Raw genomic sequence first — 144,179 nt, 5'->3', positions numbered from 1 at the left:
TTGATTTTAACCTTGAAATTGGATAACTATAATCATTACCACTTTAAAAACAGGTTTTATAAGCCCAAAACAGCTTAAAGTAATGATTTTAAACCAATTCTAGCTTTAAAACTCGAAGATATGATGTCAGGGGGTCCAACTCGTCGAGTGCACGAACCAACTCAGTGAGTAGGATGATTTTGTCTTGGACTCGTCGAGTCCCTTAATGGACTTGGCGAGTCTGTTGAGCAGACAGCACAAAAATTCAATTTTTTTCAGCCAATTTTGCAAGTATAACAAGAAAACAAGCCTAGGATTTGATACCACGGTTGGGTTATGAGCATGGTAACACTCCTAAGTGTACATGCAACTCTAAATACCTTAGATCTATGTTTTCTCTATTATACATGAAAATATGAATATTCCAAGGTATTACCCTAACTAGCATACAATCTTTTTGAGCTTAAATAATAAAGTAGATAGAAATACATACCTTTTTGATGTAACTTGTCTTCATGAAGCTTGAGTGCCTAGTTCCCCAAGTGTGACACCTCAAATGGTTCACACAACACCATGAACACTTGGAATGACCTTGAGAATAAGGATACTTTGGTTCTCACTAGTGAAATCGGCCTTGCCCTTTTTGTGTACACACACTAGTCCAATTTCACCAACCATGGACATCTTCATATAGTGTGGAGATTAGGGTCAAACCCATGACCCTTCATCTCATATGATCCATGGGTTAAACACTCCATGGATTATCCATGAAAGCTTAGCCCAACCTAAATGAACTTGGCACATCACACATATATATCTAAGAGTCCATATTTAATTAGTTCCTTTTGATCACTTAATTAATTATAAATTAATTCTTGATCAATACTAATTAAATAATATGATTATATATTAATATATTAGAATTTATAATATATTAATACAAATCACTAGTATCCTTTTTCCTCATCTTGTCTATCCAATTGTCCTGATGCCATGCAACCCAAATGGACCATGTCGGGTCGTGTCAAGTCTTACCATTTATAGTTTTGGACATAGACATTAATCTAACACCATATACATGGATCACATGAGCCTGGGACACATCATGGATCAATTGAATCTGAACATGAGACAGTGCAGGTGGATAGATGTAGTCAAGGACTATGACTGTAAGATCCTTTACCACCCAGATAAAGCGAATGTGGTGGCGGACGCTCTGAGCCACAAGTCAACTAGATCCTACACTCTGACAATATATATGAGGATATCAGTGGATTCTCCACTGTTTAGTGGATCAGAGAAGCTCAAGTTGAGGGTATGCGTCAAGAGAATTGGAAGCTTGAGAATATTTGGGGTGAGGACACCCAGTTCGTGCAGGGTAGTCGGGGACTATTGACCCGTTACGGTTGGGTCTGGGTTCCGATGTCTGGTGGGGTCAGATAGATTGTATTGGAGGATGATCATAAGTCTCACTTCTCTATTCATCTCGGGGGCTATTAAGATGTATCACGCTTTGCGTTAGAATTATTAGTGGCCATGCATGAAGAGGGAGATCGCATGGTAAGTTGAGAGGTGTTTGACGTGGCGGATGGTCAAGGCCAAGCATTAGAGGCCACATGGTAAGCTATAGCCCCTGGAGATTCCCATTTGGAAGTGGGAACAGATCACAATGGATTTTATCACCAAGTTGCCGAGGACGACGAAGGGCTTCAACGCTATTTGGGTCATTGTGGATCGATTGACCAAGAGCGCCCACTTTATTAGCGATATGGGAGAGTTCATTGGTCGAGAAGCTAGTCGACTTGTATATTCGCGAGATTGTTACCCCCCATGGGCTACCGATATCTATTAGTTCAGACTGCGAAGTTCGGTTCACCTCCCATTTCTGGTAGAAGTTCCATGAGGAACTGGGCACTTGTCTACACTTTAGTATAGCTTACTGTCCGCGGACTGATGGCCAGAGTGAGCAGACCATACAGACTCTCGAGGATATGTTGAGATCCTGCATCATTGATTTTAGTGGGAGTTGGGACTCCTACCTAACTCTGGTAGAGTTCTCCTACAATAATAGCATTCATACCAGTATTGGGTCCCCACCATATGAGTTGTTGTATGGACAGAGATGTCGCACCCTAGTCTGTTGGGGGGAGGTCGGCCACAGGATGATGGGTCAGACCGAGGCAGTCTTGCAAACTACCAAGAGGATTAATCAGATTAGACAGGGGTTACAAACCGCACATAGTTGGCAGAAGAGTTACGACGATAGACGCCGCTCTGAGTTGGAGTTTCAGGTCGGCGACATGGTGCCCCTGAAGGTCTCACCCTGGAAGGGTGTGATCTGCTTCAGGAAGAGGGGGAAATTGGGTCCCCGATACATTAGACCGTTTAGGATCGTTTCCAAGGTTGGCAAGGTTTCATACAGACTAGAGCTACCATAGGAGCTTAGTCACATCCACATCACTTTCCATGTGTCACAATTGCGAGCGTGCGTATTAAATGAGGCAGCAACAGTATCCTTGGAGGACATACAGGTCGACGAGCGCCTGAATTACATAGAGAGGCTAGTGGTCGTACTGGAGAGGAAAGTGAAGGTTCTACGGAACAAGGAGGTGCCTTTGGTGAAGGTACAAGGGGAGCACTAAAGAAGGTCTGAATGGACTTCGGAGCCGGAGGCTGATATGCGGGAGCATTATCCGAAGTTATTCATCACAGCGGACTTCAAAGATGAAATCTAGTTCAAGTGGGGGAGAATTGTGACACCCCGGCTCTCAGGTATAAACTATAAAGTTATATTTTTTTTCATTTGAAAGGTTGACTCGACGAGTTGGATGCCTTGACTCGTCGAGTAGGAACTGATTTGGCCGCATAACTTAAGTGACAAACTCGATGACTCGGAGGACATGACTCGACGAGTTGGAGCTGGCAGATGATACCCTAATTTCTAGGGTCTAACACCCTATTTAAAAGATCATTATCCTCCTTTGTCCTCCCCTCACCGTCCCCTTGAGCTTTGAAACCCTAATTCACACGTGCTCTCCATTTTGTATGATTTTCAAGATTAGAAGGTGATTCGTGAGAAGAAGAATTGAAGTATAAGAGGATTGGACCATAAAGGAGCTGGTGGATCTGATTCTTCTGCTTATTGTTATCATATTAAAGGTAACAAGTCGTTACCTTGACTTTCCTCCATCTAGATCTCTCCATGTTTAAGATTAGGGCTTTCTAGCATGTATGTTAACGATTTTCGGGTATAGGATAGGATTTGAAGTTGCAACTTCATATCTGAACTCATCTTGGTCTCTACAGCTATAAAATCTCCAGCTTTAGCAAGTATATGCCTTCCCTTTTAAGTTAAACCTCATTATAAGCTTGGATTTGGTATCCTAAGCATTTAGAGCCTTGCATGCACTCATTATGTGATAAACATGCCTTGATATCCAATATAGAGCTTTGGAGTGGCATAAAAGCATCTAAATAGAGAAAGGACTGAAGGGACTCAACGAGTTGCATGGCCAACTCGACGAGGCCGATGAAGATTTGCCTTGAGGGTTTCTGCATGAACTCGGCGAGTCAGCATTATGACTCGACGAGTCATTTAGTGCTTTCTCAACTTTTGGACATGCATGGACTCGACGATTTTCCTGGAAATTCGACGAGTCAATTGGGGTTTTCACGGCTTCTCGATTTCTGGAAGGAGTCGACGAATCAGTAATCTGCACTTGACGAGTGGGGTTAACATGGACTGTTAACCTTGACTGTTGACTTTAACTTTGACCAAGGGTTGACCAGTCTGACTTCTGGGGGTATTTTGGTAAATTGGAAACTTATGGAAATTGTCTTATGATAAATATAGGTGGTGGAGGTCATGGCTGTGATTCGACAAGTTTGAGATTATCACTTCATTTCAAGAATTGTGAAGTGAGTTATCCTCACTATACTAAAGGGGGATTCGACAAGCTAGAATGCTAGTTCTGACAACCAACGGTAGACTTATATCACAAACAACCTTTAGTCATTCCTTGCTTCTTGATCTCAGAACTGTAGTGGCGTTCCTACAGTCCTATCACTGGCTCAACCAGATCTAATCCATTTGGGTAATTCTGAAACCGAATCTGTGGATTTCCATATCCTCACTGCTACACCCGAGCTGGTGGGTACTACTATTCCTTCCGCGTCTTAACAATGCACTCATGCTATCTACCAATCTAGTGAATGCTACGGCTATACCCGCAGACTTACAACACTCTATCAATATCGGGTTGCTAGTGAATGCTACGACTACACCCGCAAACTTACAACACTCTAACACTATCTGACTGCTAGTGAATGTTACGGCTACACCCGTAGACTTACAACACTCTAACACTATCGGGCTGGTAGTGAATGTTACGGCTACACCCGTAGACTTACAAAACCCTAACACTATCTGGATGCTAGTGAATGTACGGCTACACCCGCAGACTTAAAACACTCTAACACTATATGGCAGCTAGTGAATGCTACGGCTACACCCGCAGACTTACAACACTCTAACACTATCTGGCTGCTAGTGAATGTTACGGCTACACCCGCACACTTACAACACTCTAACACTATCTGGAAGCTAGTGTATGCTACGACTACACCCGTAGACTTACAACACTCTAACACTATTTGGCTGCTATTGAATGCTACAGCTACACCCACAGACTTACAACACATTCCATATTGGGTCAAACATGCACTCGACCTAACACACAACTGAATTTGAATCCTAACTAAAGCTCTACACTGGTTCCCGAAACCTGCTGTCTGAGAGTCTTGAAGGTTGTCTGCTGCTTAGTCCCCCACAGAAAGGCCACTGACTTCTTGGTCAATCGGGTCATAGGGACGACAATCTCGAAGAAGTCCCGTTTAAATCTCCGGTAATAACCCGCTAGACCCAGGAAATTCTTAATCTCAATTGGAGACCTCGATATTTCCTATTGCATCATGGCCTCTATCTTGGCTGGATCGACCAGAATACCCTTCCGGTTAACAAGGTGCCCAAGAGATTGCACCTTGTGCAACCAGAACTCATATTTGGAGAACTTTATAAAAAAAGTATCTCCCCCACTTAGATTCAACTAAGTCTTCACGGCACGCACGAATTGAAGGATTCCCAATCCTTATTTGTTTCTAATATCCTACTGGTGATAACCTGCGCTTACTAATGCTAGCGATCAATCACCTGTTACACCCTAAGATCGCCCATCCTATGAAATCTTGAAGAGTACTCTTGAAATCTGGTCAAGTCTGACACCTCAGTCCACCTCTCATGTGAACCATTGGAGGCCTTAATTCTCACCCTGGCTGACGAATCCTCGTTCTCACTTCCAATCTTGCAGCACCACTAAACTCTAATTGAACACAACCCATGCGAGAAATGCAATTCTATTGAACATCCAATGACCAAACACCCATGTGTCTAACACTCGCAACTGACTCTACAATCTTCATGCTACCAATCCTTCCTTAGCAACGGTGGTGCCTTGAACTCCAAAGTTCTTCCATAGATAGTTAACGACCATACCCAAACAATGATAGAACCACTGAACCCTGACTTCACTATAGAACTATCGCTCTAATCTAGACCCAATATTCTCTGAATAATACTCCAGCACAGATCCCAACAAAGGTCCGAGATGAGAACGGTACACGCGGAATCCCCTCTGCAAGATACATCCCTCTGTAGGTTCATCAAGGACTTCTAACATGCAGATTGGCATATAACAATCCTTGATAACCCAGATAGTAGCAGAAACCGACCTAATATCTAACTTGTCCAAACTCAATCAAAATTCTGAAGCGGTACAGATTCCTAATATCTACTTGAAATGGCAAAAGATGACATACCCGCGAACATATAACGAAATCTTGATCATGATGACAGGGACCAACTATAGGATCTTCCTTCCCGAAAGATTTTGAAGGTCTACAGATCTTGGGTTCCAAATGAACCCGTAACTCCCCCCCCCCCCCCCCCGGCGACAAATTAGGCCCAAAACACCCCGAGACGACTACCGAGGGAGAGGGATCCCAAAGTCCTTTCCCTGACTGAACGAAAGACCACTAATGTCCATTCCCATAACTCTTTAACGAATGCCCGATGAGATGAACTTCTGCGATCACGCATTGACTGCTTCAGACTCTGCTCCTGAGCCGGAACCCGAATCTGAGTTTTGTTCTTGGGTGCTTAACACCATACCAAACTAACATTCTAAAGATCCGAATATACCCAAAAATTCTTATCACCTTTTGTTGAAATGACCAACCCTGCCACATTTGTAGCAGCCTAAACCCTTGGAGCGATAAACTCCCTTGTGCACTTTCTCGTACGTGTTACATTGACTCCGGACTTACTGGCCTTTCACCTGATGATCAGAACTCATGGGTATCTTCCCGGGACCCTTTACTATATGCTCCTAGCACGAACCCCTCTTCTCGAAGTGCTACAAATTGATCTCGCATCTGCAACCTCGTGGAACTCATACCTTTCAGGGTCAGACACCCCCCACGCTCACTAACTCACTTGCAACAACGGGAACATCCTCTGTCCCCAAACCGGGTCACAGACTCCTCCCTAAAGCTTCTCAGATTCTCCAAGACTCACTGATTCGAGTATGGATCATGTGCTTTCAGTAATATGGGCCTAATACAACCTTCCACACCTATCCATACTTTCCTCAACAATCTTCCTAAATCCTCCAAGTCACTTCCTCAAACAGGTAGACCCGAGTCTCACTGAACCTCACTACTAACCCACTGAAACGTATCCTAGGCATTCCTAGGTTCTCAAACTCACCCAGTCCTCATCTGCTGAAAGATTCCCAACAATGTCAACTAGCTACCTCATGAATATAGCTAGCTCACATTACTAAGAGTCCCACAAAACACAAAGCAAGAAACATTCAGGCAATGGAAAATCTAACCATCATATTCCAATCAAACCTTTCTATCCTCTACTTAGGGATCTGCACATGCAATTCAAAGGCTCATACAATCAGGCATAACCTAAACAAGCTATCATGTTACTGACTGGTAAGTACTAGCATGCAAGTCTACAAGCACATACAATAGGCATATAAGGCATCCTTCCTAGATCATCATCCCTAATCTAGCATGTCGTTCTCATAGTCATATCATATCATAGAATAACATAAGATAACATGTATGGGTATCTTGGGGAAAACTTACTTGAGCTCGGCTGATTGCAAGCATCACACACCTTCTTCTTTTTAAAGTTCTTTTCTCCTTCCAAATTCATATCAAATTCTTTTTATAAAATGATTTTCTTTTGAAAATTTGCATACCAAATCCTTATTTTGAGTTCAGACACACCTGAGAGTGTGCGCTCGAATCCCTCAAACTAAGGCTCTGATACCAACTTGTAACATCCCAAAAATACAGGCCAAAAATTTCGTTTTAATTATGTTATTACATAAAACCATCGGTATAAAAACATTCATAATAATGAATCATGTCAAAACCCAAGTGTCAATAATCCAAAACATAGTATCATAAAACCATATCAGAGTGTAATCCCAAGGATCTCATGTGCCGAAAACATAGTGTGATGCGCTGCAATCGAATCGGCTCCTTTCCTTTGAAAACGAAGTACCAGAAACCAAAATTGAAAATCGTAAGCACAAAGCTTAGTGAGTTCCCCCATCATACCACATACCACACAACATACATGCTGTCGGGCAATTCTGGGGTGCCCAACCTACCCATGTCAAGTCGTTCTGGGGTGCTCACATACGCATGGCAAGCCATTCTTGGGTGTTGACCTACTCATGTTAGGCCATTATGGGGTGTCAACCTACCCTCCGGTCTATCTCAACCGGCAACGGGGACTATTTCACCCCTACCACTACCACCAAATAACATATCATAATCATACTGTCAGGCATATCTGGGGTGCCTGACCTACCCTTCGGTCCTAATGACCGAACTTGGGGACTATTCCCCTCTTACTACCACTATCACATATAACATATCATAAACATACTGCTAGGCATGCATGGGTTCTGACGACCCCTTCAGCATCTCTTAACTGGTATATGGGGACTATTTCACCCCTACTACTACTAACATGTATCACAAAGCATCCTAGCACACAAACATAACAGATAATGACATGCCAGATAATTATCACAAAGACAATCATCTAACAAACAACTCCTTCTAGCGGGTCGGTATTATGGTCGTAGACCCACTTCTACTAGAAGGTAACTCACCTCACACTGCTAAAGTCTCGTAGACACAATCCCAGCTGCTGGATGACAGCTTCTCGAACTGTCATTAGCAAAACATCACCCAATTAATAATTGGGTTCCACTACATAACCATAAGTACATACTTGGGGTCATTACTACATTACCCCATGCTTGGCTTTATTCAAGCCTAAGGCCCAATCCATAGGCCCAAAAGTCAATCTCGGAATCAAAGCCCAACATATGACCCAATTTTCCAAATTAGGCCCAAACCTTTACATGGTCTTATTCAAAGGCCCAACCATTTAGTCCAGTCCATACACTTGGCATTTCAATGGCCTAATGTCTTATAATCATCTAGGCCCAAACTATGGCCCAATTTTCTAAATTAGGCCCAACCCCTCATATAGGCCTTACCCTAAAGCCCATCTAGTTATTCTAATCCATTGATTGTCCATGGATGGCCCATCATTGGCCCAAACACCAAAACCCAATAGAAAGGCGCAACACAAAGCCCAAGTGAAACTAAGGTTTCACATAAAATGACAATTAGGGTTAGGTGTTTCTCACTTAACCCATTAAGGCCTTAATCCATTAAGTCCATTACTCAACTAGGTATATTATATGGTCAAGTCGGTCTTAATACATAATTCCATTCAAATGGCGCAAATGTGGGTCTCGATAGGTCCAAGCCCATAAATCCAATATTAGGGTTTTCTAAACCCAAATTATGGTTTCCAACCCAATAGGCCCAATACCAAGTCCTTAGATGAATTAAGGCCCATTAGGGTGTCACTAGGCCCATTAGTCACATATTTGGGCTTTTAAGTCCATTAAGCTTCATTGGGCCCACTAGGGTTTCACAAGGACCATTCAGTCCAAACATCCCAAACGAGTTATACTACAAACGAGGCACACCGCCACCCAACACGGCGGCCGGTGGTGGCAGGAGGCGGCAGCCACCACCTCACGGTGGTGGTTAGGGTTTCTTTCTCATTATTCCATTTTTCTTTTACAAATTACAATGAAATACCAAAAGTAACTGTGACAGTCGTCAAATTCCAGCCAGGTCAAAGTCAAATAAAGTCAACAAGTCAAACCGGTCAACTCAATTAACCCGGGTACATTAGGGTTTACGTTATGTAATCACTGTACAATTCACTATTCTAATGAGAAAACATCATTTGGAAAATCTGTGTGATTGAATTTCCTAAGCCTTAAATGCGGTAAACAATGAACCAAAGCTATAAAATACTATTGCACACTCATCGGGAGTGTGTAATACACTAAAACATGGCTTAACGGGGTTTACGAACCTTGCGTTTCAAAGCTAGACACTCAAAAAGGTCACAAACGAAACCTCTCTCAATCATTTTCACTTTATCTCTTTCTACTTAAAATCTCTCCCAAATCTCTCTCAAAAGTTTCCGTAACTTCTTGTAATCATTCGAGTCATCCCGACCCTTAACCGGGTCAAAAATCGCTTAAAACGGGTTTAGAACGGGTAAAATACCCTAAAAGACCCGAAACCCCCTTTATAGGGCCGAAGCCTCTTAGGGCCGAAAGTCCTCTTAGGGACCGAACCCGAAGGCTACTGAACCGAAACCAGGAGGACCGAACACGAAGGCTGCTGAACCGAAACCAGGAGGACTGAACCTGAAGGATGCTCTCGGGCCCGAACCTCGCAAAAGACCCGAACCCGAAGCCTTCGGTCCATTTCACCTTCGTTCCATTTCGGTCCGGATCAGCTTCGCCCCATTTCGCTTGCACACACTCTCGGACCCAAACCAAGAGGGACCGAAACCTCGCACCTTCAGTCCCTCATGCGAGAAGCCTCGCAGGAAGCTCAAAATAGCCCGGTTTTCGACTACGACTTCATTTTAAGCTCGTTTTTCATCATTTTAACGTGGGATTTTCACCCAAAACATTGTTTTTACATAGTAAGACCCATATCCCTTAATTAATCATGTTTTTGGGATAAAATCTTATCAAATAAGAGTGGGTGAAGTACAAGAGGTGGAGTGTTGACTTTTCTTTAGTTTATGACACAAGCAACCATCCATACCCACTCTATGACCAACCCACACCCTCCCCACCATCCCTAGTCATGTCAATGTCCTTTCTCATCATTTCCAACAATTTCCCACGTTCTTAGAGTTGGAACATCCATCCTCTCTCCTCACACTTCATTCATTCTCTCATTTTTTTCTCCAAGAATCACACTCCAAATTCTCTCATCTTTCTCTCTAAATTTCGAGAACTTCAAGGCATACTCCAAGGCTTTCCTCCTTCATTTGGTAAGTATCATCATCTTTCTTATGATTATTACACTTCATTCTACTCCAATCATAGATTGCTTACACAAATTCCATCACATTGGTGTTAGAATCTCGAATCTTCAAGGCAATCTTCTTAGTGTTCTTGAGTTGAATACTTTCTTTCTTCAACATCCATCCACTGAAATCACACAAGGTGAGTTCATACCCCTATCTTTTCATTTTTTATTAAGTTTTAAGGGGGGAATACAAGTTATAACACCAAGAACACAACTAAACTTTTTCAACAGCTTTCATCAAGAAAGTTTAACTCCATTTACGGAATATTTTTGGTCAACTAAAACATTTTAGTTTTCATAACTGTACAAGGTGCAAGTAGGGAAAGTTCTTAGCTTTAAAATGGATACTTGCACATCTCCATACGATTTTTCTACAATTTATGGTGATTTTTACAAAACTGTCTACCATTTCAAAAACCAATCCGGACCAGTCTGTGATTATGGAGGTTTTCAACCAAGTTAGAGGTTACTAAAAATCATGATAAAATTTATGAATAAACTATACTCATTTTCCAAACTCTCAGCATTTACTAATTTTGATTTGGACCTTTGATGATTTTTCTACAAATTTTCTAATAACAGTAACAGAAAACGTTAACAACAGAAAAATGCTATCAATTTCATTTCACCTTGTAACATGTCGAGCAAGGTGTATATCTTCATTTGATGATATGTTATTACCATATATGTAACTTCGTCTTGTTATACAGACATACATCAGAAAACAAATGGATTTATACTATATATGAAGTATGGTGAAATAATAAATTGTCATAAACAAAGTTTACGTCCATCACATCCAAACATTCGGAAATCTATGACAAATAAAGTACTAATTGAAATACATGTGGTTGATATTACATATTATTTACTTTAGCTCGAAAGTAGGAATCTTAGACAACGGGTTACTACCAATACAAATAATTATACTTAGTTATGATAAGTATAAGTAAGTCTATTATCCACCACAAATAAGTATGCTAGACTATAATAGATCTAGTTAGGTTGCATATACATTCCAAACATTATGATAAACTGTAATAGGTATAGTTTGTGTTACATTACATTTTGAGCTCATTACAAGACGTTTTCATTACATATAAATGGGGTACAAATACATAGTACCAAGTTTTCACGTTAAGCGAGGTACGGCCATGCGGTACCAGGTTATACATTAAGCGAGGTACGGCCATACGGTACCGGGTTTTCACAAAAGGGGTACGAATACAAAGTATCGAGTTTTCATAAAATGGTTTTTATGATATTAAAACTACGTAATTAGGTTGCATATACATTACTAACAATATGATAAACTATAATAGGTATAGTTTCTGTTTCATCTACACTACGAACTTATTACAAAAAGGGATTCCACTATCACCACCACTTTTGATAAGCTATAATATGCATAATTCAGGATCATTACCACTATCGCTATTTGATGAACTGTGATATGTATAGTTTATGTTCACCATCACCATCACATTTGATAAGCTATAACATGCATAGTTCATGTTCACTACCACTATCACTATTCGATGAATTATGATATGTATAGTTTATGTTCACAGCCACTACCACTATTTCATACACTACACTAGGATTTGGTTTCGGTCTTTGGTTTTAAGACTACAATCTATCTAGAATTGTTAGTTTTCAGATATAATTTCTAAGTGTACATGCTAGAGTTATATAGAATTTAGTCGTGATCGACTTAGAATTGGTGGGTCCGCTTTATTTCATGTTCCTTGTTTGGTTGTGAACATAGGGCAGACCCATTACATTCGACGGTTTATTTAACTTTGATTTTATATAACTTATATACACTTGGAGATTATGGAAGGAAATTATTGGGAATTCTAGGAGGCACAGTTTCATAACACGGAAACTTACAACTCACTTTTCAAGGAAAATATTGGATTTTCTGGAATACCTTTTACCGCTTTTACAAGGAAAACAGTTTATTTCTTAATTAAACTCTTATGAACTCACCAAACTTTGTGTTGACACTTTTTCAAACAACTTGTATTCTCAGGATATCACTAAACAAGTATTCAACTGCTTTTGTCATCATGATGTAATTGATTTTGAAACATGCAAACTTACTCTTTTATGTAACTCTTTCATTTATATTGATGATGGTTGTGTTTGCTTTCTTCAATATTATACTCGTTGTTATGATCCTATACATGAAGTCATCCACCCCCGAACGTTTCCTCCGTTCTGGTTTGGGGGTCTGACAGTAACACACACCCTAACTAACATAAACACACATACATGGTGGCACATGGTGGCAGCTACCACCTCACGATGTTGGCAGTGGCTTTTCCGTGAATCTGGCTAACCAAAACACCCAAACACACATACTACGAATGGAAACACAACCACACACACCTAAACATGCACTTGAAGCACAATCACACACCCACACAACCCATAGCCACCATATGGCACATGGCAGCAACGACAAAAGTAGAAGAACTAGCGGCAGGTGGTGGTGACTTGCGATGTAACAATGGTGCAAGGCGGCAGGAGCGATATTCGCGTTCACAGCGGTGGCACCAATGGTTGGGAAAGAGCGCCAGCCGCCACAAAATAATGTCCGTTTATGAGATGGTATTCAACGAGAACAGCAGCAGCAGCACGAGGTCGGAAGGTGGAACAACATCGTGGTATCTCCATGGCGAAGGAGCGGTGGCAGCGGGCTCTAATAGTCGGAGATGGCGGCTGCAACTCGCTTCCCTTCACTACTGATTGAACAGCATCATTACACGATGGTCTCCATCTTCAGCAGCGACAGAAAGACACAATGGAGGCTCGGTGGTCGGAGGAGCAAGGGGGATAGGGTGGTGGCCGGTGGTGGGAGCCATAAGGAGGGAAGAAGTGGCGGTTGTACATCATTGAGTAAGGTTAGGGTTTAGATGGAGTTATATATCCCATGAACTTTGAAACTTCACCCCATAATGGCAAGTCTAGTCCCTCTCTATGAAATTATTTTCAACTATGATCCAAAATTTACCATTTGAACCCTGCCTCCTAAATCCTTTACAATTGAAGGCAATCTTCTTAGTGTTCTTAAGTTGAATACTTCCTTTCTTCAACATCCATCCACTGAAATCACACAAGGTGAGTTCATACCCATATCTTTTCATGTTTTATTAAGTTTTAGGGGGGGGGGGGGGGGATTACAAGTTATAACACCAAGAACATAACTAAACTTTTTCAACAACTTTCATCAAGAAAGTTTAACTCCATTTACGGACTGTTTTGGTCAACTAAAACATTTAAGTATCATCATCTTTCTTATGATTATTACACTTCATTCTACTCCAATCATAGATTTCTTACACAAATTCCATCACATTGGTGTTAGAATCTCGAATCTTCAAGGCAATCTTCTTAGTGTTCTTGAGTTGAATACTTCCTTTCTTCAACATCCATCCACTGAAATCACACAAGGTGAGTTCATACCCCTATCTTTTCATGTTTGATTAAGTTTTAAGGGGGGGATACAAGTTATAACACCAAGAACACAACTAAAAATTTCAACAGCTTTCATCAAGAAAGTTTAACTCCATTGACGGACTGTTTTGGTCAACTAAAACATTTTAGTTTTCAAAACTGTACAAGTTGAAAGTAGTTCGAGTTCTTAGCTTTAAAATGGATACTTGGACATCTCCATACGATTTTTCTAAAATTTATGATGATTTTTACAAAACTGCCTACCATTTCAAAAACCAATCCGGACTAGTCTGTGATTATGGATGTTTTCACCCAAGTTGGAGGTCACGAAAAATCATGATAAAATTTATGAATAAACTATACTCATTTTCCAAACTCTCAGAGTTTACTGACTTTGATTTGGACCTTTCATGATTTTCTACAAATTTTCTACGAACAGTAACAGAAAACGTTAACAACAGAAAAATTCTATCAATTTCATTTCACCTTGTAACATGACGAGCAAAGTGTATATCTTCATGTGATGATATGTTATTACCATATATGTAATTTCGTCTTGTTATACAGACATACATTAGAAAAAAAATTGGATTTTAACTATATTAAGTATGGTGAAATACTAAATTGTCATAAACAAGTTTACATCCATCACATACAAACATTCGAAAATCTATGACAAATAAAGTACTAATTGAAATACATGTGGTTGATATTACATATTATTTACCTTAGCTCGAAAGTAGGAATCTTATTGTAACAACGCAAATTTTTAAAATAAATTTTTCATTTAAAATAAAATGATTTCATTCAACCAATAATATTTATTCCATGTTTCATATCAAATACATATATAAAATCCCCAAGATCTCAAATAGCAGCAGTGTGTATGCATCATGCCGGCGCCTTCCCACGGTCCTCGCTAGTACCTGAAACACATACATAACAACTTGTAAGCATAAATTCTTAGTGAGTTCCCCAGTATACGACTTACACATATACGCCTTTCCAGGCCCTGACCTTCCGGTCCACAACACATCGCCTTCCGGCCCGTAACATAATCGCCTTCCGGCCCATAACATATTGCCTTCCGGCCCGTAACATATTGCCTTCCGGCCCATAACATTTACAACACATAATACATTTAATCTAACACACATAGCACATATATCATATATCATACCTGACCTTTTTATCACATAACATATCGCCTTCCGGCCCGTATAAACATACATATTATGCATAGCAACTACCTTTCTATTTATAGCATATATAACATACATCGTATTTGACCTTCTGGTCACACAGTCAAACCCTTCCGGGTATAGTATAGTGAGAAGACTCACCTCGTGGTAATGAAAACTATCAACTCTTGAAATCACTCGCACTCGATCCGCCGATCTGCAGACTCCCTATAATACCATATACCCTTATTAATAATCGTATCATTCAAGACAACTGACCCTAAGAAATTATATGTAGGTCAACTCTGGTCAACGGTCAACTGGACCGGACTCGTCGAGTGCAAAGGTGACTCGACGAGTCGAGACGTCCTCTCCAACTTTCCCTGATGTTCCCTTTCTACTCGTCGAGTATCCCCCTTGACTCGACGAGATCCACGTGGAAGAATCGCGGGGCCACCCCCACTCCACTCGCCGAGTCTGAAGAACAACTCGGCGAGTCCCAGGGAATCTTCAAGCTACTCGCCGAGTCTGTTCATTGGACTCGGCGAGTCCATGCCATGCAGTCGATCAACTGCTTCCTGAAATACGTATGGTCCCGAAATACACAATCATGGGACTTTCTGGACCTCTAAACATCCTATTACTGGGGTATGAACGTTTGGGTAACAACATAATAATCCATCTAATCACCAAATGGGTTTCATAAACCCTAAATCCGTGTACACATCAAAATAACAGGAATGATCCGAAGTATTACCTGAAAAACGTACTCTCTGTGTCCCCAAACCTCAGAACTCGATCCCCTTGATCTTCCTTTGGCCAAAACCCTTCCTCTTCTTTCCTAACAAATTCTTCAAGGTTCCAATAGCCTTCACTCCTGCTCTAGATGTCCACAGACGCTTAGGTTCTTCTCAATCGGCCAAAAGACGGACAATGACGGCCTAAAAGGCGTTATATACGATCCAAAACCAAACGGCTAGGGTTTCTGCTGAACAGCGTCGACTCGCCGAGTCCATTCTGGACTCGTCGAGTCCAGTCGTGAACCCGCGACCTAGTCTGTGGTCCTACTCGGCGAGTCTGGCTCCAACTCGCCGAGTCCCTTCCTAAAACACCCCAAAAACAATATTATAAAAATACCTGAAATTCCGGGCTGTTACAACTCTCCCCCACTAGGACTAGACTTCGCCCTCGAAGTCTCATTCTGCAAATAACTCCGGATGTTGCTCCCGCATCTCACGCTCCGGCTCCCAAGTCATCTCCGATCCTTTCCGATGTTGCCACTGAACCAACACCAGAGGTACTTCCTTGTTCCGTAGAACCTTGATCTTCCGATCCCTGATAGCTACCGGTCTCTCGGCGTAATTCAGGCTCGCATCCACCTGAATATCCTCTAACGGAACCACTGCCGATTCATCGGCTATACACTTCCTCAACTGTGATACGTGAAAGGTATTGTGAATCTGTCCCAACTCTGCTGGCAACTCCAACCGATAAGCTACCCGACCTACCCTTGCAATTACACGAAATGGGCCTATGAACCGGGGCCCCAACTTGCCCCTCTTTCTGAACCGGATCACTCCCTTCCAAGGAGAAACCTTCAGGAGAACGAAGTCGCCAACCTGGAATTCCAGCTCGGACCGGCGTCTGTCCGCATAACTCTTCTGTCGGCTCTGGGCGGTCAATAACCTCTACCTAACCTGCTGATTCTGCTCTGTCGTCTGGAGTACGATCTCTGTACTGCCCATCACTCTCTGTCCCACCTCTCCCCAGCAAATGGGAGTCCGACACCTCCTACCATACAACAACTCAAAAGGTGGCATACCAATGCTCGAATGATGGCTGTTGTTGTAGGAAAACTCAGCCAAAGGCAAATGCGCATCCCAGCTACCCTCGAAGTCTAACACACACGCTCTAAGCATGTCTTCCAATGTCTGAATCGTCCGCTCGCTCTGACCATCTGTCTGGGGATGGTATGCGGTACTAAAATGCAGTTTAGTACCCAGCTCCTCATGGAATTTCTTCCAGAACCTGGAAGTGAAGCGTACATCACGGTCTGAAACAATCGAGATCGGCACTCCATGCCGAGATACCACCTCTCTCACGTATAACTCCGCCAACTTCTCCGCTGATGAACTCTCGCTAATGGCAAGGAAGTGTGCACTCTTCGTCAATCTATCCACAATCACCCAAATTGCATCGACTCCCCTGGCAGTTCTCGGCAATTTGGTGATGAAATCCATAGTAATCTGTTCCCACTTCCACTCAGGAATCTCCAAGGGCTGCAACTTACCATGCGGTCTCTGGTGCTCGGCCTTAACCCTACGGCAGGTCAAACACCTCTCAACGAACCAAGCGACGTCTCTCTTCATACAAGGCCACCAATATTCCTTCCTCAAGTCCAAATACATCTTCGTAGCACCGGGATGGATCGAGAATTTTGATCTATGAGCCTCCTCCATCAAAGTAGCACGCGTACCGCCCACGAATGGTACCCAAATCCGACCCTGAAACGTCAGAAGTCCTCGTCCATCCTTAACAAACTCTGAAATTAACCCAACGACCCGCTCTTTCTTCTGCATCTCGGATCTCACAACCTCGGCCTGTGCCCCACCAATAGCATCTAATACCGGAGTCATCACCATCAGTCTCAGACATACGTCTCGCAATGGAGTGCTCTCCGCCCTACGACTCAATGCATCGGCTACCACATTGGCCTTGCCTGGGTGGTATAGGATCTCACAGTCATAATCCTTAACCACGTCCAACCATCTCCTCTGACGCATATTTAGGTTGGGTTGATCCATCAAATACTTCAAACTCTTATGGTCCGTGTATATAGTACAACGAACCCCGTACAGGTAGTGACGCCAAATCTTGAGAGCGAACACTACTGCCCCCAACTCTAAGTCATGTGTGGGATATCTCGCCTCGTGAGGCTTTAATTGCCCCGATGCATAAGCTATCACATGGCCTCTCTGCATCAACACTGCACCCAGTCCCGAAATCGATGCGTCGCAATATACGACAAAATCCTCCATCCCCTCTGGGAGGGCTAATACAGGGGCTTCGCACAGTCTCTGACGTAGTGTCTCGAAGGAAGTCTGTTGCTCGGGTCCCCATGAGAATGTAACACCCTTCCGGGTCAATCTGGTGAGCGGTACCGCGATCTTGGAGAAGTCCCTAATAAACCTCCGATAGTACCCCGCCAACCCAAGGAAACTCCTGATCTCGGAAGGTGACTTCGGTACCTCCCAACTCATCACTGCTTCCACCTTGGTCGGATCAACCAATATCCCTGCCTGATTAACAACATGTCCAAGAAATTGGACCTCCCGCAACCAGAAGTCACATTTGGAGAATTTTGCATATAGCTTCTCCGACCTCAATACCTCAAGGACCTCCCTCAAATGTCCCTCATGCTGCTCTCTAGTTCGCGAATACACTAGGATGTCGTCGATAAATACAATCACAGACCGATCCAGCATCAGCCTGCATACCCTATTCATGAGGTCCATGAACACTGCCGGGGCATTGGTGAGCCCGAAAGGCATCACCACGAACTCGTAATGCCCATACCGCGTCCTGAATGCTGTCTTCTGGAAGTCCTCATCCCGCACTCTTACCTGATGGTACCCTGATCTCAAATCGATCTTGGAAAACCAAGATGCCCCTTGCAACTGATCGAATAGATCATCGATCCTAGGTAACGGATAGCGGTTCTTGACCGTCACCTTGTTCAACTCCCGGTAATCAATGCACATCCGGTGTGAACCATCCTTCTTCTTGACGAACAGAATCGGTGCTCCCCACGGCGAGCTACTCGGCCGAATAAATCCCTTCCCCAGCAACTCCTGGAGTTGCGAGGACAACTCTTGCATCTCTGGAGGTGCAAGACGATAAGGCACCTTCGCAATAGGCGCAGCCCCCGGAATCAGATCGATACCAAACTCTACTTGCCTCGCAGGAGGTACTCCCGGCAACTCCTCAGGAAAAACATCTGGAAACTCGCGCACCACTGGAACCTCCTCCACTGTCCTCGGTCTCTCGGAAGCCTCCCGCGTATCCATCACATACGCCACAAAACCTCTACATCCCTGCTGTAGGCATTGCCTCGCCCTAGCGGCCGAACAAAAAGCTGATCCCGAACGGGTACCCTCGCCGTATACCGTAAGAACTCCCCCACTAGGGTCTCGTATAGTCACCAGTTGACGCTCGCAGTCGATGACAGCGCTGAATCGGTTCAACCAGTCCATGCCCACAATGACACAGACTTCCCCCATCGCAATAGGAATTAGTTCAATCGGAAACGCAACCCCGAAAATCTCTAGTACGCATCCCTGAAGAACCTCTGTGGCACAAACCACCCTCTCGGCCGCTATAGAAACGCTCAGAGGCCGACTTAACGGCTCACGAGTAATGCTGATATGCTGACTAAAAGCTAAAGATACAAAGGATCTACTCGCACTCGAATCAAATAACACTAGAGCAGGCATAGAGTTCACAAGAAAAGTACCTACACATACATTAACATAAGCATAACATTTCGACTTTAAAGTAAATACGTCAATTATAGTATACCTGCCACAACATCGGGCGCAGCGCGGACCTCCTCCGCAGTCAGCTGAAAGGCTCTCCCGTGAGCCCTCGGGGCCTCGACCGTCGCTGGTCGGGTCTCAGTAGTCCTGGTAATCGGTGTAGATTCCTGACGAAGCTGCAGGCACTCGGCCTTCCGATGGCCTGTCTGGTTGCAGTGAAAGCAAACCATAAACCCCTTAGGGCAATCCCTGGCAATGTGTCCCTCCTTGCCACACTTGTAGCAACCACCAGCTCGACACGCCCCCTCGTGACCCTTGCCGCACTTTCCGCAAGTGCGGCCCTTCGGACCTCCCATCCTCGAATCAGCGGACTTGATCCGCTTGGCTGCCGGCTGAGACTGAGCCGGCCGCCGATCCACCTGCCGAGACTCGGCCTCCTCCCTGGCCTGGGTCTCCAACTCGATCCCGCGCTTCCTGGCGTTCGCCTGAAGCTCAGTGAAAGTACGATAGGTGGAGTTTGACACAAACTCCTGGATATCCCTCCTCAAAACGCCTAAATACCGGCTCATCTGTGACTGCTCTGTAGACACCAGCTCGGGGCAGAACATCGCCCTCTCATGAAACTTCCGTCTGACCACCGCAACGGAATCAGTACCCTGCTTAAGGGTCAAGAACTCCTGAATCAATCGTTCCCTCTCCACTGGGGGAACGTACTCGTCCCTGAACATCTCAGTAAACCTCTCCCATGTCACCGCTGTAATCTCCGCCAGAGTGAAGTTCGCCGTCACGAACTTCCACCAATCCTTCACTCCCAGACGGAGCTGGTTCAAGGCGAACCGTACCCTCAGGTGCTCCGGGCATGAGCAAGTGTAGAAGCACCCCTCAATGTCGGCGATCCACCTCATCGCAGCAATCGGATCCTGCGTCCCATCAAACTCAGGGGGTTTCGTGTTGCTGAATTCCCGGAACAGCAACGAATCGCCCCCTTGCGGCCTGGCAGCGGCCACAGCTGCGGTAGCGGCAGCGGCTGCAGCCTCAGTCAGTGCGGCGTACCGCTCCTCAAACGTCTCCATCAGTGTGGTCTTAATAGACCCAAACATCTCCGGGATCTCAGCCCGGATCGCTGCAGCTACCTCCTCCTGAATCATCTAACGAATATCCTCGTCACTCACACTGCTCGAACTCGCCCCATGACGTGTGGTAACCATGATGTCTCTGAAATACAACATAAAATTATCAGAGACTCCATCAAGTACAATTGTACTCGATAACGCAACCCTACTCAGTCTCCGATATCCAGGGATTCTTACTTGGGTCTTCCACCGACCCGGTGTCTTCGGTAGTACGGGCTCAATACTACCGACCACACCGTGTCAGTATTCGTCCCAAATCTTCCTCCCCAAACCCCGAATAGTGAGTACCCTACCTCTAGTATGCACTATCTACCTGCACGCTATCGAATATCTCATATAAGCAAACTCCCTAGACTAAGGCATCACAAAACAGACCATTCTAGTCCTATCATGAATACCTAGTCTTCTAGCATGCATAACAATTCATAATTCAGTGCATAACATAACATTGTAAGGTATTCTGGGGATCTTTACCGTTCGGGCGCTGGCTGATCGTACACACTGCTCCGTTCTTGTTTACCACTTTACCATTTATAAAAATTTATGTCTTTATTATTTTTAAAAGATTTTTCCTCAAATCCTCGGTTTGAGTTCAGTTACACCCAAAGGTACACCCGAATCCCTCAAACCAAGGCTCTGATACCAATTGTAACAACGCAAATTTTTAAAATAAATTTTTCATTTAAAATAAAATGATTTCATTCAACCAATAATATTTATTCCATGTTTCATATCAAATACATATATAAAATCCCTAAGATCTCAAATAGCAGCAGTGTGTATGCATCATGCCGGCGCCTTCCCACGGTCCTCGCTAGTACCTGAAACACATACATAACAACTTGTAAGCATAAATGCTTAGTGAGTTCCCCAGTATACGACTTACACATATACGCCTTTCCAGGCCCTGACCTTCCGGTCCACAACACATCGCCTTCCGGCCCGTAACATAATCGCCTTCCGGCCCATAACATATTGCCTTCCGGCCCGTAACATATTGCCTTCCGGCCCATAATATTTACAACACATAATACATTTAATCTAACGCACATAGCACATATATCATATATCATACCTGACCTTTCTGTCACATAACATATCGCCTTCCGGCCCTTATAAACATACATATTATGCATAGCAACTACCTTTCTATTTATAGCATATATAACATACATCGTATTCGACCTTCCGGTCACACAGTCAAACCCTTCCGGGTATAGTATAGTGAGAAGACTCACCTCGTGGTAATGAAAACTATCAACTCTTGAAATCACTCGCACTCGATCCGCCGATCTGCAGACTCCCTATAATACCATATACCCTTATTAATACTCTTATCATTCAAGACAACTGACCCTAAGAAATTATATGTAGGTCAACTCTGGTCAACGGTCAACTGGACCGGGCTCGTCGAGTGCAAAGGTGACTCGACGAGTCGAGACGTCCTCTCCAACTTTCCCTGATGTTCCCTTTCTACTCGTCGAGTATCCCCCTTGACTCGACGAGATCCACGTGGAAGAATCGCGGGGCCACCCCGACTCCACTCGCCGAGTCTGAAGAACAACTCGGCGAGTCCCAGGGAATCTTCAAGCTACTCGCCGAGTCTGTTCATTGGACTCGGCGAGTCCATGCCATGCAGTCGATCAACTGCTTCCTGAAATACGTATGGTCCCGAAATACACAATCATGGGACTTTCTGGACCTCTAAACATCCTATTACTGGGGTATGAACATTTGGGTAACAACATAATAATCCATCTAATCACCAAATGGGTTTCATAAACCCTAAATCCGTGTACACATCAAAATAACAGGAATGATCCGAAGTATTACCTGAAAAACGTACTCTCTGTGTCCCCAAACCTCAGAACTCGATCCCCTTGATCATCCTTTGGCCAAAACCCTTCCTCTTCTTGCCTAACAAATTCTTCAAGGTTCCAATAGCCTTCACTCCTGCTCTAGATGTCCACAGACGCTTAGGTTCTTCTCAATCAGCCAAAAGACGGACAATGACGGCCTAAAAGGCGTTATATACGATCCAAAACCAAACGGATAGGGTTTCTGCTGAACAGCGTCGACTCGCCGAGTCCATTCTGGACTCGTCGAGTCCAGTCGCGAACCCGCGACCCAGTCTGTGGTCCTACTTTGCGAGTCTGGCTCCAACTCGCCGAGTCCCTTCCTAAAACACCCCAAAAACAATATTATAAAAATACCTGAAATTCCGGGCTGTTACACTTATACAAGGGGTTACTACCAATACAAATAATTATACTTAGTTATGATAAGTATAAGTAAGTCTATTATGCACCACAAATAAGTATGCTAAACTATAATAGATCTAGTTAGGTTGCATATACATTACAAACATTATGATAAACTATAACAGGTATAGTTTATGTTACATTACATTTTGAGCTCATTACAAGAGGTTTTCAATACATATAAATAGGGTATGAATACAAAGTACCAACTTTTCACGTTAAGCGAGGTACGGCCATACGGTACCAGGTTATACATTAAGCGAGGTACGGCCATACGGTACCGGGTTTTCACAAAAGGGGTACAAATACAAAGTACCGGGTTTTCATAAAATGGTTTTTATGATATTAAAACTACGTAATTAGGTTGCATATACATTACTAACAATATGATAGACTATAATAGGTATAGTTTATGTTTCATCTACACTACGAACTTATTACAAGAGAGGATTTCACTATCACCACCACTTTTGATAAGCTATAATATGCATAGTTCAAGTTCACTACCACTATCGCTATTTGATGAACTGTGATATGTATAGTTGATGTTCTCCATCACCATCACATTTGATAAGCTATAATATGCATAGTTCATGTTCACTACCACTATCACTATTCGATGAACTATGATATGTATAGTTTATGTTCACAGCCACTACCACTATTTCATACACTACACTAGGATTTGGTTTCGGTCTTTGGTTTTAAGACTACATTCTATCTAGAATTGTTAGTTTTGAGATATAATTTCTAAGTCTATATGCTAGAGTTATATAGAATTTAGTCGTGATCGACTTAGAATTGGTGGGTCCGCTTTATTTCATGTTCCTTGTTTGGTTGTGAACATAGGGCAGACCCATTACATTCGACGGTTTATTTAACTTTGATTTTATATAACTTATATACACTTGGAGATTATGGAAGGAAATTATTGGGAATTCTAGGAGGCACAGTTTCATAACACGGAAACTTACAACTCACTTTTCAAGGAAAATATTGGATTTTCTGGAATACCTTTTACCGCTTTTACAAGGAAAACAGTTTATTTCTTAATTAAACTCTTATGAACTCACCAAACTTTGTGTTGACACTTTTTCAAACAACTTGTATTCTCAGGAAATCACTAAACGGGTATTCAACTGCTTTTGAGGACGGGATACTAAGGCGTTAAATTCAAAACATATTTTTTCATCATGATGTAATTGATTTTGAAACATGTAAACTTAATCTATGATGTAACTCTTTCAATTATATTGATGATGGTTGTGTTTGCTTTCTTCATTATTATACTCGTTGTTATGATACTATACATGAAGTCATCCACCCCCTAATGTTTCCGCCGTTCTGGTTTGGGGGTGTGACAGTAACACACACCCTAACTAAAATAAACACACATACTTGATGGCACATGGTGGCAGCCACCACCTCACGATGCTGGCAGTGGCTTTTCCTTGAATCCGGCTAACCAAAACACCCAAACACACATACTATGAATGGAAACACAACCACACACACCTAAACACGCACTTGAAGCACAATCACACACCCACACAACTCACAGCCACCATATAGCACATGGCGGCGACGACAAAAGTAGAAGAACTAGCGTAGGTGGTGTTGTCTTGTGATGTAACAGTGGTGCAAGGCGGTAGGAGCGATATTCGCGGTCACAGCGGTGACGCCAATGGTCGGGAAGGAGCGCCAGCTGCCACAAAATAATGTCCGTTGACAAGATGGTCTCCAACGAGAACAGCAGTGGTACGACGTCGGAAGGTGGAACAACATCGTGGTATCTCGATGGCGAAGGAGCGGCGGCAGCGAGCTCTAACAGTCGGAGATGGCGACTGCAACTCGTTTCCCTTCGCTACTGACTGAACAGCAGCATTACACGATTGTCTCCGTCTTCAGCAGCGATAGAAAGACACAATGGAGGCTCGGTGGCCAGAGGAGCAAGGGGGATAGGGTGGTGGTCGGCGGTGGGAGCCATAAGGAGGGAAGAAGTGGCGGTTGTAGATCATTGAGTAAGGTTAGGGTTTAGATGGAGTTATATATCCCATGAACTTTGAAACCTCACCCCATAATGGCAAGTCTAGTCCCTCTCTATGAAATTATTTTCAACTATGATCCAAAATTTACCATTTGAACCCTGCCTCCTAAATCCTTTACAATTGAAGTTTGAATTTTACCTTGTTAACCCCAGCCAACCCAAAACCCTTCAACTTAAGTCCTCATAATTACCATGCATCCCTTCCTCTACAATTATTTTCAAATGAGGTTCATAATTAATTCTTTAGCCCTTGTTTTCATAAATCCTTTCATATTAGGTCTAATACTTACCAAACATCCCCCTGTCTTCTAAAATCTTTACAAAATAAATCTCAAATTTATACTTCGACCCTTGAATAATCCAACTTATGGCATTTGGCTTCCCAAAACCAATACCTTGCTATATAATTATAAATTTTAGGTTTACTGTTCATTTATTAATTCGTTTATTTATTTATTAAATAAATGGGGTGTTATAATGTGAACTTCTTCCATCAGAAGATCTCTTATTGCTCCCGTATTAGGTACCTAAATCCTATCTTGGAATACCTTCAGTCCTTGACTGTATGTAGCGAACACTAACGTTTTGCACAAACGTTCTTCCTTTCGGTCATTTTTCTATAAAGCTTATTCCTGAGCTTTCTTGATGCTTTCTACAATCGTTCAGACAACCTTGATTCTTAAAACTCTTGGCTTTTTCCTTTCAAGGCTCACTTTCGGCTTAAAGCATCAGCTACAACATTTTCTTTACCAAGGTGTTAAAGTACTTCACAGTCATAATCCTTAAGTAACTCTAGCCAATGTTCAATTCCTTCTGATTAAAGAGATATTGAAGACTCTTATGATCAGTGAAAAGTTTGCACCTTGTGCCATAAAGATAAAGTCTCCATATCTTTAGGGCGAATACTACCGTTGCCAACTCCAAATAATGAGTGAGGTAGTTCTTTTCATGTTCTTTCAATTGTCTCGATGCATATGCTATCACATTTACCCTTTGGGTCAGAACACAACCTAACTCGACTCCAGATGCATCGCCATAAACTACAAAGTCTTCAACTCCATCGGGTAAAGAAATAATCGGTGGTTCACACAACTTCTTCTTTAGCTTCTCAAATGCTTCCTTGTGCTTCTCAATCCAAGTATAAGTAGCTCCTTTATGGGTCAAAGTTGTCAATGGAGAAGCTATCGAAGAAAAGTCTTAGATAAATCATCATTAATATCCGGCTAATCCCAGAAAGCTTCGGATCTCCGTGGGACTTTTTGGTTGTTCCCACTTTATTATAGCTTCAATATTAGTTGGGTCAAACATTATCCCTTCTTGGTTAGCCACATGACCCAAAAATTGGACTTCTTGAATCCAAAAATCATATATAGAGAACTTTGCAAATAGCTTCTCCTTCTTCTAAAACTTCTAACACTTCTCGCAAATGCTTGTCATGCTCCTGCTTGCTTTTTGATTAAATCAAGATATCATCAATGAACACTATCACAGACTCATCAAGGAATGGTTGACAAGCCCTGTTCATTAAATCCATTAATGTTGTTGGAGCATTGGTTAGTCCAAACAACATAACCAAGAGCTCATAGTGTCCATATCTTGTTCTGAATGTAGTCTTCTCAATATACTACTCTCTAACCTTTAGCTGATGATATCCTAACCTAAGATCGATCTTTGAAAAATAGCTCAAAACTTGCAACTCATCGAACATGTCATCAGTTCTTGGCAATGGGTATTTATTCTTTATTGTTTCCTTATTGAGATCTCTATAGTCTATGCACATCCTCATGCTTCCATCTTTCTTCTTTAAGAATAACACCGGAGCTCCCCAGGGTGATGAACTTGGTCTAATGAAACCGTTGACCAACAACTCCTGAAGTTGCATCATAATCTCCTTCATCTCCGTTGGTGCTAATCGGTATGGTGCTTTTTCTATTGGTGTTGTTCCTGGTAACAAGTCTACTCAAAACTCTACTTGAATATCACGGGGTAATCCAGGAAGATCTTCGGGAAAGACATCCGGATAGTCACGCACCACTGGTATACTTTGCATCTCCTTTTTCTCCTTCTTAGCATCGATCAAGAATGCCAAGTATAAGGTGCATCATTTAGATAAACAAAATTATGGATTTCATTAGGGAAATGATTCCAGAATTTACTCTGTGCTTGTCTCCGTACACCATAAATGACTCTTTTCCAGGTGGGTTTATCCTCACTATTTTTTTCTTACATAGTATTTCAGCATCATTTGCGCTAATACAATCCATCCCCAGTACAATGTAGAAACCATTCAACTCAATGGGTAACAGTCCCTCATGAAATTCTTTTCTGTTCAAGTCGATGATGATATTCTTAATGCAATCGCTTACAGGTATAAATTTGCCACTGGCAACTTCTACAATTAGGGCAACATCAAGTTTTTCTATAGGCATTGCAAGTCTTTCACCAAATTTATGTGATATAAAGGAGTAATATGCTCTGGAATCAAAAAATTAAATTGGCAGGCAATCCATTTACAATAAAGGTACTTAAAGCAACATCTGATGCATCCCTTGCGGCTTCCAGTGTCATCTGGAAATCTCTCGCCTTCGGCTTTGGTGGCAGATTGGGCCTTGCTACCTCTTTCTTCTGTGGGCAGTCCCTCAAAATGTGCCCCTCTTCTTTGCACCCATACCAAACTTTCTTATTGAATGTGAATTCATTGGCATAGTGCCCAGGTTTTCCACGTTTAAAACAAGTGACCTCCTCGCCACATTTCCCAACATGTTTCTTCTTACACTTGTCACGCCATTTTGCTTCACCTCGTCTTCCTCTCGAATCAGACTTCAAGAATTTACTTTTATTGTTGGATCTAGAAGATCCATCATACTTCCTTTTCTCACCAACCTCTGCCCTCTCCTGACCCTTTTCCTTTAACTGGGTCTCAACATTCTTGGGTGCTCTAACGCCTGTCTTCAACGTGCTTGCCATTTTGACTGTTGGGCCAAAGTCTGATGGTAATCCGTTAGCAAATTTTTCAATCTTGGCGAGTTCATTCGGAACTAGATAAGGAAATAACTTCATCTTTTCGGTAAATGCAGTAGCATAATCAGCAATGCTCATTTTCCCTTTCTTCAAGTTCTGGAACTCATTGTTTAGGTCTATCAGGTCTATTTCATAGCGGTATTGTATTTTCAACTGCTCTAAGATCGCTTCCCATGACATTTTTAGAGCTTCTCCAAGTGGCATCGTGTCTGCCAATAGTTTCCACCAGCTTAAAACTCCGATCTTCAGTTGTCTGACCGCAAAACATTTTTTTGCTTGTCGCTACAGTTGCAGCTTTCAAATACCATCTCCATTTCATAGATCCAGTCCATAATCTTTACATGCTTTGGGATTCCGGAAAGACTTGGTGGTTTGGTGCCCAAGAAATTATTATACATACACCCATCTCTATTGATTTCCCTCTTTGGGTCATCCTTTCTGCCACTGTGGGATCCACTTGACTGACAGCATGGTTGTGATTTCCTTCCTCTAACTTTCTGTCATTTAATTTAGGTTATTCAATAGGCATTGAAGGTTCATTCTTGTTATTCAGCAACAGTTGTCGCATTTCTTCCCTTTATTCAACCATCCTTGCCTGAATCATGGATTGTACTCTAGCCATTGTGATTGATCCTGGTGCAGCTTCTACTATCAATACCTGTTCCACCACTCGGGGTTGATGTTGTTGATTCCTATTCACATTTCCAGCTCAACTTCGGGTTCTTTCCATTTTGATCTATACACCAAATTAGGCGAATTTAGATCTTTATTCATGATAGATATTTAAATTCTCCTTATCACTCTGAAACGTTACATGCTAGTTCTAATATCATAGTCACACGCTTAGAATTCTGAACACATAAGGTTTCCAGATCTGGTCGGCAATAGACCATAGATCCGCACAAGTAATAGCATATATGACAACCATATAGCATTTAACACATAAAAGCATTTTAGGCATCTTTCCTAAAATATACTAGTGCTCGTGTCTAAAATATGGTAGACACTCATCTCATGATCATCATTTAGCATTCTGAGTTTAAGTTTAGAAATCCTACAAATTCCTAGTTCGCTTAAATTAATGCTCTGATACCAACTGTGACATCCCTATTTTCACGACTAGAAAATACCGATTTCGTTTATGCTTCAATAATAAAATCAGAGTAATCTTTCAAAGAAAAGTGTTGCGGAATTTGTTCCCAAAACAAAATATGATAAATTTTATCAAAACATTTCTTAAAGAAATGTATTTTCATTTCATTACAAACTTGGGATGTCAACATCGATACAGATCAAAAGCATAAATAGTACAATATAGGTCTTACAACATTTTTTTACATCTACTTGCCTATAATCTAGAATCCCTCGTTAAGTCATCCAACTATGCTCTTGTTCCACTACGTGTAATACAGAAAGTTGAGTGGATCAGGCTTGGGAGCCTGGTGAGCACATAGGGTTTTCAACCCACAATAAATAAGTTTATTTCTTTTATCAACCAACAATAAACCTGATTACTCATTCCCGTTATCCTCACTTTACGTCCCTAAACACCTATCATAAGGGACCTATCCTAAGGATCATCATCGGGATGGACACTACTGCTACGGGGATTCCTCAGCCATATATGTCCGTAAGGCAACCATGAGGGGGATGGAGTACACTGGTGAACACATCATTCACAAACACCTACATGTTGCGAGCCTTCTAGCATTCCAATGGACTGTCTAGAAAAGTTTGTGGTCATCATCTATACTCTGCTAGATGACTGGAACATCATCAACTTCGAGGCCTCTCATCATTTTATTACATCACACATCAACTATTTCATCTACCCATATTTTACCCAACATATTTGTAGATAAAAATACATATATAGTTTAAATCATTTAAAACATGTATAAAACATTCATCCAACTTACATCTTAAATAAACAAACAATATATATACACATAGCACGTATTTTATATAAAATACTTCATATCTATGTGTAAGATGAAAGTGACTATACACTCACTTGATAAGATCGTGATTGGACAACACTTCGTTCCCTTAAACAATCTTTTTCGATGAAACCTTGAGGTTTGCTCAAAAACTGGGCTCTACACGGGCAGAGTTTCGTCTCGAAAAACTCTTTTTTTTAGACTTGGGGCTCTCCGTGGCTTTCTTCTGGTTCTAGGAAGGTTCCCTAGGTTTAGGGGTGTAGTGTAGCTTAAGAGAAAGTATAAGGTGAAAAGATGAAAATTTTGTAAAATAATTCGGGGCAGCCTTGCACCCCTTTTATAGGTGGCCGAAGCCTATCCTTATGTTGGGCGTAACTTTGGTACGCGGAGCGTACTACTGTACATAGAGCATACCTTCGTATGTTGCGCGGAGGAGCAGGGGTACTTTGGACGTGTCATCGACGTGTCAAGCATACGAAGGGTATGTCGTGGCCACTAGAGCAAATATGAGACCGCTGGTCGTACAGATCTTGTACACTGGGCGTACCTCGGTATGCTTAGCGTACCCCTTCGTACGCTAGGCGTTCCTCAAGCCTCGAAGTATGTGCCTCGAACTTCAAAAATTCATAACTTTCACATATGAGCTCTGTTTTCGACGTTCTTTATATCCACACATAGGTAAGACCATGCTCTACAACTTTCGTTTAGACACCATCAGCTAATTTTGACTTTATTTTTAAAGTTATATTTTAACAGGATGGGACAGGAAAAGTCCGTTAAAAATTCATAAATTCTTCATCCGATGTCCGTTTTTTTTCTATTTTTATACCGTTGAACTACTATTGACGAGATCTTCGATTCTCGTATAGATTGTTGGCTAAAAATCGCTCGATCTATTATTCGAATTCCAGGTTGCATACTGTTATGCCAAATCTTAGAAAATTCATAACTTTCTCATACGAAGTCAAATTTGGACGTTCTTTTTATGCACGCTCTCGGTTTAACGTATACTACGACTTTCATTTCGCACATAAGCCGTCGGGTCGCACGACAGAAGAACACCCAACATAAAGATGCACACTCCTCCATGTGAAATATTAGATCGCTAAGGCTAAAAAACACTTTATCGTAACTCACTTTTTTTACGTCACACAGCGTCGTGCCGGTTCTATCGCGAAACTTCGACAAGTCATAACTTCTTCGTTATAACTCGGATTTCGGTGTTTTTTATATCTCCGGAATCCTTAATACGACTACTACAACTTTCTTCATTGATATCGAGTTTATCTATTATTTTATTTTCGACAGTTATTTTTATCCTTAATTTGTTATATTATCATAATTAAGTATAAAGCACATAATACTCAAATAATTCATTTTTATTACTTCAAAACGAGTTACATTGGTTGACCTAGACTATTACATCATTATTAATGATTAGCCCAGAAACACTTGCGTTACAACATATATTGTAACCCCGTGTTTCTGGGCTAAAGCATTAATAATGATGTAATAGTCTAGGTCAACCTTTGTAACTCATTTTGAAGTAATAAAGAAGAATTATGTGAATATTATGTGAATTATGTGCTTATTTGCTTAATTATTACGATTTAATTAATTAATAATAAGAATAAGCATTGAAAATAAATATTAGATAAAGTCCATATCTTTTAAGAAAGTTGTAGTAGCCAAAACAAGGATTCTGGAGATATAAAAAACGCCGAAATCCGAGTTATAACGAAGAAGTTATGACATGTCGAAGTTTCGCGACGGAACCGGCACGGCACCGGGAAACGTAAAAAGTGAATTTACGATAAAGTTCTTTTTAGCCTTAGCAATCTAAACGAAAGTCGTAGTGTTCGTTAAACCGAGAGCGTACATAAAAAGAACGCCCAAATCTGACTTCGTATGAGGAAGTTATGATTTTTCTAGGTTTTAGCTTAACAGTAGACAGCTAAAAACTCAAATTCAAGATCGAGCGATATTTAGCCGACACAACCTAAATGAGAATTGAAGGTCTCTTCAATAGTCATACAACGGTGAAAAGACAGACGAAAGCGGATGTCGGATGAAGAAGTTATGAAATTTTAAACGGATTTTCTTGTCCCGGTCTGTTAAAAAATATAATATTAAAAATAAAATCAAAATTAGCCGACGAAGTCTAAACGAAAGTTGTTGAACATATTCCCGCCTACGCGTGCATATAAAGAACATCAAAAACGGAGTCCGTATGCGAAAGTTAGGGATTTTAGAAGTTTGGGACACATTTTCCGAGGAATTTCGCATGTGTGGCTCGAAAATGGCCACGTCACCCTCGTTCCTGGCGCGCCACGTATCCGATCTCAGTGAGTCATCACCTCGTGTAAGCCACTATCAATGGGTTGGCTTGACCAACGGCCCCTTTATAGTTCCCTCCTTCTGATTGCCCTTCATTCAATTTGAGCTGTTCAACAGGTATCATAATTTCTTCCCTATTCTGTTGCAGTAATCGCCTTGTCTCCTCCATTTGGCGATCCAACATCATCTGTATCATCACTTGTACCCCAACCATCGTCATTGGCTCAGGTGCAGCTCCTACAACAGGTACTTGCTCAAGTATTGGGGGTTGATTCCTATTCCCATTTGCATTCCCAGCTCCACTGTGGGTTCTATCCATCTTGATCTATACACCAAATAGGGTGACTTTAGATCTTTATTCAGTATAGACTCTGAAACGTTTACATGCTAGTTCTAATAATGTAGTCCTATGCTTAGAGTCCTCCACACATAAGGTTTCCAGATCCGGTCGGCAACAGACCATAGATTCGAACAATTAATGGCATATATGGTAAACATATAGCATTTAGCACATAAAATCATTTTAGGCAACATTCCTAAAATATACTAGTGCTCCTGTCTTAAATATGGTAGACACTAATCTCACAATCATCACTTAGCATTCTAAGTTTAAGTCTATAAATCCTACAAATTCCTAGTTATACCCAACATATTTATCAGACACCAACTATTTCATCTACCCATGTTATATCCAACATATTTGTAGATAATATATATATATATATATATATATATATATATATATATATATATATATATATATATATATATATTATCTACAAATATGTTGGGTATAACATGGGTAGATGAAATAGTTGGTGTCTGATAAATTGATGAGAGGCCTCGATATTGTTGTTGTTCCAGTCATCTAGCGGAGTATGGATGACGCCCACGGACTCTTCTAGATAGTCTAGTGGAACGCTAGCATGCTCGCAACCTGTAGGTGTTTGTGGGCGTGATGTTCACCGGTGTACTCCATCCCCCTCATGGTTGCCTTACGGACATATATGGCTGAGGAATCCCCTTAGCAGTAAAGTCCATCTCGATGATAAAATCCTTAGACTAGGTCCCTTTAATAGGTATTTAGGGACGTAAAGTGATGATAACGAGAATGGGTAATCAGGGTTATTGTTGGTTTGATAAAATTAATAAATTTATTGTTGATCAATGTAATTAATAAATTTATTGTTATTTGTGGGTTGAAAACCCTATATGCTCACCAGGCTCCCAAGCCTGACCCACTCAGCTTTCTGATTTACAGGTAGTGGACCCAGATCATAATTTGGATGAAGATGAGGGATTTTTGGATTATAGTCCAGTAGTTGTAAATAATTGTTGTAAGGCTTATAATGTATTGTTTATGCTTTTGATCTGTATCGAACATGACATCCCGAGTCTTTTTAATGAAATACATTTCTACAGAAATGCTTTGATAAATCTTTATCATATTTTATTTTGGGAACAAATTCCGCAACACTTTTAATCAAAGGATTACTCTGATTTTATTATAAAAGCATAAACTAAATTGGTCTTTTATGGCCGTGAAATTGGGGATGTCACAGTTGGTATCAGAGCATTAGTTTAAGCGAACTAGGAATTTGTAGGATTTATAGACTTAAACTTAGAATGCTAAGTGATGATTGTGAGATGAGTGTCTACCATATTTAAGACAGGAGCACTAGTATATTTTAGGAAAGTTGCCTAAAATGATTTTATGTGCTAAATGCTATATGTTTACCATATATGCCATTAATTGTTCGAATCTATGGTCTGTTGCCGACCGGATCTGGAAACCTTATGTGTGTAGGACTCTAAGCATAGGACTACAATATTAGAACTAGCATGTAAACGTTTCAGAGTCTATACTGAATAAAGATCTAAAGTCACCCTATTTGGTGTATAGATCAAGATGGATAGAACCCACAGTGGAGCTGGGAATGCAAATGGGAATAGGAATCAACCCCCAATACTTGAGCAAGTACCTGTTGTAGGAGCTGCACCTGAGCCAATGACGATGGTTGGGGTACAAGTGATGATACAGATGATGTTGGATCGCCAAATGGAGGAGACAAGGCGATTACTGCAACAGAATAGGGAAGAAATTATGATACCTATTGAACAGACCAAATTGAATGAAGGGCAATCAGAAGGAGGGAACTATAGTGGGGCCGTTGGTCAAGCCAACCCACTGATAGTTAGACGAAACAACTAGGATGGAGTAGGTGATGGACGTGGATGCAAATACAAAGATTTCATGGCATCCAAACCATCGTGTCTACCCGGAAGTCCAACACCGGTGGAAGTTATAAATTGGATCTCCGAAATGGAGACAATGTTTGAAAGTTGTGAGTGCAGCAACAAACAGAAGACCGCACTTGCAATTCCTCTGTTAAAATATGGTGTATTGAGCTAGTGGAAGTTACTAGCTAATTCGATGCCCAAGGGAGAAACTAGCAAGATGTCTTGGGAAGACTTTGTGGTACAACTGAAATTGCAATACTGCTCTGAGCAGGATCTTCTGGAAATCAATAATGAGTTTCAAAATTTGAAGAAAGGGAAAATGGGCTTTACTAAATACGCTGCTAGTTTCACGGGAAAGATGAAGCTTATTCCATACTTAGTTCCAACTGAACTCTCTAAGGTCAATAAGTTTGCACATGGTTTACCAGCAGATTTTGGTCTAATGGTTAAACAAGCAACCACATTGAAAGCCATCATCTAGGCTGCCAAGAATGTTGAGACCCAGATCAGGGAGAAGGGTCTAGAGAGGACAGATGTTGGTGAGAAGAGGAAGTTTGAAGGACCTTCGAGGCCCAACAAGAAAAGTAAATTATCGAAGTCTGGTTCGAGAGGAGGAGGAGGAGAAGCCAAATCGTGCGACAAATGTAAGAAGAAGCACCATGGGAAATGTGGCAAAGAGGTCACATGCTTTAAATGTGGAAAGCTTGGGTATTATGCCAATGAATGCACCCTTATCAGGAAAGTTTGCTATGGGTGTGGTGAGGAAGGGAACATCTCGAGGGACTGCCCAAAGAAGAAAGGGGAAGCAAGGCCCAATCTCCCACCAAAGCCAAAAGCCAAAGCCTTCCAAATGACACTTGAAGCTACGAAAGAGGAAGTGGATGTCACTTCAAGTACTTTTCTCGTAAACGAATTGCCTGCCTAAATTTTGTTTGATTCTGGAGCCAACTACTCCTTTATTTCGCATGAATTTGGTAGAAAACTAGCTTTGCCTGTTGATAGACTAGATAATGCTTTAATAGTCGAGGTTGCTAGTAGCAAATTTATACCTGTTAGCCATCGCATGAAAAACATCTTTATAGACTTGAATGGGAATAAGTTCCACGAGGAATTATTGCCTATTAAGTTAAATGGTTTCGACATCGTGTTGGGAATGGATTGGCTTAGCGCCAATGATGCTGAAATATTGTGTAGGAAGAAGATATTAAAAGTAAACCCGCAAGGGAAAGAATCATTTATGGTGTATGCGGATAAACGCAGAGTGAGTTCTGGAATCATTTCCACAATGAAAGCCAGAAAGTGTTTGGCCAAGGGATGTACATCATATCTAGCATTTGTGATTGATGTTAAAAAGGAAAAGAAGGAGGTTCATGAGATACCAGTGGTGTGTGACTTTCCGAAAGTCTTTCCCGAAGATCTTTCCGGATTACCCCCTGATAGACAAGTAGAGTTTAGAATAGACATGTTACCAGGAACAAGACGAATAGCAAAAGCACCATAACGATTAGCACCAGCAGAGATGCAGGAGCTCATGACGCAACTTCAGGAGTTATTGAACAAAGGTTTCATTAGACCTAGTTTATCGCCCTGGGGAGCTTCGGTGTTATTTATAAAGAAGAAGGATGGGGGCATGAGAATGTGTATAGATTATAGAGAGCTGAACAAGGCAACAATAAAGAACAAGTACCCGTTGCCAAGGATTGATGACCTGTTTGATCAGTTGCAAGGTTCAAGTTATTTCTCGAAGATCGATCTAAGGTCAGGATATCATCAGCTAAAGGTGAGACAGCAGGATATTAAGAAGACTACTTTCAGAACAAGATATGGACACTACGAGTTTTTGGTTATGTTATTTGGACTAACCAATGCTCCAGCAGCCTTCATGGATTTGATGAATAGGGTTTGTAAACCATTCCTCGATAAATTTATGATAGTGTTCATAGATGGCATTCTGATTTACTAGAAAAGCCAAGAAGAGCATAGTAAACACTTACGAGAAGTGTTAGAAGTGGTGGTTTTCGCTCTCAAGATTTAGATGAGATACCCTACGCATGATCTTGAGTTGGGAATGGTGGTTTTTGCTCTCAAGATTTGGAGGCACTATCTGTATGGGGTCCGTTGTACTATATACACGGATCACAAGAGTTTGAGACATATCATGGATCAACCGAACCTGAACATGAGGCAGCACAGGTGGTTGGATGTGGTCAAGAAATATGATTGTGAGATCCTTTACCATCCTGGTAAAGCGAACGTGGTTGCGAATGCTCTGAGCCACAATTCAGTTGAGTCCTCGACCCCAGCCAAATATATGACGATAGCAGTGGATTCCCCGTTGGTGGGTTTGGTCAGGGATGCTCAGATTGAGGGCATGAGACCAGAGAACTGTAAGTTGGAGAGGATTAAGGGCAAAAGCGCCCGGTTTGTTCAGGATAGCCGCGGGTTTTTGACCCGTTACGGTTGGGTTTGGGTTCCAATGTCCGGAGGGGTTCGGCAGACAGTGATGGAAGAGGCTTATAAGTCTCGTTTTTCAATTCACCCAGGAGCCACCAAGATGTACCGTGATTTGAGTTCAAGTTATTAATGACCTGGCATGAAGCGAGATATTGCTTGGTTTGTCGAGAGGTGCTTGACCTGTAGGATGGTCAAGGTCGAGCACCAGAGGCCGCATGGTAAGCTGCAGCCTCTGGAGATTCCCATGTGGAAATAGGAATGGATCGCGATGGATTTCATCACAAATTTGCCAAAGATGGCAAGGGGGTTCGATGCTATATGGGTCATCGTGGATCGATTGATCAAGAGTGCCCATTTACTAGCCATACATGAGAGTTCATCGGCAGAGAAGTTGGCCGACCTGTACGTCAAAGAGATTGTCTCTCGCCATGGGGTTCCAGTTTCTATCATTTCCGATCGAGATGTCAAGTTTACTTCTCGTTTTTGGCAGAAGTTCCACAAGGAATTGGGTACAAGACTGCATTTTAGCACGGCGTTCCATCCGCAGATTGATGGGCAGAGTGAGCAGACCATTCAGACGCTCGAGGATATGTTGAGGGCGTTCGTTATTGATTTCGGTGGGAGTTAGGATTCCCACCTACCGCTTGCAAAGTTCGCCTACAACAACAGCTATCATTCCAGTATCGGCGCCCCGACTTTTTAGTTGTTGTATGGGCGGAACTGCAGGACCCTAGTCTGCTGAGGTGAGGTTGGGCACAAGGTGATGGGTCGGACAGAGGTAGTTCTGCAAACTACCGAGATGATACAACATATTAGACAGCAACTGCAGACCGCTGAGAGTCGGCAGAAAAGTTATGCCGACCGACGCCAATCAGAGCTGGAATTTCATGTGGGTGACATGGTTCTTATAAAGGTCTCACCCTGGAAGGATGTGAGCCGCTTCAGGAAGAAGGGAAAATTGGGTCCCCGTTATATTGGGCCATTCAGGATTGTTGCCAAGGTTGGCAGGGTGGCTTATAGGCTAGAGCTTCCAGAGGAGCTTAGCCGGATCACAACACATTTCATGTTTTGTAATTACGAAAATACATTATGGACCAGGAGGCAGTGGTATCGTTGGATGACATTCAGGTCGATGAGCACCTGAACTATGTGGAGAGGCATGTGGCTATTTTGGAAAGGAAGAAGAAGATTCTGCAGAACAAGGAAATACCTTTAGTAAAGGTACAGTGGGAACATCGGAAGGGATCCGAGTGGACATGGGAGCCGGAGGCGGAGATGCGCGAGTATTACCCGACATTGTTTATTCCAGCGGACTTCGAGGGCGAATTCTACTTCAAGTGGGGGAGAGTTGTAACGCCCCGATTCTCAGGTATTGCTTAAATAAGATTTATTGGGTTAAGCTCTACTCGACGAGTTGGTTGACCTACTCGTCGAGTAGCAGCTGGATGAGATCGTGTGTTAAGTGACCTACTCGACGAGTCCATATTGGGACTCGGTGAGTAGGAGAGGGAAGATGAAACCCTAAATCTTGGGGTTTGCACCTCTATTTAAAGGAGCCTTAGCCTCCTTTGGCCTCTTTGCAGTATTTGAGAGCCCCTTAAAACCCTAATTCGTGTGTGTGTGCCTTGGTGAGGTGTTTGAAGCTTGGAAAAGAGATTCTTGGAGGAAGAAAGCTAAGAGTGCAAAGGAAATTGAAGCAAGGAAGGAGTGGGAAGCAGGATTTACCTCAGCTAGCATCCTTTGGAGGTATCAAAGTGCCATCCTTACTTCCATTTTTCCCTTTTGTTGAGTTTCTAGGGCTTTTTATGGATTTTCAAGTTGGTATGATGAGCTATGGGCTAGATATGAAGTTGTAACTTCAAATATGGACCCTCCTTGGATTCTAGAAGCATAAAGTCACAGTATTGGTTGTGATTAAGGTCCCTCTTGAGCATGAAGTTCCATTAAGAACTTAAAATAGGCATTTAGAGCCTTTATAGCCATGCATGCACGTAAAGTTTGAAACTTTACATGATAAGCATGACCTAGAAACTTGGATTTATAAGTTGGAGTTGTTGCATGGCTCAAAACAAGTTTGTATGGAAGAAGGATTGAATAGACTCAGCGAGTCGTGAGGTTGACTCGATGAGTCACATGAAGATGGCCGTGAACTCGATGAGTTGATGAACAACTCGGCGAGTCCGATGAAGATCATCATAAGACTCGACGAGTTGAAGAACAAATCGGCGATTCAGATGAGTTTTCTCTTGGATATGTATGAGTATGTATCCGTCAAGTTGTAAGGAGGGAACTCGACGGGTGGCCTTAAAGTTTGATCGAGAATCAAAGGAACTCGATGAGTCACTTCGATGACTCGGCGAGCTGAAATGTACTTCAGGGAACTCGAGGAGTAGCCAAGGGTACTCGGCGAGTTAAGGTCAACATGGATTGTTGACCTTGACTGAGGACTTTGACTTTGACCAGGGGTTGACTAGTGGGTTATGAAGTACCTTATAAGGTTAAGGACTTAGGAGTATGATGTACTGTGATGATAGGTGGTGGAGCCTGGGTCAAGTGATCCGAGAGTTGGAGCTTACCTTTCATGTCAACATCTGCGAGGTGAGTTATCCTCACTATATCGATAGGGTCTACAGCACCAAGGTCGGCCCTTTAGTTGTTATTGTTATGGTATGCTACATATGGTTATGATCTGTTACATCGGAATCGGGGGAGACAGTATGTTATGCTCTTATGATTCATAGGGATTGGTATGTTAGTGACCTGCTAGGTCGGTACTCTAGTTACAAGAGAATTCTATGATTGGTGATCAGTGTGACAGATATGTTTGATGTTTGTATATGCCTGTATATGGTAGTATGTGCACATGGTTATTTGCTTGTGGTTGGGTTGAGGCGGTCCTGCTTTGTGCTGAAGGCCAATATACCCTATGAGCGGTGCGGGGAGACTGTAGGCCCACGTGGCGGACCAGTCATACAGAAGGCTCGAGATAGATTCAGACATACTGTAGGCCCGGTAGGGTGATCCAGTCAGGCCGATAGCCCAGTATGCATGTTGATTGATTGATTATTACTGATATGGTATTATCAGTGTGGTATTGGTATTTTGGGGTGGCCCTGTCAAAAATACCCGTTACCCAAATTACCCACCCGATTTTTTCGGGTAATGGGTAAATCGGGTCGGGTAAATCGAGTATCGGGTTAATTTTTTCAGGTAAGTGGGTAACCCGAATTTTTTTCGGGTCGAGTAAAGGGTAAGTTGTTTGGGTTTTGGGTATACCTGATTACCCGAAATATATATAACAAATAATGTCCATTTATGAGTTTATATGTCCCTCCCAATTTCCAAATCCCAAATTCCCTCGTTGAGGCTCGTTCTATTTTCCATACATCAAAAAACACTCGTACCTCGTCCGCTCTTCGTTGGTATTCGTTACCAATGGATAACTATATTGAAGTAGAAAATGAGACGATTGAAGTTGACAACCCAACCAATGATCTAGTTCTACAAGATAAAGAGAAAAAAAATAAAGAATTTAATCCAAGATCAAAATTTTGGAAAGAATACTTGATATCTCAAATATTATTGAGTAAAAAATCTCAATGTTCAAAGTTTAGCACGACATACTTATTTCATTACATTTATTCTTAGGTGTCATTAAAAAATTTTAAAAAAAAATAAAATCGGGTAATACCCGAATTACCCTTACCCGACCCATTACCCGAATTACCCATACCCAAATTACCCGAATTTAATTTGGGTAGGGTAACGGGTAAATTTTTTTATATGAAAAACCCGAATTACCTTACTCGAATTACCCGAAAATTTTACTCGATCAACACCCCTATTTTGTGGGTAGCTCACTAAGCCCACGGGCTTACAGTTTTCAGTTTATTGTTTCAGGTACTTTAGGAGATCAGGGAAAGGCGAAGGCATGACCGTACCGCTCCTCATCCTTATGTTATGATTTTTGGGACACTCTGATGGAAAATGATTTGGAAACATTTTGTAAACAATGCTATTTGGTTTTTATTTATGATTGAAAAAGTTTAAATTTGGCGTAAAATTTATGGATGTCGCAAGACCATGTACTCGATTCATCCCGGTAGTACGAAAATGTATAGGGATCTGAAACCCTACTATTGGTGGCTGATGATGAAGCTCGATGTTGCAAAGTATGTGGCCGAGTGTGTGACATGTGCGAGAGTTAAAGCACAACATCAGAAACCATATGGGAGTTTAGAACCTTTACCTGTACCCATGGGTAAATGGGAAGACATCACCATGGATTTTGTGACTAAACTACCCGGAACATGATTTGGGTGGTCATTGATCGGTTTACGAAAAGTGCACACTTCATAGAAGCCAATGAGAAATGGTCTATGGATAAATTCGCTAATGCTTACGTGAAGGAGATAGTAAGACTTCACGGTGTGCCTTTAACTATTGTATCGGATCGTGATAGTCGTTTCACGTCGAGGTTTTGTAGAATTCTACAAGAGGAATTGGGTACAAAATTGTGTCTAAGTACAGCTTACCATCCGCAAACCGATGGTCAGAGCGAATGAACAATTCAAACGTTGGAGGATATGCTACGAGCATGTACCCTGGAATTCCAAGGTAATTGGGATGAACATTTACCTCTAGTAGAATTTTCTTATAATAATAGTTTCCACTCAAGCATCAAGATGGCACCTTACCAAGCTTTGTATGGAGAAAAATGTCGAACACCGTCGTGTTGGCTTGAAGCTGGGGAGAAGCAGTTTATGGGACCTGAAATAGTCCATCAGACTGCTGAAAAGTTAAAAGTAATTAGGGAAAGGATGTTAGCAGCTCAAGATCGTCAAAAGAGTTATGCTGACAAGAAAAGACAACCGATATCATTCGAAGTTGGTGATTCGGTTTTACTTAAAGTCTCGACGTGGAAGGGACTTATAAGATTTGGTAAAAGGGGAAAAGTTGAGTCCAAAGTGTATTGGAGCATTTAATGTTGTTCAGAAGATTGGGAATCAAGCTTACAAGCTAGAACTACCAGAAGAATTAAATGGTATTCATAACACTTTCCATGTGTTTTATTTGAGGAAGTTCACGGGAGATGTTCCCGACATAATTCCAATTTCTTAGTTAAGGCTAGATGAAAGCAAGAGGCTAATCGAAGAACCAGAGACAATCGTTGACCGTAAGACTAAAAAGTTGCAACGCAAGATGGTCGATTTAGTGTTTGTGCAATGGAAACATACGAATGGGCCAAATCTCACCTGGGAAACGGAGAGTGACATGATGAGTCGCTACCTGCATTTGTTTGCTGATGTGTGATTCCGGAGACAAAATCATCCTAAGGGGGAGAGATTTATAACGCCCGTGTTTCTGGATAAAGCATTAATAATGATGTAATAGTCCAGGTCAACCTTTGTAACTCATTTTGAAGTAATAAAGAGGAATTATGTGAATATTATGTGAATTATGTGCTTATTTGCTTAATTATTACGATTTAATTAATTAATAATAAGAATAAGCATTGAAAAATAAATATTAGATAAAGCCGATATTGTCACACCCTCGAACCAGACGGCGGAAACGTCCGGGGGCTGTTGTGACTCAATTGAATACCATCACAATGAATATACATGAAACATAACATTATACATCACCAAGCATTGGAATGATACAACTGGTAGCGTTCACATCCATTACATCGTTTCAAAATATTACATTCCAAAATACATGGTTCATTGTTACTTAAACAACCGCAAAACAATCATAGAATACCGTCCTTTCTTCACTTATCTGTTACCTGAGAATACAAGTATTTTGAAAAACGTCAATATGTGAAATGTTGGTGAATTCATAAGTAATGTTTGGAATCCAATGTTTGTAATGTTAAAAAAAACCACCAGAAAATCCGATATTTTCTGAAAATAGAATAGCGTAAAAATATGTGAAGATCCGTGAGTATGCTTGTTTGAATTCTACAGATGTAAGCGTAAGAGTTGTGAAATTCGACATGTAGTTCATAAGTGTACTTGTTGAAAACCCTAAGAAAACCCGACGTTTTCCTATCACTTTGCTTTACTTAGTTTGTGTACTATTATTTTGTTACGTTAGAGGTATTCGTTGAGCTCCGGAGGCATTGAGTATACAGTGGGTGGTGAATTGTTGTAACGTCCGTTAATGAAAACGTACAGTCGACAACCGTACCAGCGATCCCTTGGGCGTCGCTTGCACTTATTCACACAACTCAATCCTCCCGGACTTGTGTAGTCCCACGACCAATCTTTTCGCACTGTCAAATGTTTCGGGGTTTGCAGCTATCACATTCCCTTGAATTGGTGATGTGAGTCCCCAGATGAATCGCTCAATCTTCTTTCCTTCCGAGGTGATCATACCCGGGCACAGCAGAGATAGTTCGCTAAATCTCGATATGTAGGCATCGATATTCGCGTTCTGCACAGTGAGGTTCCATAGCTCTTGCTCCATCTCCAAAGATCAATACCCCAGGGAGGTGTAGGACCAGTGGGGCCTACACGATAGGCAGGCACCCTGATCGGGTAAGGGGGGTTGATGACTTCGGACTCCGCATCCGAATCACCCCTTTCACTATCATCAGTATCCTCCTCGAGGCTTCCTTCATCTTCCTCTGATTCGGCAGGCTCGCCCTCAACTTCGGCCTCTGGTTCCCCGTCAGATTCCTCTTCGGGGTCTTCCTCGGGCTCCTCCTCAGGCTCTTCCTCGGGCTCCTCCTCTAGCCATCCGTTGTTCCCCTGGTTAGGGAAGTAGGAGTCTCCAGGGTGATGGAAACCAGCCATGCGGTCTGCGAGAGTGCGTAATTATGCTAACGTTATTCCTAGGATGCTACAATTATCGCATAGATCAAGTAGGCGTTCTCTTTTCGGTGGTAGGGGTATAGTTTTAGATTCCCTAGCTATCCTGATCTCATCAGGACGTGTGTTAGTTATACTTTGAAGAGAGTGTAGTTGATTAGGCTACATCCACTCCTTGGTACCACTAAGAACAGCCCTAAATTTAACCGAGACACTAGTATTATTTTTGTTTGGTTCGGCATTATGTTCCTATTCCTAATGCAAGCAAGGGTGTTTTATTTACGTGTTTTGTTCAGAGTTATGTTAGTCCCTCTTTTTGGTTTATAGTTGCATATCAATGTGTGGCTAGATATTCTAGTTCACTATAAACAAAGCTCTGATACCAACCTATCACACCCCCGAACCAGACGGCGGAAACGTCCGGGGGCTGTTGTGACTCAATTGAATACCATCACAATGAATATACATGAAACATAACATTATACATCACCAAGCATTGGAATGATACAACTGGTAGCGTTCACATCCATTACATCGTTTCAAAATATTACATTCCAAAATACATGGTTCATTGTTACTTAAACAACCGCAAAACAATCATAGAATACCGTCCTTTCTTCACTTATCTGTTACCTGAGAATACAAGTATTTTGAAAAACGTCAACATGTGAAATGTTGCTGAGTTCATAAGTAATGTTTGGAATCCAATGTTTGTAATGTTAAAAAAAACCACCAGAAAATCCGATATTTTCTGAAAATAGAATAGCGTAAAAATATGTGAAGATCCGTGAGTATGCTTGTTTGAATTCTACAGATGTAAGCGTAAGAGTTGTGAAATTCGACATGTAGTTCATAAGTGTACTTGTTGAAAACCCTAGGAAAACCCGACGTTTTCCTATCACTTTGCTTTACTTAGTTTGTGTACTATTATTTTGTTACGTTAGAGGTATTCGTTGAGCTCCGGAGGCATTGAGTATACAGTGGGTGGTGAATTGTTGTAACGTCCGTTAATGAAAACGTACAGTCGACAACCGTACCAGCGATCCCTTGGGCGTCGCTTGCACTTATTCACACAACTCAATCCTCCCGGACTTGTGTAGTCCCACGACCGAAGGGAAAAAGAGAAGGTGCGAAACCCTCGGTATTTCCCTGCGTCGTTCAAGACCATTGCAATTGCGAAGGGCCCGAAGCCCAACCCGCAATCGTGAGTTCCCGACTTTACTAGCAGCACTGAGGACCCTTGGGGACCAGCAGCATGTTTGCCATTGAAAGTCCTTTTACACGCGGTCGAGTCGTATTAGACCCAACTACATGTAAGCAAGTGTCCTTTGGGCCTAAAGATCATGTCATCGGGCTAGCTAGGCTCGACAAGCATGATTTGCAACTTTTGGGCCTAAGGAGTGTACGTCGACGTATTGAGTAATTCCACGAGAGTAAAGAGTTCCAAGAGTTCCATATGTGTATTGAGCGTTGTAGTGTTAGTAGTTTTGGATTTGTTATTGATTCGAGACCGAATCAATTCGTTTGGTAACGATTGTTGGTGATATTGTGTATTGTAATTTATCGAGAGTCGTAGTGTCAATCTTTGTTCACAAAGAGTGTATTGAATTATCATTGAAAATTTTCTGTTTACAACCCCTCTTCATTTTGTAAATTTAATTTTTCACCCCTTTAGGTAAAATAATTTCCGGTTTAGTCCTTAAACCATTTTTCTTGACATTTTAACACCAAAAATTATTGAAATTAATATTTTTCAGCATATTTTTCATTGAAAACAGTTTAAGTCCCTGAAATTGCAGTTTTCTCGGTTATAACCCCTCTTTTTCGCAATTTTTACATTTTTGGCCCAAATTGGAAAATTTTTGCAACTTTGGTCCTTTTTAAATTTGAAAAGCATTTTAAACCTTTGAAAAGTACTTGTAACACTAGTAGTCCATTGTTTTACAGAAAAACACAGTTTTGGCCCTCCAAAACAGAAATTTTCGCATAATGGGCCCTATTGGGCCGAAATTGTCATTTTTAGCCCATTAAGCTTGAATTTTATGTTTTTAATCCTCCAAATAGTATATTTTCAGAAAATACATTATGGAAACTGTTTTGACTCATCTCACCCATCAGATTTCGAAATATTTCATTTTAGGCCCTTCAACTTTGTATTTTTAACATTTTATGTCAAAAAGATGAGTTTTTAGCCCAAAATAAGTGTTGTCAAGCCATTTGGCTATTTTTCTTGGTATACTTTGCATGTAGTAGTATATTTTATGCTAGTATAAAATATATCTCGGTTTTTAGCAATTCATAACTAGATCTAGCATCAAAATCATACAAAACATACATATAAGCATAGAAATCAACCAAAACATACACATAAAGATGGATCTACACCTTTGCTTGTATTCTCCCCCACAAAAACTTATAAAAACTGAAAATAAGGGGGGTATGAAGCTCACCTTGGGTGTTGATTCGGTTTTTGAAGAAAGGATGGAAGAAATGAAGTGATTTTTCGGCCCTAGCACCCCTTGATGAAGATGTCGAGTTTATGGAGTTTTCTAGGAGTATGATCACCAAAGAAACTTGTTTAGAATAAGAGATCTCATGTGAGGGGGAAGTTTTGAAGCTTAGACATGGAAAAACTTACCAAAGGATGATGATAATCTTGAAGAATCCTCTTGAAACACAAGCCAATTTCGAGATTTTAGATGGAGAGGAAGAGAGAAGTCTTGAGTGATCTTGAGAGAGTTTGTGAGAGGTTTGTGTGTGTGTGTTGCTCATGGCCGAAACAAGAAGAGAGAGGGAGAAATAGACATGAAGTGATATGCATGGATACATGGAATGGGTTGCATGGAGATCCAAAAGACAATAATGAGGTGTCAATTACAAGTCAACTCTCTTCATTTCTTCTTGGGCTTGGGCCTTGGGCCGAGAATTTGGAGGGAAAAAGGGAAAATTTGGGCTTTAATGCCCACAAGCCCATGTGTATATTAAGTTGGATGAGTTTTAACCTAAAAAAATATAATATGATTTTTACACTTTGTTGGGCTAGTTTAGGTTAATCATGGTTCCAAATTTTGAATTTATTTCATTCTAGGCCCAATATAGCCCAAAATGTTGAAATAAATAGATGTGGGTCCAATTAGAGCCCATTTAAGGGTTCTAAGCCCATGATAGTCAAATTGGAAGCTTATTGGTCCATTTAGGTCCAATAAGGAAGTCCTAGTCCAAAATGGACCTAATCAAGAACTTCTAGGGTTTCCAATTGCTTGATGTAGTGAATTGGGGTTTAGTTTTCCATTGAGTAAGCATCATACATGCTTTTGAGTTTTTGAATTCAACATTTACTTGAGTATAGTGATTACAAGACACAAAATTTCTAGTTGTGACATCATCCGCCCGTTAGAGGGAATTTCGTCCCGAAATTCTGTTTGAAAACTAGATTTGAGAATGCTAGAATAGGTGAGGGTACTTTTGCTTCATTTGGTCTTCGTGTTCCCACGTGAATTCTGGCCCATTCTTTGCGTTCCACCGTACTTTCACGATCGGGATGCGACTTTGCTTAGTACGCTTCACCTCCCTGTCCATGATTTCAATTGGTTCCTCAACGAACAGGAGATTCTCATTGATTTTGATTTCGTCAAGAGGAATAACGAGTGTTTCATCTGAGAGACACTTCTTCAGATTAGAGACATGAAACACGGGGTGTACACCGTTTAGCTCTGCGGGTAGTTGCAGTCTGTATGCTACTGGACCAATTCGGGCGACGATTTCGAAAGGTCCAATGTATCGTGGATTTAGTTTTCCCCGCTTCCCAAAACGAATGAATCCTTTCCAGGGCGAGACTTTTAACAGTACTCGATCACCGACCTGAAATTCTAAGGGCTTTCGCCGTTTGTCAGCGTAGCTCTTTTGTCGGTCACGCGATGCTTGCAATCGAGCTCTGATTTGAACGATCTTTTCCGTGGTTTCACGGATGATCTCCGGTCCCGTTAGTGCTTTGTCCGACGTATGTGTTTTTGCTAGCTGGGTGTCACCTACTTCAGCCCAACATAACGGTGATCTACATTTACGCCCGTACAGTGCTTCGAAAGGAGCCACCTTGATGCTCGAATGGTAACTATTGTTGTATGAGAACTCGATTAAGGGTAGGTGGGTATCCCAAGACTTTCCAAAGTCTATCACGCATGCGCGGAGCATATCTTCGAGCGTTTGGATGGTTCGCTCGCTTTGACCATCCGTTTGTGGATGATAAGCGGTGCTCATATCGAGGTTTGTTCCCATCGCCTTATGAAGTGATTGCCAAAATCGGGACGTGAACCTACTGTCCCTATCCGAGATGATAGATGTTGGTATTCTGTGGAGTCTCACGATCTCTCGAATGTATAAACGCGTCAATCTCTCCATCTTGTACGATTCTTTAATTGGCAGGAAATGGGCAGATTTCGTCAGTCGGTCGATTATTACCCATATGGTGTCTAGTCCATCCGACGTTTTGGGTAGCTTGGTCACAAAATCCATAGAAATCCCCTCCCATTTCCACTCAGGGATTGCCGGTTGCTATAACAATCCTGAGGGTTTTTGGTATTCCACCTTTACTTTGGCGCACGTAAGGCACTTACTGACGTAGGTCGCGATTTCCGCCTTCATGTTACGCCACCAATAGTGTTGTTTAATATCCAAATACATCTTATCGGAACCGGGATGAATGGAGTATCGCGTCTTGTGGGCTTCCTTCATGACAACATCTCTAAACCCTCCAAATTTAGGGACCCAAATACGGTTCATGAAATAGTATACTCCATTCTCCTTTGCCTCCAGGTTCTTTTCCATTCCACGCAATACTTCGCTTGCTCTATTTTCCGTATTCATGGCCTCTGACTGGACTACTACAATTTGAGTGGCCAGGTGCGATTGAATGGTTATCGAGAGAGTTTTCGTACAACGATTAGAGTACTCCTTCCGACTTAATGCATCAGCTACCACGTTGGCCTTGCCTGGGTGGTACTTAATCTCACACTCATAATCGTTTAGCAATTCAACCCATCTTCGTTGCCTCATGTTCAACTCCTTTTGGTTTAAGATGTGTTGGAGACTCTTGTGATCCGTGAAGACGGTGCACTTTGTACCGTAAAGGTAATGCCTCCAAATTTTTAGGGCAAAGACTACGGCTCCCAAATCTAGGTCATGGGTCGTGTAGTTTACTTCATGCGTCTTTAGTTGGCGGGATGCGTAGGCTATCACTCTCCCACGTTGCATGAGAACGCAACCTAAGCCCTGATTTGACGCGTCGCAGAAGACTACAAAATCTTCCGTCCCTTCAGGCAGAGATAGGACAGGTGCGCTACAGAGAGCTTGTTTCAAGGTTCGAAACGCAATCTCTTGTTTGTCTGTCCATTTGAATGGTACGCCCTTTTGCGTAAGCGAGGTAAGTGGCTTGGCGATCTTAGAGAAGTTTTGAATGAATCTCCTATAGTAGCCTGCTAAACCCAAGAATTGACGAATTTCTGTGGGCGTTGTCGGGATTGCCCATCCTTCTACAGCTTTGACCTTCGAGGGATCCACATGGATTCCATCTTGGCTGACTACATGACCTAGGAAGTTCACACTTCGCAGCCAGAACTCACACTTAGAGAGTTTGGCGTAAAGTTTTTCTGATCGCAGAGTTTCTAAGACTTGTCGAAGATGTTGGCCATGCTCTTCCTTGCTTCGAGAATAGACGAGGATGTCATCGATAAAAACAATGACAAAGTTGTCGAGGAACGGTCGGCAGATTCGATTCATTAGGTCCATAAATGCGGCAGGGGCATTCGTTAGACCGAAGGGAATTACGACAAATTCATAATGTCCGTAGCGAGTTCGGAAAGCGGTTTTTGGAATATCCTCTTCCCGGACTTTGAGTTGGTGGTATCCGGACCGTAGAATCTATTTTAGAAAAATAACTAGCTCCTTGGAGCTGGTCAAATAGGTCATCGATTCGTGGGAGTGGGTAGCGGTTCTTGATTGTGAGTTTATTTAACTCTCTGTAATCGATGCACATTCTAAAAGATCCGTCCTTCTTTTTGACAAAGAGCGTCGGAGCTCCCCATGGCGAGTAACTAGGTCGAATAAATCCTTTGTCCAAAAGTTCGCTGAGTTGGCTGGATAATTCCTGCATCTCGGCAGGAGCTAGCCGGTAGGGTGATTTAGCGAGAGGAGTTGCTCCTGGAATGAGGTCGATTCGAAACTCAACCTGTCTCTCTGGGGGTACTCCCGGAAGATCTTCAGGAAACACGTCCGGAAATTCACACGCTACGGGAATGTCTCGAACGTTAATCTCCTCCTTGGTTTTATCCACCATGTGAGCTAGGAACGCCAGATTGTTCCTTCGTAGATATTTTTGTGCCTTGATGCACGAAACGAGGCGAAGGTTCATGCTAGATTTGTCTCCGTAAATTACTAGGGTTTCGTGATTTGGAAGACGAAGACGAACGGCCTTCTCATGGCACATAATTTCGGCATGGTGGGGGCTTAACCAGTCCATGCCGATGATCACATCGAAACTCCTAATTGACACTGGCATTAGATCTATTTGAAAGACGTGTTGATTAAGAGTTAAGGTACATCCGGTGTAGATTTCCCCAGTGGATTCGGTTTTCCCATTGGCCATTTCCACCGTATAGGTTTCATTTAGCTTTTGGGGCAGTTGTTTTAATAAATGCTTAAACTTATTGCTTACGAAACTTCGCTCCGCTCCGGTGTCAAATAAGATGCATGCATAAGTGTGGTTTAAGGGAAACGTACCGGTAACAACAGAGGGGTCTTGAATAGCCTCACCCTGACCCATGGTCAACATCCTTCCTGTTCCTCCATTTCTTAAATTGTTGTTGTTAGGACAGTCTCGGCGGATGTGTCCAGTCCTCCCACATCCGAAGCAGGTGTGGCTAGGCCCTGCGTTATTACCGCCGGCATGGGTGTTGTTGTTGCTGCGACGGTTGTTGTTGTTGGTTCCCTGATTTTGGTTCTGGGGAGGGTAAGTCTTGCAGTACTTTGCAGTGTGTCCCCTTCGGTTGCAACTGGTGCACTGAAAATTCTTGCATTCTCCATTGTGATGGAAACCGCACTTGTTGCATTTAGGAAGATTACCGGAATAAGGTCTGGAAGCATTTGAAGTGGCTGAGATTGGAGCATGTGGTGCAGCTGAAACCGGTGCGGTAACAGCATTAACCACCACTGTCTGCTGCTTCTTGGAGGTGTTGGGGCCCTGGCGCCCCTTCCTCTTATTGTTCTTTCCCCTCTTGCCATCACCTTCCTTCGTCTTCTCAGCCTCCACTGGCTTCTCTCCCTTCTTGTTGTTATGGTCATACAACCTTTTTGCCAATCTTTTCGCACTGTCAAATGTTTCGGGGTTTGCAGCTATCACATTCCCTTGAATTGGTGATGTGAGTCCCCAGATGAATCGCTCAATCTTCTTTCCTTCCGAGGTGATCATACCCGGGCACAGCAGAGATAGTTCGCTAAATCTCGATATGTAGGCATCGATATTCGCGTTCTGCATAGTGAGGTTCCATAGCTCTTGCTCCATCTCCAAAGATCAATACCCCAGGGAGGTGTAGGACCAGTGGGGCCTACACGATAGGCAGGCACCCTGATCGGGTAAGGGGGTTGATGACTTCGGACTCCGCATCCGAATCACCCCTTTCACTATCATCAGTATCCTCCTCGAGGCTTCCTTCATCTTCCTCTGATTCGGCAGGCTCGCCCTCAACTTCGGCCTCTGGTTCCCCGTCAGATTCCTCTTCGGGGTCTTCCTTAGGCTCCTCCTCAGGCTCTTCCTCGGGCTCCTCCTCTAGCCATCCGTTGTTCCCCTGGTTAGGGAAGTAGGAGTCTCCAGGGTGATGGAAACCAGCCATGCGGTCTGCGAGAGTGCGTAATTATGCTAACGTTATTCCTAGGATGCTACAATTATCGCATAGATCAAGTAGGCGTTCTCTTTTCGGTGGTAGGGGTATAGTTTTAGATTCCCTAGCTATCCTGATCTCATCAGGACGTGTGTTAGTTATACTTTGAAGAGAGTGTAGTTGATTAGGCTACATCCACTCCTTGGTACCACTAAGAACAGCCCTAAATTTAACCGAGACACTAGTATTATTTTTGTTTGGTTCGGCATTATGTTCCTATTCCTAATGCAAGCAAGGGTGTTTTATTTACGTGTTTTGTTCAGAGTTATGTTAGTCCCTCTTTTTGGTTTATAGTTGCATATCAATGTGTGGCTAGATATTCTAGTTCACTATAAACAAAGCTCTGATACCAACCTATCACACCCCCGAACCAGACGGCGGAAACGTCCGGGGGCTGTTGTGACTCAATTGAATACCATCACAATGAATATACATGAAACATAACATTATACATCACCAAGCATTGGAATGATACAACTGGTAGCGTTCACATCCATTACATCGTTTCAAAATATTACATTCCAAAATACATGGTTCATTGTTACTTAAACAACCGCAAAACAATCATAGAATACCGTCCTTTCTTCACTTATCTGTTACCTGAGAATACAAGTATTTTGAAAAACGTCAACATGTGAAATGTTGCTGAGTTCATAAGTAATGTTTGGAATCCAATGTTTGTAATGTTAAAAAAAAACCACCAGAAAATCCGATATTTTCTGAAAATAGAATAGCGTAAAAATATGTGAAGATCCGTGAGTATGCTTGTTTGAAATCTACAGATGTAAGCGTAAGAGTTGTGAAATTCGACATGTAGTTCATAAGTGTACTTGTTGAAAACCCTAGGAAAACCCGACGTTTTCCTATCACTTTGCTTTACTTAGTTTGTGTACTATTATTTTGTTACGTTAGAGGTATTCGTTGAGCTCCGGAGGCATTGAGTATACAGTGGGTGGTGAATTGTTGTAACGTCCGTTAATGAAAACGTACAGTCGACAACCGTACCAGCGATCCCTTGGGCGTCGCTTGCACTTATTCACACAACTCAATCCTCCCGGACTTGTGTAGTCCCACGACCGAAGGGAAAAAGAGAAGGTGCGAAACCCTCGGTATTTCCCTGCGTCGTTCAAGACCATTGCAATTGCGAAGGGCCCGAAGCCCAACCCGCAATCGTGAGTTCCCGACTTTACTAGCAGCACTGAGGACCCTTGGGGACCAGCAGCATGTTTGCCATTGAAAGTCCTTTTACACGCGGTCGAGTCGTATTAGACCCAACTACATGTAAGCAAGTGTCCTTTGGGCCTAAAGATCATGTCATCGGGCTAGCTAGGCTCGACAAGCATGATTTGCAACTTTTGGGCCTAAGGAGTGTACGTCGACGTATTGAGTAATTCCACGAGAGTAAAGAGTTCCAAGAGTTCCATATGTGTATTGAGCGTTGTAGTGTTAGTAGTTTTGGATTTGTTATTGATTCGAGACCGAATCAATTCGTTTGGTAACGATTGTTGGTGATATTGTGTATTGTAATTTATCGAGAGTCGTAGTGTCAATCTTTGTTCACAAAGAGTGTATTGAATTATCATTGAAAATTTTCTGTTTACAACCCCTCTTCATTTTGTAAATTTAATTTTTCACCCCTTTAGGTAAAATAATTTCCGGTTTAGTCCTTAAACCATTTTTCTTGACATTTTAACACCAAAAATTATTGAAATTAATATTTTTCAGCATATTTTTCATTGAAAACAGTTTAAGTCCCTGAAATTGCAGTTTTCTCGGTTATAACCCCTCTTTTTCGCAATTTTTACATTTTTGGCCCAAATTGGAAAATTTTTGCAACTTTGGTCCTTTTTAAATTTGAAAAGCATTTTAAACCTTTGAAAAGTACTTGTAACACTAGTAGTCCATTGTTTTACAGAAAAACACAGTTTTGGCCCTCCAAAACAGAAATTTTCGCATAATGGGCCCTATTGGGCCGAAATTGTCATTTTTAGCCCATTAAGCTTGAATTTTATGTTTTTAATCCTCCAAATAGTATATTTTCAGAAAATACATTATGGAAACTGTTTTGACTCATCTCACCCATCAGATTTCGAAATATTTCATTTTAGGCCCTTCAACTTTGTATTTTTAACATTTTATGTCAAAAAGATGAGTTTTTAGCCCAAAATAAGTGTTGTCAAGCCATTTGGCTATTTTTCTTGGTATACTTTGCATGTAGTAGTATATTTTATGCTAGTATAAAATATATCTCGGTTTTTAGCAATTCATAACTAGATCTAGCATCAAAATCATACAAAACATACATATAAGCATAGAAATCAACCAAAACATACACATAAAGATGGATCTACACCTTTGCTTGTATTCTCCCCCACAAAAACTTATAAAAACTGAAAATAAGGGGGGTATGAAGCTCACCTTGGGTGTTGATTCGGTTTTTGAAGAAAGGATGGAAGAAATGAAGTGATTTTTCGGCCCTAGCACCCCTTGATGAAGATGTCGAGTTTATGGAGTTTTCTAGGAGTATGATCACCAAAGAAACTTGTTTAGAATAAGAGATCTCATGTGAGGGGGAAGTTTTGAAGCTTAGACATGGAAAAACTTACCAAAGGATGATGATAATCTTGAAGAATCCTCTTGAAACACAAGCCAATTTCGAGATTTTAGATGGAGAGGAAGAGAGAAGTCTTGAGTGATCTTGAGAGAGTTTGTGAGAGGTTTGTGTGTGTGTGTTGCTCACGGCCGAAACAAGAAGAGAGAGGGAGAAATAGACATGAAGTGATATGCATGGATACATGGAATGGGTTGCATGGAGATCCAAAAGACAATAATGAGGTGTCAATTACAAGTCAACTCTCTTCATTTCTTCTTGGGCTTGGGCCTTGGGCCGAGAATTTGGAGGGAAAAAGGGAAAATTTGGGCTTTAATGCCCACAAGCCCATGTGTATATTAAGTTGGATGAGTTTTAACCTAAAAAAATATAATATGATTTTTACACTTTGTTGGGCTAGTTTAGGTTAATCATGGTTCCAAATTTTGAATTTATTTCATTCTAGGCCCAATATAGCCCAAAATGTTGAAATAAATAGATGTGGGTCCAATTAGAGCCCATTTAAGGGTTCTAAGCCCATGATAGTCAAATTGGAAGCTTATTGGTCCATTTAGGTCCAATAAGGAAGTCCTAGTCCAAAATGGACCTAATCAAGAACTTCTAGGGTTTCCAATTGCTTGATGTAGTGAATTGGGGTTTAGTTTTCCATTGAGTAAGCATCATACATGCTTTTGAGTTTTTGAATTCAACATTTACTTGAGTATAGTGATTACAAGACACAAAATTTCTAGTTGTGACAGATATCTTTTAAGAAAGTTGTAGTATCCAAAACAAGGATTCCGGAGATATAAAGAACGCCGAAATCCGAGTTATAATGAAGAAGTTATGACATGTCGAAGTTTCGCGACGGAACCGACACAGCAACGGGAAACGTAAAAAGTGAATTTATGATAAACTGCTTTTTATCCATAGCAATCTAAACAAAATTCGTAGTGTTCGTTAAACCGAGAGTGTACAGAAAAAGAACGCCCAAATCTGACTTCGTATGAGGAAGTTATGATTTTTCTAGGTTTTAGCTTAGCAGTAGACAGCTAAAAACTCGAATTTAAGATCGATCGATATTTAGCCGACACAACCTAAATGAGAATCGAAGGTCTCGTCAATACTGGTACAACGGTAAAAAGACAGACTAAAATGGATGTCGGATGAAGAAGTTATGAAATTTTAAACAGATTTTCCTGTCTCGGTCTGTTAAAAATTATAATATTAAAAATAACGTCAAAATTAGCCGACGAAGTCTAAACGAAAGTTGTATAATATATTCCCGCCTACGTGTGCATATAAAGAACGTCAAAAACGGAGTCCGTAAGTGAAAGTTATGGATTTTAGAAGTTCGGGACACATTTTCCGAGAAATTTCGCATGTGTGGCTCGGAAATGGCCACGTCACCCTCGTTCCTGGCGCGCCACGTATCCGATCTCAATGAGTCATTGCCTCGTGTAAGCCATTGATTCGTCCGAAGCCGAGTTCCAATAGGAGACCGACGCACGTCGCCCCGTGTCACACTTCCGAGCCTCGCACCCCCCCCCCCCCCCCGCATGCGCGCCACCTGCCCTTCGCGTGTCCGAAGATCGCACGAGCCACGTCTCCCCTCCGATCTGAGCCTCGTATCTGCTACGTGGATCCTTCTTAGCCACTAATCCTCGGTCTCGCACCCTATATATAGGGGGTTGCGAGATCTTCCGGCTAGAATTAGAAATTTGCCACTTTTCACCCCTAAACTTATATTTTGACTATTTTGACTTCCCCCGAAGCCCCGGAATCATTTCCAACACCCGAAACACATCCTGAAGTGCCCAAAGACTTGGAAAAATTTATCTTTTCGGTTTTAAAGCTCCAACCTCGCAGAGCCCGATTTTTCATTAAAGCCCCCGGTTTTATCATAAACGATCATTTTAGGAAACGAAGTGTTGCCCAATTATCATTAAATTAAGTGAGTGTATAATCACTTTCATCTTACACTTAGATATGAAGTATTTTATATAAATACGTGTTGTGTGTGTGTGTATATATATATATATAGTTTATTTATTTGAGATGGTTGTTGAATGAATGTTTATACAAGTTTTAAAATGATTTAAACTATATATATATATATATATATATATATATATATATATATATATATATATATATATATATATATATATATATATATATATATATATATATATATATATATAGGATATAGATCCAGTAAGAATTTTTTTTTTTTTTTGTAGGAAGGTAAGAAGTTTTTTTTCTACATATTTTTTTTACGAACACAAAAAATGAATCACTAGATGATTCATTTGTAAGATGACTCACAAGAAAAAATTCTCAAAAAAACATCTTTATGATTCATTTTTAAGTAAATTAAGAAAAAAATCACTTTTATGACAATTTTAGTGAATAACAACAAAATCATTATATAAATGAATCATCGAGATGTTTTTTTGAGAATTTTTTCTTGTGAATCATCTTACAAATGAATCATCTAATGATTCATTTTGTTTGTTCATGAAAAAAATATGTAGAAAAAAAACTTCTTACCTTCCTACCAAAAATTTCCTTCTTATTTGATCTTAACTCTCTCTCTCTCTTTCTCTCTCTCTCTCTCTCTTTCTCTCTCTCTCTCTCTCTCTCTATATATATATATATATATATATATATATATATTATCTACAAATATGTTAGGTATAACATGGGTAGATGAAATAGTTAGTGTGTGATAAATCGATGAGAGGCCTCTATGTTGTTGTTGTTCCAGTCATCTAGCAGAGTATGGATGACGATCACGGACTCTTCTAGAAAGTCCAGTGGAACGCTAGCAAGCTCGCAACTTGTAGGTGTTTGTGGGCTTGATGTCACCGGTGTACTCCATCCCCCTCATGGTTGCCTTATATGGCTGAGGAATCCCCTTAGCAGTAAAGTCCATCCCGATGATAAAATCCTTAGACTAGGTCCCTTGTATAGGTGTTTAGGGACGTAAAGTGAGGATAACGGGAAGGGGTGATCAAGGTTATTGTTGGTTTGATAAAATTAATAAATTTATTGTTGATCAATGTAATTAATAAATTTATTATTATTTGTGGGTTGAAAATCGTATATGCTCACCAGGCTCCAAGGCCTGACCCACTCAGCTTTCTGTTTTACAGGTAGTGGACCCAGAGCATAATTTGGATGATGATGAGGGATTTTTGGATTATAGGCCAGTAGTTGTAAATAATTGTTGTAAGGCTTATAATGTACTGTTTATGCTTTTGATATGTATCGAACATGACATCCCGAGTTTTTTTAATTAAATACATTTCTACGGAAATGTTTTGATAAATCTTTATCATATTTTATTTTGAGAACAAATTCCGCAACACTTTTAATCAAAGGATTACTCTGATTTTATTATAAAAGCATAAATTAAATCGGTCTTTTCTGGCTGTGAAATTGGGGATGTCACACATATCCAACAAATACAGGTAGTCATACAAATTTACTAATCTATCATATAACTAGCATAACATCATCCTATATATCAAGATACATAACCTAGTGGGACAACATTAGTGCCTTCGATCCACAAGTACAGTGATGAAAACTTAACTCTCAGTTTGAACAAACAGTTGAATAGGTCTATGCTCTGAATCTCAGCTCTACCTGTCACCTATTCATCAAATAGTGAACAATCTCAATTACGAGTCAAAATACCCAAAATACCCTTAGGTCAAATCTTGGTCAAAGTCAAAAAGTCAAACTTTATCAACAGAGTTGCATACGCCCAACATACTCAGCTGGTATGCATGGCGTACACGAGGCTTGACCAAGATGCGATGAGTTGACTCAGTATGCCCAACGTACCTGGGTTACGCCCAGCGTATGCGGTTGAGTACTTCCTTCTTGTTAAGAGATTAATCCTTAATCTCTTTTGCCCATAATCCAGATCTAGTCATAAACTAACGTCCTTAATCATAAAGTTTCCAACTTTATGGTCTTTCATGACCAACAAGTGCCCAATAACAAAAACCCTAACTATTTAACCCATTAAGACCTTGTAACTCATGTATGGAAGGAAACTAACAATCAAGATTACATTTTTTATGCTTCTAGATGCTCCAAAGTGTCTAAAAGGACAGCTTATATGGACTAGAGCAATCCATACTCATAATACCAAGCTTATGGGACCGAAAGAACACAATTTCATGGATAAACAACATCTAATCAATGCATCATCAAGTTCATGGCTTTTAACCTTCAAAGGTTGTCAAATAATGTTGCTATTCTAGATCCAAAGAGTTCCACTTCTCTAAGATGACGTTCTCTTCTTTCTCCTTCCTTTAAAATCATTAAAACACACTCAAAGGCTCACAAATGTTCTCAGATAGATTAGGGTTTGCAAGAGGGGTCGAAATGGGACTGGAGGGTGATGAAAGAAGAAGACTTGGAGATTAAGGATGTTTAAATAGGGTCTAAACCCTAAAACTTAGGATTTGCACCCTGGCCACGTATGCCCAACATATGCACCCCACTTCCAAAAATTATAAAAATGTCACCGTGGGCCCAAAATGCAATTAATTCTCATACTTAGGGTTAAAAATGGAAATACCTCAATATCAAGATGTTACTTCGACAGTGGTAGGCGACACCACCAATAGTAGCAGAAAGATAAATAACGTCGTGATGAGGAAGGAAGAAAGAAAGAAGTACATTAGGTGGGAGAGGCGATGTGAGAAGCTTCAAGAAGAAAGAAATATAATCAACGGCCTGGTATAAAGAAACTTTGGTTGAGTTGAAATAATTTGATGAACAATACCCCGGGTTAGTTACTGTTCATAAGGATGTTGTGATTTTATTAGTATACTAATGTGATATCATTTGAGCGTATCATTAAACACTAATTGTGTTAGTAAAAGATTGTTTTTTAGAGGATCAATTAGGAACTAAGATTTGATAGATGTAGAGACGAAGTTTTATCGAGACCACAAAGTGTTTAGCGAGATGATGACAGTTGTTACTCAACAGTTGCTAAAACTATTTTGGCGCGCCACAACTAGCTGATAAGCTAACTCAAAAAGTATCTTCAAAGTTAGCTTTTTTTTTTTAAAAAAAAACTATTTGGACTAGCTTTTCAATAACTTTTAAAAAAAATCTAAACTTACCCTTTGTTAATTATAAACATCATATTTTTCTAAATGACCTTTTATGTCATTTTATATCTTTCACCTAGCTTATCAGCTAATTTTACTAAATGTTATTTTTTATCAGTTAGCAACTAACTTTTCAGCTATCGGCTAGCCTTTTAGTTAGTACGTCAAACATAATCTAAGGCTCGTGATTCATTTACAAACTTGTAATTCGTAACAAGTGATTAATATTAAATAGATGTTTGAAAAGTAACTTATCAAATAAAAATCAACAATTGTAAAACTTGTCGTTATTTATAGTTGCAAACTTGCTATTCACAATGGGTAATCAATGTGAGATATATGTTTGTAATCAATGATGAAAATCAATAATCAAAAAAAAAAAAAATACTATTTTGACTGAAAAAAAGCAAGGGCCAAGGATGGGTAGGTTGGGTAATTTATCCTCGTACAGATAAAGGAATGAGAAAAACAAGGGTGTCGCCAAGAATCCAAAACAAAAGCTTTTGAAGGAATCGTATTTCATACGTCTCTACTTGAGTAGGACAGAAATAGATGATTGAAACCAAAAGATAATATAATTTTCCTGTTTAGTATTTTACCGATCTATGCTTCTTCTTGATTTATGATGAAGTTTGAAGCTAGTGTTAAGTTGAGGAGACTCATTCACCCTTTAACCCTACAATGGTCCTTGAACCTAAGAAAATTCTTGTTACGAAGAATCCAACAGGCATGTTGACCAAGATGGTGACTTCAAATGAGTTAAAGTTGTGTATGGCTTCAACCGGTCTTCCACATACTTAAGAAGAAGGCACACACTAGAGAGAGAGAGAGATGGAGATTATAGAGTTTTAGCATGGACAACAACATATTTGCTCATCAACCTCCAAATGAGCAATTATTAAAATTATGGAGACTAGTTCACAAACCATTAGGCAAAGTTTATAATAGGTTTGGCCTTATTTATATATTTTAGATCTAACTTATTAGTATTTATATCCCTTGAGTTCTTGTAACGTGTATCACTGAAACCATTAACCAGAAATAATAAAACATCTTTCATATTCGTCCGTGAGTATAGCCGGTTATTCTGATTATATAAAGTAAACCACACATTTCCCTTTCTCTGTTTCATTATTTTCTTCCCTATAATGTTTTTGTTCTTCCTCCCCTTTAGCTTCTTGCTATCTGGATGAGTTTTATAATATAATGCAGTTTCCAAAAAGATATAAACCCCATAAATTGTCTGTGTTATAATTTTTATTTTACAACTAGGTATGAGACCCGTGTACTACACGGGTTTATTAAAAATAAAAATTTAATATCAATATTTAAACTTTAAATTTAAAATCAATATTTAATATCAATATCAATTTTAGAGCTCTTATTAATTATGATATTTATTACATTATAAATATATCAATTCTTTTTTAAGGAATCATTTATTTTTCTTAATATTGTAACCAAAATAAGTTGTGATAGATCAACAAATCAGAAAATTATATGTGGAAATAAATAAATTTTAAAAACCTATTAAAATATCATGGATCCAAATTAATAAGGACATGATATGTGACAGAAAATAGGTTTTATTTATTAGTATAGATATTACTCTCTATATGAAACTGTTTTATCGTTTGTTTGAAATGATCGAACCTAAAAGCTATAAAATTGTACTTTTGAAAAAGAAGAGCAAACAAATACAAGAAATCATGAGATATTGAGATACGACATTACATTCATAAAAGCATTATTAAACATCAAAACAACAATTCATTATTTAGCTAGAATAGTCTGTTGCCATCGCAACTAAAACCCACGATAATAACCAAGGAATTCCTGTTCCGGTTTAAAGCTTGGATGATCCTCCGGGATGATGAACGACTATATGATTATAGGCATTCAAGGTGAGAAAATCATCAAGTACAGGAGTAGTACATTGGCGTGTGAATAACTTGCAAGCCTCCTTATACATGCCCTTCTTAAACCTCTCCCTCCCTACTTCACGTTCAATCCTCGCCATTTCTTCTTCAACCACCTTCCCAAAAAGCTCATGGCTCACCCTAACACCAACCCCATCGCCATCCAATTCCACTCCATATTTCAACCACTGCCAATTCTGAACACGACTAATTTCAGCAGTTGCAGCATCCTCCATCAGATTGTAAAGCGGGACAGACCCTGTCCCTGTGAGCCAGGCCGCTACATACTGGATCCCGACCCGTGTGTTGAGCCTAAGACCTTCAATGGTTCGAACCCCTCTCGGAATCTGCAACAGGTCTTCTTCCGTCAAACTTGCAGCATCTTCACGCTTCATGGTTTCGATTAGGTTTGGGGAGTTGTTCATGTTGTTGGTGAAGACCTCCATGATGGCTGGAATCAGGCCCGGATGGGCTGCCCATGTTCCATCGTGCCCTGCGCGTACCTCTCTTAGCTTATCTTTCTTCACTAGCTCAAGTGCTGCTGCATTCGCTTCTGGATCATCCCTAATCGGAATCTGTGCAGCCTGTTTACAAAGCATAAAGTCAAAATAAAATCAATTTGGGAATTTGATTGCAAAAACAACATGCATACCATTCCTCCCATGGCGTGCACACCACGCCTGTGGCATGTTCGGATGAGAAGATCTGAGTAGCTTCTCATGAAATGTTGACCCATACCGACTAGGACCCGGTCGGGTAACAGGCGATCTGGGTGAGCCTGGAATGTTTTGACATAGCTGAATATGTAGTCCCATCTTCCACAGTTCAAACCAACCGAATGATCTCTTAACTCGTATAAAATCTCATCCATTTGAAAAACTGCTGGTAGCGTCTCGATTAGGACGGTTGCTCGGATGCTACCTTTCTCAATTCCGACCATTTTCTCAGCGCGCTCAAACACATTGTTCCATATCCTCGCTTCCCTGAGCACACAACTCCATTAGGAAACATCGCAAAACCAATGTTTCCGGTGACCAATCGGTGGTATAAAGTTACCTGGAATTTTCCATTTTAGGAAGATAGAAGAAAGGCCCGTATCCTTCGCCTTGTGTTTTACGAAATGCTGCGTGGTTGTGGTGGAAATAGAGGCCGAAATCAACGAGGCAACCGATTGCTGGTTCGCCATCGATGAAGATGTGGGACTCAGGTAGGTGCCAGCCTCTGGGACGAACAAAGAGCTTGGCGATTTGATCGTTGAGTTTGTATACCCTGTTTCTAGCTTTGTCCTGAAAGCTGATTGTGCCATTAACAGCATCCTTTAAGTTCACTTGTCCTTTCATTAGGTTCTCCCATGTTGGCGATAGTGCATCTTCAAAATCAGCCTGTTTTGTTTTTATTTAATCAAAGCAAAATTGCAAAATACTAGCAATAACAACTAATAACTATTTCGTTTATTCTTAGGTCCGTATTATTTTGGTTGCGCGTTATGATTACTGTTGGATGATCATGCAAAGTTGCAAACAAGCAAACTATCGAAAAAACAAAATGCATGAAACAAAAATCACTCACCATAAAAACCTTAGCTCCAGAATTAAGTGCATTAATGATCATCTTCCTCTCCACCGGACCCGTTATCTCTACTCTCCGATCAGCCACCGCCGGCGGCACCTCCGCGCACATCCAATCCCCATCTCTTACGTTCTTCGTTGCTGGATCAAAACCTGGCAACCCACCGGAATTATACCGCATCTTAGCCTCTTTCCTACACTCCATTGCATACTTAACATGGTTCCTGAACTCTCTCTGTAAAGCAGCCACAAATATCAAAGCATCTTTCGTAAGAATCTTGGCAAACTCTTCTTCATATCTCCCTCTGACGTCTACTCCCTCCGGAACATCGTATCTGCCACCTACGCCGCCACCGGAGATCTTTTTCATGGCGGTGTCACCGTAATACCCCATACTCATTGCCATGTTTGGTGATACACAAACTGAACTGTGTGTGGATAAAGTGTGTTTTTATATGTAGTTGTTATGGGCTAGCGAAGTTTATAAAGGAAGTGTAGGGGTGTAGGGGATAACGATGGAAATGGGTTGGGGGTGGATTTACGTGCATAAGATAATAGAATGTGACGATAGTTGTATTGTTGATAAGATTGGGGAATGGGAATGGGGATCATCGATCTTCTTGGGCTTTGGGTTCGATAAATTATTGCTTATAAGTTACAATTGCTAAAAAAAAAAAAAAAAAAAAAAAAAAAAAAAACTAGAGATACCAAAACGTATCCGGTAATTTGGATTGAATAATTGTTTAATATGTTTTCTTAGAATGATAGAGGTATTAATGACTGTAAATAGGTAATTTGGATTGAATAATTGTTTAATATGTTTTCTTAGAATGATAGAGGTATTAATAACTGTTAATATATATTTTGGTCTAATATATAAATTTTGATTTCAGTGTCTATGAATTAGACTAGTGTCTTTGAATTAGACTTTAGACATCTTGTCCAATCTATATTAATTTTATAAATATTATAAAGATTATATGATTAGAACAATAATACTATTATGGTAATTTAAAAGTTATATATGTTAAAAATATGTTTTGGAATCATTTTGGATAGTTTAATTTAGTTTTAATAAATAGTTTTGTTTTATTAATTTGAATAGTTAGAAATATAGCATAATTCAGTTTATTTCATACAAAAATAATATGAATATTAGACTGTGTGTAAAAGTCCAAAAAACGGATGACCACACTCGACTATTGTTTCCAATTTGCCTAGGGAAAATGAACCGTGGATAAGTTAATAATTTACATTTGTCATTGGAACAAAGGTGAGCGGTGTCATGTCATCAATGTCGTCCCATGCCTCCATATTTTTATATTTTTCTTTTTTTTTGTGGATTGTTGCCATTCAATACTATTCTTTTAGGAATACCAAAATACTCGAAAGAATTTGGATAAGAAACATATCTATTCTGTCGTCTAGGAATTTCACCTTTTTCTATAAACATGATATACATTATTTATTAGAGTAATTTACAAAAATGGTCCTTATAGTTTGGGATAAATTGCATATTTGGTTCCTAATTTATTTTTTTAACTCGGAATGTTCTTACTATTTGTTTTTGTTATGCGCTTGGTCCCTACTATTTGTTTTTGTTACGCTCTTGGTCCCTATCTTACCTAAAAAACTATTATTTAAATATGAAAAAATAATGGGATAAGCAACGTAATATTAAAGGGGTGGGTTTGGGAGAGTATTTATCTAATTAAATTAAAAAATCAAGGAAAAAATAATATTTTTAGGTAAGACATGGACCAAACGCATAACAAAAACAAACGGTAAGGATATTCCAAGTTAAAAAAATAAATTAAAGACTAAACACGCAAATTACCTTAAACCATATGGACCATTCGTGTAATTTACTCTATTTATTAATTCGGCATAAACATTATATATTATATTAAAAAAAAGTTCCTTTAATAATAATATACTTTTGGCTTTCACGTTGCTACCAAATTTTTCATTTTTTAGACTTTGGACATCTTACCTTTTTTTTTTTTTGTATTGACCACATAATTTTGTTGAATTGACATTTTATAGCATATAAAAGCACATTGAAATTAACAATAGTATAGTTTCTAAACTTCAAACTTTGGCCACACAACTATGTAAAATTTACACATAAGTCCCTTATTAATGTATTAGCTATAAATCTTTGGGGAATTTGACACTTTTTGTCCCGAAACTCAAAACTTTTACATTTTTGCGTTTTGAGTAAGTTTTTGTGCCTTTAGGTTTTTGCCACAACTCTGTAATGAATTTAACATTATTAGTCTTTGCAGTCAAAGGTTTTACATTTTGGTGTTTTTTGCCACAAATCTATAATGAATTTGGCATTTTTCATCTTTATACTCAAAACTTTTGCATTTTGACATAAAAACACAAAAAACCTCATTTTGAATTTTGTCACCATCTTTTCCCAACTTTAGCAATTTTAACATTATTTTCACAACATTTTTTAATTTTCTTCACCAATGTCCCTTCTTTTGGTTGTACACTTTTGACATCTAATTTTAGGGGTTCTCAACTTTCTTCCCTATTTATGATGATTTACAATTTCAGCATATGTTTTTTAAAGTTTGCCGATTTTTCCCATATTACCTCAAAAGCGGCATAGCTGCGGGTTCTTTACTAGTTATTACTAAAAGACTTGCGTAAATTCTCTTTTTTTTAGAAAAGAGTAACATGTTTTTATTTTAAGCATGAAAGTTCAATACATATCGATTGAAAGCAAACGGACAACAAGTTGCGCCGCTAGCCCTTTTTGGATAGCAAAACCAATTATTTTGAAAACAATATTTGTGGATATAGGAGATATGACATTAGAATGCATGACACGTTGGACTCTATTAAGAAGCTCCACCGCCTCTGGTGCGAGAAAACCAAATGTATCGAATGCAAAATGAACAAACACATGTTGATTTTCTCTACATGCATTATCGTGTTTTACCACTTTGCACACAGCGGCTTTAACAAAGTCTATAATAAAAAATCATAAATATTGTAATTTTAAGATCATCTCTTATTCTCTTTCGATGCACTACTCGACCCATCTCCTTTGATACATCTAAAGGACTCATACTTTATAGATAAAAAAAAGTTAATAAAATGTGAATTGGAAGGTGATAGACTTCAATTCAAATGACCAATTATTGATAAATCGCTACAAATCGCTTAAACATTTTTCATAACAATGTAATAGTGTAGTTTACAAAAATTATCAATTATAGCAATGTTTTAGATTTCTAATCATAGTTACAATTTAATTTTAAAAAGAATGCTTATTATAACAATATACAATTATGCACCATGGTATGTTCATAATAGCAACCTATAGTACAATAACTAGGTGTGATACTCATGTATTACATGGGTTTAATTAAAAAAACAAATATAAAATTTTAACAATTTGAAAAGTTTGAATTTATAAGAAAAATGAGAAAATTTTGAATTATTAAAATTAATAAGACTTTAATGTATTGAATACATTACATATATAAACTTTTTCTAATAAATATTTTACATATATATTACCTTACACATTAAATGTAGAATTTTAATTTAATAAAATGAAAAATACAATAAAAGGACAAGTGGAAAATACAAAATTTAAAAATTCTAGAAAATGTCATGTGTCCAAATGAATGAAAAGATGACATGTGTCAAAAAAAACCTTCATTTATTATAGTAGATAACCATTTTAGTGATTTTACCCAAGTTTATCATTAACTTTTTTTAATAACGATTAAAAGTGAATTATTATTAACTTTTTATTTTAATAAAAGAATATGTTTATTGGTTTTTTGTCATGTGTCTTCTTATTAAACATTTTAATTAATGTCATGACACTTATCAACATATTGATTCTCTATTTTAAATTTTAAATTTTCACTCTAATTGCATTAAATTAATAATATTAGAATAAAAATTAAAATAAAATTAATACAAATATACGGTTATGTATTTATTTAAATCAAATATTATAATTTTATATAACTAAAAAATATCTCTAAATTAATAATTTATTTAAAACAATTAATTAATAATTTTGAATTTTTACTATAAAAAATAATTAATTTTATAATCATATTTACCATGTTTATAAACTAATAAACAAATATATGAGTTTTGATAATATATATTGAATAACCTTTCAAATACTAAACGTATGAAAAGGAAAATGCAAGGCATGTAGGCTGTAGATGTACGTAGTTGTGTCGGCTTCCAGTCCAACCCAAAACATCAAAGCCCATTTAGTTGTTGCGTCGATTTGATCCGACCGCCATTCTAGGTTGTTGAAACTTCGTGATTCATATTAAGACACAAATTGGGTGTTCCTTTTTGCCTCTTTCGTCATAAAATCCTCCTACTACATCAAATCGAGTGGTTTTTCTCATGCTCTTTCCTATCTTTAAAAAAGTTATACTCCAATTTCATTAGAAATCCAATTGTTTGCGTTATTTCAAGTTCTCTATTACGAATCAAAGCGATTGTAGTGTTCGTTATGATGTCCAGTGTTTTCAGCTATTGTTGCGTTTTTCTATCTCTTCAATTAGGGTTTCGTATATTTCGAGTGTGCTTGGGATTACTTTTGAAATGACTTTTGGTTTTTAATTTTTTTTTAAAATCAAAAAGATGTTTGGGAGATACAAAAGTTCTTTTTAAATAACTTTTGTAAACAAGAAATATATAGGTTTTCAAAAGTCGGGAAAATGTGATTTTTTGTGACTTTTAGCTTTTTAAAGATAAATTACACTCAAAAGTCAATAAATACAACCCAAATATTTTTTAAAATAAAATTTTTACTTTTATCTCGTGAAAAGCTAAACTTAAAAAATAACTCTTACGGAAAGAACTTGTCTTCCGAAAAGTACAAAGATTAGATAGCGTGCAATATATATATAACTAGGTGTGAGACCCATGTATTACATGGGTTTAATTAAAAAAAAACAAATATAAAATTTTAACAATTTGAAAAGTTTGAATTTATAAGAAAAATAGAAAATTTTGAATTATTAAAATTAATGAGATTTTAATGTATTGAATACATTACATATATAAACTCTTTCTAATAAATATTTTACATATATATTACCTTACACATTAAATGTGGAATTTTAATTTAATAAAATAAAAAATACAATAAAATGACAAGTGGAAAATAGAAAATTTTAAAAATCTAGAAAATACTATGTGTTCAAATGAATGAGAAGATAACAAGTGGCAAAAAAACCTTCATTTATTAAGGAGAACTAGGTTAAAACCCGTGGAACCCACGGGTGCTGTTTTTGAATTGAATTTAAAAATTAATTATTTAATAAAATATTATATCAATAATTCTGATAACTTATAAATTGTAATATTGAATATTTAAATAATTTTTTTTATTGGTAATTATTTAATTACTAACTAAATGGGAAGTATTTAATTAGGAATGAAGATTTTTGAAAACTATTTTTTTTTATTCATCATTCTAATTGGACATATGCAGATGATACAATACCAATGTGTGTAATGAAATTAACATAAAATACAACAATACGTAATTATAAAAAAATACAGTAATATGATGGATTAAGTGTGATTTCCTAAAATTGAATAAAACGACGTTACAAAAAAGTTGGCTACAAATTTCGAAAAACTTCCTTATAAACAACATTGGAAGTTTTATTTGTGAGTTTGCCATCTTTATCTAAAATTAATAATTTTAATCCCTCTCTACTCTGAACTCTAAATAAGGCAACATACAATTGTCCATGTGAAAAAACTGGATCTTTCAGAAACAGACCAACCTTTGACAACGATTGTCCTTGACTTTTGTTAATAGTCATTGCAAAACATACAACCAAAGGAAACTGTCTTCTTGTGAATTTGAAGGGAATTTTTTTTTCTGATGGAGTTAAAGACATTCTTGGAATAAAAGTCCGATTTCCAATATTAGTTCCAGTTATTATACGTGCCTCAATAACACGTTTGCCCAATGATAACACCTGTAGTCTTGTGCCATTACATAAGCCGTTTTTCTGATCAATATTTCTCAGTAACATTACTGGAACACCAATTTTTAAAACTAATTTATGATTTGGTAAACCGGATACTTTGAGTCCATTTAATACATCAGGAGAGTATAGATTTGCATCAAATTGATCATGGAGAAATTCGGATTCACATATGCAGTCTGAACTTAAATATTCAACTTGATCTCCTGGAAACTTCTTAAGTAAACGGTCGTTTATTTCCTGGACAACTTCATTTTTTGGAGCAAGTATCGCTCTTTCTTGGAAATAATTTATATCGCTATAGTACTCTAAAATTGAAGGATATACAAACTCAATTAAGGAACCTATAGGATCATGTGAATCATTAATGAGAATATCATCCGGAATATCGATAATCGTTTCACTGTCGTTCGGACCACCAAGTTTTCCTTCTCCTATATCCAACAACCAATTTGCAAAATCTCTTATTTTTCCTATATCTGATTGATCCCTTCCAACAGTTAGCCTCATGTTTTTTGTTAATCTATGGACTTTGCAATGTTCCCATAAATATGAAGAACTCAAAGAAGCATTTACAATGTTCTGTCTACTGCCACCCGGCACAACAGGTAGAATTTGTCTAAAATCTCCTCCAAAGACAATAACTTTCCCTCCAAATGGAATATTTGAGATGGTTGAATTTACGCACCTTAATAAATCCTTCAAAGTTCGATCTAAAGCTTCAAATGCATGCTTATGGACCATAGGTGCTTCATCCCAAATTATCAAAGAGGTTTTCCTTATTAAGCTTGCCAACTCACCGTCTGGATTTATGTTACAAAAAGAATCCTCTGTAAGCTCAAATGGAATTATAAATCGAGAGTGTGATGTTCTACCACCGGGCAATAATAAGGAAGCAATACCACTTGAAGCAACATTTAATACAATATTTCCTTCAGATCTAATTGCTGCAGATATTGTTTTCCATAAAAAAGTTTTACCCGTTCCACCATACCCGTAAACAAAGAAGACACCTCCTTTATTTTGTTGAATAGCACTCTTGATGTTTAGGAAAATGTTCCGTTGCTCATTTGTTAATGCAAGAAACATACGATCATAGTCATTCTTTATCACGGGAATGTCGTAATCTAGTTCCTCGGTGATAAGTCGATTGTTTGAAGAAGAAACGGATTCAACATCTGGGTATGGCATGTTTTTGAAGTTTTTGAGAGTAGAGTTGTTTCGAAGTAAAATTTGTTGTATTTCGAACAAAGTTAAGTTCTTAAGTTCATCTACTCCGAGAGACAATTCTGCACGAAAATATTAAATAATTAATAAAATACGTGGTTGATATTTAATAATTTCATTACTAATTATTTAATGGGTGTTGAAAAATAAAAATAAATTAATTTTAAAAAATAAGAAAAAATGTAATACCTGCTGACTTAAATCTTCGTCGTTGGCTATATAGAATTCCATCTGCCAAATATTCTCATGTATTTTCCCAAACGATCTCTGGTTTAGACATACTATTACACATCAACAATGTAGCAAATAAAAAGCGTAGATAAAAACCAGATCCAGAATGACTTGCTTCTTTAATTGCATCAATGTATTCCTTGACATCATCTAATAGCCCGAGTGCATAACAGGCATCTCTAAAAGAAGAATGTGTTTCTCCATTTACCGTGCGAATTTCATCAAATGATGTTGGTCCTTTTACTTTATTTAAAAGAATCCTTAAGAAATATGTTTCACCTAGTTTAGGTGAAACTGAATGAATTCTACCGATGGCTTTTCCTACTTTCCTTCGCTTCCAAAACCGACCATTTAATATCCAAACAAACTTTGTAGGGAATTCAACATATGTGAGTTTTTGTGCTTCACTGTCAATTGCATTACACTCCATCCAAGCTGTGAACTTTGAAGTTTCAACAGAAGGTTTGTCAAGAACATCATCAATATCATCATCTTCGCCATATACAATCTGTTGTTGATTAGGAAGATGAAAAGGTAGTCTAACAACAGAAGGATATCTGCAATGAACATCATATCTAAAAATTCGCCATGATGCTTCACATGCTGATAAATATCTACAATCGTAATATTCAGCTATTTCATCGACCGCATCATTATTTTCACATTCATTGTTGGTTGGTACAACAGCAACTGTAGCTCTATCAGGACCATTATTTATGTATTTAAACAAATACTTTATAGAAGATCCCTGATTGCACCATTCAATATTAATATGTGCCTGATATCTTTTCAATAGATATTTGTTGTATGGAACAACATTTCTATTATCCAACCTTACACCTGATTTTTCTACAAAATGACCATCGTTTCTTCGCCTATATAACGGAAAACCATTCTGATCAACAGACGAATGATTAATGAATTGTTTTGGAAAGTTTTTAGAGCACTTTTTATCCACCATGCATGGACAATTCATATTTTCAGCTCCACATGGACCATGAATCATAAACTCATTTACAAGTGAATACAATTCAGGATCTTCAATTCTGTCTGGTATCTCTGCTGAAATTATTGGATCGATAAGTTCAACAGTTGGTAGCTTGTTGTCAGAATGCATGAATAGACATATATGACTATGCGGCAAACCTCTTTTTTGAAATTCAATGGTATAAACATCTGTAAAAGAATTTGACAAAAAATAAAAGAGAATGTGATTAGATATCAAAACATATTTAAAATATAATAATAAGATCAATGTTTTATAAAAAAATTAAAAATATAGTTTTAATTACATGCTTGAACTTTGCCGAAATTTTGATTCTCCCTTAAGTCTTTAATGAATGCATTAAGCTTGATCTTAAACAACCTACATAGTATATCAGGTCTGTCTTCTGGTTGAAGTGAAGTATCCTTAAGAAACCTTTTAATCTCAGGCCATTTGGGATTACACGTAAAGGTTATGAAGAAATCAGGATATCCAAACCATTTACATAGTGACATGGCATCCAAATAGTTTTGCAGCATATAGCGTGCACCTCCGGTAAAGGATGAAGGTAATATGACACGTTGGCCGACATTCGAGATATCAATCGTTCCTTGAGCTTTTTGGTTACGTAAATTTTCATAAGAATCACATCTAAGAACATGTTGTTGCCTACGTATGTAGTACATTCTCTCCGTTTCCATCATAGTATAGGCATCTACCAGAAATTGTTGAAACAACCTTCTTGAATTAAGTATGAAAGAGAACGAATGATCTCTGTCTTGAATCCTATAAGCGAAATATTCTCTCATTGTACATTTTGCACGCTTGCTGTTGGTCGTAAATGACACACCTCTATGAAGAATGTCAACACTATAACCATCATCCCCATATGGAAATAGCAATGGATATTGGAGAGGAAGGTACGAAGGATGCAATTCACTGATACGTTGTAGACAACCATTTTTTGTTTGAACGACGATATCCCTCTTTTCGATTGAATTCGAAATGTCACCAATTATTAAAGCAGCAACCTCAGAAGCAGTCGGTAGGTTATATGTTCTTCCATCTTGCTCCCTTCTCCCGATAAGTCGTAATTTCATATCAACTTCTGGATTTTTTTGAAAAGTATCTCTTACCATTCTATAAGATCTAACCAAGACATTATTTGAATCCAACATCACCTTAATATCTTTAACAATATCACTATCAGTTGATGTTGATTGATCTTTTTGACCACTAAAATAAATAAATTTATACATAATATTAGTAATATATACATAATATATATATATATATATATATATATATATATATATATATATAATAATAGATTATGAATAAGAAGTTTGAGAAAATACCGAAAACATCTTTGTCTATTTGTAATTTCGTTGTCAGTGTCATAAATGTATAACTGAGAGAATTTTGGTTCCGATCCTTTTGCTGGCAAAAGACTTCCAATACTATGATAATTTTGACCACCCAATCTGAAAATGTAAGGAGCGTTTCCTCTATTGATTGAAGAGTCAATTTTACCACCCATCGACGTGAAAGAAAACATTGAATTGTAACGTCGAATGTTTTTCATGAAGTGTTTGCTTTTTGAATCCATATTTCGAAACATTCTTTCATAAGTAGGGGGTGCATTCTTTAAGTCTGGAAGTTGAACTTTACCGTAACCACAACATAATGAATAATCCGTGTTCCCATTTTCTTTACCTCTAATGGATTCATTTCTCCATAACTTTGCACGACATGTTTGACATACAACATCTTGATCACCATGATCCAAATATTCTGTAAAATAAAAGCGTTGAATAAAATATCAATGAATTTTATAATTATATAGAACATAGTATCTGAAATGTAAAATGGATTTTATTTTTTCATTACCATTTGAGATACCAACTATACGATTTTCATTGTTCACTTGATGTATATTTTCTACATCTTCTGTCAAATCAATCAATGGGATAGGGGATAAATGTCTTGTCTTCGTTTTTAATTTATGACATCCTGGATTTAACTTGATTGATGATGAAGAAATTGTTACTGTAGATGCATTTTTTGATGTCATGTCATTTGAAAGTACATGGTACTGTCTTTTCTTTGCTAACTTGGAAGTGATATATTTATCGAAACCAATGTTATCTGAATAAAATAAAAATAAAATAGTTAACTAAATAAATAAATATTTACATAATGGATAATAGTATATTTTAAAAACCATAAATAATTACCATTCGTAATGTTAGATAACGGATTTATAACATTTGTAATGTTAGAAAATGGAGTTCTAACATCTGTAAAGGAAGGACAGTATTGTATGGTTGTGTTATGCTTTGCAGGTGTTGTAAATGAATTGATATTTTGAGTTTGACGAACAGTGTTGGTTGATTGATCTGCAAATAGAAATAACTTATAAAACTTGTAAATATATGTATTCAACTATATAACAGTAAAAGATGGAATATAAAATACTAATACGGTTATAGTTAATGGTTTTTTTGAAGAGATGTTGTAATGATTTACTTGGAACGTTTGATATTGTTTTTATTTTCTTCGATCTTTTATTTTCCAAATATATTTTTCTTTGTCTTCTTTTCTCTTTGGCCTGCATGTGGTACATGTTACTGTTGTTTTCTGCATAAGAAGACATAGGTTAGGAAATGAAATGTGAAATTATGTACATAATATGTTTATATAATACAATTGAAGTTAGTTAGAATTAAATAAATAATGATAATAAAGTAAATGTATTTAAAAAGTTACCTTTATTAATTTGTTTATTAAAATGTTAGCATCATGATTCATCATCCTCATTTCCAACCTAGGGTTTATTCGATTTAAATCTACTGTTTCCCCAATTTCAACCAATCGTGGGTTCGGATGATATCAGGGGTTAAAACCCTAGATCTCCATGGAATCAATGAAGGTAAAATTGTGTGATACACGATAATTGTGATGATTATAAATTGCTTATTGATCTTATGTATCTATTCAAGATTATTTTTTTACAATTAGAAAAACATCTATTCCAGCATATTGATTATTGTTGTAAATTTCAACCATAAATTCATAGAGAAAACAAAGTGATCTAAACTGATAATACTAACCTGACATATGGATATGGAAATCTTGCAGGTAGAACTGGAATGAGGATTACAACTTTAATGAAGCAGTTTGATGTAAGCTTAATGAAAAAAAATCGCAGAAACAATTGAACATTAACAAGACGAATGAGGTGTTTCAAAATTTTGGATTTCACGTTTTGAGGTAAAGTTATATGCTTGAATATTGGAAAAATATTACGATTATATGATTTTATTGTTGTTGGATCTTTATTAGATATAATTTTCTTTCTGATTTTTTGGAATTTAAAAGATTACAACTAAAAATTAGTTTAATATTCAAATTTCATCTAAAAAATGAGTATAGAATATTAGGAAATAGTTGGTTGAATATAGGTTATTTACAGAAGATAAGTAAATATGCTGCAACCATTACAAAAATGTATGAATTAATTTTAGAGAATCAAAGATATAAATTTTGTTTACAATTGGTTATTGATTATTTATTAAAAATAACATATTTATCGTGACAAAAATAATAGTTATTCTAAAAAATAAACATAAATGTTCCATGTTTAAAATAATCAACATAAAGATGCGAAGGTGATTATGGTTAATATTCATTATTGGAGTCAAATGCAGTTCACGTGTAAAAGCAAAAATGTTCGCATTTGGTAATACAAATCAAAATTGGGTTTCGCATATGAGGTTGTATGGATTGGGGTTAAAGATGCGAAGGTGATTATGGTTAATATTCATTTCGTATTTGGTGAGACAAACAACTCAAATGCGAATGAACTAAAAAAAAATGACTGGAACATGCGAAGAAAGAGGGTGAATGAAGAATGTGAATTTTACAGTAGAATGCGAATTGGGGAAGAAAGCTAAGAATTTCGCATTTTTATTATACAAATTGATTGATTGATTGATTTGTCTTAATTGTTAATTGCGATATATGAAATACTTATCAAGTTAGGGGCAATATGGTCATTTTGAAGTAAAAGAAGCCTTGGTTATTAAATGAATCATACGAAGGATCTGTTATTTGATTTTGGAATTGGGGCGAATAATCGAACGATTTGGAGTTGCGAATTTGATTTTGAAAAGCCAATCAGTTGGGTTCGCATATGAAAACAGATAAGTTTTGATTTTGGATTCGCAATTGGGTTAATTGGGTTATTGATTGAGGGACGATTCGTGAAGAAAAATGCGAAGTCAAGAAGCACTGTGAAATGTGATTTGTTCAATATTGGAGTCAAATGCAGTTCACGTGTAAAAGCAAAAATGTTCGCATTTGGTAATACAAATCAAAATTGGGTTTCGCATATGAGGTTGTATGGATTGGGGTTAAAGATGCGAAGCTGATTATGGTTAATATTCATTTCGTATTTGGTGAGACAAACAACTCAAATGCGAATGAACTAAAAAAAATGACTGGAACATGCGAAGAAAGAGGGTGAATGAAGAATGTGAATTTTACAGTAGAATGCGAATTGGGGAAGAAAGCTAAGAATTTCGCATTTTTATTATACAAATTGATTGATTGATTGATTTGTCTTAATTGTTAATTGGGATATATGAAATACTTATCAAGTTAGGGGCAATATGATCATTTTGAAGTAAAAGAAGCCTTGGTTATTAAATGAATCATACGAAGGATCTGTTATTTGATTTTGGAATTGGGGCGAATAATCGAACGATTTGGAGTTGCGAATTTGATTTTGAAAAGCCAATCAGTTGGGTTCGCATATGAAAACAGATAAGTTTTGATTTTGGATTCGCAATTGGGTTAATTGAGTTATTGATTGAGGGACGATTCGTGAAGAAAAATGCGAAGTCAAGAAGGACTGTGAAATGTGATTTGTTCAATATTGGAGTCAAATGCAGTTCACGTGTAAAAGCAAAAATGTTCGCATTTGGTAATACAAATCAAAATTGGGTTTCACATATGAGGTTGTATGGATTGGGGTTAAAGATGCGAAGGTGATTATGGTTAATATTCATTTCGCATTTGGTGAGACAAACAACTCAAATGCGAATGAACTAAAAAAAAAATGACTGGAACATGCGAAGAAAGAGGGTGAATGAAGAATGCGAATTTTACAGTAGAATGCAAATTGGGGAAGAAAGCTAAGAATTTCGCATTTTTATTATACAAATTGATTGATTGATTGATTGATTTGTCATAATTTCGCATTTTTATTATACATATATGGAGTGATACAAAACAAAAAAATCTCCAACTCTTTTGTCATCTTATTATCCATGGTCTCTTTAAATCGTTTTCTCTTTTGATACTATGCTTATGAACAGATGCATGGTTAAGCCTTGTATTCACCTTTAAAAAATATAATCTATCGTTTAGGTCTATTTTGTCATTCCATATATAAAACGTAATGCAAACACAGAATAAACCACATGTCAAGCACGTTTATGAAGTTTTATTCTCCTGGAAATTGTCTATTCTGTGTCAGGTACTAAACCGTACCTTTTGCTTTTCAACATAAAGTGATAATTTTGTCACATTAGCAACTCTCTTCAACATAAATATAGATAAGAAAAACCAATTATGTATGTATTCACATTTGCATCTGTTTTATCTCATCAACATAGAGAAAACAACAAACCAAAAAGGTTTCATCCGACCTCCGCATCGCGGGGGCTCCCCCTCTAGTTTATGATATTTAGAGGTTACATAGAAACCAATGAAAGTACATTGTCATTAAAGGAATGTTCCATTAATATTAAACCAAAAAACATTTTAAAGTACAATGGTATAACCATAAGATTTAAATGGTAACAAATGAAAAAAAGTAGGATTCATCAATATGATGAAAAAAATTATTAAGTAAACAGCCGTTAAAGGGAATGTTCCATTCTAAAAAATTACATAATAATGATTTTTACTGGTTAAAGGGAAACCAATGAAAGTAAAATGTTGTAGTATTGACTATTGAGTAGTTATTTTTTACTTTAAGAAGAATACCAACAAAGTTTTCATTTTTTTTAATACAAATTAAATAAAGTACAAATTAAGCACCCTCAATCACAATATAATTTCACCTGTAAAAGTATCAAAGTATCAAGCTCAAGATAGCTTTAACATTTGAACAATAATAACCACATATGCAATATCGGCCAAAAATTTAAAATATTAAGAAAAAATTTAAAAAAATTTTACAAGCAAATATAATTAAAAGTTTATAAAATAAAATGAAAAACCTTTTGAACAGATTCGTGAAGAAAAATGCGAAGTCAAGAAGGACTGTGAAATGTGATTTGTTCAATATTGGAGTCAAATGCAGTTCACGTGTAAAAGCAAAAATGTTCGCATTTGGTAATACAAATCAAAATTGGGTTTCACATATGAGGTTGTATGGATTGGGGTTAAAGATGCGAAGGTGATTATGGTTAGTATTCATTTCGTATTTGGTGAGACAAACAACTCAAATGCGAATGAACTAAAAAAAAAATGACTGGAACATGCGAAGAAAGAGGGTGAATGAAGAATGTGAATTTTACAGTAGAATGCGAATTGGGGAAGAAAGCTAAGAATTTCGCATTTTTATTATACAAATTGATTGATTGATTGATTTGTCTTAATTGTTAATTGCGATATATGAAATACTTATCAAGTTAGGGGCAATATATTTTATTTGAGTTATAACCAAAATCAACTAACTTGTCCAATTTAAAACAATAAAAGTATCCAAAAATATTCAAAACCAATAATATTTGACATCCTAAATACCCCAAAATAAAAATCATACCAAGCAATTAAAATATCTTTATAACCAAAACAAATGATCAAAATATATTAAATGTGTCTTATAACCGATAGAAACTCACTTTTCAATTTTTGGAATCAAGAGTGGAGTTTCCTCTGCGGTTGACTTTCTTTTAGCCTTAGTTGAACTTAAATCATATCCAGAATCAACATCATAAATTTCTTGGAGGTTGCGCTTCAAATCACCTGATATTTTGCAAGGACTTGTTGCGGTTGACTTATCAACTGTTGAGGGTGTAAAACTTTCGTCTGTTTGTGAGATCACATCCTAATTTAAAAAAAAATGTTTGATTCCTAAAAAAAATAACTAATATAATTAAAAGTTTATAAAATAAAATGAAAAACCTTTTGAACAGGCTGTACAACATCATCGGATTCCAAAGCAACTTGATTTAAGGAGACAAATTGATTACTCTAAAAAATAAAATGGAAATATGTTAATCGTTATGTACTTTAACATTAAAGAATTGTAAATTTTCAACAATAAAAAATTACATACCATAAGTTCTATTTTACTTTCCAATTCACAAACAATGGAGATATCTTCTGTAACTCTGAGAACTGTGTAGATGTTATTATTGTTGTTGACATTGTATTCTGTAATATCTACAACAAAACCAAACTTGCGGTTTTTCAACACATTAAGTTGCATTGGAAATAGGGCATCACTGTCTCCGGCCTGTAAGATATATTTTAATAAATTAAAAAAATTAAGTAAATGTTTTCTGATTTTAAAGGTATGAATAATATACTGCATCATGTATCTTTTTCAACTCGTAGGCACTTATATTTAACAACCTCCTTGCTTCCCTATCAAAAAGAGTCAATCCAATGGTTCCAGTACAATCTTGTACGTTAATTGGAATTATATACCTAAAACAAAAAATAATTATGTCATTGTTAGTGTTGTTTTAAGATTGACAAAATTAATAGAAATAAATATGTCTATACTTTATAACTGATTGAAATTCAGATTTTTTGCATTGTGCATTTGTACACTCGACAACCATAGTTTCTGAAATTCCCTCAGGGTTGGTATACGAATGATTGGTTTTGGGAACAGGGATAATTTTTTTTCCACATTTTTTGCATGCTTCATAATACCATGGTAGATTCTGCCTTATATTAACAATGGAAGCAACTAATAAAAACTTCATTTCCTGTATCATATAAAATGTAAAAATTATGAAAATAAATTATGCAAAAATAAAATGTAAAACATATAAAATAATGCAATATACCTTAATTGGTTCGGTGATCTCACAAATTATTTTTAATGGAAAATTGCCCTTAAAGTCATCTGTATATGAAGAAGAGTAGCTTTGAAGTGTAGTTATGCTTTTTTCAGTTATATCGAAATTGTCATGACATTTCAACCTGTAATGTTTAATTTAGATTCATGAATATTAGGTTTTGTGTTTTTTTTAAGTTAAAATACATTATAAAAAAATAAAAAACAATTGAAAACTAACTTATTTTTAAACTCATTTATTTCATAAATGTCAGAATTTATGAACAATTTCGTTACTTCAAAATGACTTTTAGCTTCACCAAGACCTGTAAAAAATGTATATCCAATTATTAAAATTTATATAAAAACAGTAATTATAAACATCTATATATAAAGACTGAATAGAAACCATTCCAAATGTTTAGCTTCAAAAATTGCATCACGATAACAACAAAATTAACAGTCGGGTTATTTTTTAGGTATTCTGAAATTTGATATGCTTGACTTCCAAAAATAGTAACCTTCAGATGTACAGAACTAAATAAACCATAAAATAGTATATTAATATTAATTTGTGATTAATTAAAGATAATAAATAATAAATAAATAATACAATATAATCTCACTCTAGGTTGCTAAGAGTGACTTTTATATAATGCTTGGATGGTACTGGATTTGAAGTTTCAAGAGGCCTAAATGACACAATATGTCCAATAACATCTACACAACAGATACCACAAAAAAATAAAAGTTTAGGATTAAATTCGTAATATTTAAATAATAAAATGTATAACCAAAAAAACAAATGATAAAAAATGATTTTATTAATATTTTATGACTAACCAAAGAATGTGTCTTTTGGGCATGTTTGTTCTATGATAGAATTAAAGTCAACAAACATAAATCCATTGACCGGACCCGAGAAATCATCACATTTTTTTAGGATGCTTTTCCAATCCAAAGTTAAGGTCTGTTTATGACCTGTATAACTAAAACCATTAGTAACAGCAGCCATATTGGGTTTTATAACTATATAACTTTCATCTCCCTTTAAAAGATGACGAAATCTGGAGAAATTCTGATTGAAGACACGAGCTTGGTATTGTGTACCCTGTTTAAAAAAAAAATTAAAAATTATTATGTTCATGAAACATGTCTCATATTGAATGATGAATAAAAAATATATCAAATACAACAAACCTCCTCATCCATGATGATCATTTCAATGGAACAAACTTTATTATTTCTGACAAAGTTCCAAATTTTAAGCACCCGAATCTTGATATGCGATTTTTCATTTATCTGGTCAATGTTATTTAGGTAAACCTTATTTCCTATTTCCATTTTCTGCAATAAATTTAATCATTATAGAATTGTAAGGAAAATTAGCAACCTTTTAAATTAACAGCAAATCAAAGTAAATGAAACAGCAAAACAAAAAAAAAAACATATTGTAATAGTTAAAGCTTTGAAGAACAGTTTTTTTAAAGAAAATAAAGTTCTCATTTTTATTACTAATTTCGTATTTTGTAATCATTTTCATCACTATTTACGTCTTTTAAACTGAAAAGGTAGAAGAAGAAGATGATTAAGAAGAATTAGGAAAAAGAAGAAGACAAACATCACTAATAAAATGAAAAAATGATAGAAATTGATAAATCAGACCATTAAGAGCATAGAAATATTAGTAATCCTGATATTTTAATACACTAACCTGATATTTGATTTTTTAAGCGTTGCAGAATCAAGAAGAATAAAGAAGAATAATTTTGCAAAGATTACTATGAAGCAGAATTTCTATGGAGCATAATGGTAAAAAGAAAAGAACCGTATGAATGGTATTTACGTTTGAAAAGTTTTTATGAATCAATAAGAATCAAGAAAATTACGTTTGCAAAGAATAATATTGCAGATTTTTAGGGATTTAATTTGCAATCAAAATAAACAAACTTTCAAAATTAATCGGGTTTTTCGAATCTGAATATTAATTAACATATTTGTTTGCAGATTTTTCCGGAATTATTGAATTTGGTTTGTATGGCATTTACGTAAATATAGATGAATAAAATGAGCGGGAAAACTCTATTTTGGAGGTCTTATAGATTGACACGTGGCAGAGTTCTACTTATTTATTAGAATTAGGATTACAATTGGACTTGGGTGTTGTTTTTAGTTGGGCCTAATTGACTGGGTCTGTTACATCATTTGTGCTAAATGTACCATATAGCCCAAAGGGTTTTTCGCGTATTTCATCTACTCAAGCAACGTGTTAACGGAAAACAAACCTATTCCGCGGCTGCCGTCGTCAGCTCCGCTACCGCTACCGCCACCACCTTCTCCATTTGCAGTAACGTAAGTTCTCGTCTTCCCTTCACCTCTCTTTCCTTCTGTAAATACTCATCACCTAGTGAAGTATTCTTCTGTACTTCATCATTAGCTAAGCTGTAATTCAGAGGTGGAAAAATGCCACGAACAACCACAGTAGAATCTGCTGGCTGTCCTCCACTTCGCGCCCTAACTTTCGATGTTCTCGGTCTCATCAAAGGTTTACTTCAACGATATTAGCTTATTTGCGTTTGAGTTTTATCTTCCTGTATTGCTAAGCATTTATCAAATCATGAATTGTTCACATAGTTTTTGGTGTATTTTATGATTGTAGTCACTGAAGCACGAAGTAAGCTAGGAGGAGTTCCTAAGGTGGTCGAGAGATGGGGGCAACCGGAATCCTCTCGATGCGTGCTTGCTGCTTCTACTAATGACCGTAAAATCGACCCTGTATGTTCTAGATTCCACCATATGATACTTCATTTCAAAATTTTAGACACTTGTGTATATTAGACATCGAATGTAATGATTTTTCATTTGAAAACTGCTATTTACAGCTTTTAATCCTATATTTTTTTGCAACATTTTGCAGTTGTTAGCTGTTGCAAGGAAAAGTGGTGTGGTAAGGTTTATCCATCAGTTCATCCATGCTTGTTTAAGCACTTCCATTGTTTGTTGCCTCTCTAATATTTACTTTTCCCTGCCAAACAGATCGAGTTGATTAGCTCCATCAATGGTGATCTTCGAGTTTCACTTCCTAGTGGCAACCAGGCTGATGTCCAGTCTCAAGAAGATAATATTGTTGGGTTGCATTTGTTCAAAAAGCAAACATCTGAATCATCATCCAGGTATCTGTCAAGATCATTACTTCTTTTCCCATTTAATTATGATATCAAATTCATATGCAAGTAACAATTTGATCATTTATATAATCTCTTGTGTTTTAAATTAGGTCATGCACCTTGCTTACATGCACAACAAAAGGGCTTTCAACCCTGAGATCTTTTACAATACCAAAATCACCAGGAGACTCCACTAGTGACGACACTCAAGTCACATGGAATGTGTGTGCAGCTGGTAATGTCTTATGTTGTAAAGTGGATGATAATGAAAACTATGCCTTATTTGGAGGGTTAGTTTTTCTTTTTCTTTTTATATATTTTATTCTTCATATATTAGCTTTCAAATACTGATATAAAACAATTGACAAATTTTCTGTATATCAGGAAAGGAGTAGAAGTTAATATATGGGATCTTGCAACACATACGAAAATCTGGACAGCAAAATCAGTAAGCCAATCTGTTCTTCTTTTTGGCATGTTTAAGTTATATAGGCTAAGGCCTTCTCTATCAATTTGTCCACCATGTGATTTTCCTTATTTACCCCTGCAGCCTCCTAAAAACAGCCTTGGGATATTTACACCAACCTGGTTTACTTCAGCCACGTTTTTATGCAAAGATGATCACCGCAAGTTTGTGGGGGGCACCAACAGCCATCAGGTCCTTTTTTTTAAAGAAAGCATATAATATTCATTTGTTCATTATTATTATTTATATGTTGAAAATTGAAATAACATGAATATGTTAAATAGAGGTCTAAATAAAATAGTATTTTTAGGTACGTTTGTATGATATGGCTGCTCAAAGAAGACCTGTGATGTCATTTGATTTTCGTGAGACACCAATTAAAGCAATCACTGAAGATCAAGATGGCAATACAATTTACATTGGGAATGGATCTGGTGATCTTGCATCTGTTGACATACGCACAGGTACACAATTCTAAAATATTTCTCTTAGACAAGGGCAATTTCGTCAATTTACTGCCCCGTCCAGAAAAATGTATGTTATTTTTTTTTTTTCTTGACATGACCAAGAAACGAATGTTGACATTTGTTTAATGCGATTTAATTTCAAGTTAGTAATTTTTTACTGAAGGGAAACTATTGGGATGCTTTTTGGGGAAATGTTCCGGAAGCATCAGATCAATAGCCAGGCATCCTGATCTCCCAATGATAGCTTCTTGTGGTGAGTTTTTTTTTTTCTTTCAAGCCCTTCATATTTCTTTTTAAATTACTAATACAAAAAGCACCTAATAGAAAAAAGTCAGTGAAAAGAGGTTTTCTCCATTTTGACATTTAGTCCTAACCTTTTTACAAAATTTGATGGTATTGTAGGACTTGACAGCTATTTGCGCATATGGGATATAAAATCAAGGCAGCTACTCTCTGCGGTATGTAAAGATTTTCATATTAAACATTTTGAATTTTTTGGATTTAATTATAGTTTGAAGATGGATGGATTTGTAAAAGATTTCCTTTAAAAAAAGGAAATTGTATTTGTAACTACTATTTTTAATTGTGTTCTAAGTTGTTGGAGAATGAATGCAGGTTTTCTTAAAGCAGCATCTCACAAATGTCGTCTTTGATTCTCATTTTAATGATGAAGGTTAGTAATTGATTGTCCTCTTGCCCTTTTTAAACCGTGTTTGTTACTTAGGACAAGTGAAAACATGTTGTACTAAAGCAAAAGACGTGAATGCCCTTGTCATCCCCATTAGGGAAAAAATAGATAGCTGACACATTTTGATTGTCAATCTGTGTGAACAGAAGTTGCAGCAGCTTCTGTGCCTCCAAGTGAACCAAAAGAAGAGGATGAGCTAATAGAAAGAGATGAGGAGTCCAAATCACGCAATGTTGTTAAACGGAAAAAGAAGAAATCCAAATCACGCGATGTTGATGATGATGAATCACATTCTGTTAAACGAAAAAAGTCGAAAAAATCACAGAATGAAGATGATGATGTTGATGAAGGGCCACGTTCAAAAGAAAAGAAAAAGTCCAAAAAAGCAAAGAATGTAGACAACTACGAGGAAGGATTGCTTTCTGTTGAACATGAAAAGCTGAAAAAAGTAAAGGGTCGAAAATCAAAGAAATCAAAAGGCCAAAGGGTTGATTTGGAATGATGTATGATTTAAGAAGAGAATTGGTGATAGTTTAAGACAACAACAGTTTTGGAGTTTCTGATTGAACATGGTTCTTGGGGGATTATTGTTTTTGTGATATTGACTAGAAGGCATTGTTTGTGAGAATTAGTAAATTTTAACAAATTATAAGGGGTTAATTGCAAAAGAATGCTAAGTATTTTTATCATTAATACATAATTTAAATTTTCAACCATTAGCTATGTTTGGCGGACTAGCTGAAAAGCTAGCTATTAGCTGAAAAACTAGTTGTTAAATAAAAAACTAGTTGATAGCTGAAAAGCTAGCTGGTAAAAAATAATGTTTGGTAAAACTAGCTGAAAAGCTAGCTGAAATATATAAAATTACATAAAAGGACATGTAAGAATATGTATTTCTATAATTAATTAAGGGGTGTATTTGGAAAATTTAAAAAAAAAACTCCTAAAAAGCTAGTCTAAATAGTTTTTCAAAAAGCTAGCTTATAAGCTATTTTTTGGCTTACTAAACACGACAATATAAAAAAACTTAAAAAATAAATTAGCTTATCAGCTAGCTGTGGCGTGGCAAACACAGTCTTAATGCGACAAGCTGTATTTTTTATGGAGTTAATTATTTCAGTGGTCAAAAATAGAAACTTAATATCAGACAATGACAATGTTTAGTGTTTCTTTTACAATATGTTCATAAAATATGTAAACGAAATAATATTTTTTTTAAGGCAACACTTGAAAAACCTAACAAATTTTCATTTTTTCTGGTGGCGTGGCTAACTATCAGAAAAACCGCAAGAATGTGGCCAAATATAAGAGGGAAAGGAATATAACTTATTAAAATAATTGATTGGTTAAATAATCTATTTTATTTAAATGCTAAAAAGAACTCTTTAATTTATTTAGTTTGCTTTATTTAATAAAACCAGTTATTTATTTATTAGTTTTTTTGGTAAATAAGAAATATATCACTTGCAAGTATCCCATTATTTATTTTCATATATTTTAATATTCTTTGTATGTGACCTTGTAGATCCGTGTATAATTAATAGCATAGTAAATTCATTGTTTATTGCATAGTAGATCTTACAAACCGGCCTTAAATATGAGTTGTCTACAGACATTAAACAAGGCAACATTCAAAGTGTAACGTATCATAACTATGATCGTCACCATATATTCTACAAGTTTGGCTTATACTGCCACTAAAAGCGATGAAAACATGAACCTAGGAAGTGTTTTGAATTGAGTTTTAAAATGAATTAGTAACTTATTAGTTTTTTGCCACGGTTATAATCCAAAATGTGTGTTTGGTATTTAAAATTAGTTTTTGCCACCGTTACTAAGAAGTTGTTAAGATGTCATTTTCAACTAAATTCTTAACATTTATCTATAACTTCTTGATATAAAACAACAATAATGTTCTTATTTTTAACCTAATAAATACATGACTCCTAATTTTGGATAAAACGAAGTTTCTTCTTCTTTTGCATATATGATGGGCTCTCTCTCTCTCTCTCTCTCTCTCTCTCTCTCTCTCTCTCTCTCTCTCTCTCTCTCTCTCTCTCTCTCTCTCTCTCACACACACACACACCAGCCATCCTAAAAACAACTTTCATAAAAATTCACATAAACCAATTGGACATGTAATTCTATAATGGTTAAAGGAAGAAAGCAACTCACGCTGCCTTGAAGTTGCTCGCTTTTTTACCTTATTTTGACAAGACCATTGATTTAGTTTTTGGCATATAACTTCCTATAAATTATAGTAACTTCCCATATTTGTTGTCCTTATCTAGGCTTGGACAAGGGTATTGATCAAGATTGAAATCAAATCCATCATCCGATCTATTTAGTCGGTTTTGGTTTACATTGGTTCAGTTTTATATTTTATATTTTGATATTCGGTTTAGCCGATTAAACCGAATAAGAATATATACATATATATATATATATATATATATATATATATATATATATATATATATATATATACACTCAAGGTCCGGGAAGAGGATATACCCAAAACCGTTTTCCGAACTCGTTACGGACATTATGAATTTGTCGTAATGTCGTTCGGTCTAACGAATGCCCCTGACGCATTTATGGACCTAATGAACCGAATCTATCGACCATTCCTCGACAACTTTGTTATCGTTTTCATTGACGGCATTCTACTCTATTCCCGAAGCGAAGAAGAGCATGGCCAACATCTCCGACAAATCCTGGAAACGTTGCGGACGAAGAAGCTATACGCAAAACTCTCCAAGTGTGAGTTTTGGCTTCGTAGCGTGAACTTCTTAGGTCATGTTGTTAGTCGGGAAGGAATACATGTGGATCCTTCTAAGGTCAAAGCCGTTGAAGGATGGGCAGTTCCGATGACACCCACAGAAATTCGCCAATTCTTAGGCCTAGCAGGCTACTATAGGAGGTTCATTCAGAACTTCTCTAAGATCGCCAAGCCACTTACCTCGCTTACACAAAAGGGCGTACCATTCAAATGGACGGACAAACAAGAAGTTACATTCCGAACTCTGAAGCAAGCACTCTGCAGTGCCCCGGTACTATCTCTACCAGAAGGAACGGAAGATTTCGTGGTCTACTCGACGCGTCAAATCAGGGTTTAGGTTGCGTTCGCATGCAGTGCGGAAAGGTGATAGCTTACGCCTCCCGCCAACTAAAGACACACGAAGTGAACTATACAACCCACGATCTGGAATTGGGAGTAGTGGTCTTCGCTATGAAGATTTGGAGGCATTACCTCTATGGTACGAAGTGCACCATCTTCACGGACCACAAGAGTCTCCAACACATCCTGAATCAAAAAGAGTTGAATATGAGACAAAGAAGATGGGTTGAACTATTAAACGATTATGAGTGTGAAATCAAGTACCACCCAGGCAAGGCTAATGTGGTAGTCGATGCCTTGAGCCGGAAAGAGTACTTTAATCATCGTGTGAAAACTCTCTCAATAACCATCCAATCTCACCTAACCACTCAGATCAGGGTAGCCCAGTCAGATGCCATGAAGGCGGAAAACAGAGCAAGCGAAGCATTACGCGGAATGGAGAAGAATCTAGAGGTAAAAGAGGATGGAGTATACTATTTCATGAACCATGTTTGGGTCCCTAAACTTGGAGGATTTAGGGAGGTAGTCATGAATGAAGCTCACAAGACGCGATACTCCATCCATCCAGGTTCGGAAAAAATGTACTTGGATATTAAACAACATTATTGGTGGCCTAACATGAAGGCAGAAATTGCCACATATGTCAGCAAGTGCCTTACTTGCGCCAAAGTAAAGGTGGAATACCAGAAGCCCTCAGGGTTATTATAGCAACTAGTAATCCCCGGGTGGAAATGAGAAGGGATTTCTATGGACTTTGTGACCAAGCTACCCAAGACGTCAGATGGATTAGACACTATATGGGTAATAGTTGACCGACTGACGAAATCCGCCCATTTCCTACCAATAAAAGAATCCTACAAGATGGAGAGACTGACACGAATATACATCCGAGAAATCGTGAGGCTTCACGGAGTACCAGTGTTTATCATCTCATATAGAGACAGTAGGTTCACTTCATGTTTTTGGCAATCACTTCAGAAAGCACTTGGAACCCATCTCGACATGAGCACCACTTATCACCCACAAACGGATGGTCAAAGCGAACGAACCATCCAGACGCTCGAAGACATGCTTTGCGCATGTGTGATAAACTTTGGGAAGTCTTGGGATACCCACTTACCCTTGGTTGAGTTCTCATATAACAACAGTTATCATTCAGGCATCAAGGTCTCCCCTTTCGAAGCGCTATATGGACGTAAGTGTAGATCACCGTTGTGTTGGGTTGAGGTGGGCGACACCCAGCTAGCAAAGGAAATAGCATCGTACAAGGCGTTAACGGGACCAGAGATCATACGTGAAACAACAGAAAAGATAGTTCAAATCAGAGCTCGACTACAAGCCTCGCGCGACCGACAAAAGAGATATGTTGATAAACAACAAAAGCCCTTAGAGTTTCAGGTCGGGGATCGAGTACTGTTAAAAGTTTCACCCTGGAAAGGGGTCATTCGTTTCAGAAAACGGGGAAAACTGAACCCACGATACATTGGACCTTTCGAGATCATTGCCCGAATAGGTCCAGTGGCGTACAAACTGCAGCTACCCGCTGAGCTAAGCAGTGTACACCCCGTGTTCCATGTTTCTAATCTAAAGAAGTGCCTATCAGATGAAACTCTCGTCATTCCCCTTGAAATCAATGAGAATCTCATGTTCGTGGAAGAACCAGTCGAAATCATGGACAAGGATGTGAAGCGTACTAAGCAAAGTCGCATCCCGATCGTGAAAGTACGGTGGAACGCGAAGCGTGGGCCATAATTCACGTGGGAACGCGAAGACCAAATGAAGCAAAAGTACCCTCATCTATTCTAGAATTCTCAGATCTAGCTTTCAAAAGAATTTCGGGACGAAATTCCCTCTAACGAGGGGATGATGTCACAACTAGAAAATTTTGTGTCTTGTAACTACAACACTTATGTCAACTATGAATCAAAAACATGAAAGCATGCATGATGCTTACTCTATGACAACAGAATTTCAATCAAACACCTCATACAAGCATTGCAAATAGTCAACAAGCAATTAGAAACCCTAGAAGTTCTTGTTTAAGTCCATTTTGAACTAGGACTTCCTTATTTGGCCCAATGGACCAATAAGCTTCCAATTTGACTATCTTGGGCTTAGAACTCTTAAATGGGATCTAATTGGACCCACTTCCATTTATTTCAATATTTTGGGCCATATTGGGCCTAGAATGAAATAAATTATTTAAATGAACCATATTGGGCCATAATTAACCTAATTTAGCCCTAATAGGTCATAAAAATCACATTTATATTTATTTGAACCAAACATCACTTAACATAACCATGAAATAGGCTTAAGCATACAAGGCCCAATCCTTTTCTTTTTCCCTCTTCAAATCTCGGCCCGAGCCCAACCCAAAGAATGAAGAGTTGACTTGTGAGATTGCCACCTCATTTATACATCACATACCTCCATGCATGGACCAACATGCATCTAAGTTAGTCATCTCAACTCTCTATCTCTTCTTCTTGATTCTCGGCTGAGAGCTCCCAAACATACACACTTCATCCAATTTTTATTAAACAAACTTTCTCAAAGAACATTCTCACCTTTCTTCATCAAATTTTCGAGAATCAAGAGCTTTTCAAAGAGACTTTCCACAAAAATCATCATCCAAGGTAAGTTTATATTTAGATTTATGATCTAGACTCTTAGTTTATCAAACATCTCATCTTAACTCAAGCAAATTCATGATCTAACTCCCTAGAATCATCTAAGTTCGAAAACTTCCTCAAAATGTTGCTAGGGCCGAAATCTTCTCTCAAATCTTCATCAAAACCAAATCCAAACCACAAGGTGAGTTTCGTACCCCTTCTTTTCGGTTTTTATGAGTTTTTATGGGGGAGAATACAAGTAAATGTGTAGATCTGTGTGTAAATGTATGCTATGTGTGATTTGATGCATGTATGTGTGTGATATCTTGTGTTTGTGATGAATATGTTATTCAACAAGTGTGTGAAACCGAGATCTAAAACATGGGAAGGGAAATAAACCTAACCTAAACCATTTTACACTAATCAAGTCAAGAAAAATAGTTCATTTGGTTAGGATGAACATATTTGGACATAAAACCCATTTTTGGGCTTAAATTGTCAAAAATACAAAACTAAGGGCCCAAACCGACAAATTATAATTTTATGGAGGTTCAAAAGGGTCCAAACAGTTTCTATAACAATTTTTCTGAACATCAACATTTTTGAGGGGCTTAAAATGTAAATTTTGAATTTAATGGGCTAAATTTGGGCTTTTCGGCCCAATGAGCCCAAATTGTGAGATTTCTAAGATGGAGGGGCTGAAAAGGAAGTTTTCTGTAAAATAGGGGGTTTAAAGTGTATTAAAACCATTTCAAAGGTCAAAAATGATTTTCAAATTCAAAAAGGATAAAAAATGTAAAAAAAATATATTTTGGGCCAAAATTGACAAAGTTGCAAAATTGAGGGTTCTAACCGAGAAACTTCATTTTGGAAGGACTTAAGCTATTTACAAAACAAATTTGGGCTAAAAACATCTTCTAAACATGTTATGATACTAAAGTGTCAAGAAAAATGGTTTAAGGACTAAAATGGAAATTCGTTTATATAAAGGATTAAAAGTGTTAACTTTATAAAAAAAAGGGTTGTAAAAAGATAAAAATCTTACTTTTAAACAAACAAATCCCTTAAGACAAAATACGAGATCCATGACTACCGGCAAAACGTAATAACGAATACACATTCAACAACTAATATCGTTACCAAATGAATTGATTCGGTCTCGAATCAAAAACAAAATAAAATTCAATAAACCATAGTACTTCAATAAACACGTGATAACTACGAGGAGTCAATATTCAATCTTTGGGCTTGAAAGTTTCAAATCGTGCTTGTTGGGCCTTGCTAGCCAATAGCATGATCTTTGGGCCTGAAGGGGACGCGCTTACATGTTAATGGGCCTTCTATGACCTAATTCCATGTAAGAGGACTTTCAATAGCTCTATCATGTTGTTGGGCCCCAAGGGCCCATTAGTATTGCTAGCGAAGTCGAGAAGTCAAATGCGAGTCGGGCCAAGTGCATTTCGCATTCCCGATAGCCTTGAATGACTTATGGAAATAAATGAGGCTTCTTACCCTCCTTTCTCCTCGGTTGTGGGGCTATGAGAAACCGAGTAAGCAGATTCGTGACGTTAAACAAGAGAAGTCAGGGTGGTTGGATTATGTGAGTAGTATGGATGACGCCTCAAGGATCGTTCATAATTTGTAGTTATAAACTAGTCATTTTCAATAATGCGTGATTGTAACAACTCACAACCCTTAATTAATCCAATGTCACCTGGGTAATAAAAACAATTGTCGTATCGGTATAACAATAAACCAGTCATGTAATTTACGCATTGGGACAACATCGGGTTTTCCCGGGGAGTTCAACGTTTTAACCTATGTGATGTATACAAAGTTCAACAATTATTCATGTTTTCAAAATCGATAAGCATATTTACGGATCTTCACACTTTTTTTTACAAATACTCTTTTCAGAAAATATCGGATTTTCTGGGTTTGCAATCTTCACAAAAAATCATTTTTCCATAACATTACTTATGAACTCACCAACATTTCATATGTTGACCATTTTCAAAATAACTTGTATTCTCAGGTAACAGGTAAACAGAAGAATATGTATCAAGTTATGTCATGGTGTTTTGCTTAGATTAATGATCAAACGGTTTATGTTGTGGAATTGTAATGTTTAAAACAATGTACTGAATGTAAACAATATCAGTTGTAACATTTCAATGCATGGTGATGAATGATGTTATGATTCATGTATAATCATTGTGATGGTATTCAATTAAGTCACAAGAGCCCTCGGACGTTTCCGCCGTCTGGTTCGGGGGTCTGACAATTAAGACTTTTCATAAGATCTTAGCTCGTTCATGGAGCCATAGAAGTCATCAAGTTAGCATTTTTATGTTATAACCAAGCTAAAGAACCTCAGATCTAACCTTCCTAACCTTTTGGAGTTGCTCAAACTCATAAGAGAGGATTTATGGACTTAAAAGTGGACCTCTACAAAACCCTAACTAAACTAACAAAAAGGATTAGCAATATGTAAGATTTTTTACCTTCAAAGGCTCTCCAAGATACTCTAGATGCATAATCCACAAGCTCTTCCCACGTTCAATGTTTGGATACCACATTCTTATTCTTGAAAATCCACTAAAATGGCCATCAAAATCACCTTTGGGCCCAATACTCACTCTCCCTTGCAAATATAGGGCTAAAGGACAAAAAGAAGTTATGGAGGTTTGTGACAACCCGATATTTCAATTCTATGTAATGACCTAAAAAGCCAAGTATTGTAACCACTTTTGAAAATAATAAAATTAACTTTGAAAATAAAATGTACAAAAGTCTCCATTTGGTTACCTAGTATGTTAGATATCATTAAACCATAAGCGTACATAAAAAGAACGTCCAAATATGACTTCGTATGAGGAAGTTATGATTTTTCCAAGTTCGGTATAGCGGTAGACAGCTAAAAACTCGAAACAGAGAGCGAGCGACTTTTGGCCGGAATGACCTAAATGAGAATTGAAGGTCTCGACAATGGTATTTTAACGGTAAAAAGTCTGGAAAAAATAGACATCGGATAAAGAAGTTATGGATTTCTAATGAACTTTTCTTACCCCGACCTTTTAAAAATAAATAATAAAAATAATTTCAAAATTTGTTGACGGAGTCTAAACGAAAGTTGTAGAGCGTAGTCTCACCTACGCGTGGATATAAAGAACGTGGAAAACGGAGTTCGTATGAAGAATATATGAATTTTTGAAGTTTACTAAATAATTAAAATATAAATTTAAATAAAAATTTGGTATTATCCGAAAGAGGAGTCACCGGGCCAATCCGAGTTACGCCCAACGTACCTTCCTACGCCCAACGTACTTGAGGACTAGGCCTCGGAACGTCCACGTCGCCCCTCTACTCCCTTATGTCTTGTCCCGTCCAAAGTCCATGAGTCGAGGATGCGGTCACGCATGACGCACGGGTACGCTCCGCATAACCTCGTACGCCCAGCGTACCGAGGCGGTTCCCAACCCCTATAAAAGGGATGCGAGGGTTCCGGGTAAATTGCTCATTTTCTCTCCTTTTTCTTGCGTTTTTACATCATTTTGCGTGCAAGTAATATCCCGAAGCCCCGAAGGAAGTTTACGCTCCCGAGAATCCCGAGAAAATCCGCTTTCTCAAGTAAATTTTTTGCTCGGTTTTCGTCTCACCTTCTTTGATCTATCAAGTGAGTTCATACCCCTATAAACTACGCTTTTAAATGTTTGATAAATGCTTTTTATACACTTTTAAAGGGTGGGGGGGGGGGAATACAAGTAAACACACATATATTATCGTATGTAACCTAAAGCTTCACTATATAAACTTTTTATCTACTAATCATATGTGATTCATAACTACTACATGAGAACTTTCGTATGCAATATATATTCTCAATAACATATTGTCTTTTGGAAATAAAGCATGTTTATATATATATACGAATCAAACACTTTATTTATACTTTAAGTATACGTGATCATTTATGTCACTTTAAATGTTATACTTTACATAACAAGTGAGCATTACACTAGGGTTTACTATATGAACGAAACACACACTTTGAAAAAATATAATAGGTATAGTTTACGAGAAAATCATGAACATTTACATACTAGAAACACTATGTCAAAGAGATATTTCCATACACAAGAACAAATGGACATTTTCATACGTAAATCTGTTTTATACTAAGTTTTGTGAGACATTTCACGTACTTTCGAGTATGCATTTTAAGTCATGTATTATATACCATAATCCCTTGTAGGGGGAGCGTGATACTTGTATATAGATCTATACGGGATTGACAATCACACACCTAAGTTGTTAGCTACAGTTAGGCCGACAGGCCTGGGGTGACAAACGTCATGACTTTCCAACGCCTGAAGAACGTTGTTATAGGCATCCTGGTCAAATAGTATGATAATAAGACTCACATGGAGTATTAAAAACACATTGATTTACGGAGTTTTTCAAATGCCTTAACGATTTATACATAAACCTTAACGATGTATCGTAATTTTTTATTTTTAATATTTATTCTATAATAATCTTATAATTTGTTTTCATTATACAGTACCTACTTTATCTTTTATTCCATAATTTAAAATTAAATGGTTCATCTAACATAAACTTTTTATTTTTTCCTATTATAAATCATGTTCTACTTAAATAAACTACTATTATTTTGGGTTTTTTCCATATGATTAATGCTTATTTTATATAGGCCAAATGGCATAAAAAACCTCCAGTTTGTCTAAAATGTTCGGTTTAACCCCTAGCCACAATTTAGGTCCAGAGAAACTGGGTAGTTGTCCAAGTTGTGTCGCAGTAGCCCTTTAACCTGCAAACTCGCTCATTTAATTGAGTGCTACCGGTCACCCTAACCATAAAGTCAAGATTGGGGCCCGTCGTCTTCAAGTGTGCTCCCAATTCAATTGAAGGTTCAAGAAGCGAGATTTTCATGGAAGAAATTTATGACAACATCCCGATCGAATTCGAGCACCGTGTGATCTTCACCAGGTAGGGTTAGCGAGAACATATGCGGGTGTGACGAATTTTTCCCAATTCAGGTCGCACACACACCTAAGAACTATGGCATAAAGTATTGAGGGTGCCCAAATTATAGGGATGATGACGGGGGATGTGGGTTCTTTAGGTGGATCGATGAAGAGGATTGCATGCCTTCAAGGTCCCAACTCACGGCCTCAAGGTCCCAACTGCACCTGCATAAGAACAAGAACAGAGACACATTGATAGTTCTAGTGTGTTTGATTACAGGACTTCTAATGGCAATATTTGTGTGTCTTATTGTAGTTATCCATCAAGACGTAGTTGGTAGATTGGTATTAAGTCTGTAATAGTCTCTTCCAATGGTATGTATGTGTTGAAACCCCATTTTGTGGTAATGAAGTTGGGTTTAGTGTCTTATATACACCTGTATTTAATGGTAAATTAAACAAAATATGTTGTTAATATGAGAAATTTAACAACAAAGTATGATTAAAATGAGACAATTTGTGCTCTTATATGCAGCTGTATAGCTTGTGTATATGGTGCCAATTCAACAACAAATGTATAGCTTGTGTATATGGTGCCAATTCAATAACAAATTGTATGCACCTTTATAGCATAGCTTGTGTATATGGTACCAATTCAACAACAAATAAAAAAATTGTATGCACCAAAATGTAAATAGACTTGATTTAAATTAGAAAATGGTGGAATTACAAACATGTGACCAAAAAAAGCACAAACATATACGCTAATGTATGTGGGTGGATTTACAAAATATACCAAAAATATTTATAACAAAAAGAGATTTGTATGCCCATCTATACCTTCCCCGCCACACCCCCACCAACCTAACTACCTATTCCAAAGTAACATGGTTTCTAGCTGATGCTCAACTGGTGCAGTGATGTCTTCCAATTCTAACTCTGGGATATTTCTTAGCTCCTCCATTGTGTACCCTGCTTTTAGATACGAATCTATGTTATTAGCAGTCAGGTAAGTCTTCTCTACCACATCATCATCCTCATTGCCCTCATTGAACGCAATATTATTCTCCATAACTTCTTCTTCAACCTGATCACCTAGTATACCATTTATCCCCATATCAACATCATCAAGTACCACATGAAGATCAGCACCTACACTCATACCTCCTCTACTCACACCCTCTTCATCAATAGCGACATTCACTTATTTTTCAACCTGATTACCTTCAATGACACCCCTTCTTCTTAAGTCACTTATACCTCCTCTTCTAATTCTCATTTTCCTCCTACCAGTAGACCCCGATGCTTGATTGGGAACATATAGATTTTTGTCTCTCTTTGTTTTTCTCCTTAAAGGAGGCATAGATTCTTCTTCAACCTGATCAGTAGGATATTGATTAGGAACAACTGCATGATTAGGGACAATTAGAGCAGATGGTCCTGCTTCACGATTAGGAACACTTAGAGAAAATGGCCCAAGTGCCTGATTAGGATGTTGGTACTGAGTATGTTGTTGACCTTTTCTTGGTCTTCCTTTCTTTTTAGGTTGGTTGGGAACTACAGACACTGGATCATTTTTGCAACCCTTTTTGTTGTGTCCATACTACAAACATCTCCCACATCTAACAGTCATTGCAACACTCACGTTATTGGATGAGAATTTGCTATCTTTCTCAATTACACTCCTCCTTCTTTTGGTTGCAGGCCTACCAGGCATTCTCATAGTGATGGGAGGCAGAGGCTGAATGTAAGATGTTTTTTCCCAAAGACTACTCCCATCTACGATACCAAGTTTTTTTTCTCCAAATAGTGTACCGTACCAAGTATAGATGGTATAAGATTTTAGCTACCAGTACCGTACCAAGTGTACTTGGTACCAATTAATTTGGCTACCAACAAATTTGGTTGGTATATATTGGTATTTGGTATATACCAAATTTTTTAACTAATATGTACTATACATGAATATAAGTTGAATTTGTGGACATTTAGACGTTGCCTCTCTCACTTCTAATAGTAATTTTTTTGGAAACCACTAAAAGGATTAAAAGATGTCCACCCCTAGCAAGTTTTTAGAAGAAACAAATTGTAACAGTACAAATACAATGAGTGAGAAGTTAGTATTCCTTTTTAAGTTTTAGTGTATGTATCACCGATCTCGTGCACATCAAACAATAAGTATCAAGAAATTTGTCGATCAATGTGTTAGTTTAGTAATTCTAAGACTTGTTATTTGTTATTCTAATTAAAACATGAAGATAGGAGAACTCATATTTCTTTGTATTTATGAATTGATATATATATATATATATAAGTTGGTACGGTACAACCGTGGTATTCAAAATTTCATACCGTTACCGTACCAAGACTACTTAATTGGCATGGTATTACCAGCCAAACATATTGGCTACCAAACAACTTGGCTACCAATTTAATTGGTTCGGTTTGTAACATGTTGGTTGGTTCTCTGTGGTACATATTTGTCAGCCCTACTCCCATTGACTGGTTGTATGTTGGTTGAGTAAGCCTAGAGGAACTTTTCTTTGGTGAAATACCCATTGATGTACTCTTCAAGGACATGATGGATGTAGTTAATAGTTGCATTTTCATGGACACATGGGATTCCAGTCAAATCCCATAGCCTGCAAGTACAACTCCTTGCCTCCAAATCAACCTTGTAACTATCTGTACCCAACCTTGTTTCAAAGACTTCATCTTGCCTATGAGAGACATACCAATACCTACAAGTAAAAGTTAAAGTAATGTAAGAGTTGATGAAACAAACTAGCTGAAATGGAAAAAAGTAAGATCATACCTCATGTTCTTCCCAAACAACTTCATTTTCCTTATGATAGCTGGACAAATTGCACTTGTCCATTTAGCACTTTCCTCATTCATGTATGCACACTTATCCATTGCATATATCCTTATTTCTTCAAGCATGGTGATTAAGGGTTTTTTTCTAGCATCCACTATAATCGAGTTGAAACACTCAGACAATCTGTTTTCAACAGCTTCACATGCATAACTTGTACCAAAATAAGCCATACACCAAGTTTTGGGTTGTTTTGACATCAGGTACTCGTATGCAGATGGACTCAACCCCTTTATCCTTTCCATGTACCTCATATAATCAGATTCAACACAGCTCATTGATGCACCCCAAAACAGCTTCTTGAACTCTAATCCAGTAAAAGCTTTCCCAAAGTTGGCATAAATGTGCCTAGCACACTGCCTGTGCTCAACATTAGACATTACATCCCTAACAGCTTCTACTAAACCCTATAATAACAAGTTACAAAATCATAACATAAGCATAATATTATAGGAAATAAACAATAGAATATGGTTCTTACTTTGTGCTGATCTGATATGATCACCAAGCCATTGCCCTGTCAATGTCCAAATCATCCCTAAGAAGCTCAATAAACCATGTCCAATTATCTTTATTTCTAATATCCACAACAACCCAAGCTATTGGGTACACTTGGTTATTGGCATCTCTTCCAATTACTGTCAACAATTCACCTTTTATGTGACCCTTGAGAAAACATCCATCCAACCCAATGACTTTTCTACACCCTCTTTTCCATCCTTCAGTCAATGCCTTGAACCCTATGTAGAATCTATGGAAATAGTTCTTATCATCTTGATTGTTAGAAGTCCTAGAAACACCAACAAATCATGATGAACCTGGATTGGATCTTCTCAACTCATTTGCATAATCCCAAATCCTAGCGTAATTCTCTGTCAGTTTGCCTTCAAGTAATTCTTTGGCCCATGCTCTAGCCCTACGAACTTGACCAATGGATACTACACACTTGTACGTCTTCTTGATATCAACTATCAACTCCCTAAGTTTCAACTTGGGTTTGTTGGCAATCTCAGTAATGTAATGCCTGCCTATCCATTCAGGGGTAACCATGGCTCCAAATTTGAACTTTCTACCACATACATGAGTCTGTACCAAACTTTTTAATTGAACTGTTTTATCATTGTACATCCACCCTGCATACAGTCTAAAAGGACACTGATTTTCCTTCTCCTTTTCCTGACCCTTCTTTCCACATCTCACTACTAACCTTGTGCTGTCACATTTATCATAATATAGCCCATATCCGTTTGCCACTGCATAGTTTTGAATACAAAACTTTAGTTGTGTCGTAGACTCAAACATGTCACCTAACTTGGGTTCCATAAGATCCCATCTTGTATTTGGATCATGAATTTTGTGATTTTTCTTCACTTTCTCACTTTCTTCAACAACCTCTCCATCACTTTGTCAGTCACCATCATGATAAACTTGTGCTCTAACCTCATCAGCTATGCTAGAATTGCGTAGATTATCATCACTAAGAAGTACATTCAGAAAAGAATCCTTACATTTGTTTAGAGGAGAAAGAAATTCGTTCTGAGATTCATGATCCATGTAGATACTATGCAGCTCGAAATCCATCTCACTCAGGCCTGCGAATGGCTCGTACAAACCACCAAAGACATCTTTGAAGACATCATCTGAGAAATCCATCGCCTTCGTTGAGAATTCCAACTGATTTTGGTGTTCAGTGACGTCGCATTCGTTTAAATTTGAGAGTAATTTTTGGTGTGAGTAAATTAGGGTTCACAATTAGTTTAGCATGCATTAAGAGTAACAGAGGGTGATACGGGATAAATGGGGGGAAGCGGTTGATCCTTCTTCCCGCTCATTGTGGTTACCAACACGTGGCCTCCTATTTAAGTGAGAATCACCAGTTACAAACATGTTTATCAGGTAATAGGGCAATTACGACACAAAGTAGACAACTACCCGATTTCTCTGGACCTAAATTGTGGCTAGGGGTTAAACTGAACAGTTTAGACAATCTTGAGGGGTTTTATGCCATTTGGCCTTTTATATATTGTCAAAAGATCTTGAGATAGTGGATAACTGGAGCATTAGTAGAAAAAGTTAAGGTCTCGTTTGATAGTTGTCTAAAAAATTCTATGAATGAAAAAGTAACCATGGTGTTTGATTGTATATTTGTCTAACTGTGTTGAATGATGAAAAATAATCATATTATCCTCATGTTCAATAAAGCATCATATATATATATATATATATATATATATATGTGTGTGTGTGTGTGTGTGTTCAACATTTATGTCCAAAAAACCAGCATGCTTGAACAAAAAATAACCCCAAAAACAATTACAAAAAATAATCAAAATACATGTTCTCGTATGCACGAAAATTAGAAGAAAGAAGAAAGAATGATGAAAAAGATGAAACAAATTTTGATTTTGAAGCAAAAAAGATGAACAAAAAATCAAAATTTAACATACAATTGAAACTGATGAAGCATAGAAATCAGAAGAAGGAAACATGACACAGATGAAACATACAACCGTAGGGATGTCAACGGGAGCAAACGGGAAGAGGATTACATCCCCTACGCCACCCCCAAAATTTTCCCGTTCCCCCACCCCCACCCTTGCCCCCGAATTCCCCTTTTGACCCCCGCCCCCGATTGATTTTGGGCTACCTTATTTGGGCTAAAAGAAGTTTCTGTTTAGGACTAAAAGAAACTTTTTTTTGGGTAACAAATACATATTTATAACATAATTCTAATTGTTACAAACGACTTCAAAACATGTTTTTTGTTGAATTTTTGTACATAAAAATCATTTTATTGTTTATTATATTTATATAATTAATATATCAATTTATATAATTTATTAACAGGGCCCCCACGAGGGTTTCGGGACAGGACTACCAACCCCCGCTTACACCCCGAAATTAAAACGGGGATTAACCTTACCCCCACCACCGCCCCCGTCCCTAATTTTTTTCAATGGATGCCCCCATACGGGACGGGGCCCCCACGGGATTTTTTGACATCCCTATACAACCAAAACAATTCATAGATTCTGATCTTAATCCAATTAGAAACCGATGAAGAAATAATAAAGAAATATGAAAAAATCTGAACAAAAATTAGAATGTATGTTCTCCTCATATGCATAAAAATCAGAAGAAAGAAAAAATAAATATGAAAAAAGATTAAACAAATTCTAATTTTGAACATAAATGTAACGCCCCAATTCCTGTGTATCAATTGTGGTTATAATTTTTCATGATTTCAAGGACTCGAAGAGACGGTTGCCTGACTCGTCGAGTAGTAGCGAGCTGGTCTGCGTGTTTAAGTGACCTACTCATCGAGTCCAATAAGGGACTCGACGAGTAGGAGCTGGAGAATGAAACCCTAATTCCGGGGTTTTTCACCCTATTTAAAGGTCCTTAACTTTCCTCCTCAGCCTCCCTTGTCACCTTCACGTCCAGAGAAACCCTAATGGATAGCTAGTCTCTACCCTTGAGTGTGTGAGACCAAAAGAGAGTGTATTGGAGCATTTCTTGAGAAGTTGAGAGCTTGGAACAAGAAATAGCTTGTAGATCCCATCTTTCCAATGTTGTGGCATCAAGATTGAGGTATAAAGTTACCACCTTTACATTTCATTGCTTAGATCTCCCCTTTGTGAAAAAGAAGGATCATTTATAGGGCAAGATAGAGTTATTTTTGGGTTTGAGCTTGTCACAAGGGCAAAGTTTCAGATCTTGACTCCCCTAGGCTTTATGGACAAAAAGCCTCAAGCTTTATGAAGCTATGACCATCCTTCATGTCCAAAACCTTCTCCTAATGCTAGTTATGAGTGTTTTAGTTCCATATAGCCTTGCATGCACATAAAGTTTGCAACTTTACGTGATAAGCATGCCCTGGGAAGCTGGATCTGCAGTATGGAGCCTTAACATGGCTTAAAAAGCATCTGTATGGATGAATGACTGAAGGGACTTGGCGAGTCGCATGGTAGACTCGGCAAGTCATATGAAGATGGTCATTAACTCAAGGGGTTGGATGAACAACTCGGCGATTCCAATGAAGATTGCCTTGGGCTTGGCGAGCGGCATGGTGACTTAACGGGTTGGCAAGTTATGCAGTGAACTCAGTGAGTAGCTAAGGGTACTCGACGAGTTGAGGTCAACCTAGACTGTTGACCTTGATAGTTGACTTTGACTTTGACCAAGGGTTAACTGTTTTGACTTTTGAGGATAATTGGTAAGCGGGAATTTATGAATTGGATCATTGATGGTTATAGGTGTTGGAGTTTGGGGTAGTGTTTCGGGAGCGTGATTTCACGGTGCAGTTTTGCATTGCAAGGTGAGTTATCCTCACTATATCAACAGGGTCTAAGGCACCAATGTAACGACCCATTCCCGGTATGTTAATTCATTGGTAATCGTTGTAAGTTTTGCACGAGGGACTCGGCGAGTTCATAGCCTGACTCGCCGAGTAGGGTCGCGACTTCGAGCACGCGTGAGTCGGGGACTCGGCGAGTCCATATCCCTGACTCGGCGAGTCCATCCATCTGGGTGAAACCCTAAATCCCCGGGTTGCCCACTATTTAAGTCACCTTATAGCCCCATTCTCGCCTCCCTCACCCTGAGAACACTGTGAGAAAGAACCCTAATCCACCCTTGTTTGAGCTAAGTGTTTTGTGCCATTTTGTGAAGGTTTGAAGAAGGAGAAGAAGAAAGGAGCAAGGAGAAGAGGTGTAGTGCAAAGATCCAAGGGCAAATCTGAGTTATTTGAGGTATTTTCGGATTTCCCCTCTTGTTATATGCTTTAAACCTCCATTAGAGCTCTCCTAGGATCTAGTTGATGCTTGTTCCAAGCCTTATGTTTGCATGAATGCCTTAATAAGTCGAGATATCGTTAGATCTGAATGATTGGGTGTTGTAGAGCCCAGATCTACTGCCTTTTTGGAGTTACTTTGCATATTAACCATAGATCTACCCATTTTGTGCATCTTTTAGCCTTATTTCCCTTATTCATGAGGTTGTACACGTAAAGTTGGAAACTTTACGTGGTAAATCAGCTTATTGGACTCAGATCTATCAATTGTATGTGTTGGATTCAAACAAAATCGAGTAAAAATCAGTTGCATGGCGGCAACTCGGCGAGTCGGGAAGAACGACTCGACGAGTTGGGTCGCGAGTTCCCGATTCCTTCATTTTTATCAGTGTCGAGTGGATCCAGTGAGTTAGAGAGTGGACTCAGCGAGTTGAGGGTAGACTCAGTGATGGAGGGACTCGGCGAGTTGTTCATACAACTCGGCGAGTCCAAGGCAATCTTCTTAAGATCAAGAACAACTCGTCGAGTTTGTTCTTACGGCTCGGCGAGTCGGATGAAGATTGTCTGAGTTCTTGGATCAAGTGGGTACTCGTCGAGTCATGTCACACTCGACGAGTAGCAGCGTGTAGAACTGAGAAGTGAGAGTAGGACTCGGCGAGTTGGGCGGCCGAGTCAGCCCAAAATAGAGTTGACTTTGACCAAGGGTAAAAGAGTCATTTTACCCCAAGCGCAGTATTTAGTATTTGATTGAGTGTGTTTATGGACTTGTAGCCGAGGAGATCCAGGAGCAGCAGCAGTTAGCTTCCCGAGCCACATACTCAACAGCCAGCTTACGAGGTGAGTTTCCTTCCAGTAGGAACGGGTCTAAGGCCACACTGTCGGCCCGTTCAGTTAGCAGTAGTTTCCGGATTTAGGTCCGATGCAGTAGCTAGTATGTTTGATGCCTTCGTGGCTCGAACAGGATTTGTGTGCTATGTTTTATGCGTTAAGTGTTATGTGTTCCGGGTTACGGCCCGATGTAGTATGCCGTATATGTGTTCATGTTAGTTGATGTGTTATGCTATGCCATGTTCAGTCAGTCAGTTCTGGACTTCAGTCCGATGCAGGGGACAAGGTCCCAGTCGGTTCCGGACTTTGGTCCGATGCAGTTAGTTCCGGACTTCGGTCCGATGAAGTTAGTTCCGGACTTCGGTCCGATGCAGGGGACAAGGTCCCAGTCAGTTCCGGACTTCGGTCCGATGCAGTTAGTTCTGGACTTCGGTCCGATGCAGGGGACAAGGTCCCAGACAGTTCCGGACTTCGGTCCGATGCAGTTTCCGGGCTTCGGCCCGATGCAGTGGGCGAGGCCCAATATGTGTTTATATGTTATTGTATGGTATGTGGTAGTTTGGGGGAGCTCACTAAGCTTCGTGCTTACAGTTTTAGTTTTGGTTTCAGGTACTTCCGCAAGCAAAGGGAAGAGCTCGGGGTGATAGCATCGCACACACCACAGCTTAGCTTTTATCCTAGGGATGGTTTTAGTTGTTTTGGATTTGATATAGTATGATACCGTTTTCCGCACAGTATTTTATTATGATTTGGGTACATCGCGTATGTTTTTTTTTATGTTATGATACTCATATTATGGTTTTGATTATATTGAAAAACGAAACTTTTGGGTCGTATTTTTGGGTCGTTTCAAGTTGGTATCAGAGCCCTGGTTTGAGGGATTCGGATACACTTTCGGGTGTATCTGAACTCAAACTAAGGGAAATAAAAGATTTTAGTAAAATAAAAATGTTTTACCAAAAAGAATTTTGAAAGCACTTAGAAAGAAAGAATTGTTTTTAACAAGATAGAGGTGTGTGCATGAGGTCAGCCGAGCTCAAGTAAGTACTCCCAAATTACCCATACAAGTTAATTGTTCAGTTTCAGTTTCAGTAGAACAGCATGCTAGTATAGGACTAAGGATCTAGGAGAATGCCTTATGTGCCTGCTTATGTGTTACAGCTTTATGAGTATTGCATGCTAGTACTGAGTAGACAGCAGTAGGATAGCCTGATTAGGTTATGCCTGTTAGTGGAAGCTTAGCATCCTATGCTAGTGCAGTTTCTTGTTATGAGAATAGTTTGGCCTGAGTCTCTTTCCCTTATCCGAATGCTGCTTGCTTCGTGCTTGATGGGGTTCTGAGTAATGGGAGTTAGCCATTATGTGAACACGTCACACCACATGTGATCAGGTTTGAATAATCCCAGAGTGCTGGAACTGGCCCTATTGCGCAACTCTTGTTTGAGTCCAACCGTTGTAGGGACGGATCTTTTACTTGAAGGATTATCTGATCCTCATCACATGTGATGGTGTTTAGGTGGTGGCTAACTGGCATTATGAGGAGGCCTACAGCAGCTGAGGACCAGTCGTGTTGAGCTTGAGGTTTCCCTAGGGCAAGCCTAGGATGAGAGTAGCAGAGAATAGAAGTAGTAGAAGTGACTTGGTGGAGTCAAGGCAGTTCTTGAGGAAAGTACGGATAGATGTGGAAGGTAGTATGGGCCCGTACTACTGAAAGCAGAGGATCCGTACTCGAATCGAGGAAGGCCAAGACAAGACCAGGAAGCTAGTAGCAGTGTCATGATCCCTGGAGATATTTCAGTGTTCTGATGTTGTTATGATATGTTTCAGAATGGTAGTTTTGCGTCCGAGACCAGCAGTCGGCAGCTCAGATGCCGGAGGGGGATCAGGATCGGGATCAGGCCCGGAGGTCGGGCAGATGGATGAGCAGACTAGAGAGTTCCTTTCTTCTGAGGTTACCCGCATCATACTGGAGCAGACTCCTGTGATCTCCGGTTCGATCAAGGAGGGTATTTTAGAGCTGATGGATGAGAGATTGAGTACTTTCCGTGCTGAGATGGCGGCCGTGATGGGGTCGCGCACACTTACGTTCAGGGAGTTCAGGGCATGCGAGGCTCCAGACTATCATGGGGCGTGGGACCCCATAGCGAGTACCAGATGGTTGGCGGATGTGGCCAACGCTTTCCGCACTAGCAGGTGTCCCGAGGGGGACAAGGTCAGATTGGCGTCCTGTCTTCTGAAGGACAGGGCACGAGATTGGTGGGAGGAGGTCGGACATGCCATCGGGGATGATGCGGCATTGGATGCCATGACCTGGGCTGATTTCTCTACCAGGTTCAGGGCGGAGTTTGCACTGGTCATTGAGGTGCAGCAGTTAGCTAGGGAGTTCCAGGACCTTACCCAGACTACCGAGACAGTGGCGGAGATCACCGCCAAGTTTAGGGAGAGGGCCCTTGTTGTTCCTCAGTATGCAGCCGATGAGGAGATGAAGAAGGCCCGTTATCATGAGATGTTGCGGAGTGACATCCGCATGTTTGCGAGCCGGTCCAGTTGTAAAACGTTGGACAACATGATTGCTAGAGCCAGGGAGAGGGAGATTGATCTCGAGATGGAGAAGAAGAGGAAACCGGAGGCGGTTTCGGGTTCAGGCAGTGTGGGCAAAAAGCCCAAGGTTTTGGATCACAGGTCTAGGAGTCAGCAGAGCCACGGTCAGTGTGGCAAGTGTGGGAGATTGCACGAGGCGGCGTGAAAGGCAGGGAGTTCCGGCTGCTACAAGTGCGGTCGGACTGGGCATTTGAGTAGGGATTGTACGGCCCCTACTACTACGGTTACAGCATCAGATCTGATTTGCTTTCAGTGCAATCAGAGGGGACATAAAAAGTCCCAGTGTCCCAGTTCAGCTGCAGCAGGGAAGGTGGTTGCACCTGCCCCTGCCACCTTGAGGATTACGGATGGCCGGCAGGGCCGATCTGATGCGCTAGTGGCGAAGAGCAGGGCATTTCAGATGACAGCAGAGGAGGCGCGAGCGACTCCTGATGTGGTGACGGGTATGTATCTTTCCTCCATCTTTTAATTGTTATTATATCGTCTGAATATTACTTGATGATATGTTTTATTTAGGGTCGTTCTCGGTGAACGACATCTCTGCTTTGGTATTGTTCGATTCGGGGGCTACCCGATCATTTGTATCGCTTGCGCTTAGCAAGAGATTTAGCAGAGCTCCAGGGGAGCTGGATTGTCCATTAGAGGTTGAGATAGCAGATGATAGGACCATGAGGGTCGGCAGAGTACATAGAGGGTGTTCCCTTCAGATATTTGATGAGCAGTTTTCAGTGGACATGGTTCCTATTCCCCTGCGTGGGAATAAAGTTATTGTGGTCATGGATTGGCTAAGCCCCAATGGGGCAGTGATTGATTGTGAGCTTCAGCTAGTGAGGGTTCGCACTCCCAGTGGGGGAGAGATAGTGATTCAGGGCGAGAGGCCCCAGCGAGGACCGACTTTTTGTTCCGCCGCAAGGGCGAGGCGCTATGTTCAGCAGGGTTGCACCGGTTTTGTAGCTTACATCTTGGATGCCCGGGAGAAGGGCAAGACGACGATTGATGATGTTCCTATTCTTCGTGACTACCCGGATGTGTTTCCCGAGGATTTTCCGGGGATACCTCCAGAGAGGCAGGTTGAGTTCAGGATCGACCTAGTTCCTGGTGCGGCTCCGATAGCCAAAGCACCGTATCGACTTGCTCCCCCTGAGATGCAGGAGTTGTCTACACAGCTTCAGAAGCTGTTAGACAAGGGTTTCATTTGGCCGAGCAGTTCGCCTTGGGGAGCGCCGATCTTATTTGTGAGGAAGAAGGATGGGTCGCATCGTATGTGCATTGATTATCGGGAGTTGAACAAAGTAACGGTGAAGAACCGTTACCCACTTCCGAGGATAGATGACTTGTTTGATCAGCTTCAGGGAGCGTCTTGGTTCTCCAAGATCGATCTACGCTCCGGTTATCATCAGATGAGGGTTAGAGATGAGGATGTACAGAAGACTACTTTCAGGACCCGGTATAGTCATTATGAGTTCGTGGTGATGCCATTTGGGCTCACCAATGCCCCAGCCACGTTCATGGATCTCATGAACCGCGTGTGCAGACCGATGCTGGATCGGTCGGTGATAGTATTCATAGATGACATCTTGGTATATTCCAAGACACAGGGGCAGCACGAGGAGCACCTGCGGGAGGTGTTGGAGACTTTGAGGAGGGAGAGACTTTTCGCAAAGTTCTCCAAGTGTGAGTTCTGGTTGCGCGAGGTGCATTTTCTTGGTCATCTCGTCAACCAGAAGGGTATTTTGGTAGATCCGGCCAAGATTGAGGCCGTGATGCAGTGGGAGGTCCCGAGGTCTCCATCTGAGATTCGGAGCTTCCTAGGGCTGGCAGGGTATTATCGGAGATTTATTCAGGACTTCTCCAAGATAGCAGTGCCGCTCACCCGACTAACCAAGAAGTCGGTGGTTTTTCGTTGGGGGCCTGAGCAGCAGGCGGCGTTCGAGACTCTCAGACAGAGATTGTGCGAGGCTCCGATCCTTACCTTGCCAGAGGGAGTAGAGGACTTCGTAGTCTATTGTGATGCTTCGATCACAGGTATGGGAGCAGTATTGATGCAGCGAGGCCATGTGGTAGCTTATGCCTCGAGACAGTTGAAGCCTCACGAGGCTAATTATCCTACCCACGACTTGGAGCTGGGGGCAGTTGTATTTGCCCTCAAGATTTGGAGACATTACCTTTATGGGGTCCGCTGTACTATATACACGGATCACAAGAGTTTGCGATATCTTATGGATCAGCCGAGTTTGAACATGAGGCAGAGGAGATGGTTGGACGTGCTGAAGGACTATGACTGTGAGATCCTTTATCATCCAGGGAAGGCCAATGTGGTGGCTGACGCCCTGAGCCGCAAGGTGACGACGGCCCCTATCAGAGATCTGTGTATGAGGATGACAGTGATCACTCCGTTGTTGGAGCGGATCAAGGAGGCTCAGATAGAGGGCCTCAAGGAGGAGAGGCGGAAGTGTGAGAGGATAGTGGGCCGAGTAGCTTCATTTGATTACGATAGTCGGGGTTTGTTGACACTTCATGGTAGGGTGTGGGTACCGTACTGGGGTGGGGTACGGCAAGTATTGATGGACGAGGCTCATAAGTCTCGATTTTCTATCCACCCAGGAGCGACGAAGATGTATCGAGATCTTCGACCTGATTATTGGTGGCCCTGCATGAAGCGGGACGTCGCTTGGTATGTTGAGAGATGTTTGACCTGCCGAAAGGTCAAGGCGGAGCACCAGAGACCTCACGGCAAGATGCAACCGTTAGACATTCCCGTGTGGAAATGGGAGGATATCACCATGGATTTTGTCACCAAACTCCCCAGGACCGCACGTGGAGTGGACTCGATATGGGTAGTAGTGGATCGATTGACGAAGAGTGCTCATTTTATTCCGATTCAGGAGAGTATATCGGCGGAAAAGTTAGCCGATATCTATGTGCGGGAGATTGTGGCACGTCATGGAGTGCCGGTATCGGTGGTGTCGGACCGAGATGTTCGTTTCACGTCCAGATTCTGGAAGCGGTTCCACGACGAGATGGGTACTCGTCTCCATTTCAGCACCGCTTTCCACCCTCAGACTGATGGGCAGAGCGAGAGGACGATTCAGACTCTTGAGGACATGCTTAGGGCATGTGTTCTAGATTTTGGGGGCAGTTGGGATACGTATCTTCCGTTAGCGGAATTCTCGTATAACAACAGTTATCATGCGAGCATTGATCGACCTCCTTTTGAGATGTTATATGGCAGGAAGTGCAGGACCCCGATTTGTTGGGGCGAGGTTGGTCAGCGAGTCATAGGGAGCACCGAAGTGGTGCTCAAGATGACTGAGTTGATCCAGTAGGTCCGTAGTAGGCTGCAGACTGCGCAGAGTCGGCATAAGAGCTACGCCGACAGGAGGTGTTCGGACTTGGAGTTCCAGGTGGGAGATATGGTTCTTCTGAAAGTCTCACCTTGGAAAGGTGTCATCAGGTTCCGGAAGAGGGGCAAATTAGGCCCCAGATTTATTGGTCCTTTCAGGGTTTTGGCCCGGGTGGGTCGGGTTGCTTATCGATTGGATCTTCCCGAGGAGCTTAGTCAGATACACAACACCTTCCACGTGTCGCAGTTAAGGAAGTGTTTGGTGGATGAGACAGCAGTCGTTCCCCTAGAGGACATTCAGGTTGATAGCGACCTGAATTATATTGAGAGTCGGTCGTGATTCTGGAATGGAAGATCAAGACCTTGAGGAACAAGGTAATTCAGCTAGTGAAGGTGCAGTGGCAGCACCGGAAGGGGTCTGAATGGACGTGGGAGGCTGAGGAGGAGATGAGAGCGCATTACCCGGAGATATTTGCAGATCCAGCCGAAGCAGACTTCGAGGACGAAGTCTGAGACAAGTGGGGGAGAATTGTAACGACCCGTTTCCGATATGTTAATTCATTGGTAATCGTTGTAAGTTTTGCATGAGGGACTCGACGAGTTCATAGCCTGACTCGCCGAGTAGGGTCGCGACTTCGAGCACGCGTGAGCCGGGGACTCGGCGAGTCCATATCCCTGACTCGGCGAGTCCATCCGTCTGGGTGAAACCCTAAATCCCCGGGTTGCCCACTATTTAAGTCACCTTATAGCCCCATTCTCGCCTCCCTCACCCTATGAACACTGTGAGAAAGAACCCTAATCCACCCTTGTGTGATCTAAGTGTTTTGTGCCATTTTGTGAAGGTTTGAAGAAGGAGAAGAAGAAAGGAGCAAGGAGAAGAGGTGTAGTGCAAAGATCCAAGGGCAAATCTGAGTTATTTGAGGTATTTTCGGATTTCCCCTCTTGTTATATGCTTTAAACCTCCATTAGAGCTCTCCTAGGATCTAGTTGATGCTTGTTCCAAGCCTTATGTTTGCATGAATGCCTTAATAAGTCGAGATATCGTTAGATCTGAATGATTGGGTGTTGTAGAGCCCAGATCTACTGCCTTTTTGGAGTTACTTTGCATATTAACCATAGATCTACCCATTTTGTGCATCTTTTAGCCTTATTTCCCTTATTCATGAGGTTGTACACGTAAAGTTGGAAACTTTACGTGGTAAATCAGCTTATTGGACTCAGATCTATCAATTGTATGTGTTGGATTCAAACAAAATCGAGTAAAAATCAGTTGCATGGCGGCAACTCGGCGAGTCGGGAAGAACGACTCGGCGAGTTGGGTCGCGAGTTCCCGATTCCTTCATTTTTATCAGTGTCGAGTGGATCCAGTGAGTTAGAGAGTGGACTCAGCGAGTTGAGGGTAGACTCAGTGATGGAGGGACTCGGCGAGTTGTTCATACAACTCGGCGAGTCCAAGGCAATCTTCTTAAGATCAAGAACAACTCGTCGAGTTTGTTCTTACGGCTCGGCGAGTCGGATGAAGATTGTCTGAGTTCTTGGATCAAGTGGGTACTCGTCGAGTCGATGCCACACTCGACGAGTAGCAGCGTGTAGAACTGAGAAGTGAGAGTAGGACTCGGCGAGTTGGGCGGCCCAACTCGGCGAGTCAGCCCAAAAGAGAGTTGACTTTGACCAAGGGTAAAAGAGTCATTTTACCCCAAGCGCAGTGTTTAGTATTTGATTGAGTGTGTTTATGGACTTGTAGCCGAGGAGATCCAGGAGCAGCAGCAGTTAGCTTCCCGAGCCACACACTCAACAGCCAGCTTACGAGGTGAGTTTCCTTCCAGTAGGAACGGGTCTAAGGCCACAATGCCGGCCCGTTCAGTTAGCAGTAGTTTCCGGATTTAGGTCCGATGCAGTAGCTAGTATGTTTGATGCCTTCGTGGCTCGAACAGGATTTGTGTGCTATGTTTTATGCGTTAAGTGTTATGTGTTCCGGGTTACGGCCCGATGTAGTATGTCGTATATGTGTTCATGTTAGTTGATGTGTTATGCTATGCCATGTTCAGTCAGTCAGTTCCGGACTTCGGTCCGATGCAGGGGACAAGGTCCCAGTCGGTTCCGGACTTTGGTCCGATGCAGTTAGTTCCGGACTTCGGTCCGATGTAGTTAGTTCCGGACTTCGGTCCGATGCAGGGGACAAGGTCACAGTCAGTTCCGGACTTCGGTCCGATGCAGTTAGTTCCGGACTTCGGTCCGATGCAGGGGACAAGGTCCCAGACAGTTCCGGACTTCGGTCCGATGCAGTTTCCGGGCTTCGGCCCGATGCAGTGGGCGAGGCCTAATATGTGTTTATATGTTATTTTATGGTATGTGGTAGTTTGGGGGAGCTCACTAAGCTTCGTGCTTACAGTTTCAGTTTTGGTTTCAGGTACTTCCGCAAGCAAAGGGAAGAGCTCGGGGTGATAGCATCGCACACACCACAGCTTAGCTTTTATCCTGGGGATGGTTTTAGTTGTTTTGGATTTGATATAGTATGATACCGTTTTCCGCACAGTATTTTATTATGATTTGGGATACATCGCGTATGTTTTTTTTATGTTATGATACTCATATTATGGTTTTGATTATATTGAAAAACGAAATTTTTGGGTCGTATTTTTGGGTCGTTTCAACCAAGGTCAACCCTTTCTCGGATTGTATACTTGTATTTTTTTGATATGCTTATTGATCTGTTAGATCGGTGTCCTGGTAATTAGGACGGTATTAAGTTTAGTGACCTGGTTTAGGTCAGTATCCTGGTATATTAGGACGGTATTATGTTTAGTGACCTGGGTTAGGTTGGTATCCTGGTATATAGGATGATGCTATGTTAGTGACCGGTTAGGTTGGTATCCTGGTTAGGATGTTGCTATGCTATATGATATGCTAAATCGGTTTGTTCGTTTATATTTAGATGCACATGTTTATTAGCTTGGGGTAAGGGTTGAGGCAGGTCATGCTGTGTGCAGTAGGCCAAGACACCTTGGGCGGACCGGGTAGACTGCATGGCTGGGCCAGGCAAACCTAGTAAGGCCGAAGGCCCAACGAGCAGTCCGGATAGGCTGAAGGCCCCGAGAGGGTGGTCCAGACGTGCTGAAGGCTCGGATAGTGGGCCAAATAGATTGAAGGCCCAGTGCGGGGGTCCAGTCATATTGTAGACTCAGAGAGTGGACCAGGTGAACTGAAGGCCCGGTAGGGGGTAACCAGTCACACTGTAGACTTGAGATGCATGGTTGTTTTGTATTTGTTGATATGACATGGTTATGGTTATATGAGGTTGGTATTTTGGGGGTAACTCACTAAGCTTTTGGGCTTACAGTTTCAGTTTATTGTTTCAGGTTCAACGGATGGTCGCGGGTAGGTGAAGGCGTGACCGTACACTTCCTTGATTGATGATTATGATTTATGGGAACTCTAATGTATAAAGTATTTCGAAAACAAATTGTAATAATTGAATGGTTTCAAATGATTTAAAAAGTTTTAATTTGGCTCGAATTTTGTGGGTGTTATAAGAAAGATGAACAACAATAAAATTTTAACATACAATTGAACAAAAATCATATGAAACATGCAATCGAAAAAAACCAAAGATTCTAATTTTAATCCAATTAGAAGAAGATCAATAGAAAAAAAGGACGATCTTTACCTATGGGCGAAGCTGGTGGTAACAACCCAAAACCCGGTAAAAATTTTCATTTTTAAAAATCGAAATACAACAATAATTTGTTCCCAAAAATTCATTACATCATATTATATCAAATATCAGAGTATCAAAACATATAAGTGCGAAAAGTGCTGGAGAGTGAATGTTGCGCCATCAAGTCGGGTCCTTCCCTTTTATACCGGGAGTAACTAAAACACCCAAATAAACTGTAAGCAAAAGCTTAGTGTGTTATCCAAAATATCACACTACATTCAACCGCATAATACTAAGCAAAAAATATAGTTGACATGGGTTACCCTCATGGTCTTAAGTACCTTTGACCCATTTATATAGTGAGAGAACTCATCTCGCACTGCTGGTAAAAATACTGCTCGACTTTTGGTTTGGTACTCTCACACTAAATAAACACAATTATCCTAATTAGAACCAGTTCACAAATCCAAAACATAGGCCCAATTCCTAAGTCCAAACTCCTACACTAAGACCCAAATGTCTTCCCCCCCCCCCCCCCCCTAATGGGCCCAACATCCAAGGCCCAAATTAATAATGGGCCACAAGGCCCAAAAGGCCCAATCATGACATCAATGACCCGATAATAAATTTAGAGGCCCACTACACTAGAAAATCTACGCCCAAATTTAATTAGGTCTCAAAAGGCTCAAAAATCCGTCAGAGACCCAAAACCCACCGGGAGCATACGCCCAACATACCTCTTCAATATGCTTAACGTACTGAGCTTATGGGTCATACGTGCAACGTGCAACCTAGTACGCCCAACGTATAAGTTGCTTTGCACCAAAATCCTTTAAGTGCTTAATGCATAAAGACAACTTGTCCAAATTCCAGATCTTGGTTGATTTTAAGGTCCTAAGGCATAAAGTTGACAACTTTATGCCCTGGCTTGCCATATATGATCCCAACATCCCATTCTATTCTTTAAGACATTTCATAAGATCTTAACTTATGCATGGAGCCATAGAAGTCATCAAGATAGCATTTTTATGTTATAACCAAGCCAAAGAACCTCATATCTAACCTTCCTAACCTTTGGAGTTGCTCAAACTCACAATAGAGGATTTATGGACTTAAAAGTGGACTTCTACAAAAACCCTAACTAAACTAACAAAAAAGGATTAGCAAGATGTAAGCTTTTTTACCTTCAAAAGCTCTCCAATATACTCTAGATGCATAATCCACAAGCTCTTCCCACGTTCAATGTTTGGATACCACATTCTTCTTCTTCTTGAAAATCCACTAAAATGTCCATCAAAATCACTTGTGGGCCCAAGACTCACTATCCCTTGCAAATAAATGTTTTAAGGACGAAAAGAGGCTATTGAGGCTGTTTAGGGCTTGGTTAAAATGATATAAGTGTGTTTCAATAGGGTTCATGCCATGAAATTAGGGTTTTGGTCATCAGCCTCGTACGCCCCGCGTACAAGCCCCAACCACCCGACACATATGTACGCCCAACGTATGGAGGGTCCATAATTGTCAAAAATAAAATGCTTCAAGGGCATTAACGAAATACATGGATTTTTGAATGTTATAATGGTGAGGAAGGAGGTTGTTCGGGGGGGGGGAGGAGGTTAGTCGGAAAAGAGAAGCGCTCTTGATCGTCGAAGGGAAGACGATGATGACAGAAAGAGGCGATGTACGTGTTTCTTTTTTTTAGGGCACAATTGTCCAATATGTGTTTGTTTTTCATCCGGACTTGGGTTTGTGGCTTTCTGGGAAAAACTCATCTTACTGGGAAATATGATTTTTTTTTGTCCAAATGAAACGTCTTTCCGGCCCATTCAGCCAAAAAGATATTTATGGGTCTGGGAATATGTTTATCAAACAAGACACACACACACACACACACACACACACATATATATATATATATATATATATTAATGGGTAATTGAGATGATGGATAAGTGGAGCATGCATAGAAAAAGTTAAATATCATATAAAATGGATATTAAAGGGTTATTGTATAGAAATCCTTTAAGTTTTTCAATTTTGTGCGGTTTTGTCCCTGTGACGAATTTAGGTGCAGTAATGCCTAATATTTTGGTATATTTGTTCAAATTTGCCATCCAACCATTTTTTAAGCTTCTATATAAGGTTACAGTCTATGTGGTGTTGATTGATCAACATATATAGCGATGCCGTGGTTGTCATGTTAGTGTCTTATGTTTGGAATAAAAACGAGCTTGACAAAGGAATAAACATCACCGACAAGAATCGAACTCTTGACCTCCGAGAAAAGATCGAGGTATGCGGATTTACCACCAAAATCTTTGGAGGTACAAAACTAACAAAAGTTGTAAAAATTAATGATTTTTTATGTCAATAACCCTATTAAAAATGTTAACTATTGTAAATTATAATGCATACATGGATGGTGACAAATAGACAATGTATCAAGTTACTACATTGATGGGATGCTATAATTTTGTATATTATTTTATAATTTGAATTTTGTTTGTTGCGCATTGCGGTGACGACAATGCGTTTTGTATGTTGAATTTTGACGATTGTATGGATAAAAATCAAGTATTATTGCATGATTTGTTTAAGCATGTTCGAGGATGGTCAAATGGTTGGAGTTTTACCAAGATGCTTTCATGTTTTTCATGTTGAGTGCATTGATGAGTTGTTAGGCTTACATACCACTTGGCCTATATGTTATCTTGAGGCAGTTCACATATAGCCTATTAGGGCATGTTACATATTAAGGGAACAAAATCAATATTGAGTTATTTTGGACTCCTTTTCACGATGCATTAACTCTTGTAAACGAGATAAAATATAATATATTGGAAGATAACATATAGTAGATGGATATAATAACATTTATTGTACGTTATCTAGCTATCTTTACACATCATTATATGCATTATAGGGAAACTTAAAGGTTGTTGAAATAATAATATTTTTCATATTAACATGGGTTAATTATGTTTTGTGTTACTATTACGACAATACATTGAACTCTATAACTTTAATGGATTGTAGATTATTATTCCCATTTCTTATGAAAATTTGCCATTTTTTCCTACATCGCAATAAATTTTACAAAAGTTCACTAAAACATGTTTTAACAAAAGTTCACTAAAACAAATGCAATAGTTTACAAAAGTTTTCTTAAACATGTTTTAACAAAACTACACTTAAACATATTTAAAAAAATGATTTATCTGTTTAGTTTTCTTGTTTAAGAGCAAATGACTATTAAACTCTAATTTAATGAAAATAGTGATTTTGATAGAGTAAAAACTAGAAAAGAGGAAAGGACTTGTCTGGTGTGGAGTTCATCCCATATTGCCTACTTGAAGGAATCTAAAAGTGATTATATAAACCATGCAGCTTGAAAGTTTAAAGACATGCAACCATGTTATAAGCACAAAGCGAACTATTCTTTCGCCTTTGACTAAAACATATTGTGTGCTTGTAGCATATACCAATTTTTGGAGAGTCTCTTCCTCTATCGAAGAGCTCCAACTAATCCTTTAAATATTAAAGGTTTTAGCTCTAAGAATAATCAATATATATTCATCAGTGTTTGGATATTTTGTAATTTATAAGAACTTGTGAAGTGATTAAGCCAAATCTCTCTCTATATCTATCTATCTATCTATCTATCTATCTATCTCTCTGCATTATAGATTGTTTTACCACAACCTTTTGAAATTTTGAGCTTTAGAAGGAAGGAGCTCGTGTTATTAGGATTTGCAACAAATATTACTACTTTGCATGGTTGAGGATAGAGTACTAAACTTTTATTTATTTATAAATTTTTCATTGATTAATAAGTGTTTAAAAGACTAACTATTAAATCGTATCAATATGCATGAATTGTTAGAAAGCAAGCTAAAATACTAAAAGTTTAGTAGAAAATCTTCTGAGATACATTTGAATGAGCCACTGAATTTTGTAGCGTGTAAAAAAAATCTTTGGATTTGTTTTTCCAAAATAGTTACTATAACTTAAATAACATATATATTTTATTGCTCTTATCATAAGAAACATGAAACAATAATCTAAAACATTGTTTTTTTTTCTACAAGTTTAATTTATTGGCGGCTTCAATAAAACCATTTATGTCAAACTTTTGTCACAAAATAAGCAGAAATGTGTTAGTAAATATACAATAGGGAAAATGAATTACAAGTCCAACGATGTAACATCCAAAAATTTTAAACCAAATTTTAAACTTTTCAACATAAAAACCAAATATTGTTTTTTACAAAATATTTCAATATATTATTCATCAGAGTCTCCCGGCAACAAAATCATAAAGATGAGGGGCGGTACGGTCACGTCTTTGCCTTGCCACGGTCTCCTGATGTACCTGAAACAATAAACTGAAACTGTAAGCTCGAGGACTTAGTGAGTTACCTCCAAAATATTAATACCACACCGATAAAACCATATTAATAACTAGATAACAACAATATGCATACTGGGCCTTCAGCTTGACTGGACCTCCTTGCAAGGCCTACAGTCTATCTAAATCTAATCTGAGCCTACAGTATGACTAGACCACCATGCGGTGCCCACAATCTATTCGGACCGCTCGTTGGGTATATTGGTTTTCAGCACAAACCAAGACCGCCTTGTAACAACGTGAATTTTCAAAACAAATTTTTCATTTTTTGCAAACATCAAAACCATCATTTAATATTCTGAAACCAAATGTGTAACAATGTCATCATAACAAAATACATCCCATGATCATAAAAACAGTTCCTTCGTCAGTGTGTACAAATTACGTCGGCACCTTCCCACGGTCCTCGCTAGTACCTGAAACACATAACACAACAACTGTAAGCATAAATGCTTAGTGAGTTCCCCAAAATACTACTTACGCACATACACCTTTCCAGGCCCTGACCTTCCGGTCCATGTGTCTCAGGGGACTTCCGTCCCGACTCGGTAAACCTTCCGGTCCTACCTGCGTCAACCTTACGGTCCACATCACAACGCCTTTCGGCCCATAACATATACGCCTTCCGACCCATAACATAATGTCTTCCGGCCCATATCAAGCATATCATACATAGCACATATAAACGATTTACTTATCATATACAATGCATATAACTCATAACATATCCGACCTTCCGGTTATACAATAAAAACCCTTATGGGTACAATATAGTGAGAAAACTCACCTCGTGGAAAGTCTAGAATCTCGCGCACTCACTATCTCCAAATCCCAACGGAGACTCAACCTCGCCTAATCATAACGAATATTATTTTAATTAATATAGACTTCCACAACTAGACTTTACCCCTTATCATCATTCCTTAAAGGGTAAAAGACCATTTTACCCTTCCTTGACTCAAAGTCCACATGTTAACCAAAACCCTAAAAGTAAAAAAAAGTCAACATTCCAGTACGCGGGGCGTACATCGCCAACCTAGAAATCAGGGTCTCCACCCAGTACGCTGCGCGTACTGGGAGTTACGCCCAGCGTAACCTTCAGTTCTAAACATTCTTTATTTTTGGTCTTAATCGGTTAAGCCATTACCTCAACTTCTAGATCCGGCTTTATTTAAGCATCTTTACCCATAAAGTCGAAACCTTTAAGCCTTGGCATGGATGTAAAGGCTCATACACTCCTTAACATCTTTCTATTCCAACTCAAGGATCTAGATCTCATGCATGGTTAAACATTCACGTCCAAGATTACATTTTTATGAGTCTACAACTCAATTAGACCATAAATATGATGGATCTAAGCTAATGGAGACCATTTGCTCATAAAGTCTCCACCTTTGGGACCAAAACCCTAGAAAATGGTACTTAAAGCATATCACAAGAACTATATGTCAAGATCCGAACTTTTTACCTTAGAATGAAGCTCCAACCTCTGCAAAGCACGGATCTACCCTTGAACACCAACTTCTAGCCTTCCCAATGAACTCTTCTTCTTCTTTACTACCTTGAAATGGAACCACCAAGCTTAGAACACTCACAAACGGACTTGGAACGAATAAGCACTCTCTTAGGGTTTCTTTCTGAGGGATGGTGGCTGAGGAGTCAAGCCAACACATTCCTTTTATATCCAACCAACACAATTAGGGTTTTTAGGCCTGGACCGGTTACGCCCAGCGTACCCGAGGGTGAATGCGTTTAAATGAAGCGCGCGAGTACGCTGCGCGTACTCCTTGTACGCCCAGCGTACTCGCCTAACATGCAAAACCCTAAATGGCAACAATTCAAAGATGAAGGGCTAAATAGAAGGGTACCTGGATTTCAGGCTGTTACAATTCTCCCCCACTAGAAACATACTTCGTCCCCGAAGTCTCACACTGAAAACAATTCCGGATACTGATCTTGTATCTCAGACTCGAACTCCCATGTCAGTTCGGACCCCTTCCGATGTTGCCACTGCACTTGTACCAAGGGTACTTCCTTGTTCCTCAGAACCTTAACCTTTCGATCCCTGATCGCCACTGGTCTCTCAACATAGTTCAGGCCTGCATCCACCTTAATATCATCTAATGGCACCACTGCCGACTCGTCGGTAATACATTTCCTCAACTGCGAGACATGAAAGGTGTCGTGGATCTGTCCCAACTCAGCAGGTAGATCCAACCGGTAGGCTACCCTGCCTACCCTAGCAATTACCCTAAAAGGTCCAATATATCGGGGTCCCAACTTGCCCCTCTTCCTGAATCGTATCACTCCTTTCCAAGGAGAGACCTTTAGGAGCACAAGGTCACCAACCTGAAACTCGAGCTCGGACCGACGCCTGTCCGCATAACTCTTCTGGCGACTCTGCGCGGTCAACAATCTCTGCGTGACCTGCTGTATCTGCTCGGTCGTCTGAAGTACAATCTCTGTGCTACCCATTACCCGTTGCCCCACCTCTCCCCAGCTGATGGGGGTGCGACACCTCCTCCCATACAACAGCTCAAAGGGTGGCATACCAATGCTCGAATGATGGATGTTGTTGTACAAAAACTAAGGGTAAATAGGTGTCCCAACTCCCTCCAAAATCCAAAACACATGCTCGGAGCATATCTTCAAGCGTCTGAATCGTCTGCTCGCTCTGTCCATCTATCTGCGGGTGGTATGCGGTACTGAAATGCAGCCTCGTACCCAACTCCTCATGAAACTTCTTCCAAAACCTGGAAGTAAATCGTACATCCCGATCTGAAACGATCGACATCGGAACCCCATGTCACGATACCACCTCCCTCACATATAACTCTGCCAACTTCTCCGCAGAAGAGCTCTCACTGATGGCTAGAAAATGAGCGCTCTTCGTCAATCTACCCACAATCACCCAAATTGCATCGAACCCCTCGCATTCCTTGGCAATTATGTGATAAAATCCATGGTAATTTGTTCCCACTTCCATTCGGGAATCTCCAGTGGCTACAATTTACCGTGCAGACGCTGGTGCTCGGCCTTAACCTGACGACAAGTCAGGCACCTCTCGACGAACCATGCAACATCCCTCTTCATACAGGGCCACCAATACTCCTTCTTTAGGTCCAAATACATCTTAGTAGCCCCGGGATGGATCGAGAATTTCGATCGATGCGCTTCCTCCATCAAAATAGTACGCGTACCGCCCACAAACGGTACCCAAATCCGACCCTGAAATGTCATAAGTCCCCGACCATTCGTAACGAAATCCAATACCTAACCGACAACCCGCTCCCTCTTCTGGTTTTCTGGTCTCGCAGCCTCAGCCTGGGCTCCTCAGATGGTGTCCAAAATCGGAGTCATCACCGTCAACCTCATACAAATGTCTCGGATCGGGGCGCTTTCCACCTTACGGATCAACGCATCGGCCACTACATTAGCCTTGCCCGGGTGGTACAGGATCTCACAATCATAATCCTTCACCACATCCAACCATCTCCTCTGACGCATATTCAGATTTGGTTGATCCATCAAGTACTTTAGACTCTTGTGGTCCGTGTATATGGTACACCGAACCCCATAAATATAGTGACACCAGATCTTGAGGGCAAACACCACAGCCCCCAATTCCAGGTCGTGGGTGGGATATCTCGACCCATGAGGCTTCAGCTGCCTCAAAGCATACGCTATAACGTGTCCCCTCTGCATAAGCACTGCCCCTAATCCAGATATAGATGCATCACAATATACCAAAAAATCCTCCATCCCTTCCGGGAGTGCAAGCACCGGGGCCTCGCACAATTTCTGACGAAGGGTCTCGAATGAGGACTGCTGCTCCGGACCCCATGAAAATGCAACACCCTTCTGGGTCATCTTGGTAAGTGGCATGGCGATCTTGGAGAAATCCTTGATAAACCTTCGATAATAGTCGGCCAATACCATAAAGCTCCTGATCTCAGTGGGCGATCTCGGTACTTCCCATTTCATCACTGCCTCGATCTTGGCCAGAATCGACCAATATCCCTTTCTGGTTAACAAGGTGCCCTAGGAACTGGACCTCTCGTAACCAGAAATCACACTTGGAGAATTTGGCATACAACCTCTCCGATCTCAATACTCCAAGAATCTCCCTCAAATGTTCCTCATGCTGCTCCCTAGACCTCGAATATACCAAAATATCATCAAGGAATACGATCACCGACCGACTCAACATCGGCCTACACACCGTGTTCATAAGATCCATGAACGTAGCCGGGGCATTGGTGAGCCCAAAAGGCATTACCACAAACTTGTAATGTCCATAACGAGCTCTGAATGCAGTCTTCTGAATATCTTCATCCCGAACCCTCATCTGATGATAACCCGACCTCAAGTCTATCTTAGAGAACCAAGATGCCCCCTGCAACTGATCGAACAGATCATCGATCCTAGGTAACGGATACCGGTTTTTAACCGTCAACTTGTTCAACTCCCGGTAATCGATACACATCCGGTGTGAACCATCCTTTTGTTGGGTTTTGAGCAATCTAACACTTCCTAAGTGTGCATGCAACCCTAATAAACCTTGGATCTATGTTTGTCTAAATACATGCAAAATAATAAATTTTCCAAGGTTTACAACCTATCTAACATGGCATGGGGAACATTTCAACATAAAAGAGTTAGAAGAGCTTACATACCTTTTGGTGAGTTTGGTTCTAAGGAGTTTGAGGGCCAAGCACCAATAGTGTGAATGCCTCAAATGGAATCACAAAACACCACAAACTCTTGGAAAACTTTGAGAGAGTATACACACTTGTATAAAATCGGCCACACACAAGCACACACACACTAGTTCACTAGTTTCCTCTTAGGCTCCATTTCATGCTCCATAAGCATGCTTATATAGTGTGCATGATTAGGGTGAAACCCTAATAACCCATGTCTTTTCCTTTCCAAGGATCCATGGGTTAAAATCTCCATGGATCATCCATGGACTTCCACATAAGCCTAACCCATTAACAAATGAGTATTAGCCCACACTATATAAAACAAATAGCCCATAATCTAATTAGTCTTCCTTTTAATCTCTAAATTAATTCATAATTAATTTAAGACTAAAACTAATTAAATAACGTAACTTCATATTAATATATTATAACTCATAATATATTAATAAACATATGTGTATAACTCTCATAAAATTATCCATAATAGTTTGGATGAGATGCAACCCAAATGGACCATGCCGGTTGGGTCAAGTATATACCAAATAAGTTATGGACTTAGACACCTTATCCAACAGACTCCCACTTGGATAAGTCTAATAACTGTATTTGCCTATAACTTCAGGAACCAACCAGCAATCGTAGCTCTCGAAAACTCCCTCGAACTTATGAAGACTCTGTTGAACTATGAAGCGCCATTTTAGATAAGTGATCACATAATCCTCTGTTCTCATGATATCAGCCGGACAAACACATGGAACTATGTCTTGCTTATTGTCTAGCAGTTGTTTCTCGATTTTCCGATTTGTTTGACGAAGAACTTCACTAAACACATCGGTTTAGTTCTGACCAGGCCTGGTACATGGGTCAACACAAAATCATCGAGGGGCCCAGATATCGCTTCTATTTCTAGAAGGAACATATAAACTTCGACTGATATGCTTGTTCTACTACTTATTGAATTGTACACAAAGGCACGTTTTATAACATCAAGTTACTGATGCGTTTACGTGCAATCAATGCACAACCAACTTATAGGTAACAACTCATATCTCTAGGTTTGAAGATTTATATGATATTATCATCTCACGATCACTCGAGATAAATTCCATGAAGTGATACAAGTGAGCGTGGGTTTATACCAATACTCATAACTTATGAGTACTCATGAATGTTGCAGCAACCATTGCCATGTCTAAACACCTTTAAGGCATCTACAAACCCAATTCAAGACAATCTTGATTCATAACTACTTCCGACGTATGATCGATTGTGGAGGTTTGAATAAATTAATTATTCTGGAAGTCAAAACATGCAAAACTGAAACAATAGTAAATAATTGACAATGATAGTAACACTTTACTCGTAAATAAATCACAAATTTTATTCATCATCAAACGTCGATTACATTTTACAAGTTTTAGGAAAACTATCTAATCTGTAAAACTAATATCGTCCCTCAGCCCGATGCGTCTCGCATGCTGAAAATGCTTAACCCTCGTCAGTCCCTTCGTAAGGGGATCTGCAAGATTCTCATCCGACGATATCCTCCTTGTCACAAGGAGTCCTTCTTCAATCTTGTGTCTTATGAAGTGATATTTTCTGTCAATGTGTCGAGATCTGTCATGATCTCTTGGTTCCTTGGCTAAGGTAACCGCACTATTGTTGTCACATAAAATCTTTATAGGTTCCTTAATAGCTGGTACAACTCCAAGGTCTCCGATGAAGTTCTTTAGCCATATCGCCTCCTTCGCTGCTTCACTCGCTGCTATATACTCTGATTCACAAGTCGAATCAGCCACCGTCTCCTGTTTGGAACTCTTCCAAGAAATTGCCCCTCCATTTAAGGTGAAGATCCAGCCCGACTGAGAGCGGAAATTATCCCTATCAGTCTAAAAACTAGCATCACTATACCCTAATACTCTCAAGTCATCACTACCACCAAGGGTAAGGACCCAATCCTTAGTCCTCCGCAGGTACTTGAGAATGTTCTTTACCGCTGTCCAATGAGCCTTGCCAGGGTTCCCCTGATACCTGTTGACCATGCTCAAAGCAAATGCCACATCAGGATGGGTACAAGTCATAGCATACATGATTGAGCCAACTGCGGAAGCATACGGTAATTGGTTCATCTCAGCTATCTCTGCCTCTGTACTCGGACTCTGAGTCTTACTCAGTTTGGTATTGCTTTGGATCGGTAAATCTCCTTTCTTGGAATTCTCCATGTTGAACCTTTTCAACACCTTATCCAAGTAGATACTCTGACTAAGTCCAATTAGTCTTCAACTCCTTTCTCTTAATATCCTTATCCCTAGGATATAGGCAGCCTCCCCTAGGTCCTTCATAGCAAAGCACTTCCCAAGCTAGGACTTAACCTCCTGCAAGGTTGGGATGTCATTTCCTATGAGTAGTATGTCATCCACATACAGTACCAAGAAGCTAACTATACTCCCACTAGCTCTGACATACACGCAAGACTCATCTTCGCTTCTCGAGAAGCCAAACTCTTTTACCTTCTCATCAAAACAAAGATTCCAGCTACGAGATGCTTGTTTTAATCCATAAATGGATTTCTCAAGCTTGCATACTCTATTGGGGTACTCTGCACTGACAAAACCCTCTGGCTGATTCATGTACACATCCTCAGCCAACTTTTCGTTAAGGAAAGCGGTTTTGACATCCATTTGCCATATTTCATAATCATGAAATGCTGCAATGGCTAACATAACCCTAATAGACTTAATCTTTGCTACCGGCGAGAATGTTTCATCATAATCAATACCTTGAGTTTGAGTAAAACCCTTTGCAACCAGTCGAGCCTTATAAGTATGCACTTTTCCTTCCATGTTTGTCTTCTTCTTGAAGATCCATTTGCACCCGACTGTTTTACGGCCTGGTACATGGTCAACCAAGTTCCAAACTTGATTGTCATACATGGAATGTATCTCACTGTCCATAGCCTCTTTCCATTTAGTAGACTCCGGGTCTGCCATGGCTTCCTTAACACTGTTAGGTTCATCCAAATTTACCAGTGTACTATCACTGAAGAACGTATCACCTTCCGTAGTAATATGAAAACCATAATAAAACGAAGGTGTGTTCCTAACCCGTGTAGAACGCCTTGTAGGTACAGACTCGTCAGCTGGATCAACAGGAGTTTCCTCCTCAGGTTGATTGCTAGTGTCTGAGGTTCCTTCACCAATTGATTCTTGAATTTCTTCAAGATCAATCTGCCTCCCACTATCTCCTTGGCTTATAAATTCTTTCTCGCGAAAGATCCCTCTTCGTGCTACAAAGACCACATTCTCATTGGGTCTGTATAAGAGGTAACCGAAGGATTTCTGTGGGTAGCCGATGAAAATACACCTTTCACTTCGGGGTTCAAGCTTATCATGAGTTTCACGCCTCACGAAAGCTTCGCAACCCCAAATCTTAATGTGGTCCAAATTGGGAACCTTCCCAGTCCACATCTCATGAGGTGTTTTGGTAACTTTCTTTGTAGGGACTAGATTAAGGATATGGGCGGCAGTCTCTAAGGCATACCCCCAAAAAGAGATTGGTAACAAAACTCGACTCATCATAGAGCGAACCATGTCCAACAAAGTTCGATTACGCCTCTCAGCCACACCATTCAGCTGTGGTGTCCTGGGAGGAGTCAATTGTGAGACAATCCCACACTCCTTAAGATAGTCAAGGAACTCGGTGCTAAGATACTCACCACCTCGATCGGATCGAAGCATCTTAATGTTCCTGCCCAATTGATTTTCTACTTCCTGTTTGAATTCCTTAAACCTTTCAAAGGTTTCTGACTTATGTTTGATTAAGTAGACATACCCATATCTACTAAAATCATCAATAAAAGTCACATAATACCGATTAGCATCCCTTGTGGCGGTTTTGAATGTCCCACATACATCAGTATGTATTAGGTCCAACAAACCCTCACCCCTCTCACAAGTTCTAGTGAAGGGTGATTTTGTCATCTTTCCAAGTAGACAAGATTCACAACTATCATCCGATTTAAGGTCAAATGATTCCAAGACTCCACTCTTTTGGAGTTGGCCTATGCGTTTCTTGTTTACATGTCCAAGACGACAATGCCACAATGATGCTTTATCTAGGCTAGTAGAAGAATCAATATACAACACGTTATTTCCTAAGTTGTCTACAATCGACACAGTTTCATACACACCATCACAAGGTAATGCTTTAAAATAAAACACATTATGAAAGAAAGCATTAATACCACCACATTCATTATCAAACGAAAAGGTAAAACCTTGTTTGTACAAAGCATGAAAAGAAATAATATTCCTCGCCATTTCAGACGAGTACACACATTTATTCAAATCTAATTTTAACCCATTATTAAGAAACAAAGTATAAACTCCAATCTTGGAAACAGGTGAAGCCTTCCTATTCCCCATGATTAAGTTTATCTTCCCGTGCTCCACATCCTCACTTCTTCTTAGGCATTGCAAATCAGAACATATGTGAATACCACATCCTGTATCAAGCACCCAAGAGTTAGAATATGTTGAGTAATTAGACAATATAGTGTAAATACCTGCATGGGTGCGTTTCACTTTCCCATCCTTTAGATCCTGCAAGTACTTAGGGCAGTTTCGCTTCCATTGTGCCTTTTCATGGCAATAAAAGCATTCAGCATCCTTGGGAATGGCAGAAGGAGTGACAGAACCGCTCTTGGTCTTTGATGAGGAGCCTTCAAGAGACTTTCCCTTGGTACCCTTCGAAGGGTGCTTCCTCTTCTTCCCTTTGCCTTGCCCAATAGTCAAAACAGGGGTAGATGTTGGAGTAGGAGTAGGAGAGGTAACAACCGCCTTACCCTTAAGACCGGATTCCACGGTCTTCAAGAGTCCTTGAAGCTTGCTGAGGGTAACTTCCTCCTTGTTCATATGATATGTCATTCGAAAATGATCATAACAAGAAGGCAAAGAGTGCAAAATGATGTCAATTGCCAACTCCTCAGGGATGTTAACATTCAACTTCAGCAAACGGTCCACATACCTTTGCATCTTTTGCATGTGGCCCGTGACGGATTCACCGTCCTTCATGCGGGTAGTTATTATGGAGGAGATTATTTCATACCGCTCCTGACGAGCACTCTGATGGTACCTTTCCATCAGGTCTTGGTGCATCTCAAAAGGGTAGAAATCTTCATATGACTTTTGGAGCTCGGCTGTCATCGTGGCCATCATGATACATTCCACCTTAATAGCATCTCTCTCATGAGTCCTGAATTCAGCGATCTCCTCAGGAGTAGCAGTAGACTCATCAAGTTCTTTTAACTCCTTATCGAGGACATATTCTTTGTCCTCATTATGAGTAACCATCCTGATGTTCCTAATCCAATCCATGAAGTTGGAACCATCAAAGATGACCCTCCCACAAAGATTAATGAGAGAAAAAGAACCAGTTGGGTTAGAGCCCGAAGCATTAGTGTTGGAAGACATCTGAAAGAAGATAGTAAGTTTAGATTAGATATTTAGGATCCTTAATAAGACACCCAAATGTAATATTAAAGCTAGGATCCAATCACAATATATTACACTTAGAAGAGGGATGTCGTAATCTAAGTAATAATATATTTGAAAGGTAGGTGAATGACGATTCACCAATTTCCACCACGAAAACAAAATGATTTATTAGGTTTAATTGGATTTGAAATTCCTAGATTCTTTCGAGATTCATTGAACTTTTCAATGGCATGTTTCAATCTCGATTGTGCCCTTCAAGTTTTGTGATTGGGATGCCGAGGATCACAAAACAAGGTGTGAATAACCATGCTAATTCACTTGGTACCCTTAATATTATCATCTAATCAATGTGCCGGTTAACCACACACGCTCCATTGATCTATGACAAACATTAAGTCACCCTTCGTGATCCTTACTAGTCCTAGTTAGTGTGCCGGTTAACCACACACGCTCCACCAACGACTTGGTAAGGTACAAAGTGTGAATTCCATGGACTAGAACCATGTTCACATTTTTCCTAAAATAACTAAGATTGGGAACTAAAAGAGTTTAGTTACTTTATAATATTCATTATACTTTTAATGAGGATTTAAAGTCATTGTTCTACCCGTTCGGCTAACGACCCTCCACCGATCAAGCAAGCGGTGGGTGAGAGTATACACCCATTAAGTCGCCATTTTATAGGCAACAACCTTATACCCACCTTATAGACCGGCTTCGTGAATGAGGCCTACTAACGGTAAAACAACTTATTCTTATACATATATATAATAATTAACCATTAATGTTATAAATAGTATAAGGGTTGAATTTTAACTATTAAAACTCTAAGGGTTGGAATTAAAGTTTATTAAAGTGTGTGAAACTTTACAAATTCCAAAACTTGAGGGCAATTTTTGTAACTTTGCAAAACTCTTCATTTCATAACTTATGAATTAAAGGTTCATAAAATGAAGACTCTTCATTTTCATGTAACTTATGTGTTTTAAGTGTGTGTTAAATAAGAGTGACCTTTGGAAATCCATAACTTGAGGACAAATTATGGACTCCATTAAAAATAAATGATCAAGAATTAATCATAAACAATTCAGCAAATAAATCCTATCATTTTTCTAAATTCATAAGAACATGAACATGATCATCAAAAATTCAAGAATTATATGAACACATAAAATCATGGAATTTTGATATATGCTATTGCAAATGGATTAGAACAACCATTACACCAACTAAAATAAGTTTTATAACACCAAAACAGTTTAGGGTAATGTTCCTAGTCCATTTCTAGCAGCAAAAGTTGGAAAACTGCACTCTTTCGATCCTACTCGTCGAGTGCATGAACTGACTCGACGAGTAGGTTGAAGTTTGCCTTGGACTCGTCGAGTCCCCCCAATGGACTCGGCGAGTCCACCATGCAGACAGCAACGATTTCGACTTTTTTTCACTATTTTGCATCAAGTATCAAACAAGCAAGCCTAGGCTCTGATACCACTGTTGGGTTTTGAGCAATCTAACACTTCCTAAGTGTGCATGCAACCCTAATAAACCTTGGATCTATGTTTGTCTAAATACATGCAAAATAATAAATTTCCCAAGGTTTACAACCTATCTAACATGGCATGGGGAACATTTCAACATAAAAGAGTTAGAAGAGCTTACATACCTTTTGGTGAGTTTGGTTCTAAGGAGTTTGAGGGCCAAGCACCAATAGTGTGAATGCCTCAAATGGAATCACAAAACACCACAAACTCTTGGAAAACTTTGAGAGAGTATACACACTTGTATAAAATCAGCCACACACAAGCACACACACACTAGTTCACTAGTTTCCTCTTAGGCTCCATTTCATGCTCCATAAGCATGCTTATATAGTGTGCATGGTTAGGGTGAAACCCTAATAACCCATGTCTTTTCCTTTCCAAGGATCCATGGGTGAAAAGATCCATGGATCATCCATGGACTTCCACATAAGCCTAGCCCATTAACAAATGAGTATTAGCCCACACTATATAAAACAAATAGCCCATAATCTAATTAGTCTTCCTTTTAATCTCTAAATTAATTCATAATTAATTTAAGACTAAAACTAATTAAATAACGTAACTTCATATTAATATATTATAACTCATAATATATTAATAAACATATGTGTATAACTCTCATAAAATTATCCATAATAGTTTGGATGAGATGCAACCCAAATGGACCATGCCGGTCAGGTCAAGTATATACCAAATAAGTTATGGACTTAGACACCTTATCCAACACCTTTTTCTTGACAAAAAGAATTGGCGCTCCCCAAGGTGAGCTACTCGGTCGAATAAACCCCTTTCCCAACAGCTCCTGAAGCTGTGAGGATAACTCCTGCATTTTTGGTGGAGCGAGGCGATAAGGCGCCGCTCCCGGAACCAGATCGATACGGAACTCCACTTGCCTTTCCGGAGGCACACCTGGTAGTTCTTCGGGGAACACATCCAAAAACTCGCACACTACTGGAACCTCGTCAACCGAATTTGGCCTCCCCGCGGCCACTCGAGTGTCCATCACATAGGCTATAAATCCACTGCAACCCTGCCGCAAACTCTGTCTCGCCCTGACATCCGAACAAAACGCTGACCCATACCGGGTCCCCTCGCCATACACAGTAAGCACTCCCCCACTAGGGTCTCGTATAGTCACCAGCTGTCTCTCGCAGTCAATGACTGCCCCAAACTTACTCAACCAGTCCATGCCCACGATGATGCAAACATCTCCTATCGCTATAGGAACCAAGTCTATAGGGAACTTGACACCAAAAATCTCGAGCACACATCCTCGAATCACGTCAGTGGCGTATACCGCTTTCTCATCAGCTATGGAAACCCGCAGGTCGACTCATCACCTCCCGATCAATACTGATGTGCTGGCTAAAAGCCAAAGATACAAAAGACCGACTCGCACCCGAGTCAAATAATACCAAGGCAGGTACAGAATTCACAAGAAAAGTACCTACGCACATCATAATATAAGCACAATATCTCAGCATAAAAGTAAATACATTAAAGAATACATACCAGCCACGACATCGGGCGCCGCACGGACCTCCTCCACAGTCAACTGAAAAGATCTCCCACGAGCCTTCGGAGCCTCGGCTTTCACCGGCCAAGTCTCGGTAACCCTAGCAGTAGGCGCAGATCCTTGGTGAAGCTGAGGGCACTCGGCCTTCCGATGGCCGATCTGGTTGCAATGAAAGCAAACCATAAATCCCTTGGGGCAATCCCTAGCAATGTGCCCCTCCTTTCCACACTTGTAGCAAGCACCTGATCGACATGCCCCCTCATGACCCTTGTCGTACTTTCTGCAAGTGTGGCCCTTCTGACCTCCCGTTCTCGAATCGGCGGACTTGGTTCGCTTGGCTGCCGGCTAGGACTGAGCCGGCCGCTGATCCACCCACTGAGACTCGGCCTCCTCCATGGCCGGAGTCTCCAACTCAATCTCTTTCTTCCTGGCATTTTCCTGGAGCTTAGCAAAGGTCTGGTATGACGAGTTCGATACGAACTCCCGAATATCCCTCCTCAGTACACCCAAATATCGACTCATCCGAGCCTGCTCAATGGACACCTGCTCAGGGCAGTACATCGCCCTCTCATGAAACTTCCGAGTGATCACAGTAACCAAATCATTACCCTGCTTGAGGGTTAAGAACTCCTTAACCAACCGTTCCCTCTCCACCGGGGGAACATACTCGTCTCTGAACATAGAAGTAAATCTCTCCCAAGTCACGGCTGAAATCTCCGCAAGAGTGAAGTTCGCCATCATGAACTTCCACCAATCCTTTGCTCCCAGGCGGAGCTGGTTCAAAGCGAACCGTACCCTCAGATTCTCCGGACATGAACATGTGTAGAAGTATCCCTCAATATCAGCAATCCATCTCATCGCAGCGATCGGGTCCTGCATCCCGTCAAACTTGGGTGGCTTCGCGTTGCTGAACTCCCAGAATAGCAACGAGCACCTCCCTGTGGTCTGGCAGCGGCCACAGCTGCGGTAGCTGCAGCGGCTGCGACCTCAATCACCACGGCGTACCGCTCATCAAAAGTCTCCATCAGTGTGGTCTTGATAGACCCAAACATCTTCGGAATCTCGGCCCGGATCGCCGCAGCCACCTCCTCGTCAATCATCTGATGAAGCTCCTTGTCACTCACACCACTCGTACCAGGTCTGTGGCGTGGCCCAACCATAATGCCTCTGAAATACAACATAAAAATATCAGAGACTCCATCGAGCATAATCGCACTCGATAACGCAACCATACTCGGCCTCCGATACCCAAGGATTCTTACTTTGGTTGCCCACTGACCTGGTGTCTTCAGTAGTACGGGCCCAATACTACCGACTACACTGCATCATCATTCACCCCAAATCCTCCTCCTCGAACCCCGGATCATGAGTACTCTATTCTTGCTATCCACTGGCTACCTACTCGCTCTCAAAGCATCTCATAGCAGCAGGTTCCCCTAGACTAAGGCATCACAAATTAGGCCACTATATTCCTAATATGAATACCCAGTCTACTAGCATGCGTATCATATCACAACATATCTCATAACACATATTGTAAGGGTATTTGGGGGATTTTACCGTTCGGGCGTTGGCTGACCATACACACTACTTCTCCTTTGGTTAATACGAAATCTCTTATAAATTTGTTTTATGCTTTTATTAATTAAATTTTTTCCCTCAAATCCACGGTTTGAGTTCAGTTACGCCCGAAGGTGCATCCGAATCCCTCAAACCAAGGCTCTGATACCAACTTGTAACAACGTGAATTTTCAAAACAAAATTTTCATTTTTTGCAAACATCAAAACCATCGTTTAATATTCTGAAACCAAATGTGTAACAATGTCATCATAACAAAATACATCACATGATCATAAAAACAGTTCCTTCGTCAGTGTGTACAAATCACACTGGCGCCTTCCCACGGTCCTCGCTAGTACCTGAAACACATAACACAACAACTGTAAGCATAAATGCTTAGTGAGTTCCCCAAAATACTACTTACGCACATACGCCTTTCCAGGCCCTGACCTTCCGGTCCATGTGTATCAGGGGACTTCCGTCCCGACTCGGTAAACCTTCCGGTCCTACTTGCGTCAACCTTACGGTCCACATCACAACGCCTTCCGGGCCATAACATATACGCCTTCCGGCCCATATCAAGCATATCATACATAGCACATATAAACGCTTTACTTATCATATACAATGCATATAACTCATAACATATCCGACCTTCCGGTCATACAATAAAAACCCTTCCGGGTACAGTATAGTGAGAAAACTCACCTCGTGGAAAGTCTAGAATCTCGCGCACTCGCTATCTCCAAATCCCAACGGAGACTCAACCTCGCCTAATGATAACGAATATTATTTTAATTAATATAGACTTCCACAACTAGACTCTACCCCTTATCATCATTCCTTATAGGGTAAAAGACCATTTTACCCTTCCTTGACTCAAAGTCCACATGTTGACCAAAACCCTAAAAGTCAACAAAAGTCAACATTCCAGTACGCGGGGCGTACAACTTGATGTATGCGGGGGGTACATCACCAACCCATAAATCGGGGTCTCCACCCAGTACGCTGCGCGTACTGGGAGTTACGCCCAGCGTAACCTTCAGTTCTAAACATTCTTTATTTTTGGTTTTAATCGGTTAAGCCATTACCTCAACTTCTAGATCCAGCTTTATTTAAGCATCTTTACCCATAAAGTCGAAACCTTTAAGCCTTGGAATGGCTGTAAAGGCTCCTACACTCCTTAACATCTTTCTATTCCAACTCAAGGATCTAGATCTCATGCATGGTTAAACATTCACGTCCAAGATTACATTTTTATGAGTCTACAACTTAAATAGACCAGAAATATGATGGATCTAAGCTAATGGAGACCATTTGCTCACAAAGTCTCCACCTTTGGGACCAAAACCCTAGAAAATGGTACTAAAGCATATCACAAGAACTATATGTCAAGATCCGAACTTTTTAACTTAGAATGAAGCTCCAACCTCTGCAAAGCCCGGATTTACCCTTGAACACCAACTTCTAGCCTTCCCAATGAACTCTTCTTATTCTTTACTACCTTGAAATGGCACCACCAAGCTTAGAACACTCACAAATGGACTTGGAACGAATAAGCACTCTCTTAGGGTTTCTTTCTAAGGGATGGTGGCTGAGGAGTCAAGCCAACACATTCCTTTTATAGCCAACCAACACAATTAGGGTTTTTAGGCCTGGACCGGTTACGCCCAGCGTAACCTTAGGTACGCCTAGCATACCCGAGGGTGAATGCGTTTAAATGAAGCGCGCAAGTACGCGCCGCGTACTCCTTGTACGCCCAGCGTACTCGCCTAACATGCAAAACCCTAAATGGCAACAATTCAAAGATGAAGGGCTAAATAGAAGGGTACCTGGATTTCGGGCTGTTACAACCGCCTCAACCCATCCATCAACAAATAACCATGTACATATAAGTAACATATAATGGCATATACAGATATCAGATATAACTATCTCCACAAAATACTTTCCAATGCTCCAAAACGCTCACAAGGCTTACACACACGAAATTTAGGGTTTCTGGCTCTCAAGGGGAGACAGAGGACAGTGGGAGACGCTAATGGTCCAATATACATGGTGCAAAAACCTTGAAATTTAGGGTGTCCCCTGCCACCTCCTACTTGTCGAGTCCTCTTCCCGACTCGGCGAGTCAATCATTAAATGACGTGTCTTATCTCGTTGATACTCGACGAGTCATAGCGTCGACTCGTCCAATAGGAATTAAAACATGAAATCTAAATGGGATATTAATGGTACCTGACAGTTAGGATGTTACAATTCTCCCACACTTAATTTAGACTTCATCCTCGAAGTCTGCTGTAGTGAACAACTCCGGGTAATGCTCCCGCATCTCAGCCTCCGGCTCTCATGTCCACTCAGATCCCTTCCGATGCTCCCATTGTATCTTCACCAATGGAACCTCCTTGTTTCGCAGAACTTTCACTTTCCTTTCTAAAACAACAACTGGCCTCTCAATATAATTCAGACGCTCATTAACCTGAATGTCATCTAGTGGTACCACTGCCTCCTAGTCCATAATGCGTTTTCGCAATTACGAAACGTGAAAGGTGTTGTGAATCCGACTGAGCTCATCTAGTAAATCCAACCTGTATGCCACTTTACCAACCCTGGAAACGATCCTAAACGGTCCAATATAGCGGGGACCCAACTTTCCCATTTTTCTGAAGCGAATCACGCCATTCCAGGGTGAGACCTTCAATAGTACCATGTCATCAACCTGAAACTCCAAATCTGATCGACGTCTATCAACGTAACTATTTTGTCGACTCTGGGCGATCTGCAGCCGCTGTCTGATTTGTTGGATCTTTTCGGTAGTCTGCAAAACTACCTCCATCCGACCCATCACTCTGTGTCCAACCTCACCCCAACAGATCGGAGTTCTACATCTCTGACCATACAACAACTCAAAAGGTGGGGTGCCAATACTGGAATGATAGCTGTTGTTGTAACTCTGCAAGAGTGTAACACTCAAAATCAGAAAGGCCAAGAAAGGAAAGAAAACCCTAATTCAAAGGGTCAACTCATCGAGTCTAGGGAGGAACTTGACGATTCGGAGTGGGATCCAGGGGATCGATTAAGTAACCAACTCGGCAAGTCGGCAAAGAGGACTCGACGAGTCCGGTCTGAAGAGGGGATCCTAAATTCAGGACTTTATGCACTATTTAAGCATCTCATTCTCTCCCTTAGGGTTCCTTGTAGCCACTCTTATCCAGAATATGAAACCTTAAGCCTCCATTGTTGCACATTCAAGCTTTCTTGCCATTTTGGGTGATTTGAAGGAAGAAGGTAGAAGGGAACCATTGGGGATTCAAGGAGTGGCAGTAGATCCAGAGTTTGTGGGATTTTTCAGAGCATTTGAAGGTAATGAGTCGCTACCTTCACTCTTTTGCATATAGATCAACCTTTTAGCATGAGATTTGGAGCTTTAAGGGCAAGTTTAAGAACCATTTCGAGTTAGAAGCCCAGATATGAAGTTGGTACTTCAGATCTAAGTGTATCTTGTCCTAGAGAATCATAAAGCATCAGTCTATGGGTTGATTGTAAAGCCTCCTTGTCTTAAACCCTAGTTTATAGTGTTTTGAGCCTAGATCTCCTTAGCTACACGTAAAGTTTGCCAATTTATGTGAGGAATAGGCTTTAGAAGAGTGGATCTGCATTTTGGAGTCCATGCATGACTCAAAAGCCTCTGAATGTTTGAAGGACTGAATAGACTCGACGAGTAGTATGAAGATGGAGATGAACTCGACGAGTCTGTTGAAGATTGCCTTGGACTCGACGAGTCTGTTCTTGGACTCGGCGAGTTAAGTTGCGAAACCCCAAACCCTTCGAGTTAAGACTCAGATCAGTGAGTTGAGTGGGGACTCAGTGAGTTAGACAGGTCAGGACTCGGAAATCAGTAGACTCGGTGAGTCATGGTCTGACTCGGCGAGTTGAGTTGCAAATGAAAGGGTTTCTGAGCTTATGAACTCGGCGAGTTAGTAGGCTGACTCGACGAGTAGGGTCAACCTGGAAGGTTGACTTTGACAAGAGTTGACTTAGTTGACTTTTGGAGGACTGTCAGACTAAGTGTCATATTGATATTGGTAGCACGGAGAGCCAGAGGAGCAGCGCCTCAGAGGGTTGTCGGTTAGCAACCACAGGGTTATCAACAGAGCTTAGTAGTTCAGGTGAGTTTCCTTCCAGTAGGAACGGGTCTAAGGCCATAATTTCGACCCGTTTAGCTAGCAGTAGTTTCCGGACTTCGGTGTGATGCAGTAGTTGGTATGTTTGATGCCTTTGTGGCTCATACAGGATTTATGTGTTAGGTGTTTCGGGCTATGGCCCGATGCAGTATGCAATATATGTGTTCATGCTAGTTGATATGTTTATGTTATGATATGTTCAGTTAGTTCCGGACTTCCGTCCGATGCAGGGGACAAGGTCCCAGTCAGTTTCCGGACTTCGGTCCGATGCAGGGGGCAAGGCCCTAGTTAGTCCGGACTTCGATATGATGCAGGGGACACGGTCCCAGTCAGTTACGAACTTCGGTCCGATGCAGGGGGCAAGGCCCCAGTTAGTCCGAACTTCGGTCCGATGCAGGGGACAAGGTCCCAGTTAGTTTCCAGACTTCGATCCGATGCAGGGGCAAGGCCCCAGTTAGTCCGGACCTCGGTCCGATGCACTGGGCAAGGCTAGTATGTGCTTTATATGTTATTGCATGGTATGTGGTAGTTTGGGGGAGCTCACTAAGCTTCGTGCTTACAGTTTCAGTCTTTGGTTTTAGGTACTCAGTTTTCAAAAGAGAAGCTCGGAGAGGTTGCAGTGCACACACCATAGTCAGTTAGCCTGGGAATGTTTACTTTAATAATAAGATTATGTTTTGGATTAATACTCGGAAATTATGTTATGACTTATGATGCGTTTTTTATAAATATGGTTTTAGTAATGTTTTTAAAAGAAATTTTTAGTCGTGATTTTTGGGTCGTTACAAAGAGGTGGGTGGGAATCCCAACTCCCTCCAAAATCAATAACACACGCCCTCAACATATCCTCGAGGATCTGAATGGTCTGCTCACTCTGCCCGTCGATCTGAGGTTGAAATGTTGTATCAAAGTGCAGTCACGTACCCAGTTCCTCATGGAACTTCTGCTAGAAACGGGAAGTAAACCTGACATCCCAGTCGGAAACAATTGAAACTGGCACCCCGTGCCTACATAATTGAGAAGTGAACGAAATGTTAAGTTCGTTGAGTTTTCTTAAACAGACAACATAAGTGAGTTTTTTGAACGGTTTGAAAACTTCGTTGGACTTATAAGTCATTTTCCTACAATATATCATACATCTATTTTCATAGATTTCCTTCAAATTTGAAGGCTCAAACTAATTTGTCTGGTGTTTTTTAATACTTGACACCATCTTTTTTTAGTTAGATTTAGAATTGACTGAATGTTAGGCGAAAACACTGCCTTAATCCATCATTTCCCAACATTATGTTTTTTTTCACCACACAAAATCCATCCCACAGATTCAACGCCATATATATGATCCCATACTATGGTTCATCACTGTTAATACGATTCCTACAACTTGTTCAAAAGTTTAAAAAAATATACAAACTTATGTATAGAGTATAAGTTATTTGTATAAAAGTCTTAAAGTTTGACCAACATTTGGTTTTTGTTAAATTAAGACAACATTTGCATGTAGCTTTTTTATTTTACTTTTTCCACACGGTTTTCACATTTTATCTTGTTGAATATGAAACTAACTGGACATTTTTTGCTTACCAATGCACGTAACATATTAGAAATACATGGGAAGAATGCCAAGGGTAGGGTTCAAACTTTAGACCTACGGGTTGTCGGTGATGCGTTCTCTGCTCGTTTTGAAAATAGATGGTATGGTATATATAAAATTAAGATGTATATTGTCATCTAAGAAGAAAGAATAATGACAATGGTGATGGTAGAACCATACAAAGCTTTGATAATTATTGCAGTGCTTTAAATTTACAATACATATATCAATGTTAAAGTAAATGACTTAAATACATATTTTTAAGTACGTATTCATATAATATACGCATCCATACATATAATAAAATAAAAATACATAATTTTTACTTACAAATACACAATTTTATATGTATAAATATGTATTTTGATGAAAATATATTTTAATTTTTTACAAAATATGTATTTTAAACGTGTATAAATGAATATTTTTATGCAAAAACATGTTTTTTACATAGAAGTATATATGTTTACATAAAAACATAAACTCATATCATTACATTTGAATGAGTAGTTGGATCATCTGAAGCGTTCACAATTGCTGTTGGACTTCTTTTTCCAAAGTCATGATTCTAATTTCACTAAATACATGACAATTTCAACCCATTCACATATATATTTATAAACTTATAAATTTATAAATTTATAAATTTAGTTATGTTTTATCTCTCAAACAATCAAATAATGGAAAATAAAAAAGTTTAACTAATATTTGAACTTAAAAGTAACCTATGATCCATGATGGTATATATAACATTCTAAATCGTTTTATCCAATAATATCTTTATGTATTGAGTTAAAATGAACTCAATTCTTTTTTATGAATAATTAGTATATAAAAGATTTTTACGAAAACTATACCATTATATTACATTATCGTTGTTACAATGTTTCTCAACTTACTGATTTCATTATACTTCTATTGGAAAAAAAAAATGAGGATGAGCTTTAATAAAAATTCGTATTATTAAAAACATTTACAAACCACTTAAAAAAATAAATCCAAAGCATCTTAGTTTTCAAAGTATTAAAAAAAGTTGAAGTTAGAATCATTCTTCAAAAAAAAAGAAAAAAAACACGGATTAGAAAAACTCATCAGTTTGTGCTGGAGGCAAAAATATGGAAAGAGGGGAAGGTTTGGGTGAAAGAAGTTAGAAAAAATGTGGTTTAGAGTCCATCCCACATCGGTATCTTAGAGGAAACAGAGGGGCTGGAAGTTATTATATAAACCAAGCAGCTGGAGAAAGAAAATGCACGCAGCCATGCAGTGAGCACAAAGCGAACTATTCTTTCGCCTTTTACTAAAGAATACCGTGTGCGCGCTGCCTATAGTGGCATACGCCTATTTTTGGAGAGTCTCTTCTTCTTGAGGAGCTCCAACCAATCATTAAATTTTAAGGTTTTTATCTTATCAGGTCGTTGAATATTTATTGATTATTAATTAAAAAAAGGTAAAGCGATTAAAATATTTAATATAATGTTCAGGAGTTTTTAGAAGATATTGATTTTTACCAAGATAAAGTCGAAAACATAAACGACAACTTGCTTGTCTTTTTTAGTGAAGGAAACTGAAATTAACATCTTGAAGTCCAACTACGAAACCATTTATAGATTGAAAAGGATTAAATTTACAAATATTCCTTACTTATTATACCTTTGACTCTTATATACATCGTTAACTTTTTTTTTTTTTTTTATAATTATTCAGTTATAATTAACTATTCGACTAAATCACAATATGAGCTCCAAACTAAAAGAAACTGACCCATTAAGAAGAAATTATAGGTTCTTAATTTTTAGAAACTGACTTCTATATACAAATCCAACTATTAAAAAACAAACAAACATTAAACACCCCCTTAATGTAACTTGTGACAAGAGGAGAAAGGTAGGGTACATGAGAATAATATGAGATATCAAGGAGCACTGCAGATTTGTGTTGATTACTCCATAAATGTGGAAACGATAAAATACTAACACGTTGTTCGATAAAAATGAGATTAGTAAGTGTTCGAAACAATAAGTGTCAAATCATATCAATATGCATGAATTATTAAAAGCAAAATGAACTATTGAGATACACTTACAAAATTTAGCCCTGTATAAATGAATAAGTGATTGAATAATTTAATGTGTTTTCCCCTAGATCATTGTAACTTCAAGAACAAAGATTGTAATTTTGATTCATGCACTTGTTAATGTGTCTAGTCTGAAGGTTATGTTTTATCCTTAAAAGGCCAAATAGTTAAAATAATATATATATATATATATATATATATATATATATATATATATATATATATATATATATATATATATATATATATATATATATATATATATATATATATATATATATATATATATAGGGAAGGGTTCAATTGAGAAAAAAAAAGGTTGAGAATCATTCTCAGCCAATCATTTATTTTTGCCGCAAAAGGCTCCAACGTACCGGCGGAAATGAGAAACGAATGCACATGTGTTTTCCAACATAATATATTTCCTTAAACTATGCTAATTATTACCTTAATATATACAAAAACTTAATTTTTTTCGTTTTTTATTTTATTTTTATAAGCTATTTTTATTAAAAAATGATTTTAAATATACCAAAATTCATAATTTTTTATTCTCTACAAATAGACATCAATATTGATATAGTTTTAAGATAAAATAATTTTTTTTTTTTATATTTTCAGCTATCGTTATTCATAAATGAATAACAATGCATCAGATTTTATTACAGTACATTCGTTATTCACTTATGAATAAAAAGTATAATTTTTTTTTTACAGTTTAAGTATCATTCATATATGAATATAACATATAATAAACATAGTATATTCATATTTTAATATTGGACGATGAATTCACTTGTGAATATTAACATAGTATATTCACTTGTGAATATTAGATGGTATATTCACTTATGAATATTAAATGATATTTCATATGTGAAATATTACATAGTATTACATGGTATATCACATGTGAATATTACAGAGTATATTCACTTGTGAATATTAGATGATATATTCACTTATGAATATTACATAGTATATTCACATATGAATATTACAAGGTATATACACTTATGAATATTAAAGGTATTTTGACAAATATATATAATTTTTATATGTTATTCATATATGAATAACATACAAACTTGCATATTTGTTTTGTGTTTTTAATAATCATATACTGATTCAGGTGAGAAAACATATTCATATGTGAATATAACGTGGTAATTTAGTTTATGCATTTCATCAAACAGTTGGAGTGCAAACAAGTTACTATTTTAAAAATGTTAAAAACATCAAGTTATTAATTCCAAATCATTATATACTTCCGATTTCGACTTCAGATGCGACATCCTATCTCTGATCGATTTCTCAATTTGATTTTGATTCCCGAAAATCTGATTGCGAACCTGTGAGTACCGATTCAAAGTCCCTCAATGTCGACTGTGATTGCGAGTCCAGAACTCCGATTCCAATTTCATGAACATCGAAGAAATTCCGGTTTAGTTGAAGAAATCTGGATGATTATTGAAGGTTGGAGGAAAATTTTTGATGATGAACGAACAGTTATCGAATTCTCTATAGTTACGTATTTGAGATTGAAGGTTATTATGATATGTACAAGTTTGTCACTGTGTCTTTTATGCTTAGATTAAATGAGTGACTCAGAATGATTCCTCCATTATCAACCTTTTTTATTTTCTCAATTGAACCCACCTTTCCCTCTCTCTCTCTCTCTCTCTCTATATATATATATATATATATATATATATATATATATATATATATATATATATATATCTTTACTACTTATAAAAGAAATCTAACTATTTCTATAAATAGATTGAATATAATAATATTATTTTTTTAAGACGTCCAAACTATTAAGCTTGAAGTACAACCCATTTATAATATATTAATATAAAATTTTAACCCTATCTTTTATCCCCTAAAAATCTCGTATCAAATTAATAGAAGAATTCATTTGCAAATTGAACCCGTCAATCTCAACACTTCAGCCATTTGAAGCGGTCAATGTTAACAATTTATAGAGGATCTCTTCTCTCACATTGGTAACAAGCCATCTCATAATATCTATCTTCGTAATCCCTTCAAAGTAAGAAATATACGCACATTCTCTCGAAGAACCATAACCAGTAACCAAGATAGTATAACCACCACCACTACAGCCGCTCGGCCTCCTTCCGCCTTCAACCAACCACTATCACGACTACCGCCCTTCCTCTCACCCACGATATGAACTTTCTTTTGGAACATAACATTTTTCTTTAAAAATTATCGTTAAAAGAAGCTATTTGTCCCCGCCGCTGTGCGCGGGTAACGGCTAGTATATATATATATATATATATATATATTAAACAAGCCGACTAAGTTTAACATAACCGTAATTATATCTTTAAACAAAATACAAATTTCTAAATTATTTATTTAAGAAACCAATATTTTGGAATCCAAATATAATTATTGGAGTTATTAAAAGTTATGATCATACATAAACACCCTTAGAGAAAATAATCAATTTGTGGGGGAGTCAAAAAATAAATAAATATGGAACTAGAAAAATACAATGTTTGTTGTTGTTCTAGTAGATATTTCATGTCATACTTTTATCATAGTAAAATAAAATGTTCTTTGCAGATATATAGTGGCATGCATCCATTTCAAAGAGTTCATTCTTATTATGTTGAAGTTTCCAACCAATTTTTTTAGAAGCTATTTATTTATTTAACGTAGGACTTAGATGTTGTTTCTTTTTTTATTTAACGGAGTTAACATTCTTACTTCTTTTTTTATGGCTATTCATCATATAACCAAATGAAAAAAATGTCAAAGAATTGAAAGTTGTTTGAAAACCCTCATGGTTAGCAAGAAGCAAAGCCATTATTTACAGAACTCCCAAGCAAAAGGTAACATATTCCTTTGTTGATTGTGTATATGTATATGATAGGAAGGCTCAAAGGGAATTATAAGTTTTATTATTTGATAGAAGTAAAATGCAAAACTCATGATATGTTTTGACGTGTTTTGGTACTAATGATTTTGATTTATAAAGCGTTTTAGAAAACTTTGAATTACACTCTAATCTAGATTATTTATATCGAATCAAAACTTTCACATTATTATATTTGAAAATATAACAAAATTACAAATTTACCCGTATGCGTTAATGCAATATTAAAAAGAATTTCCCCCTTCCATTTTTTTAATCAAAACAACACTTTGGTAATTTTATCCATCAGTTTCTAAAATCTAAATAATCAAAATTTATGTTGTAACCACTTCTAAAAGTGGAAGATAGGAAAAAGACGAGAGAGGAGGGAGATGGGTTTGAAACTTTGAATTAGTTTGGGAATTCATCCCACATCGCTGGCTTAGAGTAAGTAGAAAGCTTTGGAGTCATTATATAAACCAAGCAGCTGAGAAGGAAAAAGCACGCAGCCATGCAGTGAGCACAAAGCGAACTATTCTTTCGCCTTTTACTAAAGAATACCGTGTGCGCGCTGCCTATAGTGGCATACGCCTATTTTTGGAGAGTCTCTTCTTCTTGAGGAGCTCCAACCAATCTTATAAGTTCAAATTTTCAAAGGTGATACGACCCAACTATATATTTTGAATTTAATGTATTCTTCTGTTAAACTGTCCAAGTCGTTGACTATTTTTTTCATATATCAGGTTTCCTCTTTTTACCTGAAAAGTCCAAAGGAAAATAAATTGCCATGGTTTTTATCAAAAAAAATTTGTGTACAAGCTTGACTTGGATCCCCAAAGATGCTAAGGTTAAATCTACGTTGATGATCAAACCTCCTTAATTTAACAAACGGAACTGGTCATCTTACAAATGTGTTAATTTCAAGCACCAGGAACTC

General features: G+C 39.0%; 4 protein-coding genes, 1 long non-coding RNA gene, 2 other non-coding genes and 1 pseudogene across 7 annotated transcripts in view; 5 read left to right on the top strand and 3 right to left on the bottom strand.

Moving 5' to 3' along the window:
- Positions 1 to 61,338: 61,338 nt before the first annotated feature.
- On the bottom strand, positions 61,339 to 63,614 carry MLS (malate synthase). Its single transcript, XM_078958050.1, has 4 exons — positions 63,129 to 63,614; positions 62,616 to 62,941; positions 62,212 to 62,542; positions 61,339 to 62,143 (listed from the first exon to the last, which is right to left on the bottom strand). Exons 1-4 carry the CDS (start codon positions 63,531 to 63,533, stop codon positions 61,487 to 61,489), a joined length of 1,719 nt encoding a protein of 572 aa, XP_078814176.1. The 5' UTR covers positions 63,534 to 63,614; the 3' UTR covers positions 61,339 to 61,486.
- Positions 63,615 to 63,768: 154 nt separating this feature from the next.
- LOC145045106 (uncharacterized) lies at positions 63,769 to 81,005 on the bottom strand. The gene is made up of 21 exons (XM_078993450.1): positions 80,862 to 81,005; positions 80,643 to 80,772; positions 80,288 to 80,381; positions 80,183 to 80,198; positions 79,959 to 79,987; positions 79,672 to 79,807; positions 79,382 to 79,590; positions 79,183 to 79,303; positions 78,930 to 79,109; positions 78,776 to 78,844; positions 78,493 to 78,698; positions 77,132 to 77,234; positions 74,689 to 74,765; positions 74,552 to 74,568; positions 73,813 to 73,974; positions 73,478 to 73,723; positions 72,934 to 73,369; positions 71,883 to 72,811; positions 70,687 to 71,766; positions 69,090 to 70,421; positions 63,769 to 63,791 (listed from the first exon to the last, which is right to left on the bottom strand). Exons 1-21 carry the CDS (start codon positions 81,003 to 81,005, stop codon positions 63,769 to 63,771), a joined length of 5,739 nt encoding a protein of 1,912 aa, XP_078849576.1.
- An 891-nt stretch (positions 81,006 to 81,896) lies between these two features.
- Positions 81,897 to 85,095, top strand: LOC144998670 (Transducin/WD40 repeat-like superfamily protein). Its single transcript, XM_078958400.1, has 13 exons — positions 81,897 to 82,013; positions 82,099 to 82,206; positions 82,321 to 82,436; positions 82,579 to 82,608; positions 82,698 to 82,834; positions 82,939 to 83,118; positions 83,213 to 83,276; positions 83,379 to 83,486; positions 83,605 to 83,758; positions 83,925 to 84,014; positions 84,164 to 84,219; positions 84,377 to 84,434; positions 84,596 to 85,095. Exons 2-13 carry the CDS (start codon positions 82,125 to 82,127, stop codon positions 84,949 to 84,951), a joined length of 1,431 nt encoding a protein of 476 aa, XP_078814526.1. The 5' UTR covers positions 81,897 to 82,013; positions 82,099 to 82,124; the 3' UTR covers positions 84,952 to 85,095.
- A 12,605-nt stretch (positions 85,096 to 97,700) lies between these two features.
- Positions 97,701 to 99,701, bottom strand: LOC145045105 (uncharacterized). Its single transcript, XM_078993449.1, has 5 exons — positions 99,464 to 99,701; positions 98,867 to 99,301; positions 98,565 to 98,788; positions 97,989 to 98,455; positions 97,701 to 97,914 (listed from the first exon to the last, which is right to left on the bottom strand). Exons 1-5 carry the CDS (start codon positions 99,699 to 99,701, stop codon positions 97,701 to 97,703), a joined length of 1,578 nt encoding a protein of 525 aa, XP_078849575.1.
- Positions 99,702 to 116,682: 16,981 nt separating this feature from the next.
- Positions 116,683 to 116,787, top strand: LOC144999415 (U5 spliceosomal RNA; annotated as a pseudogene).
- A 22,742-nt stretch (positions 116,788 to 139,529) lies between these two features.
- LOC144999413 (U5 spliceosomal RNA) lies at positions 139,530 to 139,647 on the top strand. The gene has a single exon (XR_013660884.1). It is a non-coding gene; the product is annotated as a U5 spliceosomal RNA (small nuclear RNA).
- Positions 139,648 to 143,749: 4,102 nt separating this feature from the next.
- On the top strand, positions 143,750 to 143,867 carry LOC144999412 (U5 spliceosomal RNA). The gene has a single exon (XR_013660883.1). It is a non-coding gene; the product is annotated as a U5 spliceosomal RNA (small nuclear RNA).
- The window catches only part of LOC144998444 (uncharacterized), a 460-nt gene continuing 37 nt past the window's right edge, over positions 143,757 to 144,179 (top strand). Inside the window, exons 1-2 of the long non-coding RNA XR_013660322.1 lie at positions 143,757 to 143,899; positions 143,986 to 144,179. The exon at positions 143,986 to 144,179 is cut by the window's right edge and continues 37 nt beyond it. This is a non-coding gene — a long non-coding RNA (uncharacterized LOC144998444). The remainder of the gene's footprint in view (positions 143,900 to 143,985) is intronic.

Source organism: Lactuca saligna, chromosome 5 (genome assembly GCF_052625555.1).
Source record: "Lactuca saligna cultivar CGN05327 chromosome 5, ASM5262555v1, whole genome shotgun sequence".
NCBI classification, from domain to species: Eukaryota; Viridiplantae; Streptophyta; class Magnoliopsida; order Asterales; family Asteraceae; genus Lactuca; species Lactuca saligna.
Note: the sequence above shows the minus strand (reverse complement) of the source record. Positions and strands in the feature narration are given on the sequence as shown.

Coding starts and splice junctions, on each gene's coding strand:
- LOC145045105 (XM_078993449.1), bottom strand. CDS start 99,701: ATGGATTTCTCAGATGATGTCTTCAAAGATGTCTTTGGTGGTTTGTAC. Junction 99,302..99,463: donor AGCACAAGTTTATCATGATG/GTGACTGACAAA, acceptor AAAACTATGCAG/TGGCAAACGGATATGGGCTA. Junction 97,915..97,988: donor TTGTTTGGGAAGAACATGAG/GTATGATCTTAC, acceptor TTTTACTTGTAG/GTATTGGTATGTCTCTCATA.
- LOC144998670 (XM_078958400.1), top strand. CDS start 82,125: ATGCCACGAACAACCACAGTAGAATCTGCTGGCTGTCCTCCACTTCGC. Junction 84,015..84,163: donor CCCAATGATAGCTTCTTGTG/GTGAGTTTTTTT, acceptor ATGGTATTGTAG/GACTTGACAGCTATTTGCGC. Junction 84,220..84,376: donor CAAGGCAGCTACTCTCTGCG/GTATGTAAAGAT, acceptor GAATGAATGCAG/GTTTTCTTAAAGCAGCATCT.
- LOC145045106 (XM_078993450.1), bottom strand. CDS start 81,005: ATGGAAATAGGAAATAAGGTTTACCTAAATAACATTGACCAGATAAAT. Junction 78,845..78,929: donor AAAGTAAAATAGAACTTATG/GTATGTAATTTT, acceptor TTTATTTTTTAG/AGTAATCAATTTGTCTCCTT. Junction 71,767..71,882: donor TTTCGGCAAAGTTCAAGCAT/GTAATTAAAACT, acceptor ATTCTTTTACAG/ATGTTTATACCATTGAATTT.
- MLS (XM_078958050.1), bottom strand. CDS start 63,533: ATGGCAATGAGTATGGGGTATTACGGTGACACCGCCATGAAAAAGATC. Junction 62,543..62,615: donor CCTAAAATGGAAAATTCCAG/GTAACTTTATAC, acceptor TTGTGTGCTCAG/GGAAGCGAGGATATGGAACA. Junction 62,144..62,211: donor TGCACGCCATGGGAGGAATG/GTATGCATGTTG, acceptor CTTTGTAAACAG/GCTGCACAGATTCCGATTAG.